The following is a 144179-nucleotide window of genomic DNA, read 5'->3' on the forward strand; positions in this document are numbered from 1 at the left end:
TGAGTCCATTGGCTTATTGTGTTCAGGAAGTCAAGTATCCAAATGTTTGGGCTTAGATGGTTTTGTTACAGTTGTTACATTTTCTGGCTGGAATCTATGCCTTCATCTTGGGTTTGAGCCAACAATGCTAGGTCATTTGGCGAAGTGATTACATTACTCGAGCCACAGTATTAGTGAAGTGCTGTCACCATTTGGAAAATGTGATTTGTACATGATATTAATGAAACAAGACAAAGCCAAGTGGCAGATCCAGGACAGATCCACTATACTCACTAGGTCTTCTTATCTATGATTTTTGATGGGCAATTTGTTTCCTTGGATCAACCTAGTTTGTAACCTAAGTCACGCCTATTATCCATTTCTATCTAAAATTCCTATATACAAACTCTATGAAGTAATATATACAAGACATATGTCTGATGTGTGCTCCCAGAGTGTGTGCCTAATGTGCCAGGTCCTGGAAAAATGGCCCATGGTACTTTGTGAAGATATTTGCAACTTATCTGGAAGACTGACACAGGCTAGTAAACACTAGCTTCCTTGTTGTTGTTCAGTCACTCAGTCATATTCAACTCTTCGAGATCCCATGAACTGCAGCAGGCCAAGCTTCCCTGTCCTTCACCATCTCCCGAAGTTTGCTCAAACTCATGTCCATTGAGTTGGTGATGCCATCCAATCATCTCATCCTCTGTCGTCCCCTTCTCCTGTCCTGAATCTTTCTCAGCGTCAGTGTCTTTTTCAATGGTCAGCTCTTTGCATCAAGTGGCCAAAGTATCGGAGCTTCAGCTTCAGCATCAGTCCTTCCAATGAATATTCAGGGTTGATTTCCTTTAGGATTGACTTGTTTGATCTCCCTGCTGTCCAAGGGACTCTCAAGAGTCTTCTCCAGCACCACCTAAATATGGATGCTTACCATATATGCATTGATTTTTGGAACAATAAGATATCTTTTTTGTCCATCAGAGTAGGAAAGGTTTAAATGTTTGATAACATCAAAGAAGATATGGATAAGCCAACACACTCTTGCTGAAAGTGAAAATTGGAATAACATTTTCCAAGGGCAATTTGATAATATCTATTAAAAGATAAATTTTCAGATCATATGATCCATTTCCAGTGCTAGAAATTTATCCTATAGAAACATTGCTACAAATGCACAAAGATTTATATACAAAGGTGTTTATTGCAATACCGTTCACATTAGAAAAAATGGAGACAGTCCAAATGTCTATCATAAAGCAACTGAGAAAATATGCAATAGTGCATTATTTAAAAAAAAAAAACTAGATAAATCTACATGTACTCATATGGCCCATGTTGTACAGATCAGTGAAGAAAGTTTAAAAATAGTATGAATAGGGGGTGGTCCTAAAATGGCAGAGGAATAGGACAGGGAGACCACTTTCTCCCCCACAAATTCATCGAAAGATCATTTGAATGCTGAGCAAGTACCACAAAACAACTTCTGAAAACTGGCAGAGGACACCAGCACCCAGAAAGGCAGTCCATTGTCTTCAAAAGGAGGTAGGACAGAATATAGAAGATAAAAAGAGAGACAAAAGAGTTAGGGATGGAGACCCGTCCCGGAGAGGGAGTCATAAAAGAGGAGAAGTTTCCAAACACCAGGACACCCTCTTACTGGCAGGTCTGTGGGGAGTTTTGGAATCTCAGAGGACAGCATAACCGGGAGGAAAATATAAATAAATAAAACCCACAGATTACGCGCCTAACTGCAACTCCTAGCGGAGAAGTAGCCCAGATGCTCGCGTCCACCACCAGCAAGCAGGGGCAGAACAGGGAGGCGCAGGCTGCATTGCCTAGGGTAAAGGCTGGGCCTGATTGCCCTGAGGGCAATATGGGAAGCTAAGGAGAGATAGCAACCCAAAATGTGGGATAGCCAGAGAGAGAGAGAGGAAAAAAAAAAAAAAGAGGAAAGAGAGAGAGAGAACTTGTCCGCGAAAAGCTCTAACCTAAGGCACTACTGGGCCCACTCACAGAACAAAGGACTGAGCGAATACCAGAGGAGAGCTAGCCGGCAGCGGACTGGCCCGACCCTGGCCGGAGGCAAGGAAGCAGGTTGGTGACAGCCAGAGCCGGGAGGCAAGGGGCAAACTCGGCCCCAGAGACGGCATCCTCTACCAAACGGCAAGCAGGCTCCCAGTTGCTACCCAAGTCTTCCTCGGATCCTGGATGGTTGACATCCACCAGGAGGGTTGCAGCCAGAGATCAGCTCCCCAGAGGAGACACACGGCACACCTGAGATGGTGCTCCTGCTGCACACCTGGGAAACCGAGCGGCCAGGACTGAGGAGTTGCTAAGACGCACTGCCCCACCTGGGGAGAGTGTGTTCGCCAAGCACCTGGTCGCCTGAGCTGCTCGGACCTGGGAAGGGCACAAAATGCAGGCCCAACCTAGTCTGTGCCTTTGTGGAGTACCCAAGAACCTGAACCTGAGCAGCTTAGACCTGGGAAGTGCATACAACCCAGGGCCTGCTTTAGACAGTTCCCCTGCAGAGCAACCTGGAGCCTGAACAGTGTAGATCAGGAAAGCACACACGCTGTGAGTGGGGGCAAACCCAGTGTGGCCCAGACATTGCGAGCACTCCTCACACACACCAGTGATATTTTTTCCCAGTGTTCCTCCCTCACCACAGCACAATTGAACAAGTGAGCCTAAATATATGACCACCTTCACTCCCTTGTGTCAGGGCGGAAGTTAGATACTGAAGAGACTTGCAAACAGAGGAAGCCAAAACAAACAAATAAGAGGGAACCACTTTGGAAGTGACAGGTGCAACAGATTAAAACCCTGTAGTTGGCATTGACTACATTGGAAAGGACCTATAGACCTTGAGAAGAAGTATATGCTGGAAGAAGGAACTATCTAAAACTGAACTGACCCCACACTGTCCTCAACAGCTCCAGAGAAATTCCTAGATATATTTTACTATTAACATTTTTTAATTTTTTTATTTTAAAATTCTTTATTGCTCCTTTAATTTTCATTTTTAAAACCTACCATTACATTGCAAAAAAGATCCTATTTTTAAAGCAAATTTCATATATTTTTTATACCTTTTGCAATTTTTTTTTAATATTATATTTTTGAGAGTCTAACCTCTACTCTAGATTTTTGGTATTTGTTATCAATTTTGTACCTTTAATAATCCAATCTTATTTTTACTTAGGAGTGTGATTACTGGCTTGGTTGCTCTGTCCCCGTTTGACTCTCCTTTTTCTCCCCCAGGTCACCTCTATCTCCTCCCTCTGCCTTGTCTTCTCTACTTAACTCTGTGAATCTCTTTGGGTGTTCCAGGCTGTGGAGAAAACTTAGGGAACTGATCACTAGCTAGATTGGTCTCTCTCCTTTTGACTCCCCCTCCTCTCCTCCTGGTCACCTCTATCTCCCTCCTTCCTCTTCTCTTCTTTATGGAACTCTGTGAATCTCTCTGAGTGTTCCAGACTGTGGAGAGCAAATAGAGAATTTGATTACTGGCTAGACTGCTCTCTCCCCTTTTGATTCCCCCTCTTCTATTCCCAGTCACCTCTATGTCCCTTCTCCCTCTTCTCTTCTCCATGTAACTCTGTGAACCTCTCTGGGTGTCCCTCACTGTGGAGAATCTTTTCACCATTAACCTAGATGTTTTATCATCAGTGCTGTATGGATGGAGAAGTCTTGAAGCTTCTATAAGAATAAGACTGAAAGCCAGAGGCAGGAGGCTTAAATCCAAAACTTGAGAACACCAGAAAACTCCTGACTCCAGGGAACATTCATCAACAAGAGCTCATCCAAAAGCCTCCATACCTACACTGAAACCAAGCTCCACCAAAAAGCCAACAAGTTTCAGAGCAAGACATACCTAGCTAATTCTCCAACAATGCAGGAACATAACTCTGAGCACAAAAATACAGGCGGCCAAAAGTCACACCAAACCCATAGACACCTAAAAACTACTACTGGACACTTCACTGCACTCCAGAGAGAAGAGACAACCAGCTCCACCCACCAGAACACTGACGCAAGCTTCCCTAGCCAGGAAACCTTGACAAAACACCTGTCCAAACCCACCCACAGGGAGGAACCTCCACAATAAAGAGGAACCACAAACTTCCAGCATACAGAAAGGCCACCCCAAACACAGCAACCTAAACAAGATGAAAAGACAGAGAAATATTCAGCAGGTAAAGGAACATGATAAAAGCCCACCAAACAAAACAAAAGAGGAGGAGATAGGGAGTCTACCTGAAAAAGAATTCAGGATAATGATAGTAAAAATTATTCAAAATCTTGAAAACAAAAGAGAGTTACAGATAAATAGTCTGGAGACAAGGATTGAGAAGATGCAAGAAAAGTTTAACAAGGACCTAGAAGAAATAAAAGAGTCAATTAATAATGAATAATGCAATAACTGAGGTCAAAAGCACCCTGGAGGGAACCAACAGTGGAATAATTGAAGCAGAAGATAGGATAAGTGAGGTGGAAGACAGAATGGTGGAAATAAATGAAGCAGAGAGGAAAAAAGAAAAAAGAATTAAAAGAAATGAGGACAACCTCAGAGACCTCTGAGACAATGTTAAACACCCCAGCATTCAAATCATAGGAGTCCCAGAAGGAGACGACAAAAAGAAAGGCCATGAGAAAATACTTGAGGAGATAATAGTTGAAAACTTCCCTAAAATGGGGAAGGAAATAGCCACCCAAGTCCAAGAAACCCAGACAGTCTCAAACAGGATAAACCCAAGGCGAAACAGCCCAAGACACATATTAATCAAATTAATGAAGATCAAACACAAAGAACAAATATTAAAAGCAGCAAGGGAAAAACAACAAATAACTCACAAGGGGATTCCCATAAGGATAACAGCTGATCTTTCAATAGAAACTCTTCAAGCCAGAAGGGAAAGGCAGGACATACTTAAAGTGATGAAAGAAAAAACCTACAACTCAGATTACTGCACCCAGCAAAGATCTCATTCAGATATGAAGGAGAAATCAAAAGCTTTATAGACAAGCAAAAGCTAAGAGAATTCAGCACCACCAAACCAGCTCTTCAACAAATGCTAAAGGATCATCTCTAGACAGGAAACACAGAAAGTGTATAAACTTGAACCCAAAACAACAAAGTAAATGGCAATGGGATCACACTTATCAATCATTACCTTAAATGTAAATGGGTTGAATGCCCCAACCAAAAGACAAAGACTGGCTGAATGGGTACAAAAACAAGACCCCCGTATATGTTGTCTATAAGAGACCTACCTCAAAACAAGGGACACGTACAGACTGGCAGTGAAAGGCTGGAAAAAGATATTCCATGCAAATAGAGACCAAGAGAAAGCAGGAGTAGCAATACTCATATCAGATAAAATAGACGTTAAAATAAAGGCTGTGAAAAGAGACAAAGAAGGACACTACATAATGATCAAAGGATCAATCTAAGAAGATAAAACAATTATAAATATATGTGCACCCACCATAGGAGCACCACAATATGTAAGGCAAATGCTAACAAGTATGAAAAGGGGAATTAACAATAACACAATAATAGTGGGAGACTTTAATACCCCACTCACACCTATGGATAGATCAACTAAACAGAAAATAAGCAAGGAAACACAAACTTTAAATGATACAATGGACCAGTTAGACCTAATTGATATCTATAGGACATTTCACCCTAAAACAATAAATTTCACCTTTTTCTCAAGTGCACTTGGAACTTTCTGCAGGATAGATCATATCCTGGGCCGTAAATCTAGCCTTGAAAAATTCAAAAAAGTTGAAATAATCTCAAGCATCTTTTCTGATCAAAATGCGGTAAGATTAGATGTCAACTATAGGAAAAAAAAACTATTAAAAATGCTAACATATGGAGGCTAAACAACACACTTCTGAATAACCAACAAATCACAGAAGAAACCAAAAAAGAAATCAAAATATGCATAGAAATGAATGAAAATGAAAACACAACAACCCAAAATCTATGGGATTCAGTAAAAGCAGTGCTAAGGGGAAGGTTCATAGCAATACAAGCCTACCTCAAGAAACATGAGATAAATAAATAACCTGACTCTACACCTAAAGCGTAAGAAAGATAAGAAAGCTATGGTACATATACACAATGGAATATTACTCAGCCATTAAAAAGAATGCATTTGAATCAGTTCTAATGAGGTGGATGAAACCAGAGCCTATTATACAGAGCAAAGTAAGTCAGAAAGAAAAACACCAATACAGTATATTAACGCATATATATGGAATTTAGAAAGATGGTAACAATGACCCTATATGCAAGACAGCAAAGGAGACACCGATGTAAAGAACAGACTGTTGGACTCTGTGGGAGAAGGTGAGGGTGAGATGATTTGAAAGAATAGCATTGAAACATGTGTATTATCATATGTGAAATAGATTGTCAGTCCAAGTTCTATGCATGAGACAGTGCTCAGGGCTGGTGCACAGGGATGACCCCGAGGGATAGGATGGGAAGGGAGGTGGGAGGGGTTTCAGGATGAGGAACATATGTACAGCCGTGTCTGATTCATGTCAATGTACTGCAAAAACCACCACCATATTGTAATTAGCCTCCAATTAAAATAAAAAAATAATATTAATAATAAACATAAAATTATATTAAATGAGAAAAATAGTATGAATAGCTTATCTAAATTTTTTTTATCTTAATAAGCACTGTTATACATACAAGAAAAATATTTAGAGAATAGAGGACACTTTCACTTTCTAGAATACTTGTATAGTTCTGTAACGCTAAAAAATTTTGGAATCAGGTAATGACATTAAATTTTTTTCTAATTTAAAAAACAGTGTAAAGCTTTTCTCTGAGAAAACATAGAACAACATTCTTTGAAGAAAAGCTAACTCTGAGAAATTCCTGGTTTACTCTATAGCTCAGGAAATAGATTTGACAGCTCTTAACTTGATCAGCCAAGTGTAACAGAGTGGAGTTTAGCAAAAGGCTCTGAGCAATTAAAGCTTCAGAATAACTACCGGCCATCAGAGTTTCTGATGGAACCCAGGCCTTTGCACTGTTGTCTTTGATCTGTTCTCAGGGCCTAATGGTCTAAGCACTTCTTAGCCCCTTGGGGGATGAGAGCACAGTTCACAAGAGATCATCTTCTTTAAAACCATCCATGCTATCAGTTGCCTACAGACTAAACCAAATCACTTAACATGGCATTCAAGGCCCTATGCTATTTCACAGCCTGAAATTTCTAGCCCAGGCAAAGGACTTAAACAGCATAATGTTTAAGAGTCCAGGCTTTAGATATTTAGTCAGATCTAGGATTGAATTTTCTGACTAATCTCCATCTCAACAAACTCTAAACCATTTGTCTTTAAAAACCAAGTTCATCTGTCCTTTCTCCATACCCTGCCCTTTCCAGATTCCCATCAGAAACCATTAAACTTTTTTTTTTCCCTAAACTGCAATAGCTGTATCTACACTGCTTTCATGGCATACACTTACACTATCTTACAGAGTAGCTTCTTGTAATGACCTCCCTAAAAAAGTCAGTCCCATGAAGGTAAGCCCCAGAGTGTGCAGCATATTGTTTATACATGCCAGCGTGATAACAAATATTCATGGAATTAAATGAATAACTGAAGGAACGAATTTCCCTTTTAACAATGGCGCGATCATTCATATGTGCTACCAGCAGGTGGCAGTATTCTTCTTTGGCTCTTGTACCGCTCAGCATACTGCTGGTCATCAGCGCCTAAAATCACTCTGCAAGTGGAGCAAATCTCAGTTTAAGATAGTTTGACAGAGATGAAAATTCTGAACTCAGAGTCATATAACCTGATATTTTAGCTTCATATCTGTCACTAACTATATGTAACCTTCAGATCTGTTCCTTCACTTCCTGGATCTGTTTCCGTGTATCTTCAGAATGAAGTAGTAGGATGGGATGATTTCCATAGTCTGACATTCTATGATTTTCATACTCTGCAAGCTAAAGATAACTAGAGTTATGAGATCCTTGGATGGTTGCCACCGTTATTTCTAATCTATTCTAAAATGTTCTTGTGATAACAATATGGTCAGAGGCATTTCCTTAGAAGTCCTATCCAAATACTCTTGCCTTGTTTGGATATAATGGGCTATACAAGGGCCCGATCATCCTGAATCTTTGACTAGTGTTAACTCTTAGGAGGAAACTGGGTAGTGATCCTTAGAAGTGGGGGAAAGAGGTTCATGAGGGGAGGAAACTCAGTTTGAGAGCCATGGAGTGAATCAAAGCCTCTAATAGTGGAAAGGGACTCTGTTTTATTTATTTCAAAACTGTTTTTCTTCTGTATACTGTGTTTCAAAAGTCAGATTTGGGAATAAAGGAGTAGTTACTTCTTGTCACTACTATTATAATTCATCTATTTACACCTTTTAAAAACCAAAGTTCTATATCAATAAAACACTTTTTGCCTTCCCAGTTGGCACGTAGACAGGAGGTGGAGGAAGTGCAGGTAGCTATAAGGAGAAGAAAAATTCTTATTCTTGAGGTCAGGTTTTAAAGACAAGAAAGGACAAAGGGCTATCAAGTTACAAAAAAATGTATATAAATAAGGTTTTACATTTGGTTAACAGATTTAATGGGCACTACATTTAAAGTTTTGGTGTTTACAAAAATAAACTCAAAATGGATTAAAGATCTAAACATAAGACCAGAATCTATAAAACTCCTAGAGGAAAACATAGGCAAAACCCTCTCTGACATAAATCATGGCAGGATCGTCTATGACCCACCTCCCAGGGTAATGGAAATAAAAGCAAAAATGAACAAATGGGACCTAATTAAACTTAAAACCTTTTGCACAATGAAGGAAACTATAAGCAAGGTGAAAAGACAGCCTTCAGGATAGGAGAAAATAATAGCAAATGGAGCAACTGACAAAGAATTAATCTCAAAAATATACAAGAAGCTCCCGAAGCTCAATTCCAGAAAAATAATCGACCCGATCAAAAAATGGGCCACAGAACTAAACAGACATTTCTCCAAAGAAGACATACAAATGGCTAACAAACACATGAAAAGATGCTCAACATCACTCATTATCAGAGAAATGCAAATCAAAACCACAAAACCAACTCATGCCAGTCAGAATCACTGTTATCAAAAAGTCTACTAACAGTAAATGCTGGAGAGGGTGCAGAGGAAAAGAAACCTTCTTACACTGTTGGTGGGAATGCAAACTAGTACAGCCACTATGGAGAACAGTGTGGAGATTCCTTGAAAAACTGGAAATAGAACTGCCATACAACCCAGCAATCCCACTGCTGGGCATACACACCGAGGAAACCAGAATTGAAAGAGACACATGTACCCCAATGTTCATTGCAGCACTGTTTACAATAGCCAAGACATGGAAGCAACTTAGATATCCATCAGCAGACGAATGAATAAGAATGCTGTGGTACATATGCACAATGGAATATTACTCAGCTATTAAAAAGAATGCATTTGAATCAGTTCTAATGAGGTGGATAAAACTGGCGCCTATTATACAGAGTGAAGTAAGTCAGAAAGAAAAACACCAATACAGTATGCTAACGCATATATATGGAATTTAGAAAGATGGTAACAATGACCCTATATGCGAGACAGCAAAAGAGACACAGATGTAAAGAACAGTCTTTTGGACTCTGTGGGAGAAGGCGAGGGTGAGATGATTTGAGAGGGTAGCATTGAAACATGTATATTATCATATGTGAAGTGGATCACCAGTCCAGGTTCAATGTATGAGACAGGGTGCTCAGGGCTGGTGCACTGGGATGACCCTTGGGGGATGGGATGGGGAGGGAGGTGGGAGGGGGGTCTGGATGGGAAACACATGTGCACCCGTGGCTGATTCATGTCAATGTTTGGCAAAAACCACTACAATATTGTAAAGTAATTAGCCTCCAATTAAAATAAATAAATTAATTTTTAAAAACCGTTTTGGTTTTTATAAAGTTGTCATAAAGGGATATATTTTTTTAATTTTTATTTTTTAAATTATGAAAGCATGATAACACATTTACAAGAGACTTGGAAAATACAGAACAGAGTTACATATGGTTCCAGTATATATTGCAATTATTTTTAAATAGATAAATTAAGATTTTTAGCGGAAGTTTTAACATCAAACTCTCAAAACTTAATAGAATGAGTAGACAGGGAAGTAGAGGGATATAGTAGATCTGAAAAGCACTATGAACCAATTCAACATAATTAAGATTTATATAATTTTCACACAGCAACAGGATATAAATTCTATTCAAGTTCCCATAGACTATAAACCAGAGACACTGGAACATATCCAGACACATAAAACCAGCTACAAAAATTTCATGGTCTAAAGGTATTGAAATTATATAGTCTGTTCTCTTCAGTTCAGTTCGGTTCAGTCGCTCAGTCTTGTCCGACTCTTTGTGACCCCATGAATCGCAGCACGCCAGGCCTCCCTGTCCATCATCATCTTTTTGGTATCCTATCATTTTGCCTTTTCATACTGTTCATGGGGTTCTCAAGGCAAGAATACTGAAGTGGCTTGCCATTCCCTTCTCCAGTGGACCACATTCTGTCAGGCCTCTCCACCATGACCCGCCCGTCTTGGGTTGCCCCGCAGGCATGGCTTGGTTTCATTGAGTGGTCCTAGTGTGATTAGATTGACTAGTTTTCTGTGAGTATGGTTTCAGTGTGACTGCCCTCTGATGCCCTCTTGCAACACCTACCATCTTACTTGGGTTTCTCTTACCTTGGCGTGGGGTATCTCTTCACGGCTGCTCCAGCAAAGCACAGCCACTGCTCCTTACCTTGGACGAGGGGTATCTCCTTACTGCCGCCGTTCCTGACCTTCAACGTGGGATAGCTCCTCTAGGCCCTCCTGTGCCTGCGCAGCCACCACTCCTCAGGTTGCTCCTCCTGGCCGCTGGCCCTGGCCTCGGGCGTGAGGTGGCTTCTCCCGGCCGCCCCTGGGAGGAGCTACCACGCGTCGGAGGCCAGTGGCGGCCGGGAGGAGACACCCCGCATCTGTTCTCTTATCACAATGGAATTACATTAGAAATCAATATCAAAAAATATGTGAAAATAACATAAAAAGATATGTTCTTTTGACAAAAAGTTGAACTAGTGTGGAAGTCTGAATTTAGCTCCAAGGGAGAATCCTCACCTTTGATGAAATTTGGCGAAAGGATCTCCTCTGACAGGGAAACTAACAGGTGGGAAAAAATTCTTTCTAGTTACAAACCAATCTGCTTAAACTTTAACTGAATCAATGATCTTAATGCATCTGAAGAAAAGTATCTTTATAGGTGATAGCAGGAGAGAGAGGGAGATATTTTTGCTACATGTGCAGCAATAAGAGAGAGAGACTGAATCTCATAATATTAAGTGAAAAAACTCAATATGCTAGCAAATTTGGAAAACTCAGCAGTGGCCCACAGGACTGGAAAAGGTCAGTCTTCACTTCAATCCCAAAGAAAGGCAATGCCAAAGATTGTTCAAACTACCACACAATTGCAGTCATCTCACATGCTAGCAAAGTAACACTCAAAATTCCCCAAGCTAGGCTTCAACAGCACATGAACCAAGAACTTCCATATGTTCAAGCTGGATTTAGAAAATGCAGGGGAACAAGGGATCAAAATGAAAACATCCACTGGATCATCGAAAAAGCAAGAGTTCCAGAAGAACATCTACTTCTGCTTCATTGACTACACTAAAGCCTTTGACTGTGTAGATCACAACAAACTGTGGAAAATTCTTAAAGAGATGGGAATACCAGACCACCTTGCCTGCCTCCTGAGAAATCTTCATGCAGGTCAGGAAGTAACAGTTAGAACCAGACATGAAAAAACAGACTGGTTCCAAATTGGAAAAGGGATATGTCAAGGGTGTTTATGGTCACCTAGCTTATTTAACCTATATGCAGAGTATATCATGCGAAATGCCAGGCTGGATGAAGCACAAACTGGATTCAAGATTGCTGGGAGAAATATCAATAACCTCAAATATGCAGATGACACCACCCTTATGGCAGAAAGCAAAGAGGAACTAAAGAGTCTCTTGATGAAAGTGAAAGAGGAGAGTGAAAATGTTAGCTGAAAACTCAACATTCAAAAAATGAAGAACATGGCATGTGGTCCCATCACTTCATGGCAAATAGATAGGGAAATAATGGAAACAGTGACACATTTTATTTTCTTAGGCTCCAAAATCACGGCAAATGGTGACTGCAGCCATGAAATTAAGACACTTGTTCCTTGGAAGAAAATCTATGATGAACCTAGACAGCATATTAAAAAGCAGAGACATTACTTTGCTGACAAAGATTTGTAAAGTCAAAGCTATGGTTTTTCCAGTAGTCATGTATGGATGTGAGTGTTGGACCATAAAGAAAGCTGAGTGCTGAAGAATTGATGCTTTCAAACTGTGATGTTGGAGAAGACTCTTCAGAGTCCCTTGGACTGCAAGGAGATCCAACCAGTTCACTGTAAAGGAAATCAGTCCTGAATATTTACTGAAAGGACTGATACTGAAACTCTAACACTTTGGCCACCTGATGCTAAGAACTGACTCATTGGAAAAGACTCTGCTGCTGGGAAAGATTGAAGGCAGGAGGAGAAGGGGATGACAGAGGATGAGATGGCTGGATGGCATCACTGACTTGACGGACATGAGTTTGAGCAAGCTCTGGAAGTTGGTGATAGACAGGGAAACCTAGCATGCTGAAGTCCATGGGTCACAAAGAGTTGGACATGACTGAATGACTGAACGGGATGAAGTGAAAAAAACAGATTTCAACTTCTATACACAAAATAATCCATTGTGCTTTATTGCAGTTTATACTCATAGAAAAATGAATGGCAGAAAATATAAAAATAGATTCATAGCAGTTATGATGAAATGACAGGTGATAAGCAATTTTTATTTTTTTCTGTATAATTTCCTGTATCTTCTCAATTCTCTATAGAGCTTGTAGAACTTTTATAATAAAAAGTAAAATTTATGCCAAGGTCAATTATGTTAAGAGTGGAAAAGGCAGGTATGGTTAAAGTTCTGTGTGTCCCTGAATTTCATCTTGCTGCCCAATCCCCACAGATTCCTAAAAGTAGGAAGGATATAATCAGCAAAGGGTCCAGGAAAGAGTCTACTTAGTACTGAATTACTGAATAGTTATGTATTCTGCTAAACTGACCTGCATTATATGTGAGGTGAAAAGAGCAGTTTTGTCCATTGAGATTAAAGGAATTTAGGCTGAAAGTAGGCCTCAGCAGAACTAAGGTTGTGCTGTTGTTCAGCTGCTAAGTCACATCTTACTCTTTTTGACCCTATGGACAATAGCACGCCAGGCTCCTCTGTCCTTCACTATCTCCCAGAGTTTGCTCAAATTCATGTCCATTGAGTCGGTGATACTATCTAACCATCTCATTCTCTGCTGCTCCCTTCTCTTTTTGCCTCTGATCTTTCCCAGCATCAGAGTCTTAAATGAGTCGGCTCTTTGCATCAGATGGCCAAAGCTTCAGCATCAGTCCTTCCAATGAATAATCAGGGTTGATTTCCTTTAGGATTGACTGGTTTGATCTCTTTGCAGTCCAAGAGACTCCCAAGAGTCTTCTCCAGCACCACAGTTTGAAAGCATGAATTCTTTAGCACTCAGTCTTCTTTATGGTCCAACTGTCACATCTGTATATGATTGATGGAAAAACCATAGCTTTGACTATAACAGACCTTGTTAGCAAAGTGATGCCTCTGCTTTTTAATATGTTATCTAGGTTTGTCATAGCTTTTCTGCCAAGGAGCAAGCGTCTTTTAATTTCATGGCTGCATCACCATCTGCAGTGATTTTGGAGCCCAGGCCTACCATTTTCAGCTCGGCCCATACTGCTTTCCTCTTTGGGCAAGGTTGAAGGTGTCTGCTCATGACAGGAGGTGATCCTGGCCTTTCATGTCATAACTGCCCAGGAGATGCAGGGGTTAAGGGATAACATGGAGATAACTTACTCCACACTGAAGAGCTGGATTCACTTCTATTCTAAAATAACTTTATTCCTCCCAGAAAAAGCTCCAGCCCCTAGCAGAGGAGGGAGAGGGGAGAAGCAGGGCCTGTTAAAGTTTGATTACAATTCCAGGACACACATAGGACAAACTCATTCACACACCTGAAACAAAATGTCCAAAGATAATACCTTCTTTTTTCCACTTTAAAAAACTGAAGTGTAGTCCATTTAGAATGTCATGTTACCAACAGTTTCAAGTGTACAACGTATTAATTCAGTTATACACACACACACACACACACACACACACACACACACACATTCTTTTTCAATCTTCCTTCATAGCTCAGTCAGTAAAGAATCTGCCTGCTATGCAGGAGACCCAGGTTCGATTCCTGGGTTGGGAAAATTCCCTGGAGAAGGAAATGGCAACCCATTCCAGTATTCTTCCTTGGAGAATCCCATGGACATAGGAGCCTGGCAGGCTACAGTCCATGGGATTGCAAGAGTCAGACAACGAGTAAGCGACTAAACCACCGCCATTCTTTATTAAATTCTTTTCCCTTATAGATTATTACGAAATACTGAGTATAGTTCCATGTGCTATACACTAGGTCCTTGTTGATTATCTATTTTATATATAGCAGTATGTATATGTTGGGGGCTTCCTAGGTGGCACTATTGGTAAACAGCCCACCTGCCAATGCAGGGGATGTAAGAGATGAGGGTTTGATTCCTGGTTCAGGAAGATCCCCTGGAGAAGGGAATGGCTACCAGCTCCAGTATTCTTGTCTGGATAATCCCACGGACAGGGGAGCCTGGCAGGCTACAGTCCATAGGGTTGCAAAGAGTCGGACATGACTGAAGCGACTTAGCAGGCACACATGCAGTGTGTATATGTTAATCTCACACTCCTAATCTATCCCCGGCCCCAATGCCCTTCCCTCTTTGGTCACCATAAATTTGTTTTTGTTTTCAAGGCACAGACAATACCTTATAATCAGGGCTGGCTACCTAGGCATGTGGCCTCTTAGGTAGCACAGGGCTCTGTACTTGGGCCCACACTTAGTTTCATATTCTGCTGTCACTGTGTGTGTTTGAATTTCTGCTTTAAAAGTGAAGTCAGATAGAACAGTGGAGCATGACCGTGAGCAGATGCCATCTGGGTAGTACATGTATCTGTTGCTATCTCTTGCTGCCCCATTGGCACATAGTGTTCGTGATGCCCCGTGAGCAAAGAATTGTCTGGGCCCACATTGTGTGGGAGTTCAGCAAGACTGAAAGGAAGGGCACGGTCAGTGTTCTGAGGGAGGCTGGGCCGGGGTGGGGGAGCAGTGGTGGTAACAAACTAAAGAGGTCCTCCTTGCCTCTCCAACCAGAACTTGTTTCCATTGCAGAAAGAATGTTTCTTCTTCTGAGAAACATGAAGGCCAGGGAATCGTATCACACCCTATTGTGTTACTTCCCTGTATTAGCTAACCTCTTGTGCTGGAAATGATGACAGAGAAGGAAAGGGGACAATAAGCCAAGCTGTTTCCTCTCATCATCCTTTACTCATCAGTCAGCTAAAAGGAGCGTGTGGGTAGAAGTATTGTGTGTGAAGCAGTGAAATAAAATACAACTGAATTAGTTTTGTGCAGCATGCCCACTGTTCTGGTAAGAACAACGTACATAATATACATGCTTGTATGAGCTGAAGAATGACATGATTTTGGTGATTTTGCATGTAAGTTAGGTACTCTTACATTTGCATTGATTTTATTTTTTAATATTTATTGGAGTATAGTTGATTTTAAATGTTGTGGGAGCTTCTGCTGTACAGCACAGTGAGTCAGTTATAAATGTATATCTATATAACTACACTTTAAAAAAAAAGGTCATTACAGAGTATTGACATTTGCATTCTAAGACATTGAAAACATAAAGGTCTTGCAAGACATAAAGCCACATTTTTTCCCTACTTTTTGATCAAGAACTCCCACATTTCCATTTTGCTTTGCAAATTCTGTCACCAGTCTTCCTTATAATGTGTGAGGCCTTGTGATACTTGCTGTTTGGGTCTCCTCTGTTTGTTTTCGAATGTTGCTCAGGATCCACTATATTGATTTCCTGACCCCTGAAGAGTTGTGATGGGCACTTGGGAGAACACTGAGTTAGAGGTTAGAGTGCATAGTCTACATTCCCCCAAATATTTTTTCTCTCAACTAAAGCAAAAGACTTAACAGCCAGGCCTGGGGTCAATCAGAGGTGGTAGTGGTCCCCCTTGAGGGAGATAATCAAAGGTATCAGAAAAAGTCCTGCCAGCACCTTCACAAGACTACTTGATTCATTATTGCCATGGCTTCTAGAACCAATGAGATGAGATGATTTGGTGCCTTGAGGCATTATACATGTCTCTTTGATCTTACCTTAGAAGTTTCTGTAATCCATCAAAGTAATGCTTCAATTATGTTTGTCCAAAGCTATTTCAGGTACTAGGTCAAGAAGTCACCCCCTATTCTATTTTCCATATAAAATCATGCATGATTCTGTGATCCCAATAAGGTCATCAGACAGGATTATACAATGTGCACCAGATATTAATATCCTGCAGAAGACACTACATTTCTAACAAAACTCATACTATGGTGCATAGAGCAGAGCTTAGGCATCAATTAGATGAAGACACTGATCCCAGTACTGCTCTTCTATTAGGCATGTGACTTAACTTTTCTGTGTTTTCATATCCTCATTGGTAAAATGGGAATATTAATATCTACCTCCTAGTCTTGCTGTGAGGATGAAATTAGCTCATGTTTACAAAGTGCCTAATAAGGCTTAGTAAATGATAGATGTTGTTGCCATTTGAATTTTCAATTTAAGTAAAGCTACCTACACATCCATATTCTTCACACAACTTTCATCCTGAATTGTTCAGTCCAGCCAAAAGCGTCTTTCCGGAATGTCTGTTCAGTGGTTCTTAATCAGGGATGACTTTGCCCCACCAGACGATATTTGGCACTGTCTGGAGACATCTTTTGCTGTCATGGGTTGGGGAGGTGCTCGCTAGTGGGTAAAGGTCAGGGATGCGGCTAACCATCCTACAAGGCACAGTATGGCTCCTGCCCACACACAACAAAGAATGATCCAGTGCAAAATATCAAAAGATGCAAGGTTCAAAACCCTGGACTAACACCTATAGGAAGGTATAGAGCTCCTTCAATGCCTCCACTGCTGGATTATGCCAGGCCCGCCACTCCAATCTTTCAAAGTTCTCAGCGCTATCAGAACACTTGGCACATGATGTAGTATCAAAGAATGTTCAGGATTATCTGAGAAAGTTATTAAAATCTTCCTCTTTTCCCCAACTTTGTGTTGATATAAATTCTGATTCTTTTCCCATAATGTAACCAAAACAACTGACTGAACACAGAAACAGATATGAGAATCTAGCTGTCTTTTATTATTATTGTTGTTGTTTAATTGCTAAGTCATGTACGACTCTTTGTTACCCCATGGACCATAGTCCGCCAGGCTCCTCTGTCTGTGGGATTTCTCAGGCAATAATACTGGAGTTGATTGTCATTTCCTTCTCCAAGGGATCTTCCTAACTCAGGGATCGAACCTGAGTCTCCTGCATTGGCCAGCAAATTCTTTACCACTAAGCCACCTTGGAGGCCCTACCAGACATTAAAGAGATTTTCAAAAATCCAAAACAATGTCACTCTTCTCTCTATTTTTTTTATTTTGGAAAACGTAACTTTTAAAAATTCATTTTACCAGTTTTGAAAAATACCTATATAAAATTAAAATTGCAAATGAGACACAGCCCTCGCTGCCTACCTGGATTACTATCACATCTAAGAATCATCATTCCAGAAGGAAAGATATTCAAAATAAGATTCTAGTTGGCTTTTATCATCTGTTTTCTAGGGATAGACACAACTGGAATGAGAATATGAGGCTTCCTGGAAAATGTTACTGCTTGGGATAAAAACAGAAGAGGATTCCCATAGAAAAAGTCAAAAGATTTTATGGAAAGGAATTGATACATAAAAGGGTAATAAGATGCGGAATTTGAAGTAGGAAATGATAAGATAGTGAATTGAAGCTGGATCTTGGTCTACTAATGAAACTGGAGACAGGCTGAAAGTTAACTAATGAGAAATCACTCAAAGTTTCATTCACATGATGAAGGGTGACAAGTTGAAAGTGCATTCATATGATGGAATGCTATTCAGCAACAGAAAGAATGACTCTCCACAACATTGTGATGAGTGTAACAAGCTAGACACAAAAAAATATATACAGTGTGACTCCACTTACATAAAGCTTCCCAGGGGGCACTAGTGGTAAAGAACCCACCTGTCAATGCAGGAGACAAAAGAGAAGCGGCTTCGATCCCTCGGTCAGGAAGATCCCCTGGAGAAGGAAATAGCAATCCACACTTGGTCGCTCAGATGGTAAAGAATCTGCCTGCAATTCGGGATACCTGGGCTTGATCCCTGGGTTGGGAAGATCCCTTGGAAATGGAAATGGCAACCCACTCCAGAATTCTTGCCTGGAGAATCCCATGGATAGAGAAGCCTGAGGGACTACAGTCCATAGGGTCGCAAAGAGTTGGACACAGCACACAAAGAACATACAGAAATAATTGATGGTGATATGATTCAGGACAATGAGTACCTATTTATGAGGTGGTATGCCCTGAAGGAGGCATAAGGGGATTTTCAGGGGTTACTTGGGTAATAGTGACATGGATATTTACATTTTTCAAAGGTCATAAGACTGCACACTTAAGGTCTATATCTTTAAATGAATAAAACTATACATCAATAAAAAATGAAAATAAAGTAATAAACCCAGTAAACCTATGGCTGATTCATGTTGATGTTTGCTAGAAACCAACAGAATACTGTAAAACAATTATCCTTCAATTAAAAATTAATTGGAAAAAAAAGGATCTGTCACTGATTTCACCTAAGATGCCAGTTTCTTTCCAACTGAAATGGCTGAAGCAAAGCTGTCACCCCTGTGCTGTGTTCTTGTGTGCTGAAGACAATCCTCACCCCCATCCTAGAGTATTTCTAGCCTTATGTTTATGTATCCCTGTGTTCTAACATGGAGCTTTACACGATTTCTCCTTCTCAGGGTCAGAGTGGGGGGAAAAGACTAGTCTTTTTCTAGCAAAAACATCCCAAATCCTCTATTTCTCCCCATATTCACTACCCCACCAGGGTGCACTAGGAACCTCCCATGGGAGCCCCTGCTTCCCATCCTGCCCTGCCACAATGTTGGTTTACATAGCAGCTGCACCAATCAGATTACGCCATTCCGCGGCCCCACTCCTCTCGCAGACCTACCACTGGCTTCCCACCACATTCAGGAAGAAACCAAGCTCCTTCCTGTCTCCTGCAAAGCCCTGCCTGAACTGTCCCTGTCCTCCTCATTAGCCCCTCCACCATGTATTACTGTGTTCCAGCTCTACTGCCCTTCTTTCATTTAAAAAGCACCATTGTTCTTCCTAACTCTGGACACTCACAAGAGCTATTTCTTCTTCCTAGAAAGCTCTTCTCTGCCCCTCTTCAGCTGACAAACTCTCAAACAATTTGAAAATCTGCTGGAATGTTGCTTCCTCAGAGATGCCTTCCCTGATTCTCCAGTCTGTTAGTGTTTCCTCTTAGTCATCCTTACAGCATACTGCATTCTTTTTTTTTTCACAGAACTTCTCAATATTTATAGGTATACATTTATTGTGTGTTCATTTGTTTATTGTACGTATTACCTATTAAAATGTTGTTTCTTCAGGGTCTGTTGATTATTCATCAGTAAAAACATGGTGAATGAATGAATGAATGCTTTTATCCTGCTAACTACCTTGAAAGTGTTTCATCATGGAGCACTTTGGAGGGTGGTTATGAAGACTAGATTAATGAAAAGGACAAGACAACATTAGTAGAACTACTCTGGACAGAGTAGAAAGAGCAATAGTGCAATAGGGAAGGACATCCATTGTTTCAGTGACTGATTCTGAAGCAGATGATCCTAAACTGGGACTCATTCTTTTTTTTATATATATATATTTATTTGGCTGAGTCAGGTCTTAGCTGCAGAACGTGGGATCGTCAATCTTGTTGCTGGAGTCTTAACCACTAGGACCACCAGGGAAGTCCCAGGTCTCATTCTTCAGCTAATGTGTAATTAACATGTAATTAGCACTGGGTGCTGGGGAGAAGGCAATGGCACCCCACTCCAGTACTCTTGCCTGGAAACTCCCATGGACAGAGGAGCCTGGTGGGCTGCAGTCCATGGGGTCGCTGAGGGTCAGACACGACTGAGTGACTTCTCTTTCACTTTTCACTTTCATGCATTGGAGAAGGAAATTGCAACCCACTCCAGTGTTCTTACCTGGAGAATCCCAGGGACGGGGGAGCCTGGTGGGCTGCCGTCTCTGGGGTCACACAGAGTCGGACACGACTGAAGCGACTTAGCAGCAGCAGCAGCAGCAGCTGGGGAAAGAGCAAAGAACTAGATGATAGTCACTCCTTCAAGGAGTTCACATTCTAGTGAGCAACTGACTGTCCTATAATAATACAATGTGCTCAAGCTGTTACAATGGTCCTTTCCCCTCCATCTCCACTCCTGCAATTAAAAGCCAAGCAAGGACTGAGAATACCACCCTGGCCTGATCATGTTGCTTCTCTCTGCCTTCTCACTATTTTAGACTAATTCCTGACCAGGTCATTTCCCTTTCTGTTTTCACTGTGTATCCCAACCATGACTGCACAACAAGATTGTTTAGGGAGCTCTTAAAAATACTGACATTCTGGGCTCTCCTCCCTCAGACCTTCTCTGGCGTGTGATCTGGGCATGTGGACTTTTTAAATTTTCCAAGGTGATTCTAATGTGTAGTCAAGGTTGAGATACCTCATTAGAGAGACTATTGCAAGACACAGGAAGGCCTGGGTAGCTGTGATTTTTAATAAGCCCTCCCCCTTGCCTGAATTTCAACCCTAACCAGAAGTTCTCCATGTGCAGCACTCTGAGTGCCTGAATCTGCTGCTGCTGCTGCTGCTAAGTCGCTTCAGTCATGTCTGACCCTGTGCGACCCCATAGACGGCAGCCCACCAGGCTCCCCCGTCCCTGGGATTCTCCAGGCAAGAACACTGGAGTGGGGTGCCATTGCCTTCTCTGGATTCTGCTAGAGAACTTGTTAAATACAGACTTCTAGATTCTACATGCAGAGTTTGAGATGAAGGCCATGAGGCTGCATTGAAACAAGCATTCTCCATGGTTCTTAGGCACTACAAACCAAGAACCTTGGATCCTAGAGATAGACCACTCCTACCAATTGTGGGTCCAAAGTTTTAGGTGATGTGGTGAATTACAGAAAGAAAGAGTGCACTAAGGACCGCACAACCTAGTAGAAGAGAGGAAAACTGGGCATGGGCAGCTGAAAGGCTAGGGATGACATAGTAAAGATATTTAGGTAGAAAAACATGAAATTGATATTCAAACATTTTAAGATAGGCAAAACTTTAATAGGTCAAAATAGGGCTGGAAAGGGCAGACCCAGACACCCTCACCACCCCTCTTTTCTGATTTGGTGCATTGGGTCTCAATAGTGCCCGGTTTGAAGTGCAGAGTTTTCATTTCTCTGGGATAAATACCCAAGAGTGGCACTTAACCATGGGTAATATCATGTCTATGTTTTTAAGAAATTTCCCAACTATTTTCCAGAGTGGCTGTAGCACTTTACATTCTCATTCACAATGTATAAGTGATTCAGTTTCTCTGCATCCTGGTCACCATCTGGTGGTGTTAACTTTTTGGTTTCAATTTTAGCTATTCTTATAGGTGACCTTTTATTGTTGTTATAATTTGTATTTCCCTAATGACTAATGAGATTGAATATAATTTTATTTACTTATTTTTCCATCTGTGTATCCTCTTCAGCAAAAAGTCTCTTCATGTGTTTTACCCACTTTCTAATTAAATTATTGCTTTTTTACTGTTGAGTTTTGAAATTTCTTTATATATGCTAGACACTAGTCCTTTGTCAGATGTGTGCCTTGCAAATGTTTTCTTTCAATCTGTAGCTAGTCTTTTCATTGTCTTCACAGGGTCTTTCACAGAGAAGAAATTTTTCTCTTTGATGAAGTGCAATTTATTGATTTTTTCTTTTATGAATCATGAATCATGTTTTGGGGGTCATGAGTTGACATTTGTATAAGGTATGAGGTTTAGATCAAGGTTAATGGTTTGCCTGTGGGTATCTGATTGAACTATTACCATTTGTTGAAAAGGCTGTTCTTCCTCCACTGCATTGCTTTTGCAAATTTGTTTTTAAAAAGTCAGCAGGCTGTACTTAACATAGGGCCATTTTGGGGTTCTCTACGTTGTTTTGCTGATCCACCTCTCAATCAACACCACCCAGGCTCTATTAGTGTAGTTTAACAAAATACTCTTATTCCCACGTGGTGCTAGTGGTAAAGAATCTGCCTGCCAATGCAGGAGGCTCGGATTCGATCCCTGGATCAGGAAGATCCCCTGGACAAGGAAATGGCGCCCCACCCCAGTATTCCTGCCTGGAGAATTCCATGGCCAGAGGAGCCTGGTGGGCTATAGTCCATGGGGCCACAAAGAGTCCAACAAAATTGAGCACACAACATACAAAATATTAGCAAATAGAATTTAGCCATAAGTAAATATTTTATATCATGAAGTTGGATAGATGAATTCCTCTCATTTTATTTTTCTTTTTCAAAATTATTTTGGCTATTCTGATTCATTTTCCTTTCTATACAAATTTAAGAATAATCTTGTTTATATTTGCAAAAAAATCTTACTAAGATTTTGAATTGTGTTAAAGCTGTACCTCAATTTGAGGAGACCTGAAGTATTTACTATGTTGAGTCTTCCAATCCATGAATACGATATTTCTCTCCACTTATTTAGATAGTCTTTGATTTCTTGATCAGTCTTATGTAATTTTCAACATACAAATTCCAGTTCTTTTGTTAGATTTACACTTAATTATTTCACTTTTGAGCAATCATAAATGGTACTGTATTTTTAATTTTTGTGCCTACATATTCATTGCTAATATATAGAAATGCAGTTAATTTACATGCTTGTCTTGTATCCTGGGAACTTGATGAACTTACTTATCAGTTCTAAGGGTTTTGGGTAGATTCCTTGGGATTTTCTACATAGACAATTTTATCATCTACAAACAAAGACAGTTTTATCTCTTCCTTTCTGATCTATATGCCTTGTTTCCTTTTCTAACCTCATTGAATTATAGAGAACTTCCAGTACTATGTTGAATGGTTATGATAAGAGCAAACATCTTTGCCTTGTTCACCATCTTAGGGGAAAGTATTTATTCTTTCCCCATGAAGCATCACGCTAGCTGAAGGCTTTTGCAAATGTTCTTTATCAAGTTGAGGAAGTTACCCTCTATTTCTATTTTTTGATAGTTTTAATTAAAATATATATATATATCTTGGGCATGCCACAGGGCATGTGGAATCTTAATTCCCTGACCAGGGATCAGGTTAGCACTCCCTGCATTGGCAGCTTGGAGTCTTTACCACTGAACTGTAAGGACATCTTGATAGTTTTTTAAAAATTATAAATAGGTATTGGATTTTGTCAAATATTTTATGCATCGATTGATATGATCATGTGGTCTTTCTTCTTTAGCCAATTATTATAGTGGATTATGTTGAGTCATTTTTTAAAATTATTGACCCATCTTTGGGTCATTTGGTTAAGTTATAGAATTGTTACATATCAAGATTTTGTTTGCTAATATATTCTTGAGTATTTTTGCATCGAAGTTCATGAAGGTTATTGGTCTACAATTTTTGTTTTTGTGACTGCAATCTCTTTGATTTTGATGCTTCACAGGTGGTTCTGTGGTAAAGGATCTGTCCTCCAATGCAGGAGATCCAGGTTCGATCCTTGGGTCAGGAAGATCCCCTGGAGAAGGCAATGGCAACTCACTCCAGTATTCTTGTCGGGGAAATCCCATGGACAGAGGAGCCTGGACGGCTAAAGTCCATGGGGTCGCAGAGTCGGACATGACTGAGCAACTAACACTTTCACTTATGGTATATCTTGGTATTATGTTCCATGGGTGCTTGAAAAGTACATGCATTCTGTTGTTGTTGGATGGAGTAGTCAATAAATGTTGATTAGATCCTTTTGGTTGATAGTATTGAGCTTTTCTATATCTTTGCAGATTTTCTGCCTGGTGGTTCTATCGATTGTTGAGAGAGGAATGTTGAAATTTCAACTATAATTGTGAATCTATTTTTTCTTTCAGTTCTATTCTTTTATTGCTTCACAAATTTCTCAGCTCTGCCATTTGGTGCATACACTTTTGGGATTCTTTGCAGGTTGGCTCCTTTATCATGTCACAAGTGTTAGTCACTCAGTCATGTCCAACTCTTTGCGACCCCATGGACTGCAGTCCACCAGGCTCCTCTGTCCATGGGATTTTCCAGGCAAGGATACTGGAGTGGGTTGCCATTTTCTTTGCCAGGGGATCTTGCCTTTATCATATAATAATCTTTTCCTGCAACTTTTTTCTATTTCATTGTTCCTGCCTTCTTGTAGGTTTTTAAGACATTTTTTAGAATTCTATTTTGAGTTATCTATAGTGTTTTCAGTGCATCTCTTTGCAGTTTTTCTAGTGGCTGCTTTAAGTATTTTGTTATACATACATAGCTTATCACAGACTACTGGTATCATCATTTTACCAGTTCAGGTGAGTGTAGAAACTTCATTTCCCTTTTTGTTAAACTTCCCCCATCTATAATATAATTGCTTTAAACAATTGACAACCAGATCAAGATAGTGTTGTACTTTTTGCTCCAATCATTAAACATAATTTAGAAAACTCCAAAGGAGACGAAAGTCCATTGTATTTACCCATATTTTTTGTTCATGCTATTATTCTTCCTTCCTAATAATCTGAAACTCCTTTTATTATTTCCTGTCTGTTTATAAAAGTTTCCTTAAACATTCTTTTCCACTGGCATAGCATTCTCTTAGGTTATCTTTATCTAACACTGTCTTGATTTTTTCTTCATTCCTGGAAGATATTTTTGCTGAATATAGAATTTTGAACTTCCAGTTCTTTTCTTTCAGCACTTGAAAATGTTGTCACTTCCTTCTGCCTTCCACGGTTTCTGATGAGAAACCTGAATTGCCTTGAATTGATTTTCCCCTATTTGTTAGATGTAATTTCTCTCATTTTGGTTTCAAAAATTTCCTATTGCATTTAGTTTTTATTGTGATTTATCTTCACCTGAATTTCTTTGGATTTATCTTGTGTGGGATTTGTGCAGCTTCTTAGGGTTGTAAGTTTGTTTCTTTTGCCAAATTTTTTTGGCATTTTTTTCTTTTAAATAAGGAACTTTTTCAGCTCCCCCTCTTCTCTGTTGAGACTCTATTGACATAAATTTTAGATCTTTTTTTTATAGTCCCACATGTCTCTGTTACAAGTTTTTAATAAAAGGAAATTTCTATTGCTCTGTTTTCAACTTCAGTGTTTCTTTCCTCTATCCTGCCCATTCTGGTGATTGGCCATCAATTACAATTTTATTTTTGCTTTTGTATTTTTCAATTCTAAAATTTCAGTTTGCTTTTTATCTATTTCATTTATTTTCTGGGATTTTCTATTTGTTTCAAATGTGTCCATAATTGCTCCTTGAAGCATCTTTATGATGACTCCTTTAAATTCTTGGTTGACTAATTCTAGTATCTCTGTCATCTTGGTGTTGGCATCTTTTTCCTTTGTGGAATATCTCCCTGGTTCTTTGTATGACAAGTGATTTTTATTTTGTTATGGACATTGTGTATTATGTTGTGAGACTCTGGCTTTTATTTAAACCTTCTGTCTTAGCTGGTTTCTTCCAACACTGCTCTGGCAAGGGAAGGGCAGACAGTTCCTCCTTATGGACAGGTAGAGGGAAATAGGTTCTCTGCTTTGCCTGAATTGGCACCTGGGGTGGCTCCTCATTACTCTTATGCAGGGATGCTAGTTCTGCCTCCTCATGCTGATAACTGTTTGGCTGGGAGAGGTCAGAATGCCTTGTTACTGCTCCTCATGTGGCCTTTACTGACATCGGGGAGGTGTAAGTGATGTGGAGTGACCTATTTTCTACTGGGCAGTGGTAAAGTCCTGACTCTTCACTAGGTTTCCTCTGACTTCACCCTAGCATGGGCACCAGGGTAACTTCTTATGGCCTGTTGAGGGTGGAAGTCTAGGTTTACACTAGGACTTCCCTAGCATGGTGGGTTGGGGCCACAGTAATTTCTGTGGGGTTTGGCTGGAGTAGAGTGGTTATTGTCTAAAAGGTTTTTGTCTTGCTAGGCTACCCCTCTGCTTGCCTTTTCGCTGGAGAGAGCAGGCTTTCCTTGGGGATTTTCTGTCTGTGCCTTTGGAATTCTGGGTCTCCAGCTTCTCCAACACCCACTCTGGGATCTAGGAGCCAAAAAGAAAACCAAGAGAATTCACCATTGTCTAGAACCTTGCATTCCCCAGGTTCCTGCTCCTGCCTTTTTCTCTCCACCTTTCAGTGTCTTCTTGGGTGTTTTTTTTTTTAATTGAAGCATAGCTGATTTACAATGTTGTGTTAGTTTCAGGTGTACAGCAGAGTGATTCAGTTATACATGTACCCCTATTCTGTTTCAAATTCTTTTCTCATTTAGGTTATTACAGAGTACTGAGCAGAGTTCCCTGTGCTTTACAGTAGGTCTTTGGAGGTTATCTATTTTATATATAGTAGAGTGTGCTGTTAATCCCCAACTCCTAATTTATCCCTCCCCTTTCTTAGTCCATAGAGTCAAAGTTATGGTTTTTCCAGTAGTCATGAACGTATGTGAGAGTTGGACCATAAAAAAGGCTGAGTGCCAAAGAACTGATGCTTACAGAATATGCTGGAGAAGACTCTTGAGAGTCCCTTGGACAGCAAGGAGATTCAACCAGTCAATCCTAAAGGAAATCAACCCTGCATATTCATTGAAAGGACAGATGCTGAAGCTCCAAAACTTTGGCCACCTGATGCAAAGTGCTGGCTCACTGGAAAAGGCCCTGATGCTGGGAAAGATTGAGGGCAGGAGGAGAAGTGGGTGACAGAGGATGAGATGGTTGGATGTCATCATCAACTCAATGGACATAAGCTTGAGTAAACTCCGGGAGAGGGAAGCCTGATGTGCTGGAGTCCATGGGGTCACAAAGAGTTGGACACAACTGAGCAACTGAACAACTTCTTGGGTTTGTTTTTATAAAACATGTCCAGAGGTTTTATCTGTTTTGTGGGAGGAATAGAGGAAAGCACATCTACTCTATCTTTCTGGAAATCTATTTTGAAATTCAGATTTGGGGGGATTTTAAGATAGTGATTGGATGCACGGTAGTTCTCACACTTCGGTGTGCACCAGAATTGCCCAGAGAGCTTATTAAAGCATAGTTTTCTGAGTGCATTTTCTAGATATTCTGATAGGGGTGATGTGGGGTAGGGTTCGGAAATTTACATTTATAACAAGTCCTGGCCAATACTACTGGTTCAGAGACTACATTTTAAGACCACTCCCTTAGGGGTATCTAGCCTGATTATTGTCAATTCTGGCTACCCATTAGAATTGCTTGGTAAGCTTAATTTAAAAAAAAAGTCCAGTCACCATCTATCCCCTCACCTCTCAGGTATTTTTATCCCATTGGTCTGAGGTAAGAACTGAGAATTTAGTAGTTTTAAAAGCTTCCCAGACATGAATGTTCACAGCAACATAATAGCCAAAAGGTGGAAATAACCCACGTATGTTCAGTCCAGTCAGTCCAGTCACTCGGTCATGTTCGACTCTTTGTGACCCCATGGACTGCAGCACACCAGACTTCCTTGTCCATCACCAACTCCCAGAGCTTGCTCAAACTCATGTCCATCAAGTCAGTGCTGCCATCCAACCATCTCATCCTCTTGTTGTTCCCTTCTCCTCCTGCCTTCAATCTTTCCCAGCATCAGTGTCTTTTCAAATGAGTCAGAACTTCGCATCAGGTGGCCAAAGTATTGGAGCTTCAGCTTCAGCATCAGTACTTCCAATGAATATTCAGAACTGATTTCCTTTAGGGTGGACTGGTTGGATCTCCTTGCAGTCCAAGGGACTCTCAAGGGTCTCCTCCAACACCACAGTTCGAAGGCATCAATTCTTCAGTGATCAGCTTTCTTTATGGTCCAACTGTCACATCCATACATGACTACTGGAAACACCATAGCTTTGACTTTACAGACATTTGTCAGCAAAGTAATGTCTCTGCTTTTTGATATGCTGTCTAGGTTGGTCATAGCTTTTCTTCCAAGGAGCAGGGTCTTTTAATTTCATGGCTGGGTCACCATTTTCAGTGATTTTGGAGCCCAAGAAAATAAACTCTGTCACTATTTCCATTGTTCCCCCATCTCTTTGTCATAAAGTGATGGGACCAGATGCCATGATCTTCATTTTTTGAATGTTGAGTATTAAGCCAGCTTTTTCACTCTTCTCTTTCACTTTTATCAAGAGGCTCTTTAGTTCCTCTTCGCCTCCTGCCATATGGGTGGTGTCATCTGCATATCTGAGGTTACTGATATTTCTCTAGGCGGTCTTGAATCCAGCTTGTGCTTCATCCAACCCAGCATTTTGCATGATGTACTCTGCATAGAAGTTAAATAGGCAGGGTGACAACATACAGCCTTGATGTACTCCTTTCCCAATCTGGAACCAGTCCCTTGTTCCATGTCTGGTTCTAACTGTTGCTTCTTGACCTGCATACAGATTTCTCAGGAGACAGGTAAGGTGGTCTGGTATTCCCATCTCTTTAAGAATTTTCCATAATTTGTATGTATCAACTAGTAATTAAAATGTAAAAAAAAAGTGTTACATCCATACAATGGAATAATATTCAGCAATGAAAAGGAATAAAGTACTGATGCATACTACAACATGGATGAACCTTGAAAATACTATGTAAAGTGAAAGAAGTCAGATACAAAGGGCTATATATTATATGATTCCATTTATATGAAATATCCAGAATGGGCAAATCCATAGAGCCAGAACTTAGATTAGTGGTTGTCAGGGCCAGTGGAATTAGGAAGAAATGGGAAGTGATATAATGGCCATGGAGTTTCCTTTTGGGGATGATGAAATATTCTGGAAGTAGAGAGTGCTGATGATTGTTCTATCTTGTGAATATGCTAACTGCCACTGAATAGTACTTTTTAAAAGGATCAATTTTATGGTATTTGCATTATATCTCAATTAAAAAGCATTCCTCCTGGGACTTCCCTGGTTGTCCGGCGGTTAAGACTCTGCATTTCCACTGCAGGGGCTCAGGTTCGATTCTCAGGGACTAAGATCCCACATGCCTTGCGATAGTGTGGTCTAAAAAAGTAAAAATAAAAATAAATAAATTAATAAATTCCTGCTGGTTAGTATCTAACATGTTCCAACAACTGGAAGCATTATACTTCACATGAAGTTGCAAATGCTGACAGGAGTCTCAGAGAGTTTTTAAGTGTCCAGGTAAAAGGTTTGTATTTATATCTATAGATCACAAATTTAGTTTTCTGAATTTGTCTAATTAGAAAAATCACCCGAGAGCTTGTTAAAATTACAGAATTCCAGACCCCTTCAGTGAGGATTTAGATTCTGGGTCAAAATCAGATTTGGGCCTTGGGTGGTGCCTGAAAATCTATTCTTTTAACAATACCTAGAGTGATTTTGATGTTCAAACAAGTTTGGGTAACCCAGTCTTAAGTGATGGTGAGTTACTGAAGGTTCTTTTTTCTCTTTTAATTGAAAATTAAGTTATTTTCTTAAATGTCTCATTGTTTCAGCAGCTTCTTTGAATAGTGTTAATTTAATCAGAATTTGGATTTACTACAGATGTTTGCCAAAGAGCAAGGAAGTGTTCTTATATTTGAGCTATGTTAAACAATGGGGAATGGTCTGTGTATTTGTAAAGTCCATTTGATGTTAAGTCTAATTATGTCTCTGTAGTTAGTTCCCACAGTTTACAGATGTGAATTGATGTCAACTGTACATTTCTAATTGCTTTCTCATTGTTTCCTCCATCATGTTCCTTTTTTCTTTTATCCATGTGTAGCACATTGTTAACACATCATTCATGCAGTGTTTTTCTGAATGAAAAATACCTCTCTTTTCTGAAAATATTAGAACAAATTTTTTAACTATAAAGTTCTACATAGATCTGTTTACTTCCTAGAAGGGACTTCTATTAAAGCTGTAGTATATATACTTTCAGACACTTTATGCATATATAAGAAGATAGAATCATACTATGCCTTCTGTCCTTTTCACTTAGTTTGACAAACAATTTTTTAAAAAGCTGTCTACCTTATCTATCTTGATGGCTGTCTAGTATGAATGTTCACGTTATAGTTTACTTAATCAGTACCCTTTTGAGAGACTTAAGTTGTAATTTGTTTTGTTGCTAATGTGATTTCTTTTTTGGCCTTTGGAATAAAGATTTAAACACTTGAAAAATAAAACCGTGAATGTATTGGGAGAAAATATAGAACTTTCTTCATAGTCATGGATTAGAGAGAGTTTCTTAAATCACAACAATAAACCCAGAAGTCATAAAGAATATGTCAATCAAATTTGACACTAGAAAAGTTATAACACTTAGCAGATACCATGAACAACGGTAAAACTCATATTGGCAGGTTAGATCAAATAGTGACACAACAGAATGAAGAGTCATACTGAATAAAAAGCACATAGAAAGAATTAAGAAATATTGAAAATTCAGTAGAAAAATGGATAAAGGATGAGTCAATTCATGGGAAGGGAAATATAAGTGGCCTATAAACTTGAAAAACTATTCAACTCCATGAATTAAATAAATACAAATAAAAACAATGCAGAAGTGTGTTTTCCTATTAGCTTGAAACAAATAAAAATAATTAATAGTAGTCTGTTTTGGCTAGACTGTGAGAAAATGGGCACTGACACACTGTTACGGGGGTGACAATAGGTACAACAACCCCATTAGAAGGACAATTTAGTGCTCCTCATCAATTCATAAATTGTCCACACCCTGTGATTCAGTGGTTGCATTTTCTAGACTCTAATCTACAGAATTGGCACAAGTCCATAAAGATATTTGCACAGCAATACTCATTGCAGCACTATTTGAAGCAAAATGTAGAAACAACCAAATGTTTTTCAATAGGGAAATGGTTAAATAAATTAAGGTGCAATACGTGCAGCTTTTAAAATGAAGATCTGCATTGTGCTGTCATGAGAAGATAACCAGGAAGCCATAACAGGTAAAAAACAAAATTGGAGAACAAGATGTGTGTTGTGATCCTATTTTTGATAAACAACTTTTCTTAAATGTATCTATCATGCTGCTGCTGCTGCTAAGTCACTTCAGTCCTGTCCGACTCTGTGCAACCCCACAGACGGCAGCCCACCAGGCCCCATTGTCCCTGGGATTCTGCAGGCAAGAACACTGGAGTGGGTTGCCATTTCCTTCTCCAGTATCTATCATGTATGTTTACATAACATGGAGTTCTATCTCTGTCTCTTTCTCTCTCTCTGTCTTTCTCTCACACACACACTCACATACATCCCTAGAATACACACAAACACATTTACCTAGAAAAATGTCTGGAATGTAACATAGCAAATGTTAACAGTAATTACATTCACTGTTTCTGCACATGTCTGTGTGGTAACAAATCAGAATTTGTTACAATGAACAAGCAAAGTATTATTTCTGTAAACATATGCAGACAGAATATGTATGTATTTAGATTGTATATATTCTAGATGGACTTACAAAATTCACCTAAAAAGTGTATTTCTGTGAAAGTTGACAGTTTTAGAGCGTATGAAAATGATTAGAGCTGGGCTTTGGTTTAATGTGGAGAGAGACAAGTACTGAGGAAAAGGATGGATGGCAGAGACAGTGTAGAAAGGAAAATCTATAGGATCTGACAACTAATTATATGTAAGTAGACAGATAGATAACTGTGAGTTAAAAATAGCTCTGTCACTGAAAAATCTTGGAGATATCATTAACCTGAGGAGGGAAGCTGGAGGAGCTGATTTGGAAGGGAAAATCATAACTTCAGAGTCTAGACAGATATATTAGTTATCTACTGCTCCAAAACTTAGTGGCTTAAAATAACAATAATCATGTATTATCTCTACGGTTTCTGCGGGTTGGGATTTCAGACTAGACACAGTAGGGAAAACTTGTTTTTTGCCCCATGACATCTGCTAGGAGCTGGAATCATCTGACGGCTCTTTTGCTCACACGTCTGACAATTGATGCTGGTGGCGGCTGGGGGCCAAGCTGGCAGTGTTTGCCAGGACACCAACATGTGGCCTTTTCATGTGGCCCTCCTACAACATGGCAGTTGAGTTCCAAGGATAATCACCCTAACAGAGAGAAAGAGGATCCATCCAGGTGAAAGCCATTGTCTTTTATGACCTTGCCTTGTCTATCTCCCAGCACTGCTTCCATTGCATGGCATTGACCAGTGCAGTCACAGACCCCTATCCCTAGATTCAACAGCAGAAAGCATAGACCTCCTCTCACAGTGGGAAGAATGTTAGCAACATTGTAAGAGCATGCAGGTGAGATAAATAATAGGTGTGACTATCTTTGGAAAATACAATCTCTCATACTCCATTGTATTATAAAGTGAATGAGACTATTAATATTAATGGCTCTAAGTAATGAATTATCACTTTCAGAGTGATTTGTGTGTAACTAAGAACCCCAGTAGTCCCCCCATGCTTCAGCCTAAGTGCTGCTGCTGCTGCTAAGTTGCTTTAGTCGTGTCCAACTCTGTGCGACCCCATAGATGGCAGCCCACCAGGCTCCCCCATCCCTGGGATTCTCCAGGCAAGAACACTGGAGTGGGTTGCCATTTCCTTCTCCAATGCATGAAAGTGAAAAGTGAAAGTGAAGTCGCTCAGTTGTGTCCGACCCTCAGCGACCCCCAGAGACTGCAGCCTCCCAGGCGCCTCCGTCCATGGGATTTTCCAGGCAAGAGTACTGGAGTGGTATGCCATTGCCATAAGTCATTATAGGTGAGGAGGCTACACCATTAGAGGTGGGAAGCATGATTCAAAGAAGAGTATTTTTGTCTTTAACATAAAGGCTCAATATCAAAAGACTTAATATAAAAATTAAAAAGACTCAAAGTCTTTAATATGGCACACAAGGTTCTCTATGATCTGGTTCTTGCCTAATTCTTAGATTTAAAATCTTCCAATTATTTCTTCACTCACATCCTAAATATGAAGTATGTCAAAATATCGAGTATGCCAAATTTCAAGAAGTTCATCAAACATACTCTCCTGGGTCAGGTTCCCTGAAAGAGTTATCTCAAGAGGAAGGGCAAGGGAGAAGCAGGGTAGGCCAGGGAATGGAGCTAAGCAAGAATGTGGTCTCATTTGGAGTCCAGCTTTGGCCAGATCACTAAGGCTGTGAAGCACGAATGACATCACACGGTGATCCCATTCTGAGGCCAGGGGGCTGTGTCACTGGCTGCAGTTTGGGGGAGGGGAGTTGGGCAGGCTGCCCACATGGCATGGTGCCTTACCTCTGGGCCCAGGAGGCTCTCCCTCCTGAGGGGAATTTTCCAGAGTAGGGGAAGCAGCTGTGAGCCTGCAGCAGCCCATCTTCACAAGAGGGGACCTCGGCCGGGCACCAGCAGGGACCACAACACACATTCACTTGTTTCAAGGCCTCAGAACTCCTTTATCCTGAGATAAAACTGCCTCTCCTTTTCTTCGCTGATATCACCTCCTCCAGGAGGCTTTCCCTGATAACTAGCTGACTGCAGCCTACCCTTCTTGGCTCAAATAACATCCAGTTACAAATTCTTTCAATGTTTTCCCCCACACATGTCCTCAAACAAATACTTCCCAGTTAGAGAAAAGGGAATAATTCAAAACTGTTAATTAAAGCTAAACAAGAATTATAGGGGCAGGACTGCCTATCAATTATTGTACTTAGGATGTTAATTTGACTATTTCTTGTTGGACCTATGCTATAATATATAAGATTTTAAAAATCTAAACAATTTCGCTTATTAAGTATTGTAGCAAATGTTTAAACAATTAACTCTGAAAAATACAAAAAAAACAAAAAAACCAAAAAACCCAAAAACCAGTTGCAACTGTCTCTCTAGCTTAGTATCTACCACATTGTATTGAAAGTATCTGCTTTATATAACCAGTCTCCCCCAGTGGAGGAGACGCTCAGATGAACAGGAACCATGTCCTGTTCATCTTTTTGCCCCAGGCACTTAGCAGAGTGCCAAGCAGACGAGGCTGAAGTAGATATTCTGATAACCAAATACCAGGTAAGTGACTTCCTGGGTGGTGGTGCAAGGCCCACCAGCTCTACTCAAAAGATCTCTTCCATCCCCATGTAGTGGGAGGGGGATGAAAAACCTGGCAATATATTTAGGACAAATTAAGTGACTTACAACAAAGAAAGTAGCTGTAGAGTTTCTTGCTACACCTCAGTACAAGTTCAGTTCTAACATTATTACATTGTAAAAGATATGTTCTAACATGGCTTAAATGCCGCAATTCCGTCAATTTTAAAAAACAGCCTTAAGAAGGAGAGGGAAGAATTATGAAATCTGTGCCTTAGCAGGAATAGAAATGTTTCTCCTTTTTATAAGTGGAAATAGCTTGGTGCAAGAGCTGTTGAAGAATTTTCTACAGCATTAAGCCTCCCCAGAAGCTAAAAAAGAAACTAGAGTTAAGATGCGAAGGGCATAAACCAAGGGAAAAGGAATGAGATGAATTTGACTAACACCTGCAAGGCGAAACTCCCCAGTACCTGACACCCTGGTACATGTGGGGAAGGAGGGGGCAGAGGGCTCCAGGTGGCTGGAGGCCAGAGAGGCTGAGGCTGGTAGTGGTGGGCACTGCCTTCTCCACCGCTCTTCTAGCGCTCACTCTCCCCAACCCCATGTGTGATGTGCCTCCCTGGAGCTCCACAGACTTGCCTTGTGAGTTCCTGACAAGTTCCGTACCACAGGTAACATGGGGTGGTGGTCTCGGGGTGGTGGTCTCAGGGTGGTGAGAGAAGAGGAGGGGAACATCACAAAAGATCTGAAAGAAAAAGAGGGAGGTTCCAAGATCTCCACCCAGAGACTTCCCTGGTAGTCCAGTGGCTAAAACTCCGAACTCCCAATGCACAGGGCCAGCGTTCCATTCCTGGTCAGGGAACTAGATCCCACACGCCACAACTAAAGATCCATCCACAATGAAGATGGAAGATCCTGAGTGCCACAACTAAGACCTGGTGCCATTGAATAAATTAAAAAATACAAAAAAACAAAAACCCTCCACCCAGAGGCTCCTATGCCCTGACTGGTGACGAGAGGTTACCCAAGTGGCAAAAGCCCTGGGAAGCTTGTCTGGGGGCTGCCCTGGGCCAAGTTTCATCACTAGCTATTTTTATTTTTAGCCTATGCCGCTTCTCAGTGTCACCAGGTCTATAAATGTCCATATGATTTGCTGTGCCTGGGCCAAGGCAGAAGGGAGCAGCTAAAAAGTCTTGGGCTAGGCCCTGTGCTGGAAAATTCACTGCCCTCGACTGGCATACGCCTGTATCTCTGGTGCCCCAGGTTACCTCCATAGGGCACTGCCCTCAATTCTCTGGGCACCCCACCATGGCCATCACCCCTCACCAGCTCTCCTCCAATCAGGCTTCAGAAAGAGGGTTCCCTGAACACAGGTAAAATCAACAGGTGTCAGGAGGCAGATAATGGCAAATTCAGGTCTCTCACAATCCCACAGGGTGGCTTATCCAAGGCCAATCCTTTGGGGAATGAGAGAGCAGTCTCCAGGCCTGTGGTGCTGCCTGAAGCTAACAGACTCCCTCCAGCCCTCCTCTGTCTTCTAGCCACTCTGCACCCTGCTGGCAAGCTGCTTCCACCCTGGGCTGCTCTGAATGTGTGTCTGGGCTCTCAGGCATCCCGCACATCTCTCTCATTCTGGTGTTATTCCTGCAGAGTTGAGGGGAGCAGAGCTTGAGCTTCTACATTGGGTGGCTGACCAGCGGAGGAATCTGTTTCCCCACCTGCCAAAATGGGAAGGAGAATAGGCCTTACCTTACAGGACAGCTTACCCTTGCACACTGATTAAGACATGAAGGACTCATGATCTAGGGTATCCCCCCCACCCAAATCTGCCAGAGGGGGCAGCTTGTCCCTACTGAGAGACTTATTTTTCTGCTTTCCTCAGTCAGCTTGTGCCCTTCCACGCAGACTGACCATTTACTTTCAATATTCTCTCCAGCCTCTTGTCACCATGACAGTTTGGCCGATTGAGATGAAAGAAACAGACTCTTCACTTGTCTTCTGTATTTTTTTTTAACTCTCATCTCTCCCATTCACCAAGCTGAACACGATCGACAGAATCATCCTATGGTTCCTCATTGCTCCAAGGCTAAAATTCCAACTCCTCAACAGGGCCTGGTAGGCCTTGCATGACCTGACTCCTCCCAGCTCTGCAAGCTCATCCATCGCTAGCCACCTCCCTCCCCATTCTGTTCCCCCACCCCCAGCTACCCTACATTCCAGCAATATAGAACTTTCTTTTTTCCATTGGGTTTCTTTCAATGTCTCACCATCTGACCACCTCACCACTGCCTACCTAGAACATTCTCCCTCCTCCCCTGCCCCGTTCTCATCTCCACCAGCTCTCTATCACCAGGCTACTTCTCACATTTCCTGCACGTCGTATCCTTCAGGAAACCTTCTCTGTATATCCCCCTCACGTCTCCAATTCTTCTAGAATATACATTTTTTCCAGTGCTCCCAGAGCACTATGCATTTCCTCTCTCATAGTACTTAATATAGCATTTTATCTACACTTTTATTTTCCCCACTAGAATGTTATCTACGTGGCCATGGACTATATCTATTCTTTTATTTAACACTTACATAGAACTGACTCTGTACTGAGCACTTCTGTAAACATTTTGTAAATATTAATTCATTTAATCCTCATAACAATTCTATGAGGTACTATTGTTATTGTCATGCAGATGATGAAGCTGAGGCAGAGTTAACTAATTTGCCCAAGGTCACATAGCTAGTAAATGGCAGAGTTGGGATTTGAACCCCAAAATCCAAGTTCTTCACTGCTATAATATGCTGTGTCCCTTGTTCACCAATGTATTCTTGTTGCTTCTCATATAGAAGATCCACCCAAGGAATATTTGGATAAAGAAAGAATGGATAAACGAATAAAGATTGTGGAAATAACAAAGTCCTTAATGGGACCAGTGGGAGGAAAAGTGGTAGCCACAGACTGAGACAGAAATTAAATTGAGGATTCAGAGAAGTTGAAAGCAAATAGTCCAAGCAGTAAGGAAGATGCTGGGAGAAGTAGCAAGTGATGAAAGGCAAGGTGGCAGGTGCAGGGGGAACTCAGAAAGGCAAGGGACAAATGGCTCTACAGTCAACAAAGAAAATATAAAACAGATAATTAGATTTGGCCAGGAACTTGCCCCTGGATCCTCAGAGCAGTTTCCAAAGAGTGCTGGGGAGAGAAATCAGATGGCATGGCCTTGAGGAAGGAATAGATGGTGGAGAAACCAGACAGTGAGATTTTACTCTTCTCTGAGCCAGGAAAGGTAAGTAAGGTCAGGTTAAGTAAGTTAAGGTCAGGTTAAGTAAGGTCTTTTTGTCAAGATGTGATGATTAGGGCTTGCTTAAAGGCAAAAGGTAACACATTTTTGGCAAGTCAGAAATTAAACCAACTCTCACCAAACCAAAGAGTCTGCTGTATGGGAGTGGACCACTCCACAGTCAGCCACATGAAATGGAAACATGGGCAAAGGATGCTAACTTTCATTGTGAAGGGAATGAAGGCTAAGAGAGCAGTGCTTTGTAGGAATGCCTTCCTGAGAGATGTCCGGTAACCTCAGACATGAAGTAGAAAGAGGTCTAGAATGAGGGACTATGGTGAAGTATTAAAGTCCATTGATTTAGAGAGTACAAGTGGAATAAAAGAGTAGAGACATGAAGAAAAAAGAAGAAAGTATGTTCAGAAGTTCAGGAGTTCAATCCCTTCCCGCTCAGCGCCTCATCTAGGAAAGCTCCTGAACTTCTGGACCACTGGATCACTGCTTCTTCTTCACCTTTCATTTGTATTACTTTTGTCCCTGATTCACATATTGCTTATGTGGCCTCTTCTGAAATCTTGTTTTTATGAAAATGTTATTGAATATGTATTTTTAAATGTCTATTACAGGGGAACATAGCAAATGAAGTCATAAACACACTTTAGTTCAGGACTCCACGTTGGGCACAGCATAGTTCTGGGAATACACAGCTTCATATTTAAAATCTGAGTTACATGAAGCAGTCAGCCAAGCGTGATTGGTCACTCATTGAGTCTCTCCCTAGAGCCACACCTGAGCACATCCCTCAGTGCTTCCTCATTTACCTGAGCTGCACTTTGCTTTACTGAAAATTGAACATAATTTCACCTACCACAATGATTTCAAAGACTAAACGAGACTAATGCAGATGGCTGACACTTCATAGGTGCTCAGTAAATGTGAGTTGAATCAGAAACCAGGTTGGCAAACCTTCCGTGTGTAAAGGCTGCAGACACAACAGTAAGTAGAATCATCACAGGCAGGCCAATACTTCGAAGTGCTCAACAAAACTGAAGAAGCTTGTGCACACAAAACGCCATTTAGGTAACCGTGTTTTAGTTTCCTTTCTAAGCAGAGATACGTGGAATGCAAGGCCAGCAACCGACTTACAAATACTGACCAAGAGTGGGGAGGGATCTGAAGGAATGCAAGTAAGTCTTGCCAGGAAAGAAGTTTGCTGCTTCTGAAATGTTTCGGTCTTAGCCAGTGGCAGGATTGATCGATTGCAGTAAGCAGAGTTTTCTGTGCAGCCTGTCCAAGCATCTGTTTCTGTACTTCTGTACAACTGTTGCTCAAATTCACTCTTCTTTTCGAATTATCATCTTTAAAGAGCAAGCGAAAAATCCCTTCAAGCCACCCTAAGTATCCTAACAGCTTCCAAGTCCTCTAAAGGAGGGTCCTTAACATTTCCCCTTACCCCCTGCCTGGGTTCAAACTTCAACTCCCAAGGTCCGCCCAAGTCCCTCCCCTTGCCCTGTCATCTAATGAATATGCAAATACCACATAATTGGCAGCCAATGGCGTGGGTTCTGGTCACATGGTGCCCATGGTAGGTGAGCGGACAGAAGTTGTGTGTCGGTGAACAGAGACAGCTCTCAGTCTGGGGCGAGCGCTTCAGTGAGCGTGGACGGATGCTCGGGTAGTAGTCTCTGCGGCAGCAGCAGCGGCAGTAGTGGTGCCAGAAGAGAGGAAGGGGGAGGGCCCTGAGGGCTACACACGCTCACATTTTCAAGTTCCCTTGGAGGGAGAAGAGGTGGGGCTGCAAAAAGAGGAGGCCAGGAGCAGTTCCATCCGTCCCGTCCCGTCTTCCTCTTGCTCCCTGCACCCTGGCTCTGCGAGAGTTGAGGGTTCAGGTGGCAGTACGCGGCAGTGAGGGCAAGAGGGCCAAGAGAGTGGGGAGCGGAGCCAGGGGTGTGGGGGAAGATGCCCATCCTGCTGTTCCTCATAGACACGTCCGCCTCTATGAACCAGCGCACTGACCTGGGCACCTCCTATTTGGATATTGCCAAAGGCGCTGTGGAGTTATTCTTGAAGGTAAAGGGAGGGGAGGGGAGAGATGGGGAGAGTTCCCGAAGGATGGGGCTGGTGGTGGATTTAGGTGCTTCTGTAACGCTGGTATCGCCCCCTCCACCCCCTTCCCTTCGCGGCCCCCTCCGTCATCCCTCGTCCTGTAGCTGCGTGCCCGGGATCCGGCCAGCCGCGGAGACAGGTACATGCTGGTCACCTACGACGAACCCCCGTATTGCATCAAGGTAAAGGGCCATCCAGGGGGTGGGCCGGGCGGGAAGCAGGAGCCAGTCGGCCTGGGCAGTCGAGACCCCCTGCCCCCGCCCGAGGCGGTCCTGCGTCGCCAGGCGGGGCGGGCAGGGCGGGGTGGGGTGGGGGCGAGGGCGGGGGGAGTGGTGACTCCGCAGCTTCCGAGGAGCCGCGGCGCCTGGGGTCGGGAAGGGGGCCGGGGGAGGGGCGGCCCCGAGGAGAAACCGCAGGAGAGCCGGGCTGGTGGCGGCGACGGGCACAGCTGCCTCGGAAGATGGCGGACATTTTGCTTTTGTATGAACTGGAGAGGGAGACCGAGGGCGCTGCTGAGATGGAAAGGAGGGAGGGGAGGGAGGAGAGGAGAAGGAGGGCCCGAGACGCGAAGGGAGGCTGCGGACGGGCCCGCCCCTTCGGGTCGCACCGCGCGCGGTGGAGGCCGAGGGGCCGGACGGCGCCGGCTACTCCGCCCCGAGGTGCTGCGGACTCGCGCGCGGGTTTTCCTGGCGCCCGGGCTCCGCCCCCGGCCCCTCCTCCCCACTCCTCCCGCCCTGCGCTGCTTCTCCTCCCTCTCTTCCTCCCGCTCCCCTCCCCTTCCTGCTGAGAGCGTGGCAGAGCCGGCCGCCGGCCTTCAAAGATTAGACTGCTGCTTTTGTGCGTCTGTGGTCTCTAACCCACCCCCACCCAATGGAAAATCAGTCCGCGGAGCCAGCCTCCCAACCCCCCGGCCCGCAGAAACAGTCCTGTTCACTGCCTCTCCTGTGTCGGTCCGGTTAACCCCGGCTCTGTTACCTTAGCTACTGTTGGTGTTTCATTGTAGATTCCACCCAAGCCGCGATGGGGTGGGGCGGGGAGATGCCTAGTCGGAACCCGCGGGGACAGAGCTTTGGGGGGACCTGGCCTACCTATTGACATCATAAATTAGGTTTGTGTTAGTCACGTAGGGATTTGTCCAGGGAAGAGAAAGGAAGGAAGGGGAGGACTCGCTGTGCGCAGTTACAATAGCCAAATTCGATGACTTGATCCACGGGGTTCTGACCTGCAGGAGAGAAGTAGGGAGCATTTCACCTTCCAGCCCTCATCCTGATGGTGCGGAGATAAAGAACTGCTTTGCCTGCAGTGGCCCGATAAAATAGAATTCAGACTATTAATGCAACCTGCTTAAGAGTCCTGCTTGCATATTGAAATTTTAAACATATATTACCATAATCCTTGACGTCTTTTGCTAGATGCCCTCTTTTACTCAAATTCTCTTAACAGAGCCGAGGAGGCACTGAATGTGTTATAATCCGTTTTAGCCGAGTGAGGTGTTTAAAAGAATGGAACCTACCAAACTGAATAGTTGGCTAAAGAGAGCGTTCCTTCAGAAGTAAAACCAAAGAGAGACTTTACTTTTGTAACTCGTATTTTCGGTTAACAGTTTGATTAGTAGGTTCCCCTGAAAACCATTCTGGTTTTAATGCTTTGTTTTCCATTTTTGATTTATCTATTTAGAAAAATGGAGCAAGTAGACATCTTTAAGAATGCCATAAGTTTTTTAACATGTCAGTTTCCTACAAGGGTGTGACCATTTTTTTCCACATAGAAAAGCAGATGTTTGTCCATCTTCAGTATGAAGGTCTACACCCTTGGAGTACTAATACAGATAAGAACCCACTGTTGTACTGTGGCCATTGAAAATCCTCCTTATTTTGAAATAGTAAACAGGATAAATTACAAAGCAGTAGACTTTTTTTTTCTTTAAAGGAATAATTTAGTTAACATTTTGCTGAATGCCAAGACTCATAGATGAAAAATTATTTTTGATCTATAAAGCTTTTATGGCAATATTTACAGAATCTTTGGAAAGGAAAAAGAAAGTCTGGGCCCCCTCATCATCACAGCTGTTTTTTTTTTTTTAACCTAGCATTGTAATCACAGTGTACTATATTACTTTTGAGTTCTACCTTTTCCATCTGTTTTGTTCTATGAATTATTCCCAGTAGCCACATAGTCTTCATACTTAAAAGTTTTCGTGGCCTTGTAACTTACCCATGGTATTTTAGAGGCTCCAGGTAGTTCTGTGGGCAAAGGGGAAAAGTTGAATTTTTTTTTTAGTGGAAATTTCATCTGTCAGCTCTTTTTATCTTGCAATCTTGTACACTACATTTTATCCTGAAGTAAAAAACATTCTGAGCTGGCTTTGATCTTTTTTTTATGTGGACAGGTATGTGAAGACACTTTGATTAATACTTTGAATTGCTAATCATGAGCTATCCTCTTCCTTACACTTTTCCAAAGTCATTCAGGTTTTTTTCTTTTTAATCTTACATGATAACTACATGTGCTAGGGAACAATTACTGATTTTAGTGATGTTCTTGTCATTTTGCTGTCTATAACTGAATTGCTAATGATATGCCATATTTTGGTAGCAGTTTCTTCTCTGAGTCCCTTTCAGTCACTGTTTTTCTGCCCACCCCATCCCTCCCCTCAGCATGTGGTAACTATTTGTTCTTCTGCTTCTAGGACCTAATCATTTTGGAAGGTCTGAAATTTTAGAACATCTGGTGAATTTTTCTTAAAATTTAATCTAATCTTTCACTTGCTGATAGCTGGGAGCCATAAATGTCTGTTTTCTGTCACACCAATTATCAAATAGGTCTTTATTTGACTGTCAGCAGGCGTCTTAGTTTCTACTTAAAACTTCACTCTTCCCTAGGAGTCTGAGGTCCTTTTAGCAAAGTGATGTTAGATGAGATTTTATTTGTAACTTATTCTTCTGCAGAATAATGTGAAGTGTATTTTTGGGTTTCTCTACAGGTGGAGGGCTTTATCTCTTGTCAAAGAAACTGCTTACTTATTTCTCAGGTCTTGGTTATGTCCAACTGTAAACACTGCAAAACTGATTTTTTTCCTAGTAGAAGATTCAATTTTATTGGTGGTGTAACAGGCATGAGTTGTGCATTTGGTTGGAAGGTTTATTCCCTAACAGGCGTGGAACTATTCCCAGTATATCCACTTACAAGCTCTGACAATAAATCTTGTTGTGAAAAGTTACTGTGACTGGAATTCTTCACTAAAGTGTACTGTTAAGCATATGAATATAGTGTTTCACCGAGGACTTCCTAGCTTCTTACTGCATAGCTCTTTTAAAATTAGTCATACCTGTTACTTGCAGTCAGCTTGGCATGGGTGGAAGTAAGTTTGATTTGGGGAACCATATAAAAGGCATATGAAATGCAAGTATTTTGTGCTACATCTGTTTCAAGTGTTGCTTTGTAGACACATTTTATACATAGTGTCACAAGTGTTAACACTACATTTATACAATGCTATCTCTAGTGTACACAGCTAGGTTGAAGCTGTTTAATATTTTAAAATTTCCAGTGTATCCTTATAAGACTAATACATGGTTTTAAGAAGTGGGATGGGTTTCTTTTCTCTTTTTTTGGTATAATAGTTCTTAATAGTTTTGGCTGAGGTTCTGCTGTCTTGTATGTTTTGTTTTGCTATGAGTCATAATTTCCTTTTATTCAGTGAATAGCAGAGGTAAGCTTGTCACTACTACTAAGTCTGAGCAAATTGAGGGCATCAAGAAGAAAGTGAGCCATGAGACTGGAGTAGATAAGTATTCAACATAGTTTGATGTTTGAAGCTACTTTCTTAAAGTGATTTCTTTTTATTAAAGGCAATACTATTTTTTTAAACATAAAACAGTCATTTTTCTAGAAATAACTGAAACACATGTGTACATCGCAGACAGAAGTGTTTTTTTTAAAATATAAATAGGGAGAGATGTTTCAAAGAAATATCCCAAGTCTGTAATTTGAAACAGAGAGCATTTGTAAAAGTAAAAATTTCCCTTGAGTGTTGCTTTTTCACATCCTATAGCCAGCCTTGCTTACTGATATCTGTGTGGCTCTGTCAACATGTATCAGCAAAAGGCAGCATTTTGGCTTACAGATTTAGGAAGTGAACCTGTGCTTTTTAAAGTGATCTTTATTGCAAACATTTACTGGTATTTTTAACTACGGCTTAACTTTTTCATATGCCCATGAGTATGTTTTGTGGGCCTAATTTGGAAAAGGAGTGACTTTTAGGGGAGCCTTTCACTGTGGTTGGAAGCTAAGGAAGTGCTTTTGGGTGAAGCAGCAGTAACATAGCCTGTGAGAACAACCAGAGGCAATTGCATCGAAAACTCAAAATGCCACAAAGGTGGTGCATCTACTTTTATGATTAGTTGTTTCTTCCCTGACCATGTTTCCTTTTCACCTTCCTCACTAGCCATTTGAAGCATTATTTTGAAATTGAAAAAGAGGAAAAAATCAACAAAATGAAAAGACAACCTGCTGAATGGGAGAAAATCTTTGCAAATTATGTATCTGATAAGATGTTACTATCTAAAATATTACAAGAACTCACATAACTCAATAGCAGAAAAAAACTAAACAATCTGATTTTTAAAATGGGCAGAAGATCTGAATAGACAGTTTTTCAAAGAAGATATACAGATGGACAGAGGGCTCATGAAAAGATGCTCACCATCACTAATCATCAGGGAAATGCAAATAAAACGACAATAGGATATCACCTCAGGCCTGTTAGAGTAGCTGTTATCAAAAAGACAACAAATAACAAGTGTTGGAAAGGATTTGGAGAAAAGGGAGGAGGGAATGTAAATTTGTGCAGCCACTGTGGAAAGCTGTATGGAGGTTCCTCAAAAGATTAAAGCTAGAAGTAGCATATGAGCCAGCAACTCTACTTCTGGGTATTTATCTGAAGAAAATGAAAACATTAACTTGAAAAGATATATGCACCCCCATGTTCATTGCAGTTTATTTACAATAACCAAGAAATGGAAATAACCTAAGTGTTCATTGATGTGTGAATAAAGAAAATATAGTATATACATACAATGGAATATTATTCAGCCATAAAAAAGAAGGCAATCTTGCTATTTGTGACAACATGAATGAACCTTGAGGACATTATGTCAAGTGAAATAAGTCAGACAGAGAGAGACAAATACTATATGATCTCACTTAAATGTGGAATCGAAAACAAACCAAAAAAAGAACAAGCTTATAGATACAGAGAACAGATTGGTGGTTGTGAGAGGTGGAAGGTTGGAAGGTGGGCAAAGTTGGTGAAGGATGTCAAAATGTACAAACCTCCAGGTATGAAAAAGTCATGAGATGTAATGTCCAGTATGCTGATGATAGTTAATAATATTGTATATTTGAAAGTTGCTAAGAAAGTAAATCTTAAAAGTTCATAAGAAAAAAGGAAAAATGTTGTAACTTTATGTGGCAATGAGTATTAACTAGACTTATTGTAGTGATCATTTTGTACTGTATACAAATATCAAATTATGTTGAAAACCTTAAATGAATACAGTTTTATATATCAATTACACATACATACCTAAAAAGGGAATGCTTCCAGATTTTTATCCAGCCTATAAATTAAATATATTTTACTAGAAGGAATTTTAGGAATGGAGTACTCTGACTGATAGCATTTTTTCTTTATATAAGAGTAAAAGATGGAGGAATTAGAACTTTCAGTCAGTCAGTTTAGTTGCTCAGTCGTGTCCGACTCTTTGTGACCCCATGGACTGCAGTACACCAGGCCTCCCTGTCCATCACCAATTCCCAGAGTTTACTCAAACTCATGTCCATTGAGTTGGTGATGCCATCCATGATGAGATCAGGATGGATGAGGATGCCATCTCATCCTCTGTCGTCCCTTTCTCCTCCTGCCTTCAGTCTTTCCCAGCATCAGGGTCTTTTCCAGTGAGTCAGTTCTTTGCATCAGGTGGCCAAAGTATTGGAGCTTCAGCATCAGTCCTTCCAATGAATATTCAGGACTGATTTCCTTTAGGGTGGACTGGTTGGATCTCCTTGCAGTCCAAGGGACTCTCAAGAGTCTTCTCCAACACCACAGTTCAAAAGCATCAATTCTTTGGTGCTCAGCTTTCTTTATAGTCCAACTCACATCCATACATGACTACTCTAAAAACCATAGCCTTGACTGGATGGACCTTTGTCGTCAAAGTAATGTCTCTGCTTTTTAACATGCTGTCTAGGTTGGTCATAACTTTTCTTCCAAGGAGCAAGCATCTTTTAATTTCATGGCTGCAGTCACCATCTGCAGTGATTTTGGAGCCCCCCAAAATAGTCTGACACTGTTTCCACTGTTTCCCCATCTATTTGCCATGAAGTGATGGGGCCAGATGCCATGCTCTTCGTTTTCTGAATGTTGAGCTTTAAACCAACTTTTTCACTCTCCTCTTTCACTTTCATCAAGAGGTACTTTAGTTCTTCTTTGCTTTCTGCCATTAGAACTTTAGTGAAAGCTTATACAGAGAGCCCTCTACCAGTCATGTGTATACCACTATATTTATGTGCACTTTTGTTTGTTGTTTAGTTTTGCAGTGAAAAAATATTCCTTGTTTTAAAGAAGAGAGAGAAAAGTGGGGAAGTTTTGGTGGAAGACTAACTCTGTGGTCAAGGGAATTAACACTGCTATTTTCAGGTTAGGTGCAAGCTGGAAGATGACTGTGGAATGCTGAGAAAATTATGGAGTCCTGTCTGTTCTGTATTCTAAACCTCTCTCATGTCCATTCATTCTTTTTTTCAAGTTTCTATTTTATTGATTTTAATTTTATTTATTTATTTTTGACTGTGCTGGGTCTTAGTTGCTGTGTGCAGCTTCCTCTGGTTGTGGTGAGCAGGGGCTACTCTCTAGTCGTGGTGCATTGGTTTCTCATTGCAGTGGCTTCTCTTGTTGCAGCTCACGGGCTCTAGGTGAACAAGCTCAGTAGTTATGGCGTGGACTTAGTTGCTCTGTGGCATGTGGGATCTTTCTGGACCAGGGATCAAACTTGTGTCCCTGCATTAGTAGGTGGATTCTTAACCACTGGACCACCAGGGAAGTCCCTATCCATTCATTCTTATTTGCTCCTCTCTTGTTTCAACTTTCAACAGTCTTCACCTGGACCATTGTGGCAGCAGCCACTCACTTGGTCTCCCTACTTCTGGTCTTGTTCACCTCTGATTCTTCACCCTCATTGCCACTAGATTGCTCATTCATAAAATAAAGTAAAATAAAAACTCATTCCCACACTAAAAATTCTTCACTGACTCCCCGTTATATTTCAGAATAAAATCCCTGCTCCTTAGTTTGGCTTTGCCCACAGTGTCTCCTCACGCTTTTTTCCTGGACTTCAGGCTCCAACCACAATAAGAACTTGACCATCTTCTTCAGACTCAATATGCCTCTTGCTTCTGTATCATTGCTTATGTGGTTCCCTCTGCTTGATTAGCCTGACATGCCTCAATTCTTCATTCTACACTGTCAAAAGTCATCTGCCCCTCTGCCCACCCCTACTGCAAACAGTGTAACAACTTCCGCTATGATCCCTTAACCGTCTGTCCAGAAGGTGCTGCTTGCTTCTTGCAATCACTTCCTCTCCTGAAGGTAGCCATTGGTCTAACTTTTACCACTGTTGTGGTGATATGACCAAAATAGTGTTTCTGGAAGAGAAGTCTGACATCGGACTGCTACTACAGCAATCTAGGCTTTTATAAACCATGTGATCAATGAGCACCCTCTGTGGACTATACTATACTATACTTGGAGCCTAAGGTAATTCCAAGAAAAACTTGGCCCAAGGGGAGATTGGAATAGTAAAAGATGTAGTCTTAATCCTCAGGGTCTTGAGAATAGTCACTGGAAGAAGCTGACTGGAAAATGTGGAGTAAGGTATGGGGGATGTCAACGACAGTGGATTCTTAACCAACAGATTGGAGGTGAGGGAGGGAAGATTGACAAGACACAGTGTTAATTCAGTTTATCCAGTCAAGATTGCAGCTAGCTGAGATTGGATGCAAAAGGGCTTTGAAACCTCCAAGCTAGAGTTTGTACATTTCTCCTGAAAGGAAGAGCTATGAGGTGGATTTGAAGACAAATAGGGTAAGGATTCGGAGAAGGAAATGGCGACCCACTCCAGTGTTCTTGCCTGGAGAATCCCAGGGACAGGGGAGCCTGGTGGGCTGCTGTCTATGGGGTCGCACAGAGTCGGACACGACTGAAGCAACTTAGCAGCAGCAGCAGCAAGGTACGGATTGTGTGCTTGTTTGATGATGAGGCAGAAGCCTGTGTTGAGATGGGCTGTGGAGAGGGGAGGATGAAAGGTGGGAGAGATTTAAAATATGTAGTTGAAGTTGCCCCATTTTGCATGAATGCTAGTCACTTGAAAGCTTTTGACTTTGAGGTTGGGATGGGGGGTAGGAGGGACTGCGGGACAGGGCAACCATATGGAAAGGGCACATATGTCCTTTACATTTTGCCTTTGCTTCAAGAAGACAACTACTCCGAATACAGGGTTCTCACTTTCACAGAGTGTTCCAAAATGACAGCTCGTCCACATTTCAGGAACAAATGTGCTTTCTAGAGAAGGGCAGGATTGAAGGACGCTCTGTATGTGGGGAAGAGAGGACGGGGATGAAGAAGGGAACCAATTGGTTTAATTTAAGTACTTAAATGAGAAAGTCTTTGTAAACATGTCTTTCAGCACCCTTTTACCAAGAGTGTAGATGAGAGATCCAGGCAGTCCCTTTGTGTGCCTATTGGAAGCTTGGAACACACTATCTCCTGGATACAGTGTTCTAAATGGTGATTAGGTTCCCAGACCTTCCTCCCCAGGAAAGCCTATTTAACCCTTAATGCCACTTATCCATTGAACTATTGTGTTTGCTATTGTTTCTACTGGGAAATGGAGTTGGGATTCCAAGGTGCTTTGTTTAAAACACATCCTTTCCCCCCTTCTTCCTCATAGTTCCAGGTGGACTAGTAGTCCCAGAGAGGGGTGGGGACACTGTTAGAGCTCCAGCAATGAGGGTGAAGAGCTGAGACGGCAGTGAGGGCAGGTATGACTCTTCAGATACAACAGTCATTCACGTTAGATTGGTTGTATTTGCACCATTCAGGACAGCATCCCCTAGCCACATGTGGTTATTCAGCACTTGAATAGGTGGCTAGTTGGAATCAAGATGTTCTGTAAGTCTAAACTAAATGTGAGATTTTGAAGATTTAGTACCAAAACTGTATAAAATATATCATTAAGAATTTTTATATTGACTACAAATTTAAACAATATTTTTGATATACTTTGTTAAATATTTATCTCGCTTGTATTTTTAAAACATGGCTACATATGTGGCTTACCCTATATTTTTATTAGACAGCACTGTCGGTCTTTATTTTTTTCTTCATATATTTATGACAGTCATGTCCTAGAAATTGTTTCTGAACGAGGATCCTCTCTCTCAAAGTTCTGTTTTAAATGAGCACTTCCATAATGGAGTCATTTGTGCATGAAAGGTTATCATACAGTTCAGAGTTGATGGGTTGATAACCCTTGGCCCTGGGGCAAAAGTATGAAAGCATCCCATTCTTGTTTGTATTGAAAGCCAGTTTGGTTGCTTCGACTTTTGGATGTAGTTGGTGATCCAACTGGTTGGGTTAGAAGTTTTTTTCCTGGGCTAAGTACAAAAGAATATATATGTGAACTCCTAATAAGACTATAGTAATTTAGAATTCTGTTTGTAATATGTGGCTCATCAGTGGCACGAAATGTTCCATGCTTCTAGTGTTATTAGAAATATGTAACATATCCCTTACTAGATTTACATAGCTACTTGGCCCTAGAATTCCCAAGAACAGTATTCATCAAGAAAAAGAGGATAAAGGATAAATTCTTTAGCGTGGCATAGTGTAAAACCTAAGAAACAAAGAAGGGTTTGTATCAATGCTCTTGTTGAAGGCTTTCTTGAGGTTCCCTAGCAAAGCTCTTGTCTTGTATCATGGGAAGTCATTAGTAGCATTAAAAGGAAGGGGGTTGTCAAGTGAAGCCAATGGAGGGTTCCCATAATTATTACTTTCTCTAAGCTCAGTATTCCTAAGGTGGTTACAGGAGTGACAGTGCTATTTTTTGTTACTGTAATGGGTCCCATTTAAGGAATAAATACCAATATCTAATTCTGAGCCTGAGTGAGAGTACAGATATGCTGGTGAATAACATGTATATTGGAGAAAGGCATGGCAACCCACTTCAGTATTCTTGCCTGGAGAACTCCATGAACAGAGGAGCGCGGTGGGCTACAGTCCGTAGAGTTGCAAAGCATCAAACACGACTGAGCGCTAACACACAACGTGTATATGATGTGGAGCCATTTTATAGCCCTAGTTATAAATCCTTCTGAAACTTATCTTATAGTCAAAGATGTTATCTGACTTTCACAGATATAACTTGACTTATATCTACTTCCGTAATAATAAACAATAATATAATAGCTTTCTAATAATAGCTGTTGACATTTATTGAGTAATGCTGATGTACAGGGCAATGTGCCAATGAATGTACAGTGCTTATTTCATTTATCTTCCCAACAAACCTAAATCACAGGTACTACTATTATCCCCACTTAGCAGATAAGGAAACTGGGGCCCAGAAAGTGTAACTAATGTGGTTGAATAGTAACTTACGTCTCTGTGTATTCCAGAGTCTTAAGTAGCGAGCCACTTCACTTTTTATCAATTATGGTAGGATATTCCTTTTAATAACTTCTCAGTGATATTTTCTAATTGTGGGATATGTCCTAGAATCATGTATTTTAGACAGAATTATCATGCTATTGTTTATAGCTGTTTTTGATAACCATGTGTGATATTGGGTTGGCCAAAAAAATAGTTCAGGTTTTTCTGTAACATTGTATGGAAACCCAAACAAACTTTTTGGCCAGCCCGATATTAGAGCAAGTACTCGATGAATGAAAATTATTACTGCTAGTGTTATCATTTTGACTATTTCTCTGACTCTATGTAGGTGAATATCATGGTACATTTTTCTGTGAAACGCTTTGGTCTTTGATTATGCTCCCACTGAGGGAAAGATAAGGAGTTGTTGGGACTCTCAGTTGATGGAGCTTGAGATAGTTGGGAGTAGAGGTTGAGGACTGGGGCCTAGGCTGAGTAGGCCCTGTAGGAAGAATGACAGGCTTGAAAAAGCAACAGGGTGGTCTTTGGCTATTTAGTGGTCTCCAGAAACTGATATGTCATCTTCACTCTGTCAGTCCCCTGAAAATGTTTTTCTTGTAGGAGAACAAAAGACAGCCGATGTAGTACACAGTAGCCATTTAGTTGCCTTTAATCCACAACCTGCGGGAGAGGCAGCAGTGGTTTTGTAAAAAGCCTGAATGCACCCTACTGCCTTCACAGAGTTTTACCTATCAGCCAGTGCCTCCTCTCCTGGTTCACTCCTCATTTCAGCCAGATCTCCCATTCTCTTCAAGCCATTCCTCTGCCGTAACCAGATAGCTTTATCCCCCTGGTAAGAGGTGAATTTCAGAAGACTGGAGGTGCTACCCAACTAAGCCACTGGGGTCTTAACAAGAGAAAAGTTATACCAAGACGTCTGTGCTGATGTGCCAGATGTTCATAGAAAAAATAGAGTTCTGTATCTTAAACTATATGTCTGATAAATTGCACTTGCTCTTTTGTTAGTTATATCCTGCTCTGTAAGACACACAGTTCAGTAAACTTAGTACTAAGTACTCTGGACTTGGATGTTATTGAACAGAAGACTCAAAACATTTATTTGTGCAGTTAAGGAGTAGTACTATTGAGGGAAGTAAAATATAGTTTACTAAGGTCTTCAGATTTATTGTGTGTGTGCTCAGTTCCCCAGTTGTGTCTGACTCTTTGTGGCCCAGTGGACTGTAGGCCACTAGGCTCCTCTGTCCATGAGATTTCCCAGGCAAGAATACTGGAGTAGGTTTCCATTTCCTTCTTCAGGGGATCTTGCTGACCCAGGGATCAAACCCATGTCTCCTGTGTCCCCTGCATTGGTAGGGGGATTCTTTACCACTGGGTCACCTGGGAAGCCCACTATGTAGCTACTTCGGCTAATTTGCTAATGTTTATTCTTTTTGTCCTTGCCTATATTTAAAATTGTTAATGCTCCTTCCTTCCAGAAACTTATCACCTTCTCCATTCTGTTTTTCCACCCCTCTTTTCTTTCTGAAAAGTGTGTCCCTATCTGCAAAATTCTTTCCCTTGGTGAATGCATTCTACATCAATCATGGTTTCAAATATTCCTTTTACTCTCCATCTTGAGCTTCTCACCCGAGCATCTCTAGCTCATGACGGGACATCTCCACTCGACTATCTTTTAATTTTAATTTTTTTATTTTTTGGCCATGCTGCAGCCATGTGGGATCTTAGTTTCCCGACCAGGGACTGAACGTGTACCTCCTGCATTGGCAGTGCAGAGTCTTCACCACTGGACCACTAGGGAAGTCTCTGCCTATCTTTCCATCAGCTCATAGCATGTCAAACAGATCTCCTTATGGCTCTAAAACTATCCTGTCTTCTATATTCCCCATCTTTTAGTCACCCAGGATTGCAAGCTGGGCATTATTCACGTTTGATCCTGTCCTTCCATCTTCTAAGGCCCATGCCTTTGAAATATCCTTTATATATGTTCCTTCAACTCAATTTCTGGTGCCATCACTTCAGTCCAGGTCCTGACTTCTATGCTTTGGCCTGTAACAACCTTCTTCTGGAATATCCCAGTGAGTTCAGTTCAGACGCTCAGCCATGTCCGACTCTTTGTGACCCCATGGACTGTAGCACGCGAGGCTTCCCTGTCCATCACCAACTCCAGGAGCTTGCTCAAACCCATGTCCATCGAGTCGGTGATGCCATCCAACCATCTCGTCCTTTGTTGTCCCCTTCTCCTCCTGCCTTCAGTCTTTCCCAGTAGTGGAGTCTCCCAAGTGCCTCCCAAATTCCTATTCTACCCACACCAAGTGCTAACTTTCTAAAAAAGCTGATTTCATCCTATCACTCCCCTGCTCACAACCCTTCAGAGACTCCCCAGTGCCTATGGAATCAAGCCAAAATTGCTCAGTCTGCCATTCTGAGCTCTCTAGGGCCTGTTCCATGTGTCTGTATAAACGTGTTTCCCCTCATTCCCTCACAGGAGACCTGCCCTTCAGCCAGACCTCTCTTTCTACCACCTGAGTTTGTGTCCCCATTCCTGATGCCAACTCTTAGACCATCAGTTAACCAAAGGGAGAAGAGATAGAGAGCCAGAGGAGCCAGAGGCCCAGGGGAGGAGAGAAAATGCACTGAAAACATGCCAGTTAAGGGTGTGACTTGAGGAGAAGGAGGATGTGAGAGAAGATGCTTTAAATGCTGTTGTAATGATGAGAATTTGAAGTAGGAAGGGGGAGAGAGCTGGATTACTAAAAAGTTAGATGTTAAAACATCTAAACCAAGATGTTTAGATTTAAATTGGCCTCCAGTTGTCAGGAAGCCCTGCTGTTTAATCAGAAACCCCACACAACTAGACATTGAGTAATGGGATTCTTCCAGTGTTCTTGCCTGGAGAATTCCAGGGACTGGGGAGCTTGGTGGGCTGCCGTCTATGGGGTCTCATAGAGTTGGACACGACTGAAGTGACTTAGCAGCAGCAGGGAGAATAGCCTTTTAATACAGCCATGACATTGGAAAGTTGGGGGTCCTTCCTGTTGTATGTCTTGTAGAAGAACATGCATGATGTTTGGAGCCCCAGTGGTCCATTTTTCTTAAAAGCTGAAATGTGTTTAGACATTGTAAATTCCATTTCATTAGTGAAGCTGTATATTAGCAGTTTATTTCAAGTCTTTCTAGGTACTTTCATAAAAATTAGATTTGAAAAAGTGGTCACAGGATAGCCTGTCTGTTAGATCACACCATCCACAGTCAAGTAAGTCTGGCAAGTCATGTCTCTTTGGACTGGGAGGTAGAGACCAGGATTCTGTAGCCACAGTCTGCTACTGATTAGATACATGACCCAAGACAAGTCACGTAACCTTTTAAGGTGTCAGTTTTCTTATCTGTAAAATGAAGGGATTAGACTAGATTATTTCCACTATTCCTTCTGAAAAAGTCCAGGAGAGAATTGTATAGCTGAAAGGCAGGAAGTGGAATAATTCAGGCTGGGAAGTCAGGGTGATTTCAAACTTGCTTCAAAATTTTAGAAAACAGTTTCTGTAAGTGGTTAATGTGCTGTATCACATATCTACTGGTTAGATCAGTCACTCCAACTTATTGGTAAATGTCACTTCATTTTATTGGAGTCATTTCTGTTTGCTGCCAAACAATTTAAAGTTCAAGACAGATTCCTAGCCATGGTTACCTCTAAAGAGTGGAACTGACAGTTTGGTGAAGAGATAGACTAACTTTGTATTTCTGTTGGGATTTTTAACGATGAATGTGTGTTACTTTTATCATGTGAAAAACAGTTTATAAAATTTTTTGAGAGAATTTTAAATAAAGAATTAGTCTGGAGGAAAGAGATGCCATAAGATCTTTAGAAAGTAAGGAATGACCATTCTGCTCTCTCCTTTGTTAAACACTTTCTGTAATGTTTGGGTGGCTTAATCTCATTCCTGTCCCTGTGTATTTTTTTCCCAAGGCCACTTTTGTTGATTTTTATCTTGTGTGTGTGTTCATAAAAATGTCTTCTATCAGAACCGCAAATCTAAACAGTTGAACATGAGCCTTGTACTATAGCATTTTTTTTGTTTGGTTGGGTTTTTTCTTTTTTTTAATAATGGCTATTGGTCAATAGTTACAGTTGAAATGGACAGGGAGTGAAAGAGGAAACAATATTTATATCTGACCACATTTGGTAAATTCTTTGCAACTCTATGGCATTTTTCTTTCAGTAGCAGTTCAATTGCTTCTTGCACAGAGGAAAAACTTTGCTTTCTACATGTTAGCATCCTCTGGTGGAGATCAAATTACTTTTGATCTTATGCTTTCTCTGAGAGGTGTGCTACTTTATAATTTTATTTTAATTCTCTGGGGTAAGAATTGAAAAGTAATACATGAATTTTGCAAATATTTTAAGCTAATCCCTATGATTGTTAATCCACCAAAAAACCCTCAAACTAGGTATCTTAAAGAGACCAGTGACACAAAAATGGTAAACTTTGTAAGGATGAAATCATGTCTTTGCCCGGTTTACTTAAAAATTTGTGGTTATGAGAGTCTTTAACCATCTGCTGAAAAAAAAACAATCCAGCAGGCCACAGTCTGTCAAATAAATTTCTGCAACATACTAGGAAATCAGTTTCTAAGAACTTCTTTAAAAAGTAGAAGACTCAAGTAAGCCAGATTTCTTTTACATGATCTTGGCTGGTAGTATTTCCTGAAGCTTGTGGATGGAAATTCATGGACTGAACCACAGAATGATAGTATTCAGAGTTCTCTGGGAGAGAACTGATGTAATCAAATAAAATGGACTTCGGGCATTTTACCAAGTTCAAGACACTAAGAGTGCCCCTAGGGAAACGTTGACAAAAAGGAATCCAAGAAAACTGGATATTCTTAAAACAAGTAATTTTACAACAGAAAGCTGTATTGGTACACATAAAACACAGAATAATAGAATGCCTCCTTTGAACCTAGAAGTGTATCAGTACCTTGAATCAAGTGAGAAAACCACACTCACACAAAAAAGTAAAATCAGACCAAATTGCTAGAGTATTAAAGGGAAAAATTGTATTAGATAGGGTCTGAAAATAGAATGCAAAATAGAGAGTTTTTCAAAGTTGATACAAGAAGGAAGAAAATCCTAAAATGATACAGTGTCTTCCTAATGTGTATTTCACAAATTTAACAACCTTTTTTATAGGTGTGCTAGCTGTAAACACAATTTTAAAAGACATTTGAGCATATTAAAGTGATTTCAGCTGTTACATGTTCTGTTTACCTAAGAGGGTAAGTAAACCTCCTCTTATATGTATCAGAATTGGAGTCCGTTTTAGTTGCGAGAAGATAATTCTCAAAGTTGAAGACTTTCAACTTGCACAAATATTCCATATAAGGCTAAGGGCAAAGACCAAGGGGAAAGTCATATGTCTTCTCAGGAGACAGAGTTGATTAGAAAAGCAGGGCTTCTTATTTTTCATGTCATCCTGTCCCACTGATCAGTTTACCAACACAAGAACAGTTTGTGATGACAAAGATGATAGAATGGTAAATTGGAGAAGAAGGTTAAGTTGGTTGAAAAGATACTGTTGAAGTTGATTTATTCAAATTGTCTGGGATGTTGCAGAACAAGTTTTTCCCAAACTATGGAGAGCAGATGGAAAAAGGAAAATAGTTTATCTTTCAAGGAGAGAAATGATGGCCCTGCTAAATTTAGACTCTTTGGCCTTAACTTGCAACATCTGGGAAAATACTCAAATCTGTTCATCATCTCGTTTGTAACCACCTAGAAGAAGAGCTCAAAGTTCAGGATAGTCTTCTGTATGGGTTTATGAAGGGCATATATAACTAGACTGATTTCATTTCCTTTCATTAAAGTTAAAAAGTCTTGTCAAAGAGAAGGAAACATGCATTTTCTCTCTGGAATCCAGTGAGGCTCTTTCTTCATTGTGATGCACTTGCTAACCAGCTAGGAAGCCTTGGACTGAACTGAACTGCTCTTCAGGGCAGGGTCCAAATAGGCTTTGGGGGACAGTAAGAGGGACTGAGCACGTGATGCTCCTTCAGTGAGAGAGAACCTGGCTTGTGACAATCTGTAATACAGAAGGATTATTTTTGCTGTTTGAAAAGATTCACTGCCATTCATTCCCTTTCAGAAGCTGTCACCCTAGAAAATTTTAGCTATTTAACTTTTTAAATTTATAAATATTCCATTTGTAAGGTCTTTTAGGGGGCGTTTCTCCTGTGGAAAGTTAGATGCAGCTGCCCTAAAAAAATGTTTTTCAGTTACCTTGGATGGAGAAACCAAAAACACATTCATTAAATCTTCACTATATACTAAATCTAACACGATCATTTATAATTTGGAAAAGGATTACAGGTGACCTTTAGAGATAGAACAAGGGTTTATAGAACAAGCTCTAACACCACTCCCACATCCCCTCCAAGGACAGTTCATCTGTTCTTTGTCTCTTTTTCTTGTTTATACTTCCTGGCAAGATTTCCTTGGAGGAAAGGGGGTCTTCATTTTAAAAAATAAAAATAAAACAAGCATCAGTGAATCAGAGAAATGGTCCTGCTGAAATGGGATGGAGTTCAGAAAGGACAAGTGTTAGGATACTGAGGTTTGGAGGAGCCATTAAATAACATCCCTACCTTTCCCTCCTCCATTGAAACCAATGGAGAAATAAGGCAGACACAGGAACCAGCCAGTGTTCTAAGTAACAGCCTTATTCCTGATAAAAGCTATACTGGAGGGTGTAGCCTAGCTGTGTGTTCATGAAAAGCTTCCACATAGTTCACATGTGTTGACAGACCTCCACTAAGGTCTGTTGTAGGGGCAGAACCTACCCTTTAAACACCATAACGTCAGAGGACAGACCAGATAAGAAGATGGAAATAGGGGTGCAGAGGGTAATAGAAAATATTTCTTTTAGGCTTTACCTTTCTGAGGAAATAAATACAAACTCTTTCCTTTCTGTGCTGATATTAGTGGGGAATAAACAACTAGTGGGATAGTCTGTAGAGCTTTGGGGAGAACCCAAGTCACTGATAGAGTAAAAGGCCCATGCTATTTCTGCTGATATTCAAAGATGTCTTTAGTTGGCTATACACATTTAAACCAGGCCTGAATTAGCATTTTTATTAAGATATGAGGCATTTTTCTTTCTGTAATTCAGATTTTTTTTAACAAGGTCACTAGTAGAGAGTGACTGGGGGCTATTTTATTTATTTATTTATTTTTGGCTGTGCTCTGCAGCGTGTGGGATCTTAACTTCCTGACCAGGGATCGAACCCATGCCCCCTGCATTGGGAGCACAGAGTCTTAACCACTGGACCATCAGGGAAGTCCCTGTAAGTCAAACTTATATAAAGGATGAATACAAGGTATGGAATAATAGAATATAAAGGCTGAAAAGGATCTTAGAATTGGTTTTCAATATTTCATTGCTTAAATGAGGAAACAGCTCCAGTAAGGGGTAAACGGTTTACTCTGGACCACTTGTTTTGCTAGTTAATTATGGTCAGGATTGGACCAGGGTCTTCCAAATGCCAATTCACTGCTCCCCACACCCAACTGTTCTGCATTCTGACATCAGGGAAAGTAGGCTTAAATGAAATTTGGAAATTCTATTAAACTTATGAACATTTAAGCTAGTATAACAAGACATGTCTATGGGTTGAATATATGGAACATGTAGAAGAATCTCTAGTAGAATGGTTTGCATTGGTGGCTTTACAGTTAGGCTGTGCTGTGTGTTGTGCTGTGCTTAGTCACTCAGTCATGTCCAACGCTTTGGGACCCCGTGGACTGTAGCCCACCAGGCTCCTCTGTCCATGGAATTATCCAGGCAAGAATACTAGAATGGGTTGCCATTCCCTTCTCCAGGGGATCTCCCCAACCCAGGGATCGAACCCAGGTCTCCCACATTGCAGGTGTATTCTTTACCATCTGAGCCACTAGGGAAGCCCACAGTTAGGCTACCTGGGTTCAAATCCTGGCTGTGTCACTTACTAGTTGTTTTGACCCAGACAAGATGCTTATCCTCTCTGAGCCTCAGTGTGCTCATCTGTTAAATGGGAAATAATAATAGTACCCACTTCATAGGGTGGTTATGAGGCTCAGATGAGAAGGATACTTATAAAATATTCTGTTTAGCATAAGTGAGTGCCTGACACATAGGCACTGATAAATATTGCCTGTGATTATTATTTATTGTCATATCATTATCCTCATTTTACTTCTGGGGGACTTTAAAAACTTGATCTGTGAAGACAGCAAAGTCTTGGTTTAGAATTCCCCCCACTCCAGCTTACTCCTTTTTCCTAAACATCTATTCTTCAGTTCTCTCAGGGTAGAAGTTTTGTAATCATCTTTTACTCTGCCTCCTTTAGGCCTATTGTCTGTCTGTCACCAAGTCCTGTCTTGGTGGTTCAAATGTTTCTCAATTAACCCCTTTCTCCTAATTTCTGTCCTAATTCAGACCCTGATTCCCTCAGACCTGGATGCCTATTCAAACCTCCTAGCTTCTTTTTCCTAGCCACAGCTTCTTCTTCTTCAGTCTATCCTATAATTCACTGCCAGACTGACCTTCCTGAGATGCTGTTTGATCCTGTCTCCCCCTGCCTTGGAATCTGTAATGAGTCTATTTTCTGCCAATGCAAGGCCAAGTTCTCCTGCCTGACCTTCAGCTCCCTCTAGATCCTCTCTACCCAATAGGTATTTAATGCCAGCCATCCACAGCAGTTCAGATTTTCTAGTAGCCACGTTAAAAAGTAATCTCTAGTCAGACTGGCCATGTTTCAAGTTCTCAGTGGCCCCGTGTGGCTGAATAGTGCAACTCCAGACTGTGCCTCTCTGACTGTCCCCACTCCCCAAACAAGACATACCCACATCTTACTTCCTCCTGGTTTATGAAAACAAAATAGGGATGCTAATACCATCCTTATTTTATAGGATTGTCTTAGGCAAATGTGAAGTGTGAAAGTGCTTTGTAAGCTGTAAAGCTCCATAAAAAATATGAAAATTATTGTCAAAAGTAAAAGGCTTTACTGTGGGAGATTGGATACATGTATATGTACATGTATATGTATGGCTGAGTCTCTTTGCTGTCCACCTGAAACTATCACAACATTGGTAATCAGCTATACTCCAATATAAAATAAGAAGTTATAAAAAAGAAAGGTTTTACTGACATAAAAGTAGGATATCTTTGGAGTAATTTGAAATAAAAGACTTTATTAAGAACAACGAGCTGTCCTAAATTCATTTATGAAAAAATCAACTACAAGCAGTGACTGAAGAATATAAACATCTACTTTCTCCCACTGGCTCTAAATAATTATCTTTTGGGAAGAATTTTTCACATTAATAAGACTCTCCAGATATTTAAATTCCTCTTTAGGCCTTTTTTCCCCTTCAGCATTCTGAGGACTGGATTTAGGGGCATTAATTCTTCTCTAGAAGAAACTAAACTGCTACCAGGAAGTTTATTGTTTTGGGTAGTAAATATAGTCCATACACTTTTAGTACTGAGATAGGCCTAGCATTCAAATCTCATGTATTATCTAATTCATTGCAAAGGATTGGAATTGGCCTAAAAATTGAATGCCAGTGATTCAGGTGTAGAAACAATTTGTAAAACGTTTTCAACTCATATGATAAAGGAAATTTTAAGGAGCAATTATTCTGACAGGTGGATTAGTGACAATTTGTACACAATATTTGAAACACTGATGAGTTATAGGGTGCTTGCCTAGATGGTACTCAAACCTTATCCCAACCCTTTACCAGATTAAATAGTTCACTATTTTTTCTTTAGTTGTGCCTTGAATTAGCTGGTGCCTCTCAGGAATTCAACACTCACTGCAGACAGAACTAAGATTGCAGTGTAGAAGTTAGATTGCTAAATGAAGTCATTCTGGAAAAAAAAAAAGTCTATAAAGTGGCTTCTGGGTGAAAGACCCCACCATTCACAGGTTTGCCCAAGCCAGAAAACTCAGCCTAATGTATGACCCTTTTTATCCCTCATGCATCCCCCTAATTAGCTACTAAATCCTTCTGACTCCACCCACCTCTGAAATACTTCTTTAATCTGCAGCCTCCTCTCCATCTCCACTGCCCTCCCTCAGGCTTTCATCACATTTCTTGTAGGTTATTGCAACATTCCCCAAACCAGTTTCCCTACCTCAAGCGTCAGCTTCCCCTCCACCCCACAATTTATTCTCCAACTCCCAAGAGAATGATCTTGCTAAAATACAGATATGATCATGCCACTCCCCTAATAAAAACTTCAAGTCATTCCTAGGGCCAACAGATAAAATCCAAAGTACTGAGCACAATGTACAAAGCACATTACAGTCAGAGCCCAGCTTATCAGCTTTGCCTCCCACCGTGTACCCAGAGCGATGATAATCAAATTACTTGTGGCTCCCCAGGAAGCCCTAGCCTTTTATAAACTCTCTGTTCTCTTCCTTTGGACTGCCCCCTCCACTCCTCACATCAGCGTAGGGATCCCGTGATCTTCTTTTCCTGCCATTGTGTGTGTGTGTTAGTCGCTCAGTCATGTCCAACGCTTTGGGACCCCATGGACTGTAACCCACCAGGCTCCTTTGTCCATGGGATTCTCCAGGCAAGACTACTGGAGTGGGTTGCCATTTCCTTCTCCAAGTCTCCTGCCATTAGACTTCTTCAAATGCCCAATCTTCTGTGACAGGCTTTCCTAGCTCCCTGGTTTTTTGTTCTTTCCGTCCCCATAACTGCATTTCTTATTCCTTTGCTGCTTGAACTCATCAAGGGCTAATTCCTCTCAATATCTCCAGCATAGCATAGTTGGTCCATAAAAATTGGTTGGATAAATAAAGGAAAGAATTGATACTATCCCTCTCCCCCACCCCCAGCTGTAGACCTTCTCTTCTGCTTCAAAGAATAAGTTTTTAATTCAGTGTGATTTATAATCATCTGATATTTCTAAGTATTTGATGAGGACAGTTGAAATAATAATCCTTGCTTTTAAGTAAACTGAGAAGATATTCCTTGGGCCAAAGGAATACATGGAAAGATTTTACCTTTAGATGCTTTGACTTATAGTGTATGTTAGGAAACACACATACAATGCACATTTTTAACTTCACAGAATCCAGACTGTTGGACAGGAAAGGATCTTAAATAAGGATCACCTTCACCTTGAATGGTTATGAAGATTGGGTACTATTCAAACCTAGGGGACACCATTCTCATTTGAATGGCTCTCCAGGGCTGTAACATACACAGCCTCACACAGTATCCCTGTTTATCTAAATCTCTTCATTTTCAGATAATGAAGTGTAGGTCCTAAGAACCAACAAAGTTGCTCAAGGTTATGCAGATACTTCATAGCAGGGTACAGGCAATCTCTTCTGCCTCTCAGTCATTCTGACCCAGATTGCTTTAGAAGGCTATAAAACTAGAAAAGATAATGTTTGCTCTAGTTGTATGGATAATGGTCTTTAGCTAAATATGAAACTTCAATCATTTCATTTAGTTTTGCATTATTTGCTCTGGCTTTCCACCTCCAGCTGTACTGATCTGGTGGGCATGACTTCAGCTTTCAGCCTATTACACGACTGCCCTTAGGGCAGTTACCCTTTGTCCCACCAGGTTGCCAAGCTGTGCTGCCTGCCCTCTACCTTGCTGGTCTACTCCTTTGTGACCTGTTAGCTGCCATCTTCTTTTTGCTTCTCTTCTTGGCATTTCGTGCTGCTTCGTTTTTATAGCCGCATTGCTGACCAGTCAATGTGGTCCTTTCCTTCTATTCTACAAACCATTCAACCACAGCATATTGGCTGTTGACCTTGAGTTTTTGGTTCTCTGCTACTGTTCGTACCAGCTAGGGGTGCCTAGGCTATGCTGCTTCTTTGCCAAATGTTTTTGTTTCTTTTCTTTCTCCCTTACTCTAGATTTGGGGCTTTCTGAATGCTTAAAGATGCCAGACAGGTTGTCTCCAGATACTTGTGACTCCATTCCTATAATTCTCCTTATACTTTTGTTTAAAGTGAAAGTATTGTTTGGGAAGAATTATCTTGGTTAGAAAAGCTCAGGTAGGTCAGATGCTCATAATAGTTGATTGTATCAAGGATGATGCATTAAAAAAAATAACTCCTTCTTCTCCCCCTTATTCCTTGTTCATCCTCAGTGTCAAACTAAAGTAAATACTGTGGTGTTTTGGTAGGTTTGATTGAGCCTGAATAGAAAACTAGTAGACTTCTTGAGCCAAAGCCCACCAGCCATAATGGACTGAATTCACTGTTTGCATCTTTGCTCTTGATCATTAAGGTGGCAGATCTTTCTCAAACTGGTTGCTTGCTTTAGTTCCACTTGATCAGTCAATATATAGAATATAATATACTTAATGAACTATCAGGCTTCCCCAATGGCTCAGTGGGTAAAGAATCTGCCTGCAATGCAGGGGATGTGGGTTTGGTCCCTGGGTTGGGAAGATCCCCTGGAGAAGGAAATGGCAACCCACTCCAGTATTTTTGCCTGGAGAATTCTATGGACTGAGGAGCCTGGGGACCTACAGTCCATGGGGTCGCAAAGAGTCAGACAGCTGAGCAACTGAGCACACACATGCACACAAGAAATTATTGATTTGTTAGAGGTTGGATACTTGTTATTTAGTGGTTGTTTGCATTTTATATATTGTTCATTGTGTAATTGGGAATTTTTTGTAAATGTTTGGCTTTCAGGCTGGTTGGAAGGAAAATCACGCAACATTCATGAGTGAACTAAAAAATCTTCAGGCTTCTGGACTGACTACTCTTGGTCAGGCTCTAAGATCCTCATTTGATTTGTTAAATCTCAATAGATTAATATCTGGAATAGACAATTATGGACAGGTAAAAAATTCTTTGAGTGAGTATAGCTAATTTATTTTGGTGACTTGGGGTAAGAATTTAAAATTGGGCATGGCAACCAAGTTTTCTGCTCCTTTTCATAACATCCAAAAGGAGGTCCATGTGTAGTTTAAATATATACTTTAACAAAAATCCTTTAAGTAGAGTCTTTTATGTGCTTTGACCATAAAATAGTTAAAATTGCCTACCCATCAGATCATCAGTTATAATGGGATGAAGAAATTGTTGAAAAATATTGGAACAAGACAGTTGAAGAGAAACTTTCAGAGTCCTAAGTCCCTCATCCCTCCCAAGTCAATGAAAAAGCTCTATCATAAGAGGAAGGCAGAATAGCATTTGCTGCAGCGATCATTGCACTTTTCTACTGTAAAAACTGCTCACAATAACCAGAGTCACCGTCCAGGTTACAAATATAAGTCATTATATCCCCCTTTCTGTGCCAAGATTCTGAATGGAATCATGGGTGTGGATGATGCTGCCATTGTAATGTCTTTGATATCTTTCATGGTTACCTAGAAAGCAGTGGGGGGGGGGGGCATTTGGATGTTATGGTTTGAGAGGTTCCTGAATTATAAGAATTCCTCAGTTTATTCTGAATGTTACCTCTGCAGAGATTGTTATTTTGATCCCCACCCACTTCAGTCCCTAATCTTTTCCTTCTTATTTATCCAGGCAAATTTTATCACATACTTGAGAGATCATAGGCAAGATAAATGTAAAAATTGAAATACAGTTTTATTACTTTACATAGCTCTAATACTTTTTAAATGTATTTTAGGGACGAAATCCATTTTTTTTAGAACCATCTATTTTAATTACCATCACAGATGGAAACAAGTTAACGAGTACTTCTGGTGTTCAAGAAGAGGTGAGATTTCATTTTTTTTTTAAATTTCGTTTAAATGGCAGAGAACATGCAGCTATTTCTGCACGTGGGAGGCATACATTCCCAGTTAAAAATAAATTTAATCAAATGTTCCATCTTGGGAATCCCTGAAAGATAGCCTCATTTTATTGACAACATCAAAGAAAAGTGAACCCTTTAACTCTTGAATTGTCTTCATTTTTGTATGAGTTGTTATGATGAAACTTTTCCAATTTTGCCTTATCAGCTTCATCTGCCTTTGAATTCTCCTCTGCCTGGAAGTGAACTAACTAAAGAACCTTTTCGTTGGGATCAAAGGTTGTTTGCCCTGGTGTTGCGTTTGCCTGGATTGGCTTCTACTGAACCAGAGCAGATAGGGAGTGTACCAACTGATGAATCTGCCATCACACAGATGTGTGAAGTCACAGGAGGTACTGGCGGATATCTACTATTTCTAAAGGGAAGAATTCAGGGCAGCAGAGTACCACTTTCCGTAAATGCCATATCCTAGCTTTACTTTTTTCCCTTCTGTATCTTTTAACTCTGCTGCTTAAGCTCATCATTAGTGTGAGGTTTGCTCCCAGTGTGAGCTTCCCTGGTGGCTCATAGTTTTGATTATTTTGAGTTGTATTTTAGGATTTCAAATGCTTATATTGTTAAGTAGTATTTTATTTGATCAACCTTGTACTATTTGTTTTTCCTTCTGGTTTAGGTCGCTCCTACTGTGTTAGAACACAAAGAATGTTGAATCAATGTTTAGAATCTTTAGTTCAAAAAGTTCAGAGTGGTGTAGTTATTAACTTTGAAAAAACAGGACCAGATCCACTTCCTATTGGAGAAGGTACAGTAGATCACCTTTTTTTCTTTTAACCTTAAAATGTTACATAGGAGAGCAATCTGAGACTGAGAAAACATTGAACTAATCGCAAAGGATACTGTCTTCACTAGCCACCCACATTCAAGGGTTTACAGACATCCATCCAAACAGCTACCATTCATCCATTGCCTGTGGCTACCTTTCTAGCTTTAATTCAATGTCAATTCTTCCTCAGAACATTCTTCCCTTTCCCTGCCCATTTCATATTTCTGGTCCTAGTGTTAGGATGACACTGATTTTTTCACTTCTCTAGTCATGAAATAGCTGGAGATTCACGACAGAGTGCCACTTAACCAAACATCTGGTTTTGGTCTTGTGAGTGCCAATGTGTCAAACTGTCTTGATGAAATCCAAATTGGTTACCACACATCAGCAAGAGGTTGTGAATGTTTAGCCAGGACCTGCTAGTATTCTATAAGATCCTACACCAGTATTTTCCTGGCCACTGTTCTTTTTTGGGGGAGGGGTAAGTCGGGGAGGGCTCCACGTGGCTTGTGGGATCTTAGTTCCTTGATCAGGGATGGAACCTGGGCCCCTGCAGTGGAAGGGCAGAGTCTTAACCACTGAACTGCAAGGGAAGTCCCTCTTGGCCATTTATTAACTGCGGAACCTTTTGTCTTCAAATGAGATTTTATAGAAACTTCAACATCTCAAAATACGAAAGCAGAGATACTTTTGTATTGGGAAAGGGAATCATACCCCATTGCATGGCTCCCTCAGAGCTCTGGGCTTCCCTGGTGGCTCAGACAGTAAAGCAGCTGCCTGCAATGTGGGAGACCCGGGTTCGATCCCTGGGTTGGGAAGATCCCCTGGAGAAGGAAATGGCAACCCATTCCAGTACTCTTGCCTGGAAAATTCCATGGACTGAGGAGCCTGGTAGGCTACAGTCCATGGGGTCACAAAGAGTCGGGCACGACTGAGCAACTTCACTCAGAGCTATGCTCTAGGCCATCGCTTGTCTTCATTCCTGTTGGTTCATGCACAGCATACATACTCGTGTGCACCTAGACTCCATCATCACCACAGTGCTTGTCTGATCTGATTCATACATTTTAATTGTTGTGGCCACAATTAGTGGTAGCTGCCCGGAGAAGCAAAGGGGTAAGTGCAAAGGGGCAGAAAGACACATTTCTTGCTGAGGCAGTGGATCCTATGCTTCCTGAATTTTTTGCTTTTTAGTCTCTAAAACCCTTTAAGAAGCTAGTGGAAAAATAGAGACCCCTCTCTCCAGAAAAATGTACATGGACAACACATGCACACATAATTTTGTATTTCATTTCAGGGGTTCTTGGACTCCAATTAAAAAATACCTACTGTAGACATAGATAATGGAGTTGTAGACACAGGGTGGGAAGGGGAGGGTGGGATGAAGTGAGAGCGTGGCACTGCCATATATACACTACCATGCATGGAATACATAGCTAAGGGGAAGCTGCTGCAGAGCAGAGGGAGCTCAGCTCAGTGCTCCGTGATGACCCAGAGGGGCGGGCTGGGGTGAGGGGTGGGAGAGAGGTTCAGGAGGGAGGGAACAGGTGTATACTTATGGCTGATTCACATGGTTGCACAGTCGAAACAAATACAGCATTGTAAAGCAATTATCCTCCAATTAAAATACAAGTTTTAAAAAACATATGTAGAGGTGGCCTAGGACTTCTATGACTAAATTTATAGAACTCTACCAAGAGAAACAAAAAAGTCTATATTAAACGGAGATGTACCATGTGCTTGACTGGGAAGAATGGATAGTGTGAAGGTATCACTTCTCAAATAAATATAAGTATATATATATATATATTTCATGTACTTTGATCTAAAAAATTTTAACAGGATTTTTGGGAAACGTAAAAGATGACTTTAAAGTCCATTCAGAAATAAAATAATAAATGTTAAATACCTTAAGAAACACCTGCTGTAGAAGACTGAGGCCTCATAGCTTATTTCAAAGTAATTAATTGTAAAGGAAGGACATGTTGTATTGGTAATGACAGACCACTCAAGTCCATAATTTTGTGTTCATTACCTTCCCATGAACTGGGAACTTTCCTACTGAAAACCAGTTAAATCGTGCCATATAAATAGCTCAAACATTCTTTCTAGCTCCATTTCCCCTTTGTCCAGAGTTCTTAACCTTTGAGATTCTGATGAAAGCTAAGAATTTTCTCCTCAGAAAAATCCACATCCCCAGAACTGTAAACTGGGGGGATCTTTTGGTTCCCTGAAGCCATTATATGTATTCTGTATAGTTCCATGGACCTCAGTAAATCCCCTGCTCTAAAGTAATTACTTGTTTAAAGTAATGCTTAAATAAGTAAATCAAATGATATGTAATTTAAGAAAAACATGAGACTCAAATCATTATCATGTATTTTTACAATTATAATTTAGACTAATGAATCATAACATTAAAGGTTATGTAACTCTGCCTTGCCCTGTTTTCAGGGGGCAAATGAAATATGCTAGCTCAAATAATTAAAATACACTCAGGGTCTATTATTCAGCAGTATATGATGCCCAGTTTCCATGGGATTTTAATATGGGTGAAGAAGGAAACTAGAATGAAGTAGCCCATATAAACTTGATGCGTTCACTTTGTGTTCCCTCCCCAACTATATACATAGATTGATTGTATTGTCGTCATTCCTTCTACCTTCTAGTGAATTTGCCTTTGTGGTCATTGGGTCTAATTGTTTAGTAAAGAATACTTTTTTTTAATCTAGTTGAAAATAGAAAAAAAAATCTAAATGGAGTTTATGACTTATTCTGTCAGATTCCAAAAATGTGAAACTATACCAGGGAATGAATAATTTTCATATGCCTAATTTGAAAAAATCTCTGTTGTGGTTTAGTGTGTTTAATTTGTGTCAAATCTCAGAAAATTTAAAACTAACTTTATGACAGTTTTCCATGTAACTACCTATTTTGGTTATAGTTAAGGAAGAAGGGTATGGGATGTCAGATTAGAGGGGTTGGATTAGATGATGAAAAGAGTTGCGATTGTAAAGCAACTGTACTCCAATAAAAATAATAATAGTAAAAACAAAACAAAAACAGAAAAGAGTAGCTCGAGAGCACATTTAGAAAGTCTAGTGGAGTCACTTTTTTTCTTCCATCTTTCATGAATCACTGTTTTGGTCTTGTTTTGTACTTTGCTTTCAACTGAAAAATCTGTACAAGGAGATCAGTGGCTGTACAAAGAAATTCATGACTTATTCTGTCTTTTGTTTAATTTTCAGATGGACTTATGGATTCATCCAGGCCAAGCAATTCATTTGCTGCTCAGCCATGGCATAGTTGTCATAAGCTCATTTATGTGCGGCCTAACTCTAAGACTGGTGTTCCTGTTGGACATTGGCCAATTCCAGAATCTTTTTGGCCAGACCAGAATTTACCTTCACTAGTAAGTGTCATAAAACAGAAAGGTAAACATCATTCTGGATTTTCAATTGTCATCCCGCATGCTGTGCCTGACAGACTTAGGTTACAGAGAACCGTTTAAAATAGCTTGTAAACTTTTAAGCTGTGCCTTCTATCACTTACTGGAAAGTCTAGCTTATACCTAAAAGAAAGAGAGGACTTCCTTTCTGTTAGGGCATTCTTTCTTTCAGTTGCCTTGACCACTTAATCTACCCTCTTTAGATTTTAAAATATTGTTATTTTTGATGCTGTTGCAATCTGTGGCTTGGTTTTTATTTCAGAGCCACTGACTGGATTTCTGTGGTAAACACAATGTATAAAAAGGGCAGGCATTGATTTTCTTGCACATCCTCGGGAAATTAGAACTTAGTTTACACTGTGTATAGGTTCTAGAAACATATTCAAAGCAGAGATTCATTCATTCTCTGAGGGAGCCATTGGACATGTAGTGGGACTTTGTGGGCCTACTTTTCAGTATTTTTATAGTCAGTGGACTTAAGTTCCTTGGCAGTGTACTTTTCAGTTCAGTTCAGTTCAGTTGCTCAGTCGTGTCTGTCTCTTCGCAATCCCATGTACTGCGGCACGCCAGGCCTCCCTGTCCCTCACCAACTCCCAGAGTTTACTCAAACTCATGTCCATTGAGTCAGTGATGCCATCCAACCATCTCATCCTCTGTTGTCCCCTTCTCTCCTGCCTTCAATTTTTCCCAGCATCAGGGTCTTTTCCAATGAGTCAGTTCTTCGCATGAGGTGGCCAAAGTATTGGAATTTCAGCTTCAGCATCAGTCCTTCCAATGAATATTCAGGACTGATTTCTTTTAGGATGGACTGGTTGGATCTCCTTGCAGTCCAAGGGACTCTCAAGAGTCTTTGAATGATGAGTAATTAAGCAATATTTTAAAAATTATCTCTAAGCAAAGATTTATCTTTTTGTTCACTATATTTGGTGGAACAGGGTTTGATATTGTAGTTGCTCCATATGAAACCTATTCTCTCTTTCATCCTCCTCTCTCCTCCCAGCCAATATAAAAAGGCCAGAGCAATCCTTGGGGCACCCAGGTGTCTCAGTGGCAAAAAATTCGCCTGCCAATGCAGGAAACATGGGTTCAGTCTCTGAGTTCAGAAGATCCCCTGGAGAAGAAAATGGCAATCCACTGCAGAATTCTGGTCTGGAAAATACCATGGACAGGGAAGCCTGGCAGACTACAGTTCATGGAGTGACAAAGAGTTGTACATTACTTAGTGACTAAAGGCAACAACAATCCTTGCTAGGGGTGGGGCGGGGAAAGAGGCACAAAAAGGTCACTGCTTTTCCACTACCTTCCAGATTCAGCCAATCTATAATTTTAGACATTTCTGACATGAACTGGATTTTTCTCCTGATTGCTATTTTGAGGTTCCTGCATTTTTTTCAGAGGTGCCCATGGAAGGCCAGAATATACGACTGAAGAGCCATCCTCAGTCCCTGCAGTGGGTGAGGCTCCATCTCCTCGTCTGTCCCTCAGGACACTGAGGTGGCATGGTTGTCAAACCTCAGAGCCCAGTTACTCTCAGCTCCTTCAAACCCCAGAGTGAATGTTTTAGTTACAAATCTGCATCATTATTGCTGGTGACAGGGTTTCACTCATGTCTTTTTTAGATTTCAATCTAATAAGTCAGAAATATTTCACAAGTTTAATTAAAATTAAAATCAGGGGAAAAAACAGAATTGAAGGAATTCCAGATAACTCACATAGCTCGTGTTACCATTCCTCCAGGTTTTTTTCTTTTTCTTTCTTTCTTTTTAAATTTTGGCCACATGACAGGGCATGTGGGATCCTAGTTCCCCAACCAGGGACCAAACGCATGGCCTCCACATTGGAAGTGCAGAGACCCAACCACTCGACCACCAGGGGTAGTCCCATCCTCCAGCTTTAAAAGCACATTGGAAGGCTATTTTTCTCAGTCCCCAAAACCTCCTGTAGGTTTGTAAATCATAAAGGCAAATTAGCATGTTTTTCCCTTTTATAAAGAAAAGAAGATGTTTTATCATATTCACATCAGCCTTACAGATCTCTGAGCAAGAGTACGCAGAGCCATGTCTCACTCTTGACCCTGTGACTTGTCCTATCTCTTTCTCTCTCCATTTGCCTTTGCTGCCAACATTTCTCTCACTGGTGCTCTCCATCCCCACAAGCTAAACCCGTTAATAGAATGACTGCTCCATCAATCTGCTCTGGTACCCCAGGTACACGGGCCTTTCAGCCCACCCAAGAGCATCCCCATCTCTAGCTGTTCAGGAAGTGTTTGGGTGTGAGAAATGCTATAAAAATTCAGCTGCAAAGAAAATTTCAGCCAGGCCCTGGAGTTGTGACGGGCTCATTTTCAGTCTCTATCTTGCCTTTTCCATGCCTTTGTAATTGTTCGTCTTGCTTGTTAGTGGCTCCAGCTCTGTCATTACCTCATTAGAAAGCTTCGTGGATTTCCTCTTCCCTAGCAGTTTCTGACTTATCTGAAACCTTACAGTACAAAGTAGTGAAGGGAAGATAGTCCTTGAACGTCACAAAGTGGATCTGAATTTCCGGATTCTTAATATTCAAGGCAGTTTTCTTTTTTACTTCCCTAAAACTGTAGTTATGAGTGTTATAATTTACCTTTCTTCTTCCCAATGCCAAGTAGATGGTAGAGCGAAAGAATCTGAGTCCCCTCTGCCATTGATGACACTTAGAGCTCAAGAGCCATCTTTCTCAAAATAGCCCATCTATATCTCAGCGATGGTTTAACAAAACATAAAAGACTTGCATGTAACTATGGCTGATTCTTGTTGATGTATGACAGAAAACCACAAAATTCTGTAAAGCAATTATCCTTCAATTAAAATTTTTAAAAAAAATGAATGACCAACAAGGACTTAAAAAGAATTTCAGAGTTGTCAGATATATCAACTGTCTTGATAACAGATTGTATTTTCCCCTCTTGTTTTTTAGCCTCCACGAACATCTCATCCTATTGTGAGGTTCTCCTGTATAGATTGTGAGCCAATGGTAATAGACAAACTTCCCTTTGACAAATATGAACTTGAACCTTCACCCTTAACTCAGTACATCCTGGAACGAAAGTCTCCCCATACTTGCTGGCAGGTACTTCCCCTTTGTTGTTAGCCAAATGTCTGGAACCACTCGGCGATCTGGGACTTGTTTAAAGAACTTTCAAAGGTTAATCTGGGAATAGTTGGGCTGAGTCTATTAATAATGTTTCTCACAAATGCTATCAAGTAAGCAACATGGCTAAGCAAATAACTTCAGGCTGATATGAATCACTAGCCTACCATACATTGCCATTTAAGGAACCTGATGAAACCTACATATTTGAGGATTTGGGGACTCCCCTGAAGCCTATCCAGGGACCCCAGGTTAAGAATTCCTAACCTAAAGGATGTAATTCTATTCAGCTATGGCTTCTGCAGATGAAGCAATGTTCTCAGTCCTTATTGTGAACTTGACAGATTGGACTAAGTTTTTTTTGTTTTGTTTTGTTTTGTTTTGGTCAAACCACATGACTTTCAGGATCTTAGTTCCCCAACCAGGGATCAAACTTGCACCCTCTGCAGTAAAAATGTAGAGCCCTAACCACTGGACTGCCAGGGAATTCTCAGTACAAGACATTTTTGACAAACAAAACAAAACAAAAACATAAACCTGAAATTACTTTATGTATTAGTATTATGTAATCAAACTCTTCTTGTAGTACAAACCACATTGGTGTGTGTGGTATGGATTTTCCTTGGATGAAGGAGATGCATAGGCAGATGTACAACACTGACTCTTCCAAGAGGTATACTTCAGCCAGGAGGGCTTGCTTACTTGTTAATAAACTCACCTTTGGATTTTAATTTGGGAAAATCCATGTGTGGTAATCACAGCTATTTTATTTGAATATAATAAGGAAGTCCTACACTGTAAGAATGTTTGTTCTATTTGTAAACTACAGCAATCAGTAATTGTTACGTTTTACTTACGCAAGGGACACTTTCAGACCACCATCTGTTTCAACCTAAAATGTGAAATCATTGCTACTAGTTGTCTTTAAACTACTTAAATTCTACAAAAATGCTAAAACTGGGTAGAAAAAAAAAAGGAACAGGTGTAAAGTAAGGATGTAAAAGTGCAAGAAACAGAGTGATCTCATAAATATAATACTGAGCGAAATAAGCCAGACATAAAAGGTCACCCTTTTATTTTGTTGAAAGTCAGGAGAGTGGTTTCTCTTGGGGGTACAGAATGGTGACCAGAAAAAGACACAAAGGGTTTTCTGGTCAGGTTCTATTTCTTGATCCAGGTGCTGACGACACATATACGTACATTTTTTGAACATTCATTGAACTGTATACTTATAATTCATGCATTTTTGAATGTATGTTTATATTTCAATAAAATACACCAAAATGTGCTAGAAATGTAGATATAGGGATGAGAGCATGCTAAGTTAAAAATCAAGGTAAAAGCTTGAATTTATGAATTGAAAAACATTTTGGAATACAAGCATATAAAATTACAAATTACAGTTTTCCCCCCAAATAAACCCTTTATTCTATATAGCATCTTCCTTGTAAATCTTCTCCAAAGGAACTTAAGAAATCCTGTCCTTGATCCTTACAGCACCCCTTAAATATGCCATACATCTTTCTCTGGCATCTTATGTTACTTTGGTTTAGAGTAGTTTAATGCGATGAGTTAGTGGGAATGAAAAAGAATAAGATGAACCAGGAGCCAGGAAATTTTGTAAAGTCATAATGGAAACTGGATTCTAACCCTAGCTTTCCCACCAACTATGTGGTTTTTGGACCAGACACTTTCTCTAGATTAGATGATCCCTAATGATCCCTTTGAACCCCCAAATTCTGTGAATCTGCAGGTGATAAAGAATTTGAAAAAACTCAATGGGCTTATGGGAAGGAAGGAAGGTGTGAGGGTGGGAAGGGAGGGAATAAAGACAGAAAGAGAGTGAGCAAGGAACAAAAAAACAGTGCTTCTCCTTGCAGAAGAGTTATAGGCATGATCCTTGCTGGCTGTAACTTTTTTATCCTTTATGTTGATTTCCCCCCTTTCTATTATACACACTTAGGAAACAGGAGGAAATCCAATGTGTGTGAAAGTCGCTCAGTCATGTCCAACTCTTTGTGACCCCATGGACTGTACAGTCCATGGAATTCTCCAGGCCAGAATACTGGAGTGGGTAGCCTTTCCCTTCTCCAGCGGATCTCCCCAACCCAGGGATGGAACCCAGTTCTCCTGTATTGCAGGCAGATTCTTTACTGGCTGAGCTACCAGGGAAGCCCGGGTCCAACATGTTTTATTACAGTTGTCTGTTTCTATTAAGGTTCAAATTAAGAGAGGAAATCTAGTAGATGAGTCATGTTTTAACACAACTCATTGTTTTGTGGAGGCATCCATTACATAGGAAAGATTTATTTTGAGCTACCGCTAAGTATAGAAAGAATTCAGTGAACTGGTAGGTGATGTTGCTGGTTGAACAAGAATTAGCAAAGTAAGTGGGTTCTGTTCACCATCAGGGTTTGACTTCTGTCTTCAGTATCCTGCTGAAGGATGTTAGAAAAGGTAAAGGTCTAGGTCCATAAAATTACATACTAATGTCCTGATTTGGCCAAACAGTGAACGTGGAACACAGAGAAATCATGATAGCTAGAGGACTCCAGAGTAGCATCTCAGGTGAATGGGACCTGACAACATCATATATATCAAATTAGGAATAAGGAATAAGATGCCTAGTCATGTGGAATAAAGATTAATGTTCTCATTTTTATTGAATGTTTGTTCCACCAGGATTATTTACAAGAGAAAATGCCTTCCAGATTGAACCAAAGCATCTCCTTGCTCAATATAATTGTCTCAAAATAATTAGCACCAGTGCCTGGCTTGTAATAGACTCCTCAATAAATATTTATTGGATGAAAAATGAATAAATGGGTAGGGAAATGGGGCATCAAAGGGAAGTAGAGCAAAACTTAATAGTAGTTCACATAAGGAGTGTTAGCATACTCCTTTAAATGGGCTTTGTTTCTGCAATTGCATGCTTTAGGCATGGGGCCATGCTCCATTTTCCCAACAGTCTCCACTCTGGTCACCACTTGTTCTTTTGAGAAGTCAATTTGTTTTAATGGCTGGTATCACTTAGTGGTATTTCAGCCTAATTTTCCATTGTGCTAAGTAAGTAAATATTGGGGTATTGTTCCTGCAGCCTGTGGTCTCCAAATGGTTATTTCATTTCTTAACACAATTTATAAAAGAATTGCAATCTGAACGTTCTATGTTTTGACATAAATATAGAGAAAGCAGTATTCCCGTTTTTAAATTACAATTGTGCCAGAGATGCTGGTATAGCATATTGCTGTGAGTTTGGTTTGACATAAAATCCTTATTGTCATAACTGTACATTACTTCATGATCTTCTCAGGTATTTGTTACTAGCAGTGGAAAATACAATGAACTTGGATATCCATTTGGTTATTTAAAAGCCAGTACGACTTTAACTTGTGTAAACCTCTTTGTGATGCCGTACAACTACCCAGTTTTACTCCCTCTTTTAGGTAAGTCAAGTATGTGCCATTCAGTCATCTTTTCAGTGTGGTGGTAGTTTAGTTACTAAGTTGGCTCTGACTCTTTGTGACCCTATGGCCTATAACCTGCCTCCTCTGTCCATGGAATTTCCCAGGCAAGAATACTGGAGTGGGTTGCCATTGCCTTCTCCAGGGGATCTTCCCTGCCCAGGGATTGAATGTTTCCTGCATTGCAGGCAGATTCTTTACCACTGAGCCACCAGGGAAGCCCTTAGTCATCTTTAAAATACAGCAAAAATGAAAAGTTGATGATGAACTAAGCATTTTAAATGGATCCAAAGAGTAATGGGTGTCAGGATATATAAAAGTCTAAAAACTGATTCAGAAAGATAGAATTGGCATCCTGCTTTCTGTTGTGTTCGTTTTCCTTTTGTCGTTTTTGCATCAGACAGAAAAGACTCTTCACCTGGGAAAGTGGAAGTATTAGTCACTCAGTCGTGTCCGACTCTTTGTGACCCCATGGACTATAGCCCGCCAGGTTCCTCTGTCCATGGGATTCTCCAGGCAAGAATACTGGAGCGGGTTGCCATGCCCTCCTCCGGGGGGTGGGGGTGTGATTCTTATGCTGCTCTTTGGTTTGCAAGCTCCAGTGTCGTCACCCCTCTTCTTTTTTTTTTTTTTAAATATGTGTGTGTACACACTTCCTTGTTTTCTTATTGTTTCACTTATTTACATTTATTTTATTTTTGGCTATGCCACAAGGCATGCAAGATAAAACCTGTGACCCCTGCATTGGAAGTACAGAGTCCTAACCACTGGACGGCCAGGGAATTCCCACTTTTCTCTGGTTTTAAGTGCACTTGGCTTTTGATAAACTAGTTTGGACACCCCCAAAATTGATTGTGGTTGACACTTCAAGAATCTGATGGTTTTTTTCAGAAAATAGGGCTTCCATGGCGTTACTGGATTGCAGTTAGTTCCTCTACAAAAGAATATGAAATGCGCTTGAGGCGTCTGTTTTAAGCAAGGTAGCAAGTTAAAGTAATAGATACAAGAGTGACTTCTGCAGTAACTGCAGTTGTAGAAGCTGTGGTTTCCATGGCAAAATTCTAAAAGGAACAACTTCAGAAGCTGTTACTCAGACATCACTGAAAATGTGTATGGAGATTTTTTTTTCTCATTTAAGGAGCCACGTCTGTTTAGAGTAATATAGTGCCACATGGTATCCTTCTCCTTGTAAAGTTACGAACATTTTTAGTTGCTGAGGTTTCTTAATTTTTGCAAAAAGGATCAAACCTTTACCGGTTTTAATATAGTCACTAAAAGCATAAGATTTTTAGTGCTATAAATAGTCTATGTATCAAATGTCCTGATAAAGCAGTTCTTTTAAATGTTGCAAATGAAGAAGATTAAGAGTGGGTCATCATAAATGATAGTTTTGGCTAGCCTATTTACTTTATTCCTTTGTCTACTCTAAAAATATCCTCTAAGAGGTGATTGTCACTTATATAAAATATAGATTATGTCTTTGAGATTAATAATGTTACCAATAAAAAGTGTTTTATGGGGTTATTTACCCTGTCTTATTAAATATACCTTTATGACCTCTGGTTTTCACAGCTATAAAATGAAGGATCAAACTAGCTAATCTTCTCTTAAACTGTTAAGAATATTATTTTTCTGTTTTTTAAGTACACTTTTTATTTTGAGATAATTGTGGATTCACATGCAGTTATAAGAATGGTAAAAAAGAGACAACAACAAAAGCGCAGACAACAGAAGCGAAAATAAATACATGGGACTACATCAAACTTAAAGACTTTTGTGGATCAAAGGATACAATAGAGAGCAAAAGGAAACCTATGAAATGGGAAAAAAAATTTGCAAATCGTCTATCTGATCATTTGGGCGAGGGCTCTATCCAACCCTGCCTAGACCATCATTATTCCTTTGCAAACATTCCAAACCAGAAACCCCAGAGGCATCTTTGATTTCTTCCCCTTCCCTGATCCCACACATCCATTTGAGGTTCACCTCATCCTTGACTCAGTTCGTATTTTTCTCTTTGGCTTCAAATATCCATTTCTAGGCTTTTCTATAACCCGTGTCTTCCAAGGAGCATAGGGTTTTTTACACCCTTTGAGGCTGAGGTCCTTGTGCCCTTGAATCCCTAACTTGGGCTTCATGTTGAGGTTCTGCAATAGTTTCCACCCATACTTATGCCATTACTTCACTTTCTGGGTTGTGTGGTTTCCATAGAGATTTGGAATCTGAACTGTAGGATATAGCTGCCCTGATAATGAATCCTGGCTCTGCTGTTTGTTAGCTTCATGACCCTGGATAAGATACTTAACCTCTCTGAGCCTCAACTATTTCATCTGTAAAGTGGGGATAATAATAGTACCTACCTGAAAGGGATTTCATTGGGGTTAAATGAATTGTGTTAGTCACTCAGTCATGTCTGACTCTCTGTGATCCCATGGACTATAGCCCGCCAAGGCTGCTCCATCCATGGAATTCTCTAGGCAAGAACACCAGAGTGGGTAGCCATTCCCTTCTCCAGGGGACCTTCCTGACCCAGGGATCGAACTCATGTGTCCCACATTGCAGGCAGATTCTTTACTGTCTGAGCCACCAGAGAAGCCCTTAATACAGTTAAATTGCATCAAACTCACCTGGCAAAAAGTAAGTGTTCAATAATGCTTTCAGTCATTATTGTCTAATAATACTGTTCTCATTATTAATATCTATGTTATCTTAGTAGCTCTTGAAGGCCCTCATATTCCATATAATATAATTATATATTCTAATTATATGTAAGGATATAATATAAAGATATAGGACAGTTTTGTAGCTTTAGTAGGCAGTTCAGTTCAGTTCAGTCGCACAGTCATGTCCGACTCTTTGCAACCCCATGAACTGCATGCAGCACGCCAGGCCTCCCTGTCCATCACCAACTCCCAGAGTTTACTCAAACTCATGTCCATTGAGTCGGTGATGCCATCCAACCATCTCATCCTCTGTCGTCCCCTTCTCCTCCTGCCCTCAATCTTTCCCAGCATCAGGGTCTTTTCCAATGAGTCAGCTCTTTGCATCAGGTGGCCAAAGTATTGGAGTTTCAGCTTTAGCATCAGTCCTTCCAAAGAACACCCAGGACTGATCTCCTTTAGAATGGACTGATTGGATCTCCTTGCAGTCCAAGGGACTCTCAAGAGTCTTCTCCAACACCACAGTTCAAAAGCATCAATTCTTCGGCGCTCAGCTTTCTTCACAGTCCACCTCTCACATCCATACATGACTATTGGAAAAACCATAGCCTTGATGAGACGGACCTTTGTTGGCAAACTAATGTCTCTACTTTTTAATATGCTGTCTAGGTTGGTCATAACTTTACTTCCAAGGAGTAAGCGTCTTTTAATTTCATGGCTGCAGTCACCATCTGCAGTGATTTTGGAGCCCCCCAAAATAAAGTCAGCCACTGTTTCCACTGTTTCCCCATCTATTTGCCATGAAGTGATGGGACCAGATGCCATGATCTTTGTTTTCTGAATGTTGAGCTTTAAGCCAACTTTTTCACTCTCCTCTTTCGCTTTCATCAAGAGGCTCTTTAGTTCTTCTTCACTTTCTGCCATAAGGGTGGTGTCATCTGCATATCTGGGGTTACTGATATTTCTTCTGGCAATCTTGATTCCAACTTGTGCTTCCTCCAGCCTAGTGTTTCTCATGATGTACTCTGCATATAAGTTAAATAAGCAGGGTGACAATATACAGCCTTGACGTACTCATTTTCCTATTTGGAACCAGTCTGTTGTTCCATGTCCAGTTCTAACTGTTGCTTCCTGACCTGCATACAGATTTCTCAGGAGGCAGGTCAGGTGGTCTGGTATTCCCATCTCGTTCAGAATTTTCCACAGTTTATTGTGATGCACACAGTCAAAGGCTTTGGCATAGTCAATAAAGCAGAAATAGATGTTTTTCTGGAACTCTCTTGCTTTTTCGATGATCCAGTGGATGTTGGCAATTTGATCTCTGGTTCCTCTGCCTTTTCTAAAACCAGCTTGAACATCTGGAAGGTCACAGTTCACGTATTGCTGAAGCCTAGCTTGGAGAATTTTGAGCATTACTTTGCTAGCGTGTGAGATGAGTGCAATTGTGCAGTAGTTTGAGCATTCTTTGGCATTTCCTTTCTTTGGGATTGGAATGAAAACTGACCTTTTCCAATCTGTGGCCACTGCTGAGTTTTCCAAATTTGCTGACATATTGAGCACAGCACTTTCTTTCAGGATTTGAAATAGCTCAACTGGGATTCCATCACCAGGGCATTTAGTAAAAAGTCATGAATTTAAGTCATGTATACTTTGATGTCTGGAACATCCCTATGGTACTGCAGAGTACAATAACTGTCCATAAAAGTGACCCCTGTTTATTAATTAAAGATTTTCATCAAAAGTAGTTAAGAAAAATTTAATTATTTAAGCACCAAAATGTACCTGGGTGAGGCTTAATTGAATCAATGAGCTACCATAAGAATCATGTCAGTAGAGTGGTAACCAGATTATCACAGATGGAGAGATTCTCTCTCAATTGGGAAATTAGGAATTTTTTTTTCTATTGAAGGTCATTGACTAAAGCATTTGTAGCAACTTGTCTTTTTGTCCTCTTCTTTAATATGCTACATTCAGTCACTTATTTTGAAAAAATTAAGAACTGGGGACTTGTGTAAAGAATAAAGCTCATCTCCATCTTAAGACCAGTTATTATCAGGAAGAGGAAAAGAGAATAATTGAAAAAGGATAATTTGATATTTATTCATCACTATATATCCAGTGCTTTTCAGTTTATGCTATTTATAAATTTTGTATATTATTTTCACATCCATAATCTAGTTACTCAGAACAATCCTATGGGGTAAGGCGATGATCATTAAACTCATTTTACGGATGAAATAGAGGCACAAAATGATGAAGTGATTTCCTGAAACTCACTGAGCTAAGTACATAGCATGTGTCTGAGCTTGGAGTCAAACCCCACCTTTTTGAAGCAGGAAATGGGGAGAAAGGAACTGGAAGAGAAAATATCTGTAGTTTTTGAGGTGTTGACAGTGTTGTTTTACTCTCATTCCACATTCTCACCTCCTCATCTTTCAAAGGTGGATGGGCTAATTGTTCATGGTATCTTTACCACTCTCCAGGCTCCATGTGAATGGAAATCTAATACCATGGAAATCATTTTCTGAGCAACAAAGATAGTGACTAAACCAGTGTAAGCTTCCCTGGTGGCCCAGATGGTAAAGTGTCTGCCTGCAATGCGGAAGAACCGGGTTTGATCCCTGGGTTGGGAAGAAGATCCTCTGGAGAAGGAAATGGCAACCCACTCCAGTACTGTTGCCTGGAAAATTCCACAGACGAAGGAGCCTGGTAGGCTGCAGTCTATGGGGTCACAAAAGTGGTGTCACCCTAACTGCTGTCTACCCTTAATCTAGTCAGTGGAAGATTTTCTTCCTCTCACCCCCATTAAAAAGTAAATCCAACAAGAAATAACTAGACTAAATTAGCTCCTGGGTAGAATCATTGCAGTTGGCATTGTTAGAAATATTAGGACTATTATTGACTCTCATTATCTAATCTATTTATATCTAAATGTCTCTTCAGTCTGGTGGTATTTAAATTTGTCAGTTTCCAAAATCTGCCTAAGTCCCCACAGACTTCACACAAAGACATGGTATAACAGGATATTTCCACGGTCTATCATTTCTTTCTTTAAGATATGAATGGTCTTTAAGGACCTGCATGCTGCAATGAGCCAGAAATCTCTTCAGATCTTTTTCCCTTTGTTCTTTCTACCCTGTACCAAAAGAAGAAAAGACCTACATTTTGTAAATTCATTTAAATTAGCTTCAGCAGGAGTGAATAATTTATTATAGCAGTAAAAGGAAGAAAATATGTAGTTGCCTTTCTTAACCAGAGTAATTCATAATTTCAAAGAATACCCCTATTTGTAGAGAAATTATGCATACAGCACAGAGATGGTTTTGTTCCTAGAAGTAAAGCATTTGTTTTTTGGATAAAAGCCAATTAAACCTGAAGAAACAATATAGAGAATGAATTTATAATATCTTTGCTATTTATAATAGGTGTAGCAGGTTCATGTTTGTTGATGTCTGGGATATCAACTTTGAATTATTATATTAAAAATTTCTTACCCTTGGAAGGAAATAATGAGACATTTTGGGAATTTTTCATGTAGTGTACATAATGCATTTAAATTATTTAAATAATTAAATTTGAGTGTGAAAATATAGGGAATATCTGCTTATTTGAAGAATATCTTTAGTTCTATTAATAATGCACATGATATTCAAGAACCATATTTATTGAGGTATAATTGACATTCTGTTAGCTTCAGGTGTGCAACATAATGATGCAATATTTGTATATATTGCAAAATGATCATCACAATAAATCTAGTTAATATCTGTCACTGTACATAGTCCCAATTTTTCTCTTGTGATGAAAAAATTAAGATTTACTCTCAAAAAAAAACTAAACAAACAAAAAAAAGATTTACTCTCTTGCTGCTGCTGCTAAGTCGCTTCAGTCGTGTCCGACTCTGTGCGACCCCATAGGCGGCAGCCCATCAGGCTCCACCATCCCTGGGATTCTCCAGGCAAGAACACTGGAGTGGGTTGCCATTTCCTTCTCCAAGGCATGAAAGTGAAAAGTGAAAGTCAAGTTGCTCAGTAGTGTCCGACTCTTAGCGACCCCATAGACTGCAGCCTACCAGGCTCCTCCATCCATGGGATTTTCCAGGCAACAGTACTGGAGTGGGGTGCCATTACCTTCTCTGATTTACTCTCTTAGTAACTTTCAAATATGCAATACAGTGTAGTTAACTATAATCATGCTGTACATTACATCCCCATGACCTATTTCTCTTATAACTGGAAGTCTGTATTTAAACCCCTTCAAGCATTTCAACCCCTCCACCCCTCACTTCAGGGAACCACCAATCTGTTCTCTGTGTCTATGAGTTTGTTTTGTTGTTGTTGTTTTAACATTCTCTATTTAAAAAAAAATAAATATTCTAGCAACCAGTGACCATGGATTCATCCTTAGGTGAAAATTACTACACTAGAATTACCAATACATAAGAGGCCAGAAGGGTTTCCCTGGTGGCTCAGTGATAAAGAATCTGCCTGCCAGTGCATGAGACGCAGGTTTGATCCCTGGGTTGGAAAGATCCCCTGGAGGAGGGCATGGCAACCCACTCCAGTATTTTTGCCTGGGAAACCCCTGAACAGAGCAGCATGGAGGGCTACAGTCCATGGGGCTGCAAAAGAATCAGACACGACTTGGCAACTAAACAACAAGAGGTCAGAGAAATATTTCACATAGATCAGAGTCAGTGTTTTAATATTATGCTATGTGGCTTCACAGATGAAAGATAAATATGTAACCTGAGAATTTATCTCATTTTCTAGAAAACTACTATATATAATTTTGGTACACAGTACCCCCCCAAATCAAATAAACTCAAATGAAATATTCATCTAATGTAATTGAAACTAGAAATTTCTAGGGAGTGGTATAATAGATGTGTGTTGCTCGATTTAGATCTTGGAATTTAGGACTGGAATAATGTAATGTTTTCTTGGATTTTCTCTTGCAGATGACTTGTTTAAAGTTCACAAGCTTAAGCCAAATCTGAAGTGGCGACAGGCTTTTGACAGCTACTTAAAAACTCTGCCTCCATACTACTTATTAGTATGTATTTCTATATATATATATATATGTATTAACTCTATCCATGATGATTCCTGTCACAAAAAATGTCAATGAATCAAAAACTTCACCCCTGAAATAAGATTTTCTTTAGTTTATAAATTTGAGTCGCCATTGTCTTTTCAAATTATGCCTAAGAGCTTGGAGATGTCATGGCGGCACAAGAGAAAACTGCTTATTTTATTTCCTTTAACTGCCATGGTTATTGTTATAAAACACATCTATATTTCTCTTATAAAATTAACCTTATGATATTATAATTTTGGAATTTAAGAAAAAATATAACTGGATTCATGTATTATATTAGCCTCCCTTTTTAACTCTAGAAATTCAAAGTATGGGGTTTTCCTCTGGAAAAAAAGAACAAAACCTGACGACATTATATTTACTTATTGCTTGTTAAATGTGTCCTAGACACAGCATGAAATAGAGGCACTGATTGAGGGGAATCCCAAAAAAGTAAAAAATGACTTGGTGTCATTTGGATTTTTACAATTTGAGAAAAATATTCATAATTATTTTGAACTGGTCATATAATCTAAATCAAGATTATCAAAATCATTTCAGAGGTGGATGTGGTCAACTGTAAGCCAAGTTTCTAGAGGTGAAAAGGCAGAATCTCAAGTGGTACCATTTGTGTCACTGGGAGGAGAAATTGGGGTGTGTTAGTATTTACCATGGCAGGAATGGGGTGCACAATTAAATGTCATGTGAAATGATTTTATGACTTGGAAATTAAGACTGAAAGCAATTTACCTGTTTGAATTTGCTGTTACTTGCTCTTCTTATCCCACTCTCTTCTGATTTTTTTGCTTTCTGCTCCTTACTTCTCTGCTGTTTTCATTGCCACTTTTTAATGTTCCATGTTTGGTTTTATGTACAGCACCTTGACTTCTAAGAAATGAATCATGTCCCTTTGCCCCTTATAACTGAACTTTGAGTATTTTAAGATTTATTCTATTCTTACTGTTGTGTATTTTGTTTCCTTATAGCCATTAAAGAAAGCACTAAGGATGATGGGAGCTCCAAATCTGATATCAGATAATTTAGATTGTGGACTTAGTTACAGTGTTATCTCTTACCTTAAAAAACTCAGCCAACAGGTAGTATTGGTAAAAACAAACAAACAAAAATCCTTTGCCCTCAGAAGTGCATTTCCTTATTCTTTAGTGTAATTGTAACTTTCAAATTAAATGTGTATATATTTCTACACTTTATGAATTAGTAGTAATGTGATTCTCTATGGCTTCTGGCTTCACCATTAAACTGCAGTTAAGGGTCTGTCAGTATCATTGGATGCTGTGCCATTTCTCCTTTTGCTTGCCAGTTTGTTTTACCCCAAGCTGGTTGATACTTTGTGGCCTAAGAGGGGCAGAGGCTTAATAGATTTATCTCATGGGTCACATTTTGTCTATCCTCAACGTAGTTTCTCCTCAAATCACATTGGGCTAGAGCATCCCCCGTTTTAGGTCAGCACACTGAGGCATGGTGTGATTAAATGACTTGCCTGAAATTCATTTTTAGGCAACAAATACCAGCATGCTTTTTCTTGGAGAGGGGGAGATGAGACCAGTGTACCTCACACTGGAGGGTGGCAGGCCCTCCCTCTGTTCCTTTACACCCCCACCTCATTTACCATTATTCACCTTGTCCCTTGCCTGCCCCTCTCTATTAGTACCTCATCCTCCACTCACCCCTACTTATCATACTTCTCACCTCTACTTAGCCCATTCTTGCAAGGTGAAAATGCTTGAGAACTACTGAGTTAGAGCTTTACTGCCATACAAATGTGTTATGTTATATGACAAATTGCTGCAGCAGCTTAACTTTGTTCTTATGCACAAATGTATTCCCAGGTAGGGACTAGTAATAGCATTTGCAGTGACAATAATACTTCAAGTTGGATATGTTTCAAAGCTGGGCCTTTAGAAAACAGAGAGTAGTAAGTAAATAAGTGTCAGATTTCTGACACCAAAGAACATAGATGACTCTGCAGTTTGGGATGCTGACACACCTTGCTAGGAACTGGCAAAAACTTAAGTATAGTCTGGAGTTTACCAGCTCCTACCAGTCCAGTGTGCTTATACATGCAAAAGAGAGTAAAGCAAACCCAGATTTCTGATCTACCAAGCATCCCCTTAACTCCGTTCCTCTCTGCTAATAGATTTTTGTTGGTGGTGTTAATGTTTTGTTTTGGTTATTTATTGATTGATCTCTTGATTTATATTTTTTTATTTGATGTTTGCCTTAGGCCTTTAAGGCTGTGTCAGCAAGGTATGGCCAGAAGGAAGAATAGTGAACAGACTTGAAACTCATGCAAGTTCTGGGACCTTCTGGGATACATTGCTTGTATAGTTTTATAAATGGGCTTTTAGGACCCTTTGTGGAAACAGACTCTTCATTTGCTCTTATCCCCTATTTCATGACTAAATTTTTTAAAAGATAATAAATATACCTCATTCTAATAATTAAAATTAATGAATATCTCTGACAAAACCACAAGAAATTCAAAATTAATTTGGGCTTATAGGACATTGGTGGAATTCTACTTTTTAGAAAAAAAAAGATCATTACTAATTTATACTAGCTCTAATTACTAATTTACTTACTAATTTAATAATTCTATGTCACCAGTGTTCTTTGAACCATCTCAGATGTATGTAAATCAGAAAATATGCCCAATATACTGCTATAATACACTCTCAAGCAATATTTATCAGTATGATATAATAGGATCTATTAAGAGAATTTTTTGTTGTGAATTATAAACTTGAGTACTATTACAAATTATTTACTTGGTAATATTTGTTAAATTAAGTATCACATTTTTGTGAGTGGTCTGATACTAGAAATAAACACTATAAGTTTTTTCAGATACAGTGCCAATCTATGTAATTTGAATTTCAGCACTAATGCAATTTTATAAATGCAGAGTTTTACCTTTTATAACTGGGTTCGAAATGAGTATGTTGACTTAGACTAGATTTTACAGAAACAAAATGTGATTTTAAATATCTATGAATGTAATTCTTACCCATGGTTTTCATTCTTTCCATGATTCAATCATAATTTTGACACTAGAGAAGAGGAAAAAATGTATTATTGGTCATTCTAGCCCCCTCTGTTCTTTGTGGTAGTTCAGAGAAGCACAGGAACATGTTTAATTATCTGCTTTTCTGTGATTTGTAATTTAAATTTGTTCAGTGGGGTTCTTAAAGTATCATCTTTCTTAAGTAGTAAAAACAACAGTGATAATATAGCTCTTTTTATAACATACTATGTACTTTCATTTTAGACCAAACTAGAGTCAGAACGAATACTAGCATCAGTGGGGAAGAAACCTCCCCAGGAAATTGGAATCAAAGTGAAAAACCATTCTGGAGGTGGTGTTTCCTTGACTCACAATAAAAACTTTAGAAAACTATTGAAAGAAATCATTGGGGATACTGCACCGAGACTGACAGAATTGAACACCAAAGAATTTGCCGGCTTCCAAGTAGGGCTCTTAAACAAGGTAAATTGTGACATAAATAGCTTGTTGGGGGGGAGGGGGGCGGGAATAAGGTCTGTGAAATACAAAGGGGAGAAGGAATGGGAACAAACAAGGAGAGCTTTCAGATCCCTTGCAGAACATTCGGTCCTATCCAAAATATCCATAAGACATGTAGTCCACATGAAAAGACCCTTGAAATCTGGTCCGATCATATTTGGTTCATGCCAAATGGACAGAACCAAGTATCAAGGACCTCTTGGTATGTACTACATGTCTTATGAACATTTTGGACAGCACCAAGTTTGACCAAATATCAAGGATCCTTGAGGTGGACCAAATGTCTGGTAAACTTCAGATCACACTGCTGAACTAACATTTGTGAGAGAATGGGGAAAGGAAGGAGGAATGAGTATGAAGAGCTTCAGGCATCAGTATAGCTTGTAGAAAGTCTTGGCCAGCCCAACAGGGAACCCTGGCACCACAAGATCCCATAGAGGAGGTCCACATTGGCAGAACTGGCCAGGCCTGAACATCCCCCGTCATTCTCAATCACTGGCTGGGGGCAGCCTGGAAAGAGCATGGCCTCTGTTCCAGCGCTGCCCCAGATCCTGAAGGTACTGTGGCTGGAGGTGCTCAGATCACTGTACCCCTTGTGGATCAGCCATTGCTTCCTGGATGGACATCTCATCAGCTCCTCTCCATGGCTGCCAGGGGAGGGCATCTAGATTATAAATAATGGGCCTGCAAGGCTGCCACAGGCACAGATCTCAGGATCTGATGTCTTAAATGGTATACTTGAAAAAGGATATACGCATGGCTTTAAAGCTACGTGGATGTAGTAGAATTCAGAACAGGGCCAGCAAAGGCGAATTTTCTACTGCAAAATTGTACTGAAGTCAGTTGTAATGAATATCCCTCTCTTTGCTAAGATTTTAAGAGGATTAGGAATTACATTTCTATATTAAAAGCCTCAGGAGTAACTGAAATTGTTTCATTTCAAATAGGATTTGAAACCTCAGACATATAGAAATGCTTATGATATTCCACGTAGAGATCTTTTAGACCAGTTAACCAGAATGAGATCCAATCTGCTGAAAACACACAAGTTTATTGTCGGACAAGATGAAGGTAAGTGAACAAAGAAGTACTTTTTGTTGATAAAATGTCAAATCTGACTAACATGAAGGTGTTTGTTGCATAAAGTGTACGTTATTTTGTAATACTTTAATATTTATAATACCTATTTTCTCTAAATCCCTTCATCTACTAGCACAAGTTTATTGTTCTTGGGTTTAAGGGGAAGTGGGCATTAATTGGCATGTATATTACACTACACATGCTTTAGCTCTTGTAAGTCTCAAAACAACCCCGTGAGATAGATACTGTTTTTATGCCCATTTTTATGGACATTGGAACTCAGAATGAGTGTTTTAATAGCTTCCCCACTTCTAGTGAGCTGGAAAGCAGCAGAAACTAGGTCTATCAGAATTCAAAAATTGTACACCCTGACACTGTACCACCTAGCCTGCTCTGATAAGTACAATCCAGATTCCTCATTTACAGGAAAAGAATGAACCTGATACTGTCGAGGATAATTGATGATGATGTACAATTCCCCTTGATTCCATTTTGTTCATTTTAAACAGTGTCATTTGTCCATTAAAATGAGCAAATCTTAGCCTGGCCAACCTCCTGAAATTATATGTCAGTATTTTTTTTTGGGGGGGGGGGGTAGGATCTTTTTGGGGGGAGGGCTTAGAAAACCTGTAGATCTAATCAAGTTTTCCAAAAGGGTATGGCCCACTAACCAAGATTCTCTAGATGATAAGAGAAAGCCAGAGAGCCTAGGCTCTTCAAAACACAAAATATTGGGTTTTGAGTTGGGATGTGGTATAGGGAATGTCACCCCATTCTCAAACCTGTGATGAAGAGTGAGGGAGTTGTTCTTGGTCTAGGGATTTGAGCTTGTAGGCCGTGGTGATGTTAGACTGAGTGATGAATGGGATGAAGAGAGATGATTTTATTATTTTTTTAAATAAATTTATTTATTTTAATTGGAGGTTAATTACAATATTGTATTGGTTTTGAGAGATGATTTTAGATCCTAGAATGCTAGATTCAAGATTTTAGCCTATCGGTTGCTGAGATACACAATGCTAAACCAGACTATGATCATGTCCTCTCAGAAGGACCACACACACTTCAACTACAGAACATGTGTAGAACATCTGTTTGTCTTCTGGTGATTTTGCAGATACTCTTCATAGTGTTCCAGTCGCACAAATGGGTAACTATCAAGAATATCTAAAGACATTGGCTTCTCCACTTCGAGAGATTGATCCAGATCAACCAAAAAGACTACATACTTTTGGCAATCCATTTAAACAAGATAAGAAGGTGGGATACCAAGTTCTATGTCTGCGTAAATCATGATATTCTTGGAATAACTCCTTCCTTTTTGGCAAGGTGTATATAAGTCAGAGGCCTTACTTCTATTTGTTTAAAAGATAAAATATGTCTCCAGGGCTCTTTGTGAATGGAAAGTGGGAACCTCCTGATGGAAGAGTATGTTGGTTAAAAAATGGTAGCTGGCGTTTACTGCATACATAGTAGGAGCTGATGTTCTAAATGATAACATTGAATGCACACAACCATTCTGCAGATGAGTATAACTGTCTGCCCTATAATATGAAGAAATCAGAGCTCATTGTGGTCAAATGATTCACCCTGAGTGACACAGCCAGTTAGAGCTAAGATTTGAACCTCTGTCTTCCCAGCTCCAGAGTCTATATTTACTCCCAGCTCCACACACTAATTCCTTCAATATTGAGATCACCATTTATTTCCTTTGTTTACATTATTCAGATCTTTAATGCTCTATCTAGACAGTTATTAAGTGTTCTTCTTGAAATATGAAGTACTAAGTGATGTTGCTTTATTGGCTTGTCCTACAAGAGATACAAACATGAGATGTGTGTGCACACGCATGTGTGTGTGTGTATGTATCTCTGTGTGTATATGTGAGAGATATGCTGACTTGATGATATAAGCGTGAAGACAAATAAGAATTATATCTGCAATCATGGAAGAAACCATTGTTACAAAGGTGCAGAGCACGCAATAATGTCTTCTATAACAAAACGGGACCAAAAGTATTCTACTTTACCTGAATCCTCAGTTAACTGGAGTTCTTAATCTTCTGTGTCTGGGTTTTTGTCACTGGTAGCACTGGCGATGACTATGACATCTAACTAATAGAGCTCTGTGGAGAATTGAGTTAGTACCTGTACATCATTTAGAACATTACCTGACATGTGGTACATGCTCAGTGAACATGTTTTCCTCTTTCTGTACTGTTTTGCTTTGGGGAATGCTTTGGAAAAGTCATTTATCATGGTTTTATTCAAATAATGGAAGTGCATCTTCCTGGGTTATCCTTGGATGAAAACAGCTTTTAGTTAACCTTCTATACTGCTGTCTCTCATCTTTTATTCCCAGGGGTGAAAAGCCCACTCCTTCATTTGTGTCCAGCACCAAGGTGAATATATATGAATCTCTGTGAGGTTGCTACTGAGGGAATGACATTTTCCATCTACCTATCTGTCACCATTTACATGCAGCATTCTGTATAGTGATTATCAATATTTCTTAAGAATGTGTTTAAATCACACAAAAGAGAATGATTTCCTTACCAAGGGTTGATGCAAACTGGTTTGTAGCTTCTTCAGAAGGGTAACTGTGGGTTAATTTCCATTTTGGTTGATGAGAGTTTCTTATTCCCCAGGCTTTCAGGTTAATCATGATTGTGTTATGTTTGACCATAAAACAAGTTTCCTCCTTGTTCCACTTAGACTGGATTAAAATTGAGTAGTGTTTTCTGAAAAGTCTGTGTGAGGTATGGCAAATCTTTGACCCATGATTAAGATCTATATTGTTGACATAGTGCATGATCATATATGCATGTGAAGAGTGTGTCCAATGTTCTCTTTAATGGAATATGTTCATTGATGTTTTCTAGGGAATGATGATCGATGAAGCAGATGAGTTTGTAGCAGGGCCGCAAAACAAAGTGAAACGTCCTGGAGAAGTCAACAGTGCTTTGTCATCTAAGAGAAGGCGGAGTATGTCCCTGCTGTTGAGGAAAGCACAAACACCACCTACTGTAACTAACCATGTGGGCGGAAAGGGACCACCCTCAGCCTCGTGGTTCCCATCTTATTCAAACCTCATAAAACCCACCCTTGTATATACAGGTATAGAGTAGTGGTTGTGACTTCCTTATGGCCCCTAGAGGACTAAGACACTAAACAATTTTCTTTTATATTCATTTCTTTTGTATTCAGTTTTTGTTCATTAAGTAAGCCATTATTAATCATCCATGTGGTAGGTACAAAGCACCCTGTGAGAGAAGAGACCTTGTTTCAGGGATCTCCATCTATATGAGGGGAGGGAGATCCCTACTTACATAGTAGTTAACACAAGATGGAAAAATGTTGGAAGGTGTGCCTGTTGACTTTGTCAAGTCAAGGCTGAAGGAGGTGCAACAATTTGGAGTTGCTGCAGAAGTCAGTAGGAGCAAATGGGCTCAGTAAAGGCTGGGTCTGCACTGGGTCAGTAAAGGCTGGTGCTGTCTGTGTGCCCATCTCCTCTCCTCACTCCAGCCCAGTGCAGTCTGGCCCAGCCTCCTCCATTCCACTGGATGGTGCCAAGTATAAAACCCACACCCCACCATTACTCTCCATTCCTCTGATCTATGCTGCCATCATGTCACCAAGATACTCCAATAACTTTTTATTTTTCTACTTTCCAACCTCATCTAACTAATTTTCTGACCTGCAGCCAGAGTGATCATATCAACACAGAAATCAGATCATACCACATCCATGCTGAAAATGCCTCATTACCTTTCCTCGGCACTCAGAGCACCATATGAGCTCCTGACTCTGGTCCACCAGCTCTGCACGACCTGGGCCCACCATCCTCTCCTAACACGTGTCCTCTGCCCAAAGGACACCTGCTCAGAAGGGATCTGCCTGACCTCGTGATCCACTGAGGCTCCCCCTCCTGCTCTCTGTCCCCTCCCTGCTTGCTTCTCCCGGAACACGAATTTGAACTGTAATTATTTTGTTGGATCATAGTACACTTCCTGCCTGGCCTTCCCATGAGGATGGACATTCCAAAAGGGTGGGGACTGTTTCTCTATGTGCTGTTGGAGGCTGCCCCCAGCTCCTGGCATGGTGCCCAGCACAGAGGACGATGAGTCAATGGAGGAAAGGTGTTAGACCTGGAGTAAAAAGAAATTCACTTTTCTGAGACAGAAAAGATTAATGAGGAGGATCATGTACTGGCAGAGAATTGGGGTGATGGAGGACATATAGAGCTTCAGATCTAGTGGTCACCAACTCTGTTTCCTCAGAACTTTTAAGGAAGAGAGGACAGAGTTTGAGGGGGGCACATGTAGTCTGGTGTCAAGCTCAGTAGAGCATGGCATTTCATAGGTAAATGACAGAAACCATGATATCAAGTGAGACTTGGTGCTTTTCAGCTTGTAAAGCACAAGCTGCAGCTAAGCCCTCAGTGCCAGGGATCTGAGACTGTTTATTAGTTGTTCTCTCTTGTTTCCATATATATTCTTGGTGCCATGGAGATTACCTTCCTGAGCTCAATTTGAGGGGTCTTGAGCTCCATCTGGTACATCCGCTTGCTTTATGAAACCATTTCCTCAAAACTGAGGAGCACCATGATATCCCTTTGGAGTTACTATAACACATCTACCCCACAGCTCAACTTCTCATTTTGGTTTCCAGGTGTTACTGTCACTCATGATGCTCATGAGGAGAAGATGGAAAATGGTCAGATCTCACCTGATGGCTTCTTGTCAAAATCTGCTTCACCAGAGCTTATGAATATGGCAGGAGATGGTATCCCACCTGACCAAGTGGATTCTCTATCTGATGATTTCACTAGTCTCAGGGAAGATGGCCCAATTCACAAACCTGGGAGTAATGTACTTATAGGAGAAACCAAGAACTGCAGCGTCTCTGTGGATGATCAAAAAGTCTCAGTAACATCTGCTTTGGAAATTGTGCCAAGTACATTGCAGATAACTCCTGCTATGGCACAAGGAATCAATGCTGATATAAAACACCAGTTAATGAAGGAAGTTCGAAAATTTGGACGAAGTAAGTAGTAGAAGAACATCTATCAGTAATATAATGGGGAGATCCCTTTCATTTTAAGATTAAAAATAGATTCAGGGTAACTCTTAAGGTGCTTTTTTGGGAAATATTGGACTTTCACATAATTGAAAATGATTCCTCTTGTTTTACCTAAACAACTCAATACACCTTTCTGGTTGTCCCCCCTTACTTATTGTAATAATTTCCTTTTGCTGCTGTACCAGGTTGTCACAAACTTTGTAGCTCAAAACTGAATTATCTTAGAATTGTGGAAGTGAGATTTGAAATTCTTTTCACTGGGCTAACATGAAGGTGCTGGCAGGCTAGCGTTCCTTCTGGATGCTCAGGGGAGTCTGTTTCCTTACCTCTTCCAGCCTCCACAGGCTGCCTGTGCTCCTTGACTCATGGCCCCTTCCTCCATCTTAAACCAGCAATGTAGCCCCTTCTTAAGCCAGCAATGTAGCCAAGCAATGTAGCTCCTCTCTAACCTCTGCCCCCACCCTTACATCTTTTCTCCCTGACCAACTCTACTGCCTCCCTTTCCTGAGGATATTTGTGATTATATTGGGCCTCCATGTATAAACCTGGATAATCTCCCCAGCTCCAGATCCATGACTTAATCCCATCTACAAAGTAAAGTCTCTTTTGCGAGATAAGGTAATATGTTGACAGTTTCTGAGAATTAGGACATGGACAACTTGGGGGGTGGGGCATCATTCAGCTGACCACATTTGATTAGTGTTTACAGGTTTCCCTAACAGATACGTGCAGATGTCTTGATGATTGTTGAAGATGTGTAAATATTGAATTTTATTTTTTGTCCATATTTTTAACAATAATGATATTTTTAATATCTTCAGAGTATGAAAGAATTTTCACTTTGCTTGAAGGAGTACAAGGACCTCTTGCAGTCAAGAAACAGTTTGTTGAATTTACCATCAAGGAAGCTGCACGGTGGGTGTGAAGAGGAACTCTTCATTGTGTTTTTAATTTATTTAATTATTTTTGGTGACGCTGGGTCTTCTTCCTGTGCTCAGGCTTTCTCTAGTTGCGGTGCACAGGCTTGTTATTTCAGAGGCTTCTCTTGTTGCGGAGCACGGGCTCTAGGGTGTGCAGGCTTCAATAGTTGCAGCATCTGGGTTCAGTAGTTGCAGCTCCTGCGCTCTAGAGCACAGGCTCAGTAGTTTGGGTGTGTGGGTTTAGTTGCCCCGAGGCATGTGGAATCTTAATTCTTGGACCAGGGATCAAACCTGTGTCCCCTGCATTGCAGAGCAGATTCCATTAGACAACCAGGGAAGTCACTTGTGTGTTTTTGTGAGCATAAGGACCCAATGTAAGACAGGCAGAGGGATTGATCCTGCCTTTCTTTTGTAAGCCCTGGCCTTCATGCATAGTTACAGCTATCTCCAGAGGCATTTAGATTGCTATTATCCAAGTCTAACTCATTCACCAAAGTCTATGGGAGCTTTCTGGACTCTTCACAGTCTGAGGTGGGCTTGGGCTCTCAGTTGGTACTCTTGGTATTAGCTAAGCCCCATCTTTACATGAAGATACATTCTCTATTTCCCATGTACATTGTCAGTTCCACCTGGTACCCCACACAGTGCTTTAAGGACCTTTTGGTTAATAAAATTCCTCTTTCTTTTTTAGGTTCAAAAGACGAGTCTTAATTCAGTACCTTGAGAAGGTACTAGAAAAAATAGAATCCTATCACCTTCTCAACAATGTTAATCACATCAACAGCAGATCATGATGTTACGGCAGAGACCAAGAAGGAAAAAAGAACAAGTTCTCTGTGTTGTAGGACAGAGCAGGATATTGTTGAACATCCTAGGATGTTTTAATCAAGGGAACTGGCTTCCAGAGGTTAAGAAAAACAATGACACCTTTCATTTTCTGATTCTCTGGCAGTAAAAGCTGGCTTTGCCCTATGTTTTCTTTGAAAGTGCTAACTGGTTGTTTTATTGTTACTTTTCCCAATTGAGGAAGGTGACATGATTAATCCAGCAGATGAAGTTCAGTGAACACACACAAGTGATAGGGTTCACTCTTGAGTTTGGTCATCCTGGGCATGTCCAGAGTGACTAGGGGCCACCTGCAGGTAGAGCACTACTTGATGCTCTTACTATGGCATTTAGAAAGAACAGGGGTTCAGAGTCCAACTGCTAATTGTGTGTGTTCTGAACGAAGTTTTCAACAATTCCTAGTTGTGCCTTTAAAACCATGCAATATTCAGGACAGTTTGGATCAAAGAGTGAGAAAGCTGCTATTTGGGTAACTTATTTCTCCATGGGAGGGGGCAGGGAGAGTCACCAAATGATCTACCTCCAACTGTCTTCTATTTTGTCTAGAGACATTACAAAGTACACCTGAGGCCACCTCCACCCCTGACATTTGTTCTTGCATGTGATGCCAGAAAGGCTTCAGGTGGACTTGTGCATTCTGTGCTTCAGAAGCACTAAAAGAAAAAGTAATGTAGATATTTCCTTTAATGTTTATACAAAAGTTTTTATGGAGCAGTATTGTTATGTTTGTATTTGCAGAAATTTAAGTGTACAAAGAGATTTTGACTTTTCATATATAAAATAAATCATTTTATTGATTTTTCACAAGGTCATTGATGCTTGAGAAATTTCTAGTTTTATCTTTCTTGTGATTTGTAACTCCTTTCAGAAAAAATGCCCACTGTAATTAAGATGTTAGCAAAATGATGTAAACTTCAAAATGTCACTCACTGAAGTAGTGAAACTGGTGGAGTGGGGTACTCCAGAAACACTGAAATGCTGGGGAAAATGATTGGAATCAAGTTTACTGGGACTCTGGAAAATAGAGGTTTACAGCAACCAAGTGAATGTTGAGTCAGAAGAAGACCCAGTGAAATGTGATAGGAAAATCTGGTAGCATTTTAACTTATTCTTGCCTCATTCTCCTCCTCAGTATTAACAGTGGTCTTGAAGATGTCAGCCTGCATTCCAACTGAGGGTTCCTGGCTCAAGAGGGAGGAGAATAGACCTTATTCCCAAGGAATTGTGTTTGTTTAAACCTATCCAGAGGCCTCCCTGAAGGACTGATCAATGGGATTGATTGCTTTTCTTTTGTCTAACTATTAAAAGACGCTTACTCCTTGGAAGAAAAGTTATGACCAACCCAGATAGCATATTGAAAAGCAGAGACATTACTTTGCCAACAAAGGTCCATCTAGTCAAGGCTATGGTTTTTCCAGTGGTCATGTATGGATATGAGAGTTGGACTGTGAAGAAAGCTAAGTGCTGAAGAATTGATGCTTTTGAACTGTGGTGCTGGAGAAGACTCTTGAGAGTCCCTTGGACTGCAAGGAGATCCAACCGGTCCATTCTAAAGGAGATCAGTCCTGGGATTTCTTTGGAAGGACTGATGCTAAAGCTGAAACTCCAGTACTTTGGCCACCTCATGTGAAGAGTTGACTCACTGGAAAAGACCCTGATGCTGGGAGGGATTGGGGGCAGGAGGAGAAGGGGACGACAGAGGATGAGATGGCTGGATGGCATCACCAACTCAATGGACATGAGTTTGAGTGAACTCCAGGAGTTGGTGATGGACAGGGAGGCCTGCCGTGCTGCGGTTCATGGGGTCGCAAAGAGTCGGACACGACTGAGTGACTGAACTGAACTGAACTCTTATAAGGACTTCCTTGGTGGTCCAGTGGTTAAGACTGTACTTCCACTGCAAAGAGCACAGGTTTGATTCCTGATGCAGGAACTAAAATCCCTCATGCCACGTGGTGCAACCAAAAAAATTTTTTTTTAATTTTAAAAACAAACTGTTATAGTAGGGAAGCAGCTATGTGAAGGATGTTCCTCAAAAACATTGAAAGGCAAGTGAGGGGCTTCCCTGATGGTCCAGTGGTTAGGAATCCACTGGCCAGTGCAGGGGACAGGGATTCAATCGCTGGTACAGGAGAAGTCCACATGCCACAGAGCAGCTAAACCCGTGTGCCACAACTACTGAGCCTAGAGCGCATGCTCCTGAAAAAAAAAAAAAAATGAAAAAGGCAAGTGAATAAGCTCCTGATGCTTATGGCAAGTAAAGTGTTAGTTCCTCAGTCATGATGGTGGTTGTTATTCAGCTGCTAAGTCTTGTCCAACTCTTTGCGACCCCATGGACTCCAGCATACCAGGCTGTTTTGTTCTTCACTATCTCCCAGAGTTTGCTCAAACTCACGTCCACTGAGTTGATGATGCCATCCGACCATCTCATCCTCTGTTGTTTCCTTCTCTTCCTGCACTCAATCTTTTCCAGCATCAGGGGCTTTTCCAAGGAGTCAGCTCTTCACATCAGGTGCCCAGCGTATTGGAGCTTCAACTTCAGCATCAGTCCTTCCAAGAATATTCAGGGTTGATTTCCTTTAGAATGGACTGGTTGGATCTCCTTGCAGTCCTAGGAACTCTCTAGAGGTCTTCTCCAGCACCACAATTAGAAAGCACCAATTCTTCAGCGCTTAGCCTTCTTTATGGTCCAACTCTCATATCTGTACATGACTACTGGAAAAACCATAGCTTTGACTATATGGACCTATGTCAACAAAGTGATGTCTCTGCTTTTTAATATGCTGTCTGAGTTTGTCGTAGCTTTTCTTCCCTGCTGGCACTAGTGGTAAAGAATCTGCCTGCCAGTGCAGGAGATGCAGGAGACACAGGTTCAAGCCCTGAGTTGGGAAGACCACTGGCATAGAAAATGGTAACCCACTCCAGCATTCTTGCCTGGAAAATTCCATGGACAGAGGAGCCTGGCAGGCTACAGTTCATGGGGTCACAAAGAATTGGACATGACTGAGCACATACACATCTTAGATTCCATATATATGAGTTAATATGTGATATTTGTTTATCTCTTTCTGACTTACTTGACTCTATATAATAAGCTCAAGGTTCACTCACCTCATTAGAACTGACTCAAATGTGTTCCTTTCTATGGCTGAGTAATATTCCATTGTATATATGTACCACAGCATCTTTATCCATTCATCTGTCGGTGGGCATCTGGTTTGCTAACATGTCCTAGCTATTGCAAATAGTGCTGAAGTGAACATTGGTGTACATGTGTCTTTTTCAATTATAATTTTCTCAGGATATATGCCCAGTAGTGGAGTCATTGGGTCTTATAGTAGTTTTATTCCTAGTTTTTTAAGGAATCTCCACACTGTCCTCCATAGTGGCTGTATCAATTTACATTCCCACCAACAGTGCAAGAGCGTTCCCTTTTCTCCACATCCTCTCCAGCACTTATTGTTTGTAGACTTTTTGATGATAGCCATTCTGACTGGTGTGAGGTGATATCTCATTGTAGTTTTGATTTGCATTTCTTTAATAATGAGTGATATTGAGCATCTTTTCATGTGTTTGTTAGTCATCTGTATGTCTTCTTTGGAGATATGTCTTTTTAGGTCTTCTGCCCACTTTTTGATTGGGTTGTTTGTTTTTCTGGTATTGAGTTACATGAGCTGCTTATATATTTTGAAGACTAATCCTTTGTCAGCTGTTTCATTTGTTTTCACCTTATTTATAGTTTTCTTTGCTGTGAAAAAGCTCTTAAGTTTAATTAGGTCCCACTTTATTTTTGTTTTTATTTCCATTACTCTGGGAGGTGGATCATAGAGGATCTTGCTGTGATTTATGTCAGAGAGTGTTCTGCCTATGTTTTCCTCTAAGAGTTGTATAGTTTATGGTTCTACATTTAGGCCCTTCATCCATTTTGAGTTTATCTTTGTGTATGGTGTTAGGAGGAGTTCTAATTTAATTCTTTCACACTTAGCTGTCCAGTTTTCCCAGCACCACTTATTGAAGATACTATCTTTTTTCATTGTATAGTCTTGCCTCCTTTGTCAAAGATAAGGTGCCCATAGGTGCATGGGTTTATCTCTGGACTTTCTATCTTGCTCCATTGGTCTATATTTCTGTTTTTGTGCCAGGACCATATTGTCTTGATGACTGTAGCTTTGTAGTATAGTCTGAAGTCAGGAAGGTTGATTCCTCCAACTCCATTCTTCTTTCCCAAAATTTCTTTGGCTATTCAGGGTCTTTTGTGTTTCCATATGAATTGTGAAATTTTTTATTCTAGTTCTGTGAAAAATACCATTAGTAATTTGATAGGGATTGCCTTGAATCTGGATTGCTTTTGGTAGTATAGTCATTTCCCCAATATTGATTCTTTTTCAGCCCAGGAACATGGAATATCTCTCCATTTGTTTATGTCATCTTTGATTTCTTTCATCTGTGTCTTAAAGTAGTAAAACAGTTTTAGGATAAGATAGTTCTGTAATGGTACTTTATGCCATTGAGTTGTACATGTAAAAATGTACAACAATTTAAAAATGGTAAACTTTAAGGAATTTCCTGATGGCCTAGTGGTTAGGATTCCATGCTTCCACTGCCAGGGTCCTAGGTTCAATCCTTGGTCAAGTAACTAAAATCCTGCAAGCCGCGGCATGACCAAAAAATAAAACTAAAAGGTGCTGTCACCTCAACAGAGGTAGGGAGGAAAACTAACAGACTATAACCACAAACATGACCTAGAACCCCATTAGGACAGACAAATACATCTCCGTTATTGTTGCCTCTGATCCTGGTGACAAAATATCTGCAGAAACCAAGGCTCTACTTCACGGAGTTAAACATAAACACCTGGTCCAAAAGATAGAGATACCGAGAGTGAATCCAGGGGAAGACAAAGAAATTGCAGACCCAGCTGCTGCTTCATGCCAAAAGGTGAATCTGCAGATCAGCAACAAGATGTGGGAGCTGCAAAATGGTGGCTGCTTCTCTTCCACCACAGTCTCCGACCTCCCAGAGTCCCTCTGTGGCAGCCTCTGACCAAAAATATGCAGGAAGTAGAAGTGTCTGTGATGTGAGTCACCTAACCAAAGTGACACTTTACAACGGGCACCTCTTGTCACCTTGCTACTTATGAACATCTCTTTAAACCATACTTCATCTGTAAATAGAAACAACAAAGACGTGATTCTGCCTAACCGGATACATTTCTCCCACCTACAACCAAGAGAACACTAACACATCTCTGAAAGAGGGCATGAAGTCATATCTTTTAAGTCTTATTCATTCTTTACCTGATTCACACCCCAGTTTAATATCATGTACCTTAAATACCAAAAAATAAAATTAACTAATAATACATCTTGTGTCATAAGATAAGGAGATGAGAGGGTGTTAGAAATTATTTGGTTAATGTGTATGTGAGTCGATTCATACAAAAATAAATGATACTCATAGTCATTACAGTCCTTGTTTCTGCATATGGTTACATGGTTACTTCTACTTCCCATTCCACAGTTTCTTACTCTCACAAGCCCTTTCCCTGGTGATTGTCCTTTCCATGATGAAGTGACCCAACCTCTCACTCTTTAGGTTCATGGCCATTAGCAGTCCTAAATGAATTGGGGTGGTGTAGTTTCCATTGACTTTAATCAGTGGGCATGAGAGTACTGAGAGGTGCCTTATAGCAGCTCCTGCAGTGAATAGGAGGCGTGATGGTGGGCATCCTTGTCTTGTTTTTAATCTTAAAAGGAATATTTCCAGTTATTCACATAGAAATACAGTATGCTACAGATTTCTGATGTGTAACCTTAACAAATGCTTTCAAAATTTTCTTTATGAATAGTTGTTGCATCTCATCCCATATGCTGTATGCATTTATTAGGCTAATCTTATGACTTTCCTCTTTTAATCTGTCAATAAAGTTGATGGTTCAATTGCCTGTAAGCTCCAAATTCCCCTTTTCGTCTTGCTCTATGAAAATGTTTTGGGCTCTTGCCATTTTTTTCCTGTGGCAGTTGTTACTAAAGTTTACCACTGGAGGGCGCCAGAGACAGTGAAAAGCAAGAGATTCGCTTCTGGTTCTGGCTTGAGGGCACAGCCATCTTCTGCAGGGCACCAGGCTTCTCCAGCGCCAGGCTCTCCCCCTCACATGGCTTCTACAGGGCCCGACTGGTGCAGAGCAATGTGGCCAGCACCACTCCATAGCTAGAAGCCTCCTTTAGACCTCCCTCAGGCAGTATTATTGGGGTTGGCCAAAAAGTTCCTTCTATTTTGTCTGTAAGCTATGATGGAAAAACCTGGATGAACTTTTTGGCAAACCCAATATATCAGAGTGTTTCTAGTAAGACACTTGCCCATGTACAACATTGCCAGTCACCTCAGAGAAAGATTTCCAGCAACTTTCAGAGGGCAGATTTCCGGATAGTTCCACTAGTGTGTCTCTACTACACAGCAACCAGTAACGGTGAAGAAGCTGAAGTTGAACAGTTCTATGAAGACCTACAAGACCTTCCACAACTAGTACCCAAAAGAGATGTCCTTTTCATTATAGGGGACTGGAATGCAAAAGTAGGAAGTCAAGAAACACCTGGAGTAACAGGCAAATTTGGCCTTGGAGTACAGAATGAAGCAGGGCAAAGACTAATAGAGTTCTGCCAAGAGAACACACTGGTCATAGTGCATTCCAACAACACAAGAGAAGACTCTACACATGGACATCACCAGATGGTTGACACTGAAATCAGATTGATTATATTCTTTGCAGCCAAAGATGGAGAAGCTCTATACAGTCAGCAAAAACAAGACCGGGAGCTGACTGTGGCTCAGATCATGAACTCCTTATTACCAAATTCAGACTGAAATTGAAGAAAGTAGAGAAAACCACTAGACCATTCAGTATGACCTAAATCAAATCCCTTATGACTATACAGTGGAAGTGAGAAATAGATTTAAGGGACTAGATCAGATAGACAGAGTGCCTGATGAACTATGGACGGAGGTTCGTGACATTGTACAGGAGAGAGGGATCAAGACCATCCCCATGGAAAAGAAATGCAAAAAAAGCAAAATGGCTGTCTGGGGAGGCCTTACAAATAGCTGTGAAAAGAAGGAAAGTGAAAAGCAAAGGGGAAAAGGAAAGATATACCCATTTGAATGCAGAGTTCCAAAGAATAGCAAGAAGAGATAAGAAAGCCTTCCTCAGCGATCAATGCAAAGAAATAGAGGAAAACAACAGAATGGGAAAAACTAGAGATCTTTTCAAGAAAATTAGAGATACCAAGGGAACATTTTATACAAAGATGGGCTCGATAAAGGACAGAAATGGCAGGGACCTAACAGAAACAGAAGATATTAAGAAGAGGTGGCAAGAATACACAGAAAAACTGCACAAGAAAGATCTTCACAACTCAGACAATCACGATGGTGTGATCACTCACTTAGAGCCAGACATCCTGGAATGTGAAGTCAAGCGGGCTTTAGAAAGCATCACTACGAACAAAGCTAGTGGAGGTGATGGAATTCCTATTGAGCTATTTCAAATCCTGAAAGATTATGCTGTGAAAGAGCTGCACTCAATATACCAGCACATTTGGAAAACTCAGCAGTGGCCACCGGACTGGAAAAGGTCAGTCTTCATTCCAATCCCAAAGAAAGGAAATGCCAAAGAATGCTCAAACTACCTCACAATTGCACTCATCTCACATGCTGGTAAAATAATGCTCAAAATTCTTCAAGCCAGGCTTCAGCAATACGTGAACGGTGAACTTCCTGATGTTCAAGCTGATTTTAGAAACAGCAGAGGAACCAGAGATCAAATTGCCAACATCCACTGGATCATCAAAAAAGCAAGAGAGTTCCAGGAAAACATCTATTTCTGCTTTATTGACTATGCCAGTGCCTTTGACTGTGTGGCTCACAATAAACTGTGGAAAATTCTTCAAGAGATGGGAATACCAGACCACCTGACCTGCTTCCTGAGAAATCTGTATGCAGGTCAGGAAGCAAGAGTTAGAACTGGACATGAAACAACAGACTGGTTCCAAAGAGGAAAAGGAGTACGTCAAGGCTGTATATTGTCACCCTGCTTATTTAACTTCTATGCAGAGTACATCATGAGAAACGCTGGGCTGGAAGAAGCACAAGCTGGAATCAAGATTGCCAGGAGAAATATCAATAACCTCAGATATGCAGATGACAAAACCCTTATGGCAGAAAGTGAAGAGGAACTAAAGAGCCTCTTGATGAAAGTCAAAGAGGAGAGTGAAAAAGTTGGCAACATTCCGAAAACTAAGATCATGGCATCTGGGCCCATCACTTCATGGCAAATAGATGGGGAACCAGTGGCTGACTTTATTTTGGGGGGCTCCAAAATCACTGCAGATGGTGATTGCAGCCATGAAATTAAAAGACGCTTACTCCTTAGAAGGAAAATTATGACCAAGCTAGACAGCATATTACAAAGCAGAGACATTACTTTGCCAACAAAGGTCCATCTCATTAAGGCTATGGTTTTTCCAGTAGTCATGTATGGATGTGAGAGTTGGACTATAAAGAAAGCTGAGTGCCGAAGAATTGATGCTTTTGAAGTGTGGTGTTGGAGAAGACTCTTGAGAGTCCCCTTGGACTGCGAGGAGATCCAAGCAGTCCATCCTAAAGGAGATCAGTCCTGGGTGTTCATTGGTAGGACTGATGTTGAAGCTGAAACTCCAATACTTTGGCCACCTGATGCGAAGAGCTGACTCATTGGAAAGGACCCTGATGCTGCAAAAGATTGAGGGCAGGAGGAGAAGGGGACGACAGAGGATGAGATGGTTGGATGGCATCACCGACTCAATGGACATGGGTTTGGGTGGACTCCGGGAGTTGGTGATGGACAGGGAGGCCTGGCGTGCTGTGGCTCATGGGGTCACAAAGAGTAGGACACGACTGAGCCACTGAACTGACTGAACTGAACTACATGTTTTATTGACATTCTGTGCATTTCTGCCAGGTTCCTCCAGCCAGGTGAGAATTTCAACAGGAGGAACGGGAATTCTTTTCCTTGGGTGGCAAAGTATCTCCTGTGTGGGTTACTAGAGTATTTAATTTCAGCCCTGTAGTGAGGCACTGTCTCCAGTGACCCGTATCTCAGTCCTATTTCAGGAGGGACTTTTCCCTGGGTGACCTATCTCAGCCCTGGGCCAAGGGATGTTGCTTTGGGTGCTTTATCTCTAATTTCAGAAGGTGGCACCACAAAAGATCTCTGCCACTCACTGAATCACAGCTGGGCCTCCCCAAAAAGATCTAGACTTTAGCCCTTGAGGCATAGTGAGAGCTTGCACTGGTCCTCCATCTCAGCCTAAGGGTGGTGACTCTTCCTGGAAGAGGGCTCATACGTGAGTGCACTACCCCAATTCAGGGGTAGATGGTTCCTCATGGACTCTGTCTCATAATCTCTGTGAAGTGGGGCTTTTTCTGAGGTGCTCTATCTCAGCTCAAGAAGAGAACTTTCTGTAAGTTTTCTCTCTCCCTCAGTCCTGAGGGATGACATGTTCTTGAGGGCTCGATCTTGCCCTTGAAAAAGAATACTTTTCCTTGGATGCTTTATATCAGCACTGTGGAGGACTTGGTTATGTTGGGGGTGCTTTCCTTGGTTGCTCCATGGCAGCCATTGAAGTGGGCAGCTTCTGTGGATGCGCTATCTCAGTCCTGGGGTGGGGGTGACTATTCTTTCTTTGAGTGCTGTATCTCAATCCTGTGGGGGACCCTTCCTTGAGTGCTCATCACAGTGAAGTTGGAGGGTGGTTGCTGGATATTGAACCTCAACCTGGGTCAGGAAGTCTTCCTTGGGAACTCCGCTACATATTTAGGAGAGCAGATTTCTAGAAGATTCTGCTGCTATTGTACCACAATGCCTTCTCTGCCATTCAGTGATCCACACCCTGACTTTTCCAAGCAGGCATGAGTTTCAGCTTCTGGAAGGTGCAGTGGGATTCTCGTGGGTGTTGTATCTCAGCCCAGGAGGAGTACTATTTCTTAGTGGCTTTATATCATGTTCCAGAGCATGGAGTTCAAGCAAATTCCACTGGTGTGACACTACCCACACCTTCTCCACCATTCTGCGAGCCACAGCTGGGCTTCTCCAACATGGTCTGGATTTCTGCCCATGGAATGGAGGGGAGTGACTCTTTCTCTGGTTGGGAGTGCTCTTCCTGGGGCACTCTGTCCTCCATTTGGGGTAGGAGGACATTTCTTTGGCTGCTGTTTATCAGCACTGCAGGTTGTGGCTTCTTCCTTGAGTGCACTCTCTCGGCTCCAAGGTGGTGGGGGAGTTTTCTCTAGATGTTCTCCCTCAGTCTGAGGGGGGTGGCTTTTCTTTGTGAACTCTCTCAGCTGTGGGAAGGCTCAAGGCAGTGGCTGCTTTCTTTTAGTCTTGGAGCAAGCTGCTTCTTCCTTTGTTGCCCTGTGTCAGCTCTTCAGTTGGAGTGGGAGGGGGCGATATATCCTTGGGAGCTCTGCCCCCACGTGGGGGCAGACTTTCTTTGAGTGTGCCATTTCAGCCATGGAGGGACATATGCCACAGACGTTCTATGTCAGCCGGGATGATGGCTCATCATTACCGTGCTTTGTAATAATTTTGAAGTGGAAGCTCTCATTGTGGTTTTCTTTCTCAGTTCTGGCGGACAGCTTTTCCTTGGGGACTGTCTCAGCCTTGTTAGATACAGGCTTTTCCTTGTGGCTTGTCATTTGTATTCTATTTCAGCATTGTTGTGATTTTTCTCAACTCTGAGGAATAAGACATTTCCTTGAGTGTTATATCCCCTTGGGAGATTCTTCTCTGTGTCCAACTCTTCCCTGGGAGGACCTTACTTGGTGCTCTGTCTCAACTTGGAGGGGGAAGGAGGGTGGAGAATTGTACTTCCGTTTCTCTCTTTCCCATGAGGGGTTTGAAGTCTTCTTCATGGGACTCATCCATAGAGAGGGCTCTTCTTTGGGTCTCTATCTTAGCTCTGTGGGAAAGACTCTTTAGGAGCTCTATCACAGCTCTCCCTGGTGCAGGGATGGTGGGGAGAGACTATGCCTTGGATGCTGTATCTCAGACTGTGGAATTTTTCTTTGGGTGCTCCAGCTCAGTTCTGAGGAGGACAGACTTACTTGTGGGATCCAAGTCAATCCTCGAGGCCTTCAGCCTAGAGTGCTTTAACTCAGCCAAGAAGTGGGGATGGCTTTTCCTTGAGTGTTCTATCTCAGCAATGGCTGGACATAAGGGTAAGGGGATGAACTTCCTTGGGTTCTATAAGGAATTACTGTAGACTAGGTGGCTTATCAACAACAGAAATTCATTTTGTACAGTTCTGAAAGCTGGAAGTTCGAGATCAGGGTGCCAATATGGACAGATTCTGGTGAGAGCTCTCTCCCAAATATGACTCCACTTTTTTCCGTTTGACTATCCTGAACATGGTAAAGAGCTAGCTAGCTCTTTGGCCTCTTCTTATGATGGCACTAATTCCATTCCCATGAGAGCTCCACTCTCATGACTGAATTACTTTCCCCAAACCCCACCTCCAAATGCCATCACATTGATATTAAGGTTTCAGTATATGACTTTTGGGGAGTGGGTACAATCAATCCATCGCAGGTGCTCTATTTCAGCTTTGGAGATAGTGACGGCTCCTTATATATCTTCTCTTTCTATATTTAGAGTGCTCTTGACTTCTTACTAACCAATCTTTTTTTACTTTATTCCCCCATTACAGGCAATAATTCTTTATATTAAATGTTCACTGTTCAAATTACTGTGTGGTTTCTCTCTCTTGATTCAGCACAGTCTCAAATAGAATTGGTGCTGTGAGTAATCCCTAAGGTAGGCCCTTGGGAACTTCTTTGATTGTGCCTTTAGGCTTGAGTACAGCGCTCTGCTTCTTGCTAATGGGAAATAGGATGAAAGTAATCCATGGCATGAAGCAACATCACAATTTGTAAAACTGTCATGATGGATGATTGCCATAAAGTGCTAACCAAAGTACTGGGGAACTGAAGTATCAAAATGGTTCCAGCAATGCATGAGAGTTCCTCTTGTATCATATCCTCACAAATGTGTAGTGTAGTCTGTCCTTAATTTAGACATTTTGGTGGACCTTTAATGGTATCTCATTATGGCTTTAATTTGCATTCCTTTGATGATTAGATTTGGAGCACCCATTTATAAGTTTAGTAGCCATTTGGATATGTGCTTATGAAGTAACTTTTAAGATATTTTGCTCATATTTGAGTTGTCTTTTTCTTATCAACTTGTAAGAGTTCTGAATTCAGCTCCTTTGCTGGATATATATATACTATGAGTATCTTCTATGAGTCTCTGGGTTACCTTATCACTCTCTTATTAGTGTTTGTTGATGAAAAGAAGTTCTTAATTTAATCAAATCCAATTGATTAATCTTGAGTTTTTTGATATCCTGTTTAAAAATCTATTCCTACCCCAAAGTTGTGGAGATGATGTCCCAAGTTGTCTTATAGATCTCTGGCCCATCTCAAATAACATTGTGTATGCAATGAAGTAAAGGTCAGTATTCATGTTTCCTGTATGGTTATCTAGTGGATTTATTTTTAAAATGATTATTTCTACATAGATATGCAGTTAAGTTTTTCTGTAAATTTGTCTATTTCACCTAGGTTTTCAATTTTAATATGAAGTTGTTCACTATGTTCCAACCCCCTTTCAAAATCCTTGCTGGATCCATAGTTAGGTCTCCTTTTTCATCCCCAATGTTATTTATTTGTGGATTATTTTTCTCTTGACAGTTTCACTAACGGTTTGTCTATGGTTTTGTTGCTTTCAAAGGACAAACTTTTGGTTTTGTTGTTTTTCTCTATTGCAGTCTCTTATTGATCTCTTCTTTATTTTTACTACCTCCTTCTTTCTATTTTCTCTGGGTTTATTACACTCTTCTAACACTGGACACATGTCATTAATTTTCAGGCTTTTTTTTTCTCTTCTAACATACAAATGCAAAGGCTATGCTCTTCCAGCAAAGGTCCACTTTCACTGCATCCAAAATGTTTTGATATGTAATATTCTTCTTCATTTCCAAGTATTTATTTGAAAGAGTGTTTTAAAATCCTTGAATACATTTTGTTGTTGTTACTATTGACTTCTTTTTTTTTAGTTGATTGGAGAGTATTATTCATGAAATTATTAATAAGTATTTTAACATTGTTGAGACTAAAGATCATTTTTATGTGCATGCTTGAGAAGAACTTATATTCTAACTGTTGGATACAGATTTCCATAAATGATTGATTAAGCTTGTTAACTTTGTTGAAAATATTTATGCATTTACTAATTATTTTTTCTGTTTGAACTAACAATAATTTAGAGAATTATGTTAAAATGTCCCACAATAAAGGTGGATTTTTCAGTTTCCTTCAATAGTTTTACTTATTTTCTTTTATTATAAATGTTAAGGCTGTTTTATTATTAGGTGCATTCAGATGTACTGTTGTTAAATGTTTCTGGTGAAATAAAATTTGGTTATTTTATAGTGAGCTTTTATACTCCACTTATGCATTTTTAAAAAGTCTCTTTTGTCTGATATTTGTATAACTACCTCAGCTTTCTTTTGGTTAATTTTTGCCTGTTATACAATATTAATTTCTTTACATTTAATCATTCTATGTCCTCAAATTTTAAATCTTTATCTTAGCATAAAACTAGAATTTTTTAAAAATCGATTCTGACCACCTTAACTGGCAAATGTGGTATATTTACATTTATTATCATTACACATAATATTTAGACTTGCCTTTGGCAGGTTGCTTTGTGCCTTTTCTTTGTACTTCATGCTTATGTTCTTTATTACTAATTTTTTAATTTAAATTTTGACAATGAATGAAAGCATGAAAGTGAAAGGTGCTCAGTCATCCAGGCCAGAATACTGCAGTGGGTAGCCTTTCCCATCTCCAGGGGATCTTCCCAACCTAGGGATCGAACCCAGGTCTCCTGCATTGCAGATTCTTTACCACACAGGTCAAGAAGCAACAGTTAGAACTGGACATGCAATAACAGACTGGTTCCAAATCGGGAAAGGAGTACTTCAAGACTATATTTTGTTACCCTGCTTATTCAACTTATATGCAGAGTACATCATGAGAAACGCTGGGCTGGAGGAAGCACAAGCTGGGATCAAGATTGCCGGGAGAAATATCAATAACCTCAGATATGCAGATGCTGCTGCTGCTGCTGCTGCTATGTCGCTTCAGTTGTGTCCGACTCTGTGCGACCCCATAGACGGCAGCCCACTAGGCTCCTCCATCCCTGGGATTCTCCAGGCAAGAATACTGGAGTGGGTTGCCATTTCCTTCTCCAATGCATGAAAGTGAAAAGTGAAAGTGAAGTCGCTCAGTAATGCCCGACTCTTCACGACCCCATGGACTGCAGCCCACCAGGCTCCTCCATCCATGGGATTTTCCAGGCAAGAGTACTGGAGTGGGTTGCCATATGCAGATGACACCACCCTTATGGCAGAATGTAAAGAAGAACTAAAGAGCCTCTTGATGGAAGTGAAAGAGGAGAGTGAAAAAATTGGCTTAAAGCTCCACATTCAGAAAACTAAGATCATGGCATCTGGTCCCATTTCTTCATGGCAAGATGGGGAAACAATAGAAACAATGACAGACTTTTTGGGGGGGGGGGCTCCAAAATCACTGCAGATGGTGACTGCAGCCATGAAATTAAAAGATGCTTGCTTCTTGGAAGAGAAGTTATGACCAACCGAGACAGCATATTAAAAAGCAGAGACGTTACTTTGCCAACAAAGGTCCGTCTTGTCAAAGCTATGGTTTTTCCAGTAGTCATGTATGGATGTGAGAGTTGGACTATACAGAAAGCTGAACACTGAAGAATTGACACTTTTGAACTGTTGTGTTGGAGAAGACTCTTGAGAATCCCTTGGATAGCAAGGAGTTCCAACCAGTCCATGCTAAAGGAAACCAGTCATGAATATTCACTGGAAGGATTGATGCTGAAGCTAAGCTCCAATACTTTAGCCACCTGATGTGAAGAACCGACTCATCTGAAAAGACCCTGATGCTAGGAAAGATTGAGGGTAGGAGGAGAAGGGAACGACAGAGGATGAGATGGTTGGATGGCATCACCGACTCAATGGACATGAGTTTGAGTAAACTCCGGGAGTTGGTGGTTGACAGGGAGCCCAGGCGTGCTGCAGTCCATGGGGTTGCAAAGAGTTGGAAATGGCTGAGCCAGTGAACTGAACTGAAGGCATGAATGAATGCTGTGTGAATTTTTTTTTTCTTTTCTGATCACGAAGCCTATTTGTAGTTGGCATTTGTTATTTGCTTACACTGGTTCCACTTTGGCTTGATGTTTGTATTTGGTGTGAGAAAGGTGTTCAGCTTTATTATTTTTTGCAGGTAGACATCCAGTTCTCCAAGCAACATTTGTTGAAAAGACTATTCTTTCCCCATTGAATAGGCTTAGCACCCTTGTCAAAATGTAATTGACCATAAATTAAGGTTCTAGTTCTAGACTCTTAGGTTTGTTCCTTTGACCTATATGTCAGTCCTTATACCAGCACCACACAGTCTTGATTATTATAGCTTTGTAGTAAGCTTTGAAATCTGGAAATGTTTGTTCCCTTTCCATGTTCTTTTTCAGTGTTTTGTTTGTATTTTGACTATTTACTTCCCTGTGAATTTCAGAGTTACTTTGCCAAATTCTGCCCCCCCCCAAAAAAAACCTAGCTAGAATTTTGATAGGAATTATATTGCATCTGTAGATCAATTAGGAGAGTATTGCCAACTTAACACGTTTTCCAATCTGTAAACATGGGAAGTCTGTTTATTTATGCCTTCTTTGAATTCTTCCAGTAATGTGTAGTTTTCAGAGTACATGTTTCCTACTTTTTAAATAAATTTATTCACAACTATTTTATGTTTTTAAATGCATTGTAAATGAGATTGGCTCAGCTAAATTTTCTTATTGGTTATTGCTAGTGTAGAAAAAATTGATTTTTTATTTATTGCTCTTATATCCTGCAACTGTACTGAACTTATTTATTAGTTTGGATATATTTTTAGTGGATTCCTTAGAATTTTCTATGTACAAAATCATGTTATATGCAAATTGTGATGGTAATTCCTCCTATCCAGACTTGATGCATTTTATTATGATTTCTTGTCTAATATTCCCTGCTAGAACTTCTAGTACAGTATTGAAAAGAACTGTTCAGAACAGACATCCTTGCCTTGTTTCCAATAGGAGTTTACATATCCAGTACTATAGTTTACATCTTTCATATCAGTGTTAGGTATGGGGTTTTTGTAGATGCTTGTTATCAGATTGAGAAAGTACCCATCTATTCCAAATTTATTGGGTACTTTTGTCATGAAGAGATTTTTATTTTGTCAAATGCTTTTTCTGTACCATATGGACACAATCATTTTTGTCCTGTCTTTTGTTAATATGATGTATTACATTAATTAATTTTCAGGTATTAACCCAACTTTCATTCCTGGCATAAATGCTGCTTGATCTCAGTGTACAATCTTTTTTATATGCAGATGGATTTGGTTTGTCAATATTGTGTTGAAGATTTTTCATCTATAGTTATGATATTATTTTTCTTGTTATGTCTCTTTCTGGCTTTGGTATGAGGATTAATACTGGCCTCATAAAATGAAGTAGGATTCCTTCCTCCTTTCTTTTTTTGAAGACATTGCTAAAGATTCATATTATTTCTTTCTTAAATGTTTGATAGAATTTACAAGTAAGATCACCTCATCTGGGCTTGTATTTGTGGGAAGATTTTTAACTTCGAATTTAATCCTTTATCTTAGTATAGTTCTACTTACATATTTTTTCTTGAGTCATTTCAATAATCTGTGTCTTCCAGGAATTTTCAAGTTTCATCTAAATTGTCTAATTTTTTTACATAAAGTTGTTCATAATATAATCCTTTAATTTCTGTAAGATCAACATTGATGTTCCCACTTTCCTGATTTTGATAATTTGAGCATTTTTCCCTTGACCAGTCAAACTGAAGGTCTGTTATTTTTTTATCTTCTCAATGAACCGACTTTTGATTTCATTGATTTTCCTCATGGTTTTTCTGTTTTATAGTTCATTGATTTTCCACCCTAATCTCCATCATTTCCTCCCTTTTGTTTGCTTTTATTAAGTATATAAATTTAAAACTGTAGGGTAACTAAAATTATTTGCTTCATTTAAAGTGGGGTTTGAGACATCAGACATATAGAAATGTTTATGATATTGCACATAGCAGTCATTTAGACCAGTTAACGAGGAGGAGAGCCAATCTGCTAAAAACAGATAAGATTTTCTTTAGAACATTTGTTGATGAATGAAATTTCAAGTCTGACGTGCATGAAGGTGTTTATTGCATGAGTAGGTGATTTAAACAATCTGATCACATGTACCACAGCCTTGTTTAACTCAGTGAAACTATGAGCCATGCTGTGTAGGGCCACCCAAGATGGATGGATCACGATGGAGAGTTCTGACAGAACGTCCACTGGAGAAGAGAATGGCAAACCACTTCAGTATTCTTGCTTTGAGAACCCCATGAACAGTATGAAAAAGCAAAAAATAGGACACTGAAAGATGAACTCTTCAGGTTCCATGGGGTCGCAGAGTCAGACATGACTGAGCAACTGAACTGAACTGAACTGAGGTTATTTTGTAGTACTTTAATATTTATAATATTCATTTTCACTGAATCTTTATATCTAACTAGGTCCAAGTTTATTTTTTTTAGCTTAAGGAGAGGTGTGTTTTAATCAGCACACATACTACCCACTTTATGTTTGTCTCTTGCAATAACCTTTAAAACAGTCCATAAGGTAGATAGTTTCTACATAGTTTATGGAAATAGAAACTTCTAGTAAGCCTTTAAGTAGTTTCCCCAGGTTTAACCAGTTGAAAAATGGAAGAATCTAGATGCATAAGATTCCAGATAATGTATACTTATATATCACAGTGCCTATAGCTATGAGTTCAGCAGAGAATTCCTTGTTTACATGGAAATATTGAAACCGATAGTATTCAGGATAGTTGGTGTCAGTTTATAAAGCCTCTTTTTTCAATTTCGTTGATTTTAAGCAGGATCATCTGTTCATTAAATTGAGCAGCTTTCACAGCTGGACACAGCCATGAAATTATATTCCAAGATTCATATATAAAGTGACTTTTCTGGGAAGAAAGTCTGTACATTTAATCAAATTATCCAAAGAGAGCAATTATCAGTGCCCACTATCCAAGGTTCTCTGGGGAAAGAATGCCATGGAGCCTAGGCTCTTGCAAATAGGGAAGAAGAATGATCTTTTAGTTGGGATGGTGCTATAATGGAAGTCAGTCCATTCTCAAACTTGGTTTGCAACATAGGGGAGCTGTTCTAGACCTAGTTGTTAGAGCCAATAGGCAGTGGTAACAGTGGACTGATAAATTACTTAGACGAAGGGAGATGATTCTAGATCTTAGAACATGATGTAGACCCTAGATACAAGATTCTAAACTCTGTTTGGTGCCGTGGTATAGGTTGCTAACACAGTCTATGACCGTGTCCTCCCTAGAGGATCGTTCATTTGAGCTGTATAACATTAATTACTTTTCTAGTGCTTTCCCACTCTCTCACCAAGGTATTCTACTCATGCAAATAGTTAACTATGAGGAAGATCTGAAGACACTGGCCTCCCCACTCAAGAGATTGATCCAGGTCAACCTAAAACAGTTTATACTTTCAACCATATGTTTAAAAATGAGAAGGTCTGTCCAAATTTTTATACTTGCATAAGTATTATACTTGTATTAGTATAAGTATTTTCTTCTTCCAAGGATGAATGTAAATCTCAGGCTTTACTTCTATTTATTTAAAAGATAAAATATGACATAGTGATTCTTGTGTAAACAAACTGAAAGCCTCCTGGTACAAGAATGTGTTGGTTGAACAGAAATAATAGTTGTTTTTTATTGGACTAAGTCTTGGGGTTTTTTATTCTTTTTGTAATTGAGGTATATTTAATTTACAATGTTGTATTAATTCCAAGTGTACAGCAAAGTGATTCAGTTATACATATGTTCTTTTTCAGATTCTTTTCCATTATAGGTTATTACACAATATTGAGTATAGTTCCCTGTGTTACACAGTAGGTTCTTGTTTCTCACCTATTTTATATATAGTAATGTGTTAGGATCTGGTGTTTAAATTATAACATTTAATGCTCACAATTGTTCTGTATATGAGTATTACCATCTGCCCTTTTATAAGAAGAAATCAAGGTTGACAGTGGTCAAATGCCTTGCCCTGAGTTACACAACTAAGAGATAGAGTCAGGATTTGAATCTATATCTTCCTGGCTCCAAAGTCTATATTCTTTCTCACCCGCATAGTAACTCTCTTAATTCCAGATTATACTCTACTTCCTGTTTCCATTATTCAAGCCACTAGTGCTCTATCTAGACAATCACTGAATGTTCCTCTTGAAAAATGAAGTACTAGGGACTTCCTTGGCGGTTCAGTGGTTAGGACTCTGCACTTCCACTGCCAGGGGCTTGAAAGGTTGTTGTTGACCCAGGAAAAGACTCCGGGATTCTTGGCCTCTGGAGGAGAAGAATTCAAACTGGGGCCAGAGACGAGGCTTGATCACTCAGAGCTTTTGTGTAACAAAGTTTTATTAAAGTATAAAGGAGATAGAGAAAGCTTCTGACATAGGCATCAGAAGGGGGTAGAAAGAGTACCCCTCTGCTAGTCTTCAGCTGGATGTCATATAGTCACTGCTGCTGCTGCTGCTAAGTCGCTTCAGTCGTGTTCAACTCTGTGCGACCCCATAGACAGCAGCCCACCAGGCTCCCCCGTCCCTGGGATTCTCCAGGCAAGAACACTGGAGTGGGTTGCCATTTCCTTCTCCAATGCATGAAAGTGAAAAGTGAAAGTGAAGTCACTCAGTGGTGTCCGACTTTTTGCCACCCCATGGACTGCAGCCTACCAGGCTCCTCCGCCCATGGGATTTTCCAAGCAAGAGTACTGGAGCGGGGTGCCCCTGCCTTCTCCACTAGCAGTCTGTTAGTGAAAGAAAGGAATGTCTTAAAACTCAGAATGGCACCAGGCCCCTCATCCATAAGATGTATTTTGAAATAATCTTGGCACCAGACGATTCATCCTGAGCCATAAAATGATTGACTTGAATCTTGTAGAAGGGCAGATTACCATACAAATAGTTTCATTTACATAGATTAGGGGAACAATACCTGAGTATAACATAATGGTTTGTTAAGTAGTTTCCAAGCCGTTAGGTGGAACCGACTTGAAGACAAGAGTCTGGAGTAAATGCATAGTACATTAACATCGCTTAAGACAAACATTTCCATAAGAAAAATGCATTGGTTAACTGAAGGTTTGAGGATAGTTAACTTTGGGTGAGACCAGGTGTCATTATGGCAACACAGTATTTTAAGAGAAACCTTCTTTTAAATTTGTATGAAAAGTGAAAGTGAAGTCGCTCAGTAGCCTACCAGGCTTCTCCAGGCAAGAATACTGGAGTGGGTTACCATTTCCTGCTCCAGCGGATCTTCCCGACGCTGGGATCGAACCCAGGTCTCCCACACTGGAGGCAGACGCTTTACCCTCTAGAGAAGGAAAAAACAGTGTTAGTTTGTTTCCTCCTGCCGCTTAAGAGAGATAAAAATGTCTGACACTTGCAGCCTATTTCCTCTGTTTGGAGACCCCTGGCCTTCCTGCCTGTTACCCTCTCAGGGTCAGGTTCGGTCCCTGGTTAGGGAACTAAGATCCCACAAGCATGTGGCATGGCCAAAAAGAGAGAAAGAAAAGAGAAATAAGGTACTAGGTGATGTTGCCATGATTGGATTACCCTCATGAATGTCTTATGTGAGAGTGTTTTGTGTGTGAGAGAAAAACATACTGACTTGATCATTAAATCATGAAAACAAAGAGAATTATATCTGCACTCATGGAAGAGATCACTGATATAGAGGCACAGAACATGCAGCAATCTCTTCTATAACAAAACTAGAGTAAAAGCTATTCTACTTCACCCCCAAAATTCTTCCTTAATTTGAGTTTTTCTTAATCTTCTGTGCCTTAGTTTCCTCAACTTAAACAATGGAGATAACAATCACACCTAACTTACAGGGTTTGGTGAAGGATTGAGTTAATGCATTTAAAACAGTACCTGGTAAAGACAAATGTTCAATGAAAATGTTTTCACCCATTATGGGGTATTTTTATGGGAAATGCAAATATGGGAAAGTATTTTTGTCACAGATGTATTTGGATAATGCAAAGGCATATTCTTGGGTTATCCTTTGATGAAAATAACTCGTAGCTAACCTATTATACCCTTCAATTTCATGTTTTATCTGCCACCAACACTGAAAAATACTCTGAACACCTCCCCAGCCCCAAAAGTGATATATTTGAATCTCCATAGGTTAGAGATGTGAAGATTTACATTACCAATACTCTAACTTTCACCATCAACATGTACCATTTAATAAAGTGTTAATCAGTGTGCTAATAGATTTAAAGCACAAAATGACAAAAAAATTTTCCTTTTTTCCTCCCCTAAGAAGAGCTAAAACAAAATGGTGTGTATTTCTCTAAATTTAGAGATAACCATGTATTTATCACTTTGGTTAATGAGAACCACTCATTCCCCAGCATTCTTAGTGATCAGAGTTGTACCATGTTTGGCTTTGGCCAACACCTCCTATTTTACCTTCTCCTTATTTCACTTAGACTGGATTGAAATTGGATTGTGTTTTCTGAGAGCAGAGTGTGTGTTGAGTGATAGTAAATCTTTGACCCATGATTAAAACTTCTTTTAATGATATAAATGCATGGCTGTATATGCATATGAAGCCTGTGACTGCATATTGTCTTTAATGGAATATGTCCACTGATGTTTTTCAGCAAATGAAGGGTGATAAAGCAGTTCAATTCACAGCAGGGCACCAAAAACAAATGAAACATCCTGGAGAGCCCAAGGGCCACTCATCATCTAAGAGAAGGCGAAGTATGTCACCATGGCTAAGCAATCAAGGAGGGGGAACTCTATCTCTGGGGTTTCGTCGTGTCAAAAGAAGCTTATAGTTATGTCCTTGAAGGATGGACAGATATGAGCGTATTTGCAAGTAGAGGAGCAAGACACTAGTTAGGTCTAATCATTTGGAGTTGCTGCAAGAGTTAATAAAGCAGGTTCCTGAGACAGAAGAAGATGAAGGGCTAAATAAGAGGACAGATCTGCTCACATTCTTCCTGTGTTCACATTTTGTTCATGCTCTAACTAAGTGCAGTCTGGATCCTTCTTATGGTACTCCAATGAAACAGTGTCAAAGTCACCAGTGTCTGCTACACTTTGGCACTGATTTCTCAGCAGCATGTGATACAGTTGTTCACTCCCTCTTCCATGGAAAATTTTTAGTGTCCCCAGACATCACAGTCTCCCAGATTCCTTGCCCTTTTATTAGTGACTTATTTTTTTTCTTCCTTTTCTGTCTTCTTTCCCACCTCTAAGTACTGCAGAGACCCAAAGCTGAATATTGGGCTCCTTTCTCTTCAATTCACCATCTCTGTAGATGATCCCATGCAGTCTTACAGCTTTAAATATAATTCACACTACAAAAATTCTTACCTTTATTCCTCTAGATCACAACTTGCTCCTGAACTTCAGACTCATATACAACTGCCTACATGGTATTTCCATTGAGTATCTATTATTACTAAAAATCTAAAATTCAACTGGTTCTACATGTTTGATCTTCTGACCTTTTCCCTTTTCAAAGATGCTCTACTTTTAGCCTTCTGTATCTCAGCTAATAATACCATTCATCAGATGTAATGTACATAAATGTGTAACAACCTGTTATCCATAGGTATAGGGGACATGGAAGGGTTTAGAAGTCCTAGTATTTAAAGTTTGCAGATATCCATAGTATAAGTAGTCCCACCATGGCCTAGGCCAGGCTACCAATGTGAGGTCACTGAACTAGAATCAGGAAAGTTTGGCCACACTCCATTCTTGCGAGCAGTTGCTTAATACCTGCACACACTTGGTCTATCCAGTAGTTCAAACTAAAATATTCAGATTCACTCGAGATTCTTATTCTTTTATTATTCTTTCACTTATATCACTTAGCAAGTTCAGCAATTTGATACTAAGTATAAATTTCACACCCCACCATTACTCTCCATTCCTCTGATCTATGCTGCCATCGTGTCACCAAGATACTCCAATAGTTAATTTTTCTCCTTTCCACCTTCTCATCTAACTCATTTTCTGACCTGCAGCCAGAGTGATCATATCAACACAGAAATCAGATCATACCACATCCATGCTGAAAATGCCTCATCACCTTTCCTCGGCACTCAGAGCACAATATGAGCTCCTGACTCTGGTCCACCTGCTCTGCACGACCTGGGCCCACCATCCTCTCCTAACACGTGTCCTCTGCATGGGCACAGGCTGGCTCTCTCTCCTCCTCCAGCCTCTGCCCAAAGGATACCTGCTCAGAAGGATCTGCCTGACCTCGTGATCCACTGAGGCTCCCCCTCCTGCTCTCTGTCCCCTCCCTGCTTGCTTCTCCCCAAACACGAATTTGAACTGTAATTATTTTGTTGGATCATAGTACACTTCCTGCCTAGCCTTCCCATGAGCATAGACATTCCATAAGGGCGGGGATTGCTTCTTTGTGTGCTGTTGGAGGCTGCCCCCAGCTCCTGGCACGGTGCCCAGTACAGAGGACGATGAGTCAATGGAGGAGATATGTCAGACCTGGAGTAAAAAGAAATTCACTTTTCTGAGACAGAAAAGATGGATAAGGAGGATCATGTACTGGCAGGGATTTGAGGTGATAGACTGTGGATATCAGACATCTTGAAATAGAGTGAGACTTGCAGCTTTTCAACTCATACAGAGCATTGAAGGGACATTAAATCATGAGTGCCAGGGCTCTATGAATGTTTGCATAGTAGTTCAACTGTTCAGATACATTACTGTATGTATTGAGAGTGTCAAGAGAGAAAAAGTGGTCTATTGTATGTTCCTTGCTCAGTCCTATTTTGGGGATTTATTTCCACTTGGAACATCCTCTTGCTTTATGAAATAATTTCTTCAAAACTGCAGTGCACAGGGATGTCCCTGTGGGGGTTGTAAGATGCATCTAATTCACAGCTCAATCTCTTAATTTGGTTTCCAGTTGCTACTGTCACTCACGATGTTCATGAGGAGAAGATGGAAAATAATCAAACTTCACCTAGGGGCTTCTTTTCAAAATCTGCTTCACCAGAGCTTATGAATATGGCAGGAGATGGTATCCCACTCAACCAAGTGGATTCCCTGTCTGATGATTTCACTAGTCTCAAGAAAGATGGGCCGATTCACAAACCCAGGAATAATGCGCTCATAGGAGGAACCAAGAACTGCAGTGTCTCTGCAGGTGACTCCAAAGCCACAACAATGTCTTCAAAGGGAACTGTGCCAAATAAATTGCAGATGAGTCCTGCTATGGCACAGAAAATTAACGATGATATAAAATATCAATTAATGAAAGAAGTTCGGAAGTTTGGACGAAGTAAGTAGCTAAAGAATATCTATTAATAAAAGCATGGGAAGTTGCTCAATTTAGAGTAAACTGAACCTACCTTTTGAACTCATCTTTTGATTGAATTGGGTTTTTACATAATTTACAATAGTTTGTCTAAAAATTCCTAATACCTCTGTTAGTTTTTTTTGTTTTGCATGGTTAATATTTACAGAAGTTTCCTTAGTAGAGATGTACAGGTGTTATAATTCATCATTGGAAAGGCATGTGTAACACTGTGAAATAGAGTGTAACATTGTAGCCCATGAAGAATTGTTGCTGAAGTGGTAGATGCACTATTCTCATCTCTTTAGAAATACTTTTTTTTTTTAATATCTTCAGATTTTGAAAGAATTTTCACTTTGTTTGAAGAAGTACAAGGACCTCTTACAGTCAAGAAAAAATTTGTTGAATTTGCCATCAAGGAAGCTACAAGGTGAGTATAAAAAAGAACTCCTCAGCTTTTTTAATGCAGTTCTGCCCAATGCTGAACAGGGGCAGGAATAGGCCTTGTTTATGCCAAACCCTGGCCCTCAATTACAGCTTTTGCTATTTCCATAGGCATTAGATGACTATTATTTTAGTCTAACTCATCCACAGAGCCTTCTAAGCTCGCTATAGTCTGGGGTGGGCCTGGACCCTTGATTGCCTCTCTTGGTATTTTCCTAGACCGTATCTTTCCATTAGGATATGTTTTCTGTTCCCATGTAGATTGTAAGCTTTATTTTCTATTTATTACTGTGCCTTACACATCATAGATGCTTAAATCTCTTCTGGTTAATTCAATGCCTCTTTATTTTCAGGTTTAAAAGAGTAGTCTTAATTCAGCAACTTGAAAAGGTCCTAGAAAAAGTTGAATCCGACCGCCTGAGCAAAAATAATTAATCACAAGAAAAATAGATAACCGTGTTCTTGCAAAGAACAGTGAGAAGCAAGCACACATTTTCTATGCTGCATGGTGGGATGAGATGCTGCTGAAGATTCTTAAAATATTGTTGTCAAGAAAATTGCCCTTCTAGAGGCTAAGAGAAAAAGCAGTGGAGCCTTTCAATTTTATGGTTCTCTGTCTATTGCCCTAAGAATTTCTGGTGAAAGTATAGCTTGTTGTCTGTCTTTGTTCTCCTACCTGAGGAGGGGGATGTTATTAACACACTAAGCTAAATGTACAGTCCTGGGAGCAGGTCCAATAGTTGTAGCTGGTAGTCATAACTGCTCTCTTTCACTATTCATTTCTTATTCCTTTTGCCCAGAGGCAGCCCTATAGTTGGTCGTGGTTCTTTGCCTTGTAGGATGATCAAATCTTAATTGTTGAAGGGTCTGGGCTAGATGTCCTGCCTTCAGTGGGTTATTGTTTTCCATAAACTTTAATCAGAAGATGTGAGAGTAGTCAGCTCTTCAGCAATGTTGGGTATACTCTTCTTTAGCCCCTTGTGTAGTAGGAACCCCAAAACCCTTTGATTGTCAGGTTTCATTACCCGAGCCTGTAGGGGATCCCCTTCTTCACCTCTTGATTGAAAGGGATGAGGGGACCAAAATGGCTAGCTGACAGTCTGAATTCCATATCACTATCATCCATCATGTTCCTTAGTGGACTAAGATCTCTGGTTCACTAAAACAAAGTAACAAGGAAGGGAAGCATTTTAGGGATAAGTAGTGAGAGGAGGCACTTCCATCTCCACCCCTTGATTTCAAGACCCATGAATCGACTATGGCAGAAAAAACAAACTGCTTTCTAGAATTACTTCAAGCATAATCTTCATCCCTGCCCACTTGGTTCTTGAGCCCGCTGGGTTATGATCTGAATGCTGGAGAAGGAAGCTGATTGAGGTCTAGATGATGAATACCTATCCATCAGATTATTAAAATTCTGCTCTGGTAAGCTTATTTACAGAGAATTCTCACAAGACACAAGTATCTTCATATCATGTATCCATTTGGACAGGTGCATCCACATATTTTTCCCCTGGACCTCCTTGTCCCAAATGTTCAACTATGTATCCTCAAAGCCCTCGACCCCTCGGCCAATGAAATGGACGTGACCTAGGCATAGCTATGCACTCATACTTGTGGCCATCTCTCCTGGCAGAAGGAACGACAGGTGCACCGCTCAAAGTTCTTCCCTGGGAGGATTACCCTTCACCATGTCCTTCCAGGCTGTCCCAAATTGGACTGGACTGCTGCAGCTGTCCACTTCTGGCTTGAGTGGTAGGCAGGATTCTCAGTGTGCCCTTCAAGATTCCAGTCTTCTGGTTATTTAATCAATCTCTAACATGAGTACTGCTGTGGTGGGATTTTTTTAATGCAAAATAAGTTTTATTTTGTTGGCACTGAAAGAAAAAAACAAGCAAAATAACAGTATTTCTACACTGAGGTGAAAGCAATGTTTAAACTATCTTAGCAATGAAATGTATCCCAAAAGAAAGTATGTTTCATGAAGATTCCAAAGTACAGGTGAATCTTAACACAACAGTACAGGAATCTGTAATACTGAAGATGACTCTTTTCTGACAGGATGTTTAACAAACATATTTTTAAAATTATAAAGGCAGTGAAGCAATCCCTTTTAAATAACTGTGTCAAGAGTGATATGGTTTTTTCCATTAATACTCTAACAATCTCATTTTAATATTTTTTACTGCTATGACAATTTTATTTAACACATAAATTCTGCTGTACTTAAGATAAACATTGTAATTAAACTTAAAAGCTTTTGTACAGCAAAGGAAATCATAGACAAAATGAAAAGACAACCTATAGAACGGAAGAGAATATTTGCAAATGATGCAACTGATAGGGATTAATTTACAAAATATATGACAGTTAATACAGCTCAATACCACACCCAAAACACCCAATCCAATCAAAAACTGGACTGATAATCTTAATAGACATTTCTCCAAAGAAGACATACAGGTGGCCAACACACACATGAAAGGATGTTCAATGTCTCCAATTATTGGAGAAATGCAAATCAAAACTATGATGAGGTTATTACCCCACACCAGTCAGAATGGCCATCATCAAAAAGTCTACAAATAATAATTCTGAAGAGGGTGTAGAGAAAAGGGAACCCTCTTACACTGTTGGTGGGAATGTAGATTGGTGCAGCCACTATGGAAAACAGTATGGAGATTCCTTACAAAACTAACAGTCAAGCTACCATATGATTTAGTAATCTCACTCTTGGGCATATATCTGAAGAAAACCATACTTCAAAAAGACACATGCACCCCAATGTTTACTGCAGCGTTATTTATAATAGCTAAGACATGGAAGCCCTAGAGGAGGGCATGGTAACCCACTCCAGTATTCTTGCCTGGAGAATTCCATGGACAGAGGAGTCTGGTAGGTTACAGTCCATAGAATCACAAAGAGTCAGACATGACTGAAGTGACTTAGCTCACACACAAGACATGGAAGCAACCTAATCTGTCCATCAACAGATGAATGGATAAAGAAGATGTGGTATGTATATATGCATATATATACAATATTCCATTATCTATATATTTACAATAATGGAATATTATTCAGCCATAAAAGTGAAATAATGCCATTTGCAGCATCATGAATGGGCCTAGAGATTATCATATATCATACTATGTGAAGTAAGCCAGACAAAGACAAATATCATGTTTTATCACTTATATGTAGAATCTGAAAATATGATATAAATGAACTTATTTACAAAACAAATAGACATCAAAAATAAACTAATGGTTACCAAAGTGACAGTGGTGGCAGGGGAGCAGGAGGGTATAAATTAGGAGTTTAGGATTAACATATACAAACTACTATATATAAAATAATAAGCAACAAGGACCTACCATATAGCACAGGGAATTCTTTCAATATCTTATAATAACCTATAATGGAAAAGAATCTGAAAAAGAATATGTGTGTGTGTGTGTGTGTGTGTATGGAAGGAAGACACTAGGGTATAAGTCTGGCTTCAGCTGACAACCAGTTCTCCTGACCTTGGGCAATGACATGAACCCTGGAGGACTTAAGTGTAAATCATGGCCCTGACTCAAGAGATACTGCCGGGTTGAGGTGAGCATGAAGGTAAGAAGCCACAGCTGATCCTGGCACGTATTATTAATATGTTCTCAGTCAGCATTCTCCCAGGCCTTGGTGCTGCATATAGGAAATGGTCACGACCCAGTACCTAGGAAAGGCAACAAGGCCTGGGACAGAGAGTTCAAGGTGGGTCATTCACTGATGATTAGTGATCTAATTTGGGGGACAGAGAAAACAGATTCTATAAATAGTGATCTAATCTGGGGGACAGAGAAAACAGATTCTAGGAGCCAGAGATTAACTGAATGAGAGAAGTTTCACCAAGCCTGACAGGACAGCAGTTACTGAGAGTCATCAGAGCTGAAGGGCTGAGGCAGATGACACCTAGGTCCTCCCTCCCCTGGGTACTCCTGTCAGGGAAGGAAGGTGAACAGAGCATGTGATGTATCCAGGGTCACATGACAGACAGGGACCAATGGGTTGCTGTGGACCAGGGAAGCCTAAGCCTGCAGTCTGAGGGCAGTACCACCAGAGGAGGAGAAGAAGAAGCTTGAGCTCAGGACAGAGCTGCGCAATGAGTCATAGATCCAGGGAAACCCTGATGTGCTCGTGCCCTGGGCTACTTAGCTAACCTCTTAATGATTCCACATCCTCTTCTGTCATCTGAGGGTCATGACAGCATTGACCTGTTGGGCTTATTGTGAGGATTTACAAAATAGCTCATTTAATGTTTATTAGATATTTTCAAAATACCAGACCCTTATCTAGGTGTGAAATCACAGTGAACCAACACTCGGTCATGGATCTTACTTTCTAGTTGGGAGATAAAGACCAGACAACCAGAGCTTCTGTCAAATGCTCTGAAAAAAAGTTGAAGTCAGGTGAAGAGGAGGAAAACAAGTGAATGGTACTGTGAATTTCGTAGTCAGGGGAGGCCTTTCTGAGGAGACACCTAAGCTGAGAAAGAAGGAAAGTGCTTGAGTTCTGCCAGGCTCAGATTTCTTCAAAGTATCCTTCCCAAGGTCAGAGCAAAGGAAAAGATATGTGTCTTAATTAAATCTTTGTGGGGAGTTCCAGCTCATATATGTGGGGTCCAGCCTGGCTGTGACCTTTCTTCCTGAATGTCTGAGCTGCTTCAGCATCAGATGAAGAGACAACAGTTTTATGGATATGGCTGAACAAGCTCCTACCATTGCATAAGTCAGTTCTCTGTGATGAATCCATACAACACACGTGTGCGTGTGCATGCGCGTGCACACAGACACACACATGCACACACACACCTCCTACTGGTTCTCCTTTTCTAGCTGAAGCCTGAATTATAGATTTTGGTATTGAAAGAGGTTCTAGAGAACACATATTAAGGGTGAATTCTCTGAGATTGTTCTGTTTCTGGAATTCCTTCTTTAATCAGATTAAAGTCGTTAGTAACTTTTATCCTGAGTTTTAAAGGGGACTGGTAGTCCACTGCAGTAAGTAGCAAAGGGGTTTCTCAAATTACCATATTTGGATACCTATAATCAAGTGCCTATGAAAGGCAAAGGTACAAGTGAGCAAGTAGATGCTATTTCTGACCATTTCAGTCAAAATAAGGAGTGTAATGGAGATGACTGGCTGCTTCTAAATCTGCTGGATAATTTAGGAAAGAAAATAATATGCTCAGGTCCATAAAGTCTTCTTTGAAGATCTACATAAAGGACCTGAAAGTTTCTACTAACTGCTATAATCTCTTGTAGCCCTAGGGCCAACAGGTGGGAAAACCAAACCCGAAGTCTAATGCTATGGTTGGCTGAACTACAACACAAACTGAATTCTCAAGTTCTCAAGATCTCCTCTGTTAATCTTAGGGCACTAGTTAGAAATGAATGGGACCCCAAAAAGTGGAATGGGACACAGGCAAAAACTCTGATGAAACTGGGTACTTGGAACCCCTAAATTCTGTGAGGTAATTTTCCAGTAGAAGCAAAACTTCTGTCAGAGGTGACTTTTCCTTTGCTTGAAGAATCAGTGATCCTCTGGCCTGAAGGAGCAGCCTTGCAGGGCATGGGTGATCTTACTCAAAAGTTGCATCTACCACCTCTCTTTCCTTCAAAATCCTGTGAGAAGCCTCAAACTCCCACAGGCCACCAAGTATGTAAAGTGTGACCCTTGCAGAGGTACAGAATTTGCCAAAAGAATGACATAAATTTCAAAATGTGTACAGACAGAATTCTGTGGAATTTGTGTGTAAATAGGTCTTTACAGTGAAGTGGAGGTAGAAGGAAAATACAGTTTAATCAGACCAAATTTTTCATATGTGGGCTTATTAATCTGAGACTCTGGATTAAATGTTTTGGTGTCAGGGGTTAGGAAAGCGTCTCAGAGTTTGTGAAGCTGGTGCCTTAGTCTATTCAGGATGCTCTAGTAAAATACAAGAGGCTGGATGGTTTGCACAACAAACATCACAGGTCTGGAGCTCCCAAAGCCCAAGATCAAGGCAGCAGCAGTTTTGGTGTCTGGTGAAAGTCCACTTCCAGGTTCATACAAGGCCCACTTCTCACTACATTCTCATGTGTTGGAAGGGGGAAGGGAGCTCTCCATGGTCTTTTTTATAAGGTCAGTAATTCCATTCATAAGGGCTCCATCCTTGTGACCCAATCACCTCCTAAAGGTCCCACCTCCAGATACCATCACATTAGAGGTTAGGGTTTTGACATTTTCTTGGGAGGTATATGAACATTTACTCCATTGTAGTTAGTTGATTGAAAAAGCCCCAGAGGACTCAAAGAAATGCAGGAACTTCCTTGACATACTGCAGAGTGAGACATCCAAAGGTTAGGGAGACTGGAACATTAGCGTGAACTTATTACATAATATGTGCTCATTCACCTCAGGATATCCAAAGAACACAACTTTCACCAAGGCAGTGGTATACTGATTTCCAAGGGGAGCCTAGGCATCTGTGAAGAGCTCTGTGATGGGTCTTCTCTGTTGATCATAATGACTGCAGCTTGCCCTTGAGGAAGGGCATGCTACACTGCCAAATATCACTGTCCCAACTTTAAATGGACCTGTGGCCAGTGACAAGGAGGCTGTGCAAAGGTGGAACTTCAAGTCATCAGAATTCTAAGAGATTATTCAGCACCAGCTCTGAACTAACACTGATGTTTGGGCTTACATAAGTTGTGGAATCAATGTGGTTTTACCTCATGTCCATCTCAGTGGTTAGTCCCTGAATCTACCCTCTGCTTATTTCCTAAGATTCAGAATGTATAACTGTATAAATATATTCAGAAAATGATAAAATTCCCACACTGGTTCTCTGACTTGTTAAATGAGGGCTATCATGAAATAGGCCTTTGGGGAGAATGGATACATATTCAGAGCTTCCCCAGTGGCTCAGTGGTAAAGAATCCACCTGCAGTGCAGGAGCCACAGTAGATGTGGGTTCGATCCCTGGGTCAGGAAGATCCCCTGGAAGAGGGCATGGCAATCCACTTCAGTATTCTTGCCTAGAGAATTCCATGGACAGAGGAGCCTGGCATGCTAAGTCCATAGAGTCACAAAGAGTCGGACATGACTGAAGCGACTTAGCATACATGCACACAAGGATATATGTATATGTTTTTATGGCTGAGTCCCTTTGCTGTCTACTTGAAACTATCACAGCATTGTTAATTGGCTATATGCCAATATAAAATAAAGAGGTTTAAAATAAAAAAGTAAATAAAGAACAAAAAACCAAACCGAAAAAAATGGAGTTCCTCTATAGTATGGAGTGATGGAATCTGATTATCAAAGGAAATTGTGTTGTAACTACACAGGGTCTAAGATATGTGCAGAATGTCTAGAGCTCTTCTTAGTACTTTCATGTTTTGTGATTAGAGTTAATGAGAAATTACAACTCAACTCTGGGAAGATATCTAATGGTCCAGACTCTTTTGTAATTGAGGTTTGAGTCCTCCCTCAAGCCAAGCACCAAAAGCTGAGTTTTGCCTCAGTGGTGCCTCGGGGGAAAAAAAAAAATGGATAGGGAAAGAGTGCAGTAATAAATACCAGCTACACATGGTGACATGCTGAAGAAACCAGAACTGTAACAGTATTTACTGGATGATTTAATAACACCACCCACCTCAGGTGAGAAGACAAACAACAAATTATTCATTCAAATAAAATGCTTAGGGCAAATGCCCAGTTTTACTAACAGAAATTTATAACATTAAATTTCCAATGCTTTTTCTTAGCCTCTGGAGACAATTTTGTTAACCAAATACATGCTGAGAGGCTTTAACAACATTCTATTCCATTCCAGAAGATGGCAATCTGGTCATTATTTCTTACTGATCATGACGATAACAGGATTATATGCTTAGAATGCAAATGTCTTTGTTGAGAAAATGGTCAGAATCTATTTTTTCTAGTATTATCTTAAGGTGCTTGATTAAGTGCCCTCTTTTAAATCTGAAAATAAAGAGACAAGTCATTAACCAAGAGACATGCAAAGAAATTATCATGTAGGAGCACTGTAGGGAACAGAAAGAGGAGCTTGATTTTACAAAAGAATATGAATGGACCCTGATGGTAAGAGACAATCCAGCAAATACACAGTGTCAACTGAAGTTCAAGGCCCAATCACACTCTGGTGAGAAGGGGAGCTTGGAAGAATGAGATGGACTCAGATAATATGAACCTAAAAAACTATGGAGACAACTTTAACTCTCACAAAGGACTTAGGTCCGAGAAATACTAGGCAGGGCTGTACCCAACCCTCACCCCAGCACTGCATTGGGCCCAACTCCTTAAAAACAATGGAGAGTTCTTCTTTACACTCACCTTGCTGCTTCCTTGATGGCAAATTCAACAAATTGTTTCCTTACATCTGGAGGTCCTTGTACTTCTTCAAGCAATTTGAAGATTTTTTCATATTCTGAAAATATTTTAAAAATAAACTTTCAGTAGTTCTCTAATATAAAGTTGAGTTAGAATTCAGTCTTGGTGTATCCAATAAACTCATTAACCATTCTTCATAAACTAGAATGTTATACAATATATGTGTTTTTAATGTTTAAATCAAGATACCTGAATATATCTAATAATAAAACTTTTGTAAACAATAAGTAAGAGTAAAAAAGGAAAAGAAAGAGAAAAAAGGGGAAAAAGAGAAAAATATGTTATAACATTTTAGTCAAACTATAAAGGAATCTTTCTAAATTATGTGAAAGCCCATTTCTGGGAACTAATGAGCCTTAAGAGATATGTTCAATCTATTTTAAATCACAAAATGAGAGTCTTCCAATGGTATGATAGAAACTGTTATACAACATACTTCGTCCAAACTGTCGAATTTCCTTTCTTAACTGATGTTTTATATCAGCACTGGTTTCCTCTAGACATAATGGTGGTTTGGGGGGCATCATTCCAAGTGGAGACATTGCGATGGCTTTTTGGTCATCTGTAGAGACATAGCTGGTAATGAGTCCTCCTAGAGGGCATTACTAGAAGGTTTGTGAATCAGCCCACCTCGGCTGAAGCTAGTTAAGTCACTGGATAGAGCATCTAATTGGTTGGGTGGGATACCATCTCCTACCATATTCATAAGCTCTCGTGGAGCGGATTTTGAGAAGCCATGAAGTGGGGGTATGACCACTTTCCCTCCCCTCCTCATGGATATTGTGAATGACAGAGGCTTCTGGAAACCTAATATAGAGATTGAACTAAAATTAGGTGTCTTACATCAACCCTACATGGACATTCATGTGCTCCTCAGTTTCTAAAATTATTTATTTCATAGTAGGAGAATAGACCACAGAGAAATCTCAGAACTGAAAAATTCTCAGGAGTCAGTAAGTTCAAAATGAGCAAGTGAAATAATTATAGTTTGAATTTGTGATAGGGAAGAAGTAAGCTGGGATGGGACAGAGAGCAGGAGCTGGAGGAGGAGAGGGCCAGCCTGTGCACAAACATAGAAAGACTTCCAGGCTGAGGTAAGGGCGTACACAGGGCCCCGGGGAGGGGACTGGCCAGGGACGACAGAGCAGAGGACAAAGGCAGAGAGACCAAGGAGGAGACATTAGGACATGCATTAGGAGAGGATGGCAGGGCCAGGGCATGCAGAGCTGGTGGACCAGAGTCAGCAGTTCAGACTGTGCTCTGAGTGCCTAGTAAAGGCGATGATGAGTTTTCAGTATGGATGCAGCACACATTCTGGTTTCCATGTTGGCATGATCACTTCAGATGCAGATCAGAAAGTGGGCTGGCAGAGGGAAGCTGGAAAATAGGGACATGGGTGAAGAACTTATACTGTAGTAGCTTGGTGAGCAATTCAGCAGTGTGGACTAAGGGATAGAGAAAAATGGTGGGATTTGAGAATAATTACAATATTTGGAGGGAAAAAGGCAGAAAAAAGAATGAAAAAGTACATCCAATAAAGAGGAAAAACCAGTAGACTGTGGAGTATAAGAATCAAAGAATCTTTCTGTAAAGGAGTGGTTGAACATACGTATCAAATGTGGCTGAGAAGGTTTCCCTGGTGGTCCAGTGGTTAACAATCTGCCTGCCAATGCAGGAGACACAGGTTCGATCCCTGGTCCAGGAGGATCTCACATGGCACAGAGCAACTGAGCCCATGCACCACAACTATTGTGCCTGTGCTCTAGAGCCCACGTGCCACAAGTACCAAAGCCTGTGCTCCACAAGAGAAGCCACTGCAATGAGAAGCCCACACACAACTAGAGAGTAGACCCCCCTCACCACAACTAGAGAAAGCCTGTGCACAGCAATGAAGACCCAGCACAGCCAAAAATAAACAAAATTATTTTTAAAACGTGGCTGAGAAATCAACAGCAGTGTCAATCAAAACTGGTGACCCTAATGAGATTAGCTCCAATGGAATAGGGAAGGCAGAAGCAGACTCTCCTGGGTAAGATCACAAAGAGGAGTTGAGGATAAGTATCCTCACCATCTTCCATGGACACGGATGAGGCCCCAAGATGGGATTCTCCATCTCTTGTTTGTTTCATTGATGGCAATGCCATACTTGACCTCTTAGATGAGGAAGGACTTCTGGGTTCTCCATGGTGTTTCTTTAGTATTTCAGGCTCTACAGCAAACTCCTCTGGTTCATCAGTCATCATTTCCTGAAAACCTCAATAAACATACTCCGTTAATGATAAAAAGTACCACTAAAAATTGCATTCTACATATATATAAATGTGAGTATACACAACATGCATTTACATCATTAATATGAATTTTATTATGGGTCAGGGTTACCATGCCCCAACAGGCTACTCTCAGGAAAAGCAACCTATTTTTAGTCCAGTGAAAATGAAAAAAGGAGGAAGGTAACATGAGTATAGTTCAGAGGCAAACACAGTACATGATTAATCATGATGCTTGTGGAATGAGTGAATCTCATTAGCTAGAATTGAATAAACTCATGATTACCTCTTTGAGAAAATATAAACCATTCTGTCAACCATTATTAGGAGAAATAATTTCATTTCTTTTCCCTATTTGATTTAAACTCATCACTAACAAATATTGACTGAAACTTTACAGACTGCAACTTGTAGATGGTGAAGGCAAGAGTAGTAGGAATATTCAATCCACCCGCTTCCAATAGCACAGAGGTTCAAATGTCAGTCTCAGAGCTACATGACAGGCACTACTCGATGCTGGCAGTAGATAAAGATGAGATGTCCTGGTATGAAATACTAACTTAAAGTTCTTATCACCCAAGGATAAACCCGAGAATGTGCAACACTGTTGTTTTAATAAAGTTATGATAAACATCTTTCTGAACCATTTACATTTCTCATTAAAGAGGACTGCAAAGGGCAAAGTTATTTTCATGGTTTATTTTATACCAGTTAGGTTCTCTTCTGGGCTTCCAGGGTAGCTCAGATGGTAAAGAATCTGCCTGCAATGCAGGAGACCAGGTTTCGATCCCTGGGTTGGGAAGATCCCCTGGAAAAGGGAATGGCAGCCCACTCTAGTATTCTTGCCTGGGGAATTCCATGGACAAAAGAGCCAAGCAGGCTACAGTCCATGGGGTCACAAAGAGTTGGACACAACTGAGTAACTAACACTTACACTTCACTTTCAGGTTCTATTCTAATTGCTTTACATTTACTAATTTATTTTTATCTTCCAAGATGCTAAAATTTTGGCAAAAACTCAGGGACAAATTAACAAAGCAAAGATTTTGGGTTAAGGCGGAACCAACATCTGCAAAGATTCCTGTAATTGGTGGGATGTCTTGGCAGTAGAGGAGCTTTCCCCCAGGTCAAAAGCAGTCAGCCTTAAAATCTGTTAATCAAAATCTCTGTACTTGGAAGAGTACTGCCCTATGAAAGAGTTGAGATGAGTAAAGGAGGTGGCTAGCATTTAGAGTAGCCAAAAAGAACATGAATGTAACTGAAATCTGTACAATAAGGCCCCATGTGGTGTGTTCAATGATGTTTTAAAAGGGAACTAGAAAAACAGGATTGAATAGTGAAAATAAATTTCAGTCTGCTTACTACTACTACTCACTCCAATACTGATATGCTTATATATCAATCCATCCCGCATGAGGTTTCAGAGTGTGAATCCATCCTTCCGAGAATTATCATTCCCTAGGAAACAACAGAAATTGCATTTTGAACCCAAACTGCTGAAGGTCAGAGCCTGGGCTAAACTGTTGAATGTTGACCAGCACAGGAGGCTTAACAACCCTCAAACACGACTCCAAGCCCAACAGAGGAGTTCATCATTCCCTTGGTTTCTTTATGCTCCTGCCTGGGACCTCACATTGGATCTGCTTATGTAAAAGCAGAAAGTAACACCTCTCTAAGAGCTTTTCTCCAGTCTCTGCATTGTGCAGTTTCAGCACCAGAGGGGAGCTTTGGTAGGCAGAATTTCTTAAAGCTGAGATAAGAGTATAAAAAGAACACTGACTTTTTATGATGACACTCCAGCCTTTCATAATATTTCACATTAAAAGTGGTTTTGTTGAGGCTTCCCTGGTGGCTCAGTGGTAAAGAATCTGTCTGCCAATGCAAGAGACCCAGCTTGATCCCTGGTCCAGAAAGATCCCACATGCAGCAGAGCAACAACTTGTGTGCCATAACTATTGAGTCTGTGCTCTACAGCCCAGGAGCGACAACTACTGAGCCCACTTTTCCCAACTACTGAAGCCCACTTGCCCTAGGGCCTGTGCTCTTCAATAAAAGAAGCCACCACAATAAGAAGCTCATGCATTGCAACTAGAAAGTAGCCCCCGCTTGCTGCACCTAGAGAAAAGCCCTCATAGCAACAAAAATTCAGCACAGCCAAAAAAGTAAAGTAGTTGTTAGAATGACTGGTGATTTTCAATTTTTTTTTTCCTTTTTCCTTTCCACAGTGAACACTGGTTCATCTATGTGGTCTGCATAGATGCTTTCAATTGCAGGAGCAGAACACTTCACCCATTTTGGCTAAAATGATACAACAGTTCAACACACACCTGAAGATTAGCTTTACGTGAGGCTTAACCCTCAAGAGCCTAGTCTCTTTCCATCATTCCCATCTGTTTTCTTTGATGCCACTTTCATCCCATTTGGGATGTCAGAGGCTCCTGAATTACATGCCACTTCAATCATATCTAGCAGGAAAAAACAGGTATGTACTTGTCCTAGCGTTCCCAGTAGAAGTCCAAAGATTTACTGTGACTGGACTTTTTAGTTCACATTCTTATACTTGAATCAATCACTATGGTAAAAGAGGGAATTAGAATGTGCTGATTTCCAAAGCCCAGTTCAAAAATGGTAAAAAAAAAAAAAATCAGAAGTATGACATTTGAAAAACACTAATAATAACATGGAGAAACCTCAGGTAAAATTGATTTAGGTTACATTTACCCATAAATAAACAATACTAAGAATGAAAAGGAGACATGCCATAGATCCATTAGAAATTTTCTTAATGGAGGGCATACTATGAATGACTTCATTTCAGATTTAAAAACTGAGATGAACTAGACATACCTATGGAAAAATAAAACTTGCCAAAATTTACCAAACAAGAAATAGAAAATCTGAGTGCTCCTGTATCTGGTAAAACTATGAATAAAAAAAATGAAAAACCTTATTATCCAGGAAGCATCCCTGAGGAGTCAAGGAGGACAAACATTTAGGAGGACCTAACACCAGTTCTAATAAACTCTTTTGGAAAACAGAAAACAGGGGACTAGTTTTCAACTCATTTCAACTCATACAAACATCTAACAAAGACATTAGAAGAAAGGAAAACTACAAGTCAAAATCTCTTCCTTGAAAATAGACACAAAAACTGTAAACCAAAGATTAGCACACATACCCCCTTCAAAAAAAAAAAAACTGATGAAAAAGATATACACCAACATGGTGTAATATACACCTTAGGAAAGGCAAGGTTCAAGTCAAATTCAAAAATCACTCAGTGTTGGACTTCCCTGGTGATTCAGTGGTTAAGAATCCTCCTGCCGAACCCTGTTACACTGTTCACGGGAATGCAAACTAGTACAGCCACTATAGAGAACAGTGTGGAGATTCCTTAAAAAAACTGGAAATAGAACTGCCATATGACCCAGCAATCCCACTCCTGGGCATGCACACCAAGGAAATCAGAATTGAAAGAGACATGTGTACCCCAATGTTCATTGCAGCACTGTTTACAATAGCCAGGACATGAAAGCAACCTAGATGTCCATTGAAAGATGAGTGGATAAGAAAGCTGTGGTACATATACACAATGGAATATTACTCAGCTATTAAAAAGAATGCATTTGAATCAGTTCTAATAAGGTGGATGAAACTGGAGCCTATTATACAGGGTGAAGTAAGTCAGAAAGAAAAATACCAATACAGTATACTAACACATATACATGGAATTTAGAAAGATGGTAACAATGACCCTATATGCGAGACAGCAAAAGAGACACAGATGTAAAGAACAGACTTTTGGACTCTGTGGGAGAAGGCGAGGGTGGGATGATTTGAGAGGGTAGCATTGAAACATGTATATTACCATATGTGAAATAGATTGCCAGTCCAGGTTTGATGCATGAGACAGGGCACTCAGGGCCGGTGCACTGAGATTATCCTGAGGGACACGATGGGGAGGGAGGTGGGAGGGGGGTTCAGGATGGGGGACACATGTACGCCCATGGCTAATTCATGTCAATGTATGGTAAAAACCACTACAGTATTGTAAAGTAATTAGCCTCCAATTAAAAATGAAAAAGAATCCTCCCCTCAATGTAGGGGACACAGGTTTGATCCCTGCTGCAAGAAGATCTCACATACTGAGGGAAAACTAAGCCCATGTGCCACAAATACTGAGCCTGTGCTCTAGAACCCTGGAGCACCACAAATACTGAGCCTGTGCTCTAGGACCCTGGAGCACCAATTACTGAAGCCCGCACACCCTAGAACCTGTGCTTCACAACAAGAGAAGTTGCCACAGTGAGAAGCCCACATACCACAACTACAGAGCAGCCCCTGCTCTCAACAACTAGAGAAAGCCCTCACACAGCAGTGAAGACTCAGCACAGCCAAAAATAAATAAATAAATCATTTTAAAAAATCAGTGTTAACCACATTTAAAAAAAAAAAAAAGAAAAATCATATGATCATTTTTAGAGAAGTTTTTTATTTTATTTTATTTTTATTTATTTATTGGCTGCACTATGCAGCATGTGGGATCTTAGTTCCCTGACCAGGGATTGAACTGGTGACCCTGCAATGGAAGTGTGGAGTTTTAACCACTAGATCACCAGGGAAGTCCCCACATGATCATTTTTAAAGATGAGTCCAGTGAGTCCAAGTTCAACATCTACTCATGATTAAAAATTATCAGTAACTCAGAAGAGAAGCCAGTTTCCATAACCTAATCAAAATCTTACAGCAAAAAGCCATATGTTTAAAGAAAAAAAATCCTATAGCAAACATTATACTTAATGGTGATATACCAAACACTTTCTACCTGAGTTTATAAACAAGACCAGGATGCCCACTATATGTTCAAGAACATATGGAGGTACTAAAAAGTGCAGTAGCACCAAAAAACACAATAGTTATGAGGTTTTCAAAGGAAGAAGTAAAAGTGTCATTATTCACAGATGACCTTTTTCTACACATAGAATAGTCAAAAGGATGCAAAATTGAGTTAATCAATGAATGAAGTCAAGTGACTTGATATAAAGGAAATACGAAATAAAAAACCTAGTATTTCACTATAATACTAAAAATAATTAGAAAGAGAATTTAAAATACCACTGAAAATAGTATCAAGAACATAAAATGCCAAGAAATTAATGAAAGAGGTGCTAGAGCACTATATGTAAAAATACAAAACATCACTGAGAGAAAAGAAAGACCTCAGTAAATGAAGTGAAATAATTTTTGAATGGATTGGAAGACTTGTTATTAAGTCATTGTCATTTTTTCCCAAAATGATTATTACAATCATATTTAAAATTCCATTATGTTAGTTGTGGGGAAAATCTTCAAGCTGATAATAAAATGTATAAGGATATTAAAGGGCTGTGAACAGTTATGACAATCTTTAAGAAAATGAACAAAGTCGGAAGACACACAGAATCAGATATGAGATTTACTATAAAGATATAGTATTTTTAAAACATGTGGTATTGGAGCAAGGATAGGCCAATTTTTTTTTCACCAATGAAAGAGGACATAGAATATATATTTTTATATAGAAATAAATCTGGAAATATACAATTGCTGGATTTATGACACTGCAAGCCACAACTCAATGTGTAAATGATAGTCCATTTAATAAGTTTACTTGATAACTACAGGGAAAAAAATAAACCTTGACTCTTACCACATTCAATTCTATAAAACATTTAATTGAGATTAATACAAGATCTAGAAGAACTCTCAGAATGTGATCTTCATAGTATAGGGTAGGCAAAGGTTTTTAAAGGTATAAAAGCACTAACCATCAAGAATAAATTAAGTTTCCCATTAACCAAAAGACACATTTAAGAGTGAAAAAGAAAAATAGTTCTAGAAGATACTAAAAAATTTTATATATTTAAGTATATATACTCATGTCTATATCTCAAAAGATAGAATCCAGAATATATGCAGAACTACAAATCGTTTTTAAAATAAAAAGATATCAATAAAATATGGGTACAAAACCTAAAAATCTACTTCACAAAGACATACGTGAATAGCCCCGCTAAAACCATTATTCGGCAGAAAATGCAAGTTTAGACATAATGAAAGTTCACTGCACACACACCAGAGTAGCTGAAATTATAGACTGACTTTATAACAAGTGTTTTTGAGCATACGGTGGAACTTGAATTTTCATACATTGCTGAACCCAGATTCCCACACAAATGCCCAAGGCCATACTTGAAACTTTAAAGAACTTCCTTAAGGCTGAGGCATAGAAATCATAGGAAAAGTATCCCACCCCACGGCTGAGCCAGAACAACCGAGTTCCACCCTAGTTTCAGAGCACCCTCGGAATAGCACCCCCTCGGGTGTGACGGCACCTAAGTCCTCCCAAGATGGAGACAAGCGCTCCCACTAACAGTCCCCACGGACAAGGAGCAGATCACAAGGAAAAGCTGCCTCATCAAAGCAAAGACGCGCAGTCCAAGCACAACTGCTCCCCATGCTGATCTGAGCACCTGAGAAAAGGCTCTCACCACTGAGGGAAAGCCCCCCAAGAGAGAGGGACCCACAGCCCTGAGGTAACACACCCAGGAAACGTCTTCACTCAGGGCTGGGACAGCTGCCAAGAAGCACTCACCCCCTCTCCCCCAGCTTCCGCGGAAGCATCCCTTCACTCGGGTGAGGAGAATCACACAGGGAACTGTCCCAGAACTGAGCAGGAGCTCCAGGGCCAGCCCTGTCCTCGACAAGGCTGAACTAAAGCATCCGAGAAACGGCATCCCTCTGGGCTGAAGCCAGCCCCCAAGGCAGTGTCTCCCCAGAGCTGAGGAGGTCCCCTAGGAAGGGCTCCACCCTGGATGGAGAACACCCAGGTACAGGCACCCTCCGAGGCAGAGAGAAAGCCCCCGAGAAAGAATCCACATTCCTGCTTATCAATCCTGACCTTAATGGAGGAGCCCGGAAGCAACTCACAAAAGGGCAGTAAATGTCAAGGCTTCACAGGTGTAACTTTCTAGAATGTACCCTGGGCAGCTGCCGGAAATAAGTTCTCCTCAGGTGTCTGGGAGGGAAGTACGTTCTCCTCAGGTGTCTGGGAGGGAAGTACACTAGGAAGTGTCTCACCAGAAGCAGATGTGTTACTGCCTGGGAGGACTCAAGGGAAGCCCCTGACCACATGTGCTACTGGCGACATCTCTACATCACTGGGCACTGGAGATGCTGCCGCCTAACCCTGAGCAACTGAACAAGTGGCCTAGAACCCGGAGCCAGCTTCCACTCCACCACCCCGCAACCCCGCCCCGCAGCCCTACCTCTGGCGCCCTCTGCAGGCAGACTTTTGTGTCCGCTTCCACAAGAAAAAAAAAATTAAAGAAACCAGACCCACTTTCACAGGTCAGGCCAAAAGGGTGACTTTGAAACTGAGGGAGTAAGTCAGTACTAGCACACTATAGTAACAGAAAAAGAGAAAGGTTATATGATCATCCTAATTGATGCAGAAAATATATGTGATAAAATGCAGAAAATATCTGTGCTGCTGCTCCTGCTGCTGCTAAGTCGCTCCAGTCATGTCCGACCCTGTGCAACCCCATAGATGGCAGCCCACTAGGCTCCTCTGTCCCTGGGATTCTCCAGGGAAGAATACTGGAGTGGGTTGCCATTTCCTTCTCCAACGCATAAAAGTGAAAAGTGAAAGTGAAGTCGCTCTGTCGTGCCCGACTCTTAGCGACCCCAGGGACTGAAGCCTAACAGGCTTCTCCGTCCATGGGATTTTCCAGGCAAGAGTACTGGAGTGGGGTGCCATTGCCTTCTCCATGAGGAACGATTAAAAGCATTTAAGAAGGGGGTCTATCAGAAATCTACGATGCAGTTATTCCTAGGGGAGAAACATTTAAAGGACTCCATGTAAAATCAAAACAAGACAGAATTGCCCATTGTCATCCTTTCTATTCAACACTACAATACAGGATTTCTGCCTTGAACTTTCAGGCAGAAAGTTCAGGCTCTTCACACAGCAAGCTCTCAGACTATTGAATTATGGACAAGTCCTGAGAATTGTGGTTTTTCAAGGAGTTGTCAGGCACCTTAAATGTGACAATCCTCTGAGAATGGAGTTTTGGGGAAGCTCCAAACCTTTTCCTCCCCCTTCAGTGGCTAATATATTGCCATTTTTAAAGAAACCATAATTGTGAGTCTTTTGATTTCCAAGGGTCCCAAGGAGCAGAAGAGATGCTGGGAAGAGGACCATTTAAAACACCACAAAGTTAGCTGTTATGATTGCTTTATTATTGTTTTGCTGTTGCTAGTGTTGTCTTAGCCATTGTTCTTGAATAAATGCTATTCAGATTTTTACAAGTGCTTTGTTAATTACAAAGTTCTAAAAACCCTTTATTCTGACAATATCTGCCAGTGTCTTCATTACTTTTTAGGGGTAGTAAATTTTCAGAAGTTCTCCCTCCACAGATCAAGAAGTGCCTGCTCCTATATGCTGCATTTCAGTCCAAGTATAAATCTAAGAAATCAAACTGTATATTATTTACAGAATCTTTTTCTTCTAGAAGCAAACTAACATGTGGTGCTTATGTAATTGTGCACAACTGTCTACAACCAGGACTTGTTTCTTTAGTCAATTAGTTGTAGAAAACTCCACATAAGGATATGGTGTGGCATCAGAGAGTATATGTTTTTATTGCTGCATAAGAAATTATCTCGAGGGGGCAGCCCTAAGATGGAGGAGGAATAGGACAGGGAGACCACTTTCTCCCCCATAAATTCCTAAAAAGAACATTTGAACGCTGAGAAAATTCCAGAAAACAACTTCTGAATGCTGGCAGAGGACATCAGGCACCCAGAAAGGCAGCCCATTGTCTTCAAAAGGAGGTAAGGACAAAATATAAAACATAAAAAGAGAAACAAAAGAGTTAGGGATGGAGACCCATCCAGGGAAGGGAGTATAAAAGAGGAGAAGTTTCCAAACACCAAGAAACCCTCTCTCACCGGCGGGTCTGTGGGGAGTTTTGGAATCTCAGAGGGCAACATAACTGGGAGGAAAAATAAATAAATAAACCCCACAGATTATGTGCCTAATGACAACTCGCAGCAGAGAAGTAGCCCAGACACTTGCATCCACCACCAGAAAGCGGGGGGCGGTGGGGGGCGCTGAACAGGAAGGGGCGAACTGCATTGCTTAGGGTAAGGACCAGGCCTGAATTCCCTGAGGGCAATCTGAGGGAGCTAATGTGAGATACCAACCCAAACTGTGGGATAGCCAGAGAGAGAGAACAAAAGAACGAGAGAGAGAGAACTATCCTGCAAAAAGCCCTAACCTAAGGCACTGCTGGGCCCGCTCACCGAACAAAGGACTGAGCAAATATCAGAGGAGAGCTAGCCGGCTGCGGGCTGGCCCAACCCCTGCTGGAGGCAGGGAGGCAGGTGGGCAGCAGCCAGAGCCAGAAAGGGGCAATCTCGGCCCCAGAGATGGCATCTTCTACCAAACTGTGAGCAGGCTCCCAGTTGCTAAGCAAGACTTCCTGGGATTCTGGACGGTTGACACTCGCCAGGAGGGTTGCAGCCAGAGATCAGTTCCCCAGAAGAGACACACAGCACACCTGAGATGGCATGCCTACTGCATACCCAGGAAACTGAGCAGCTGGGATGGGGAAGGCAATAAGATGCACCCCACTCCCTGCCCAGGAGAGAGTGCGCTCACCAAGCACTTGGTCACCCGAGCTGCTCGGACCTGGGAAGGGCAGAAAATGCAGGCCCAACTGAGTCAGCGCCCTTGTGGAGTACCTGAGAACCTGAACCTGAGCAGCTTAGACCTGGTAAGTGCATGCAACCCAGGGCCCGCTTTAGACAGTTCGCCTGCAAAACAACCTGGAGCCTGAGCAGTGTAGACTGGGAAGGCACACACTGGGGCAAACCCAGTGTGACCAAGACACTGCGAGCACTCCCCACACATGCCAATGATATTTGTTTGCAGTGCTCCTCCCTCCCCACAGCACAACTGAACAAGTGAGCCTAAATAAGTGACCACCTTCGCCCCCTTGTGTCAGGGCGAAAATTAGACACTGAAGAGACCTGCAAACAGAAGCCAAAATCAACAGAGGGAACCACTTTGGAAGTGACAGGTACAACATATTAAAACACTGTAGTTAGCACCGACTACATTGGAAGGGGCCCATAGGTCTTGAGAAATATAAGCTGGAACAAGGAACTGTCTGAAACTGAACTGACCCCACACTGCCCGCAACAGCTCCAGAGAAATTCCTAGATAAATTTTTACTATTATCATTTTTAAATTAAAAAAAACTTTTTTTATTTTTAAGTCCTCTATTACTCCTTTAATTTTCATTTTTATAACCTACTATTACCTTGCAAAAAAACCTATTTTTAAAGCAAACTTCATATATATATTTTATAATTTTTGTGATTTTGTTTTGTTTTTTTCATATTGTATTTTTGAGAGTCTAATCTCTACTCTAGATTTTGAATCTTCGCTTTTTGGTATTTGCTATCAATTTTGTACCTTTAAGAATCAAATATTTGGTACCCATTTTTACTTAGGAGTGTGATTACTGGCTTGATTACTCTCTCCCCCTTTTGACTCTCCTTTTTCTCCCCCAGGTCACCTCTATCTCCTCCCTCCCCCTTCTCTTCTCTAACCACTCTGTGAATTTCTTTGTATGTTCCAGGCTGTGGAGAACACTTAGGGAACTGATTACTGGTTAGATCTGTCTCCCTTTTGATTCCCCCTTTTCTCCTCCTGGTCACCTCTATCTCCCTCCTCCCTCTTCTCTTCTCCATGTAACTCTGTGAACCTCTCTGGATGTCCTTCACTGTGGAGAATCTTTTCTCCATTAAACTGAATGTTTTATCATCTGTGCTGTATGGATGGAGAATTATTGAGGCTACTGTAAGAATAAGACTGAAAACCAGAGGCAGGAGGCTTAAATCCAAAACTTGAGAACACCAGAAAACTCCTGACTCTAGGGAACATTAATCGACAAGAGCTCATCCAAATCCCTCCATACCTGCACTGAAACCAAGTTCCACCCAAGAGCCAACAAGTTCCAGAGCAAGACATACCACACTAATTCTCCAGCAACACAGGAACATAGCCCTGAGCATTAATATACAGGCTGCCCAAAGTCACACCAAACCCATAGACACCTCAAAAGTCACTACTGGACACTTCATTGCACTCCAGAAATAAGAGCTCCAGCTCCACCCACCAGAACACCGACGCAAGCTTCCCTAACCAGCAAACCTTGACAAGCCACTCGTCCAACCCCACCCACAGGGAGGAACCTCCACAATAAAAAGGAACCACAAACTTTCAGCATACAGAAAGGTCACCCCAAACACAGCAATCTAAACAAGATGAAAAGGCAGAGAAATATTCAGCAGGTAAAGGAACATGATAAATGTCCACCAAACCAAACAAAAGAGGAGGAGATAGGGAGTCTACCTGAAAAAGAATTCAGGATAATGGTAGTAAAAATAATCCAAAATCTTGAGAAAAAATGGAGTTACAGATAAATAGTCTAGAGACAAGGATTGAGAAGATGCAAGAAAGGTTTAACAAGAACCTAGAAGAAATAAAAAAGAGTCAATGAATAATGCAATAACTGAGATCAGAAGCACTCTGGAGGAAACCAACAGTAGAATAACTGAGGCAGAAGATAGGATAACTGAGGTGGAAGATAGAATGGTGGAAATAAATGAAGCAGAGGGGAAACAAGAAAAAAGAATTAAAAGAAATGAGGGCAACCTCAGAGACCTGTGGGACAGTGTCAAATGCTCCAACATTTGAATCATAGGAGTCCCAGAAGAAGACAAAAAGAAAGGCCATGAGAAAATACTTGAGATAATAGTTGAAAACTTCCCTAAAATGGTGAAGGAAATAGCCACCCAGTCCAAGAAACCCAGACAGTTCCAAACAGGATAAACCCATGGTGAAACACAATAAGACACATATTAATCAAATTAACAAAGATCAAGCACAAAGAACAAATATTAAAAGCAGAAAGGGAAAAACAACAAATAACTCACAAGGATAACAGCTGATCTTCCAATAGAAATTCTTTAGGCCAGAAGGGAATGGCAGGACATACTTAAAGTGATGAAAGAGAAAAACCTACAGCCCAGATAACTGTACCCAGCAAGGATCTCATTCAAATATGAAGGAGAAATCAAAAGCTTTACAGACAAGCAAAAGCTGAGAGAATTCAGCACCACCAAACCAGCTCTCCAACAAATGCTAAAGGATCTTCTCTAGACAGGAAACAAAGAAAGCGTGTATGAACTCGAACCCAAAACAACAAAGTAAATGGCAACTTACTGGGCTCATACTTATCAGTAATTACCTTAAATGTAAATGGGTTGAATGCCCCAACCAAAAGACAGAGACTGACTGAATGGATACAAAAACAAGACCCCTATATATGCTGTCTACAGGAGACCCACCTCAAACCTAGGGACACATACAGACTGAAAGTGAAGGGCTGGGAAAAGATATTTCACGCAAATGGAGACCAAAAGAAAGCAGGAGTAGGAATACTCATATAAGATAAAATAGACTTTAAAATAAAGGCTGTGAAAAGAGACAAAGAAGGACACTACATAATGATCAAAGGATCAATCTAAGAAGATAAAACAATTATAAATATATGTGTACCCAACATAGGAGCACCACAATATGTAAGGCAAATGCTAACAAGTATGAAAAGGGGAATTAACAATAACACAATAATAGTGGGAGACTTTAATACCCCACTCACACCTATGGATAGATCAACTAAACAGAAAACTAACAAGGAAACACAAACTTTAAATGATACAATGGAACAGTTAGACCTAATTGATATCTATAGGACATTTCACCCCTAAAAAATGAATTTCACCTTTTTCTCAAGTACACATGGAACCTTCTCCAGGACAGACCACATCCTGAGCCATAAATCTAGCCTTGGTAAATTCAAAAAAATTGAAATCATTCCAAGCATCCATCTGACCGCAATGCGGTAAGATTAGATGTCAATTACAGAAAAAAAAAACTATTAAAAATTCCAACATATGAAGGCTAAATAACATGCTTCTGAATAACCAACAAATCACAAAGAAATCAAAAAATAGATCAAAATATGCATAGAAATGAATGAAAATGAAAACACAACAGCCCAAAACCTATCAGTTCAGTTCAGTTCAGTCGCTCAGTCATGTCCGACTCTTTGTGACCCCATGGACCGCAGCATGCCAGGCTTCCCTGTCCATCACAAACTCCCGGAGTCCACCCAAACCCACATCCATTGAGTCGGTGATGACATCCAACTATCTCATCCTCTGTTCCCTTCTCTTCCTGCCCTCAATCTTTCCCAGCATCAGGGTCTTTTCCAATGAGTCAGCTCTTCCAATCAGGTGGACAAAGTATTGAAGGTTCAGCTTCAACATCAGTCCTTCCAATGAACACCCAGGACTGATCTCATTTAGGAAGGATTGGTTGGATCTCCTTGTAGTCCAAGGGACTCTCAAGAGTCTTCTCCAACACCACAGTTCAAAACCATCACTTCTTTGGCACTCAGCTTTCTTTATAGTCCAACTCTCACATCCATACATGACCACTGGAAAAACCATAGCCTTGACTAGGTGGACTTTTGTTGGCAAAGTAATGTCTCTTTTAATATGGTGCCTAGGTTGGTCATAACTTTCCTTCCAAGGAGTAAGCATCTTTTAATTTCATGGGTGCAATCACCATCTGCAGTGATTTTGGAGCCCAGAAAAATAAAGTCAGCCACTGTTGCCACTGTTTTCCCATCTATTTCCCATGAAATGATGGGACCAGATGCCATGATCTTAGTGGGACACTGTAAAATCAGTGCTAAGGGGAAGGTTCATAGGGGAAGGTTCATAGCAATACAGGTTTACCTCAAGAAACAAGAAAAAAGTCAAATAAATAACCTAACTCTACACCTAAAGCAACTAGAAAAGGAAGAAATGAAGAACCACAGGGCTGGTAGAAGGAAAGAAATCTTTAAATTAGCAGCATGCTTGGGGCTGGTGCA

The 144179-nt window shown here is 40.5% G+C and overlaps 2 protein-coding genes and 1 pseudogene across 4 annotated transcripts; 2 read left to right on the forward strand and 1 right to left on the reverse strand.

Moving 5' to 3' along the window:
* Window positions 1-39626: 39626 nt before the first annotated feature.
* On the forward strand, window positions 39627-94936 carry INTS6L (integrator complex subunit 6 like). 3 transcript variants are annotated; one of them, XM_068962085.1, is made up of 18 exons: window positions 39627-39737; window positions 39878-39955; window positions 63211-63360; window positions 64157-64246; window positions 64491-64674; window positions 64956-65084; window positions 68354-68517; window positions 71500-71652; window positions 74987-75119; window positions 82758-82852; window positions 83863-83973; window positions 86166-86384; window positions 87368-87491; window positions 88618-88760; window positions 90382-90616; window positions 92171-92545; window positions 93403-93496; window positions 94193-94936. In XM_068962085.1, the coding sequence occupies exons 1-18, from the start codon at window positions 39627-39629 to the stop codon at window positions 94293-94295; spliced, it is 2691 nt and encodes an 896-aa protein (XP_068818186.1). In that variant the 3' UTR covers window positions 94296-94936. The 3 variants fall into 3 exon arrangements, with proteins under 3 accessions (XP_068818186.1, XP_068818187.1, XP_068818188.1); XM_068962086.1 differs by lacking the exon at window positions 83863-83973; XM_068962087.1 differs by lacking the exon at window positions 83863-83973 and having other exon boundaries at window positions 90382-90484.
* A 23744-nt stretch (window positions 94937-118680) lies between these two features.
* Window positions 118681-119848, forward strand: LOC138071650 (integrator complex subunit 6-like). The gene is made up of 3 exons (XM_068963126.1): window positions 118681-118954; window positions 119306-119399; window positions 119767-119848. Exons 1-3 carry the CDS (start codon window positions 118681-118683, stop codon window positions 119846-119848), a joined length of 450 nt encoding a protein of 149 aa, XP_068819227.1.
* A 7475-nt stretch (window positions 119849-127323) lies between these two features.
* LOC138071651 (integrator complex subunit 6-like) lies at window positions 127324-128552 on the reverse strand (annotated as a pseudogene).
* Between the last annotated feature and the right edge of the window lie 15627 nt (window positions 128553-144179).

The sequence above is a fragment of the Capricornis sumatraensis genome, chromosome X (assembly GCF_032405125.1).
Source record: "Capricornis sumatraensis isolate serow.1 chromosome X, serow.2, whole genome shotgun sequence".
NCBI lineage: Eukaryota > Metazoa > Chordata > Mammalia > Artiodactyla > Bovidae > Capricornis > Capricornis sumatraensis.

Bases quoted from the DNA above. Each gene is read 5' to 3' on its own strand.
- INTS6L (XM_068962085.1), top strand. From the start codon at position 39,627: ATGCCCATCCTGCTGTTCCTCATAGACACGTCCGCCTCTATGAACCAG. The intron at 63,361-64,156 runs GTAAAAAATTCT...AATGTATTTTAG, and splicing joins GAATAGACAATTATGGACAG to GGACGAAATCCATTTTTTTT. The intron at 75,120-82,757 runs GTAAGTCAAGTA...TTTCTCTTGCAG, and splicing joins AGTTTTACTCCCTCTTTTAG to ATGACTTGTTTAAAGTTCAC.
- LOC138071650 (XM_068963126.1), top strand. From the start codon at position 118,681: ATGGCAGGAGATGGTATCCCACTCAACCAAGTGGATTCCCTGTCTGAT. The intron at 118,955-119,305 runs GTAAGTAGCTAA...TAATATCTTCAG, and splicing joins AGTTCGGAAGTTTGGACGAA to ATTTTGAAAGAATTTTCACT. The intron at 119,400-119,766 runs GTGAGTATAAAA...CTTTATTTTCAG, and splicing joins GCCATCAAGGAAGCTACAAG to GTTTAAAAGAGTAGTCTTAA.